Here is a 144,179-nt window from a genome sequence, read left to right as displayed (position 1 = left end):
ACTCTTTCCTGCTTATTGCAGTACATTTGGCAGTAGTCACTTATTTCAGTACAGGTCTGCAACCACATTCATTGCAATACAATCAAAACTGTATATACCTGATGGCAGTTAATTCTTGCTTATATGATTATAGATTGGAAGATGCATCTGTACTCACCACACTCATGGTGCAACCTGGCCAGGCACCCTACATGTGCCTGAAGATTGCGAGCTTGCACCTCTGCAGCTGTTGAGAAAGAAGCACACCATTATGCGTACCAGTTTAGCAAACATTCAAGGTTAACTATTGGTGAAATGTAGATAAACATACTTACACACTTGTGGAACATTGGGCACCTGGAAGTCTTAGATCCAGGCATCCAAGAGAGGCCCTTTTCGCCTTTTCAGGTCATCATGGTGGTGACGGCACTGGTCAACTTTGCGGGGGATACCAGTTGCACTGGTGAGGTGCCTTGCCAGGTAGTCCCAGGCCTCCATTTTGCACTCTCAGCCACAGTACCCATCCTGCATTGGTCAGTCTTCATGGTTTTTCACTAGGAGTCCAACCATGACCCTGGACTCCTAAATGCCCCACCTCTGCACCCAAAAGCATGTACCCTCTCCAATAATTGTCATAGTATCCTCACAGGTTGAACTCCAACAGCTTCTGCAATATTTCCACTGATTGTACTTAATAGACCCTGTTTTCTCACCCTTACATGCCAATGGGCAATTTTTAAAAATGCAGTGTGTCACTTGGCACAGTATAAACCAGAGCAGCGGAGCACTGCTTAAACTGGCAAATGCTTAATAATGCTTCATACTGCTTAGCAGTGCACACACCAGCTTAGCAGAGCTGCACAGAGCCAAGTAGTGCCAAGCAGTGCTAAAACAAATCTTGTTTAACCAGTTCTTGGCATGCCTTGGCAGGGCTTAGAAGAACTTAGCTGAGCACAGCACATCAAGTTTTAAAAATAATTGTCATAATTTGTATTTGAAAAGTAAATTCTTAATACACCTTCTATGTATTCAAACCCTGTACCTATTGCACATAAGGCTGTCACTTTAACCATTTGGCTATGTGGCTGTTTGGAATGCTGCTATACTTTTAGATATACCTCTCAGCTATGTTTAACCACAGCTGAGCACCATGCTGCATTGCACAAACCCACTCGGCTATGCTTAAACTTGACCTCTGCATTAATAATTAAATGCATCTGGTTTCTATTTTTAGACATCTTGCATGTGTCAATTGCTGAGCGCTTCACTGTGCCACACCACTCAAACTTCAAAAAACTAAAAAAAAATTAATAAAGTTTACTACATTGATATAATGCAGTTTGACAGTGCAGGGGGTGTGTTACTTATCTGTGAACACAGTAACACACTCCCTACACTGATTCACTGACAATGTCCCACTGCTCTCCTTCAGTAAAGCATCATCATTAATATGCATGGAGCGCTACTGAGGGGGAAACGAGTACAAGGCCACGGTACCTTCCTTCGAGGCTCTACACAATGTCTGCATTGATTTTATTAAATCTGGGGGCTTGATATTATATGAAATTGATATGATCATTAAATTAAATGCCACTAACCCACCAGGATTAAATAAAAATAATGCTCTGTACAGTGTTCTATTCATGAGAACAGCAAAACTGTGAAGAATAGTTTTGCTTTTCTGTTACTGTTGAGGTCTGTTTGATGTATAATACATTTTTGTTGATACAAAATAGTTAACATTTTCAAAAGAAGTTGTTTTAGCAATGACATGTGATTGTTTGGATGTATTCCATGATTATTATTTATTTATTTATTTTATTTTACATTTGTTGACCGGGAAGAATCTGACTGAGCTATAAAATAGCCCTTTTTCAGTGGAGGCCAGGGGAGAAAACCTCCAGGAACATTATACATTACAATAAAAAAACAATTACAGATGCAATAACATTTGTTTTTGCTATTTACAACATTATGTAAGTTTCAAATATTTATACGTAATCTTTAGTAATGCAGGCTATATAATAGATGGAATAGAATAGAATAGAATATATGGAATAGAAATATTCATTACAGTCAAAGTATTAGTATTAAGTAGACATTGGTTACTTTTAAGAGGTGATTTGAGGGGATGTAGGGAGGGTAGAGGTTAAGCTGATTCATATATAATGTTAGAAAGCGACAGATAGGCTTGGTTGGAGGAATAGATGTGTTAGTCCAGTAAGAAGCAGAGAGATGTTTAGGGTATTGGTTAGTTTATGGGTGGCTACAGTTTATGGTGGCTGAGTACAGAGGCAGGACCAGAGTGTTTTTAAGTGTTTTTTGGCAGAAGCTTTGAATTCTTTAGGTTGTTTTATTAGTCTAATTTGAAGTGGAAGCTTGTTCCATGCAATGGTAGGGTGAAGCTATATAGGTTACTACCCATTTTATTCCTAGGTTTGTGTATACATAGGTTCATAGGTTCATAGGTTGGTACTAGGCTATTGGCCCTAGGGCCCATACAAGCCTAGTCATAACAATTCCCTGGATATTTTTTCCCACAACATTTACTTCCCTGGACCCCTGTCTAGCAGGGCAACTGACGTGATCCCTGTAGTGAATTTCCTATCTCCCATCATAGTAATCAGAGCTGCAAAGCAGTCTAGTGGAGGAGTAGTGAGATATAAAGGAGGCTAGGCTAGATCAGTAGTAAGGTTGATATAGTATAGAATGAATGATCTGAAGATGAGAGAGAAGAAGCAAATTGGGTAGTTCCAGCCAGTTTAAGTGTTTAAATGAGTCACATGATTATGCTTGACTAATTAAATGACATGTCTTTTATAAAATGTTTATTCTGAAGAAGTCCTTAGAAGTAGGATAAAGTGACCATCTTTGGCAGTTCAGTACTGTATTAGGTTTTTTTTTTTTTTTTTTTTGATTTACTGGTCAAGAAAATTGCAGCCGATTTTGCTTTTCTTATTAGTTTGGTTTGTTTCACTGCCCTTGTTTGGGGTACTTTTTTTTTCTTTTTGATTTACTGGCTGAGAAAATTGCAGCCAATGTTTACTTTTCTTATTAGTTCAGTTTGTTTCACTGCCCCTTGTTTGGAGTACTGTTGGACCATCGTTTTCTGTTGTGGGAATGAATTTAACATTTAGGTAATATATTGAGAAACTATGATTTCAGCCGCATCAAAAACTTGCACAATTATTCAGTATTTGCAGAAGACTTCATGGCAAAATAAGAAAATTGTTGGGCTTGCAATAATACTCATGTTTTTATAATGATTTTTTTTTATTTGGTATGTGGTGAGTTCTATATAAAAAAGTTAAAGTTAATGTCACACTGCATATTAAAATGTATTACAAAGAACAAAACTATATACATCATGCAATGACCGCAAGTAATAACATTTGAAAGTAGAATGTCTTATAATTACAGATTAATTTTCAAGAATATCATGATTTAATTTCAAATTCTGCTGTACAGATCCTTACAGTTTCTCTCTTTGTAATGTAGAGTTAGATATCCAAGTATTTTTTTAATGCTACTCTGTATTCTAAATCAAAATATTTAAGATATCCACATGATTTCTGAAATGCTCCTGTATACTAAGTCAGGAAATTTAAAATTCATAGTACTTTAAATAATCAGTGTACCTCATTCTGCTTTTAAAACTTTGTTTTTAAGTTGTTTTCTTTTTTTAAGAAAATGTGATTAAATATTGCAATTCAATGTTTATGTCAGCATTATTAGCATGTGTTATTCTTTCTTGCATTCATTTAAAACAGTTAAATACCTTATGATTTAAAAGTAAATAAAGAATGAACATAAAGTAAGAGTTAATAAGTTTTGACACAGTCTTTATACATTGGTGTTTATTACACCATTTCACCATATATTGTTGCATGAATTTTTGGGCAAAACACTTGCAAAGTCTTTCTTGTCAGATTCTTTTTCTTTCAGCTTTTCTCGGTTAGGGGTCGCCACAGCGGAACTCCAGTCCACTAATAATTAGCAGTAGATTTTTACGGTGCCAAGGTGCCAGCTCAACACCCAACCTTCAACAAAGGCACGCCCATTCACGCATGTCTTTCGAACACCACTCGACCATAGGGAGGACATGCAGACTCCACAGAGAAGGCGCTCCAGCCGAGAAACGAACGGGAGAACGTCTTGCTGTGAGGCGGCAATGCTACTGCTGCACCACCACGGCTTCAAAGTCTTTCTTGTCAGATACATTTATAAAATCTGAAATGTATGGAAATGTTAATGAGTCACTAGTACTTGCACTACTCTCATCAGGTATGAATTTGAACTTGGAAACTGATCATAAATCAGAATCCATGCAAACAAAGCTTCATTAAACATGTACTCTTGACTAGAGAAATCAGGCACGTTAACCATAATGAAAAAAATAATACTCCCTTGCTTTGTTATTCTCATTTAGATTGCTACACTTTGGTGAAAAGGGCTATCAACATCAGACAGTGGAAAGCAATCTTTCTCTTTCTTTCTCTTATTTCAGGACGCTGCAATCCCAGATATCATTACAAATATCATGCATTTAAACACAAGCTGCTTCTAAACAGAATGAGCAGCAAAAAAAGTGAACAGTGCTTACCTCATGCTGTTAAGCTTGAACAACCATGACACAAACAATCTTATATCAAGCAATGGTATGTAAACCTGTTTGATCCAGGTTCATGAAAACAGCTGTTGCCACTGAAATGATTATTTTTAAGGAGACATCATTCACAGGTTTGAAATTATCAGCATCCTTATCAATTTGCTTTTTCCTTCATTATAGGCAGACATCATACAGCTTCTTTTCAAATACTTACCTAGTCTTCAGTTTGTGTTATGCAGGGTCCCCTTTGAAATCTCAAAATACTGAAAGACTGGCTTTCAGTTGTTCTCAAGACAAAAATAATGAAAGCGCTGTTAATTTACTGAATCTGCAGTAGTTGTGGTATGGTGTGCTCTTTATGGTTTGTTGTGTCTTTAAGGTGCAGTGTGATCTGGGATTTAGACATGGTGGTCAATGTGTGGTTGTGTACGGAAATTCAGGTAGTTTTTTTTCTGTTTATGGGTTTTGGGTAGGAAGTTATTACTTTTTAGTTGTTGGGGAAGTTTTGGGAGTAGGTTGGAGTAGATAGGCAACAGTGTGTGTGTGTGTGTTAGTGCTGAAGGTGTGTTTTTTGTGTGTATGTTTGACAGTGAGCAAAGGAAGTGTAGGGCATGTAACAATAGGTATTTTTGTGTTTTTCATGGTAGTGCAACCTCGAGTTGGTATATATAAGTAGTGGCGGTGTGGGGGTGCAGCCCCCCACATGGGGGGTGTAGGGGGCATGGCCCCCTGCTTATACATAGATTATGTGGGTTTTGTCGGTGTGTGTGTGTTTTGTTGCTTAGTTATAGTGTAGACAGGGAGGTGGTGTTTATTTTGTGTTGGTGGGTATATTAAAAACTGAACGTTACTTGCTGAAAATTCGATATTATGAACTTTCAGTATAGTGATATCAATTTTTTTTAATTTTTCATTATAGTGCATGTTCGGTATTTTCGTATTGAGGTACTGAAAGTCAATCTTTCAGTATTTCGAGATTTAAAAGAAAACCAGTTATGCAATATTGTTTTTCCTTCGCTGAAGCTACACAAATCATTTTTGTAGCTTTGGCTTCTATACATCAATAAGAGAAAGGATGATGATAGCCACACTTCCTCCAATGTATGTTCTGGAATTCAAGTAATGATATTTTACAAAAACTCTAATTCTGTTTTCTGTGAACATTTTCTTAATTGCTTGAGTAACAATTTCAGCCTGACCAATGTCTTAAGTGTAATGAGGAATTATTTAACTTGCTGGAACTACCAATCATTAGCAAAGCTGTAAAATTCTGTACTCATACACTAAGGATCTTTAACAGAAAATACCTTTCCACTTCCCAAATCTACAGAAAACACTTTTCAATGTATTTTTTTTCATTTATCAGAATCAGAATCACATTTATTGGCCAAGTATGCATGCATACAAGGAATTTGACTCCTGTTTCAGTGACTCTCCAAGCATGAATTACATAAACGACATACATACAACTATTAAGAACAAGACAAACAACATATGTGCAACCATTAAGAACAAGACACAAAAGTAAATATACATATACAAATACATACAGGGTGCAAAGTGCAACTCAGTGCAAGAAATACTGAAATAAACTCTGAAATAAACAAGTATTAACAATATGTAAACAATACTGCAGAATCCTTGGAGGCTTGGGAAAAGAATACTCCAACGTAATAAGCTGAGTTAACCGTTTATGAACTTGATGGCCTGTGGAAAAAACTGTTCTTATATCTGCTTGTTTTGGTGTGTATTAATCTATAATGTCTGGCTTATGGTAATAGTTCAAAAAGATGATGGCCTGGATGTGAAGGGTGGATGATGATTTTCCCTGCCCTTTTCATGACTCTGGAATAGTAAAGATCCTGTAAGGAGGGCAAACTAGCACCAGTGATATTTTCAGCAGACCTAACTATTCGATTTAACCTATTTTTGTCATGATTAGACAGAGATCCAAACCACACTGTTATGGATGCGCTGAGAACAGACTCAATGACTGCTATATAGAACTGAACCAACATCGACATTTATATTTGTTAACTGGGGTAAGACACAAATCCAAACAGACATTTTTCAGACTTGGTCCAAAGGTCTGGTTAAGTGAATTGCTTAAAGTCTCACAGTAGGCAAATGGAGGTAGAATGATACAAACCCTATGTGTTTCGGTTACAGGAAGCAGCTCATGATCAGTTCAGGGACTCAATCCTCTGTGCTAACTGCCAGACACTTATTCACCTGTTTATGTGCATATTTATTACACTTTATCTCAGTGTATTCTTTTGCTAACTCTTGGAATGTAGAGTAGTAATCAATATTTAAAATGCAGTGTTAAGTTGTGTTGAAGTAAACCAGTACAGAGTATGAACCATGGAAGTGAAAAATTACATCACAAACATCACGACTGCATACCAGCAATTTAGCCATTTTAAGTCTGTGAGTATGTCATGTGATCTTTCTTTGCACATTGTACTGGTGTAGAATAATAACTTTGATTCAGTGTGTTTTGTGTTATTTGAAATTATACAATGATTTTTATCAGATATAAATTATATACCCTGTAAACATCACAGTTTGGAAATATATTTGGGTGGCATGAAATAAAATATTAACAATTTAGAATGAACTCTTTCAGTTACATCATTTCTGTGTATTCTTGAATAAACTTTTTCAGTTGTTTGGATTGTCTATTGTCATTGGTAGATGTGAAAAAATACACACAACCCCTATCATTCAGATTACTCTTTATGTTTATTTAGAAATGTTGACATAGCGTCAACGCTATTTCCTTAACAGATATATGCTATACTTTGAAGTCATACATCTATATAAGTTAAGAAGCACTGCCTACAGTCTAGCTGGGGTTTGAACAGAAATTTTAAAGATACTCTGTAATTATTTATAATCTGACTCTAGCATCATAATTGTACCATATACAAGTAATGAAACTTTTGACATTTATGGATGACTGCCAAATTTCCTTTTTCATTTTTTGATTATTTAGAATGAGCATGTGTCAGAGGTCTGGTGCCATAAGAAACTAGTCATTTTCTTGATACAATACTGCATCAGTCTTTGAGATTGACCTGCAAAGTCACTAGTTCTATAATATTATCTTGTTTTAAGATATGGGCTTGTGGAATGCACTGTTTATTGGATATTAACATTTGTGTTTTGCTGTGATGACCAGAACCATGAGATGTGCCTAGGAAGCTTTCTGCCAGGTACAATAATATCATACAGGTTAGGAATAATTTTTGACAGATATTAGACCAATCTCACAAATCACATTAAAGAAGACATGTCTTTGTGCTTCTACATGCTTAAAGCTGCATTCAATTTTTCACATTCAATTTTGAGACTATAATCAAAATGTAACTCTTAGATTAAAGAAGTGATACAGAGTCTGCTTATCCTTCCATGTGTTTGTGTTGGTTTCCTCCCACATTCCAAATGTCATGAAGTAGATGAATTGAACATTCTAAATTGGCTATAGGTGTGAGTGTGTTTGTGCAAATGTATGGTATGAAAGAACTACTGTGACAAGTCTATCCACCCAGCGAAGTAAACATTGCTCTAGATGATTGCCACTGTTGAAGTGACACCCCGACCCCATCTGCAAAAACTGTGAAAAAGGAGTCACTGATGGATTATGGATGGATAAATAGATATAGATGTTGTAGCTTTATTAACTTTATATCCTTTTAGTCTCTGTCTGTCCAGCAGTTTAATCAGTCTACAATCATGTTTCCGATTATCAAATCCCAACTAATGTCATCAATACTCAATTAATCAATTAATTTAGTTAGTTAGTTAGTTACTCATATGTCTATTTTTATTTAATGAATGTGTTAACCAGGTCTGCTGACTGGACACAATTGTCTCTTTTCACAAGTGACATGGAAGCAATGTCTGCTTAAATGGCATACTCAGAATTGCACAGTAGTTAAATGGAGGTGAAAGGAATGAAGTCTTGTACCTTTAACTCCAGGAAGCAGATTAGTAACAGCTCAGATTCTTAATTGCCTGTAATAACTGTCAGACCATTCCTGATATAATATAATATACCTGGAAATCTTCAATAATTTCCAATAACTATTCTTTGAAAAAAATCAGTGCAGACAGTATACTAAATGGTAACTTCAGAAAAATAGTATCTTCCCCAAAAAAGTATTACATTAAATAACTGACCTACATAGATTAATTTGTCAAAAGGCTTGGTTTGAAAATAATTCTGAAATAAAAAAGTCAGCATTAGGCATGTCTGTTACTACTTCTTCTCTCAGTCTTGTGGATCAGTGATATCATAGTAGTTGTGGCACTGATGTATTCAGTTAATTCTACTTGTTTGATAAAAACACAGTGATTTCCCTTATTTAATTCTTACTCTCTTTCACTTCTGTGAGCAATAGTAACTCTTGTTTGCCTTACACATCCTGTATACAATCGATCTCATCGTTACCTGAGAACTCGTCTTTACTACCCCTTTTTATGTTCAGTACTGCACTGCAACTACTATCCCTAGTCTGCTCTGATACTGTTATGCAACTGTGTATCAATGTGACTGATTTCTAAAATAGATCTACCATGAATCTTCTTTGTATTATTAATTGTGAAAATTAATAATGCAATTGTAAATCTGTAGGAATATCCTCTGAATTAGCAACTATTCATTAATCATCTTATTCTTTATTATGTTATCCTACTAGGAAAGTTATTGTATTTTTTTTCCTGTTTTGCATACTTTGCCCTTTTTCATACTGATGTATGGAGGTTTTCTCCCCGGACCTCTACTGAAAATGGATTTACTTTTGCTGAACCAGTCAGATTATCCTGTAAATGACTGCAAATTAATAAATAATAAATAAATAAATTCTGAGCACAAATATAAGTGGAATATCTTCAGGATAAATTTTAATATGATGCACTTCAAAAGGAAAAGAAAAGTGAAGGAATAAATCAGTGTATTCTAAGAAACTACTCAGACTATTTCAGATTCAAATGCAAACTCAGCCTCTGTGCATTCATTTCATTCACACTAAAACTGTTTTTGTTTTTCGCCAGACAATGCATGAATTTCTGTACAGCAAGACTCTTTAATGTGACACTGCATATTACTTTTTTGTATTGTTTTCAACATTTGCTCATATAATGACTTATGCAATATGTTTGTTGTATTCCACAACCCACTTCAAGTTATAATGGAAAGAGCATATTTGCTTTGGTTCCTGTCTCTTTCAGACATTAGCTGATTTTTGCTTATTTTATTTTATTATTTTTGTTCAGCAAATGTCATATTTTACCTGTGGTATATTGTTCTCAATTTTATATTTATGACTGTCAGAACTCCTAGGGGTTTGAACACTGTGGATCCTTTTAATCATATCCATTTTTTCAAAAGCAATGGAAACAAAAATATTAGGCTGAGTAATGATACCTTGAAGAGAAACAATTTGAAACAAAACCCTCAGTTTATATACCTGCACTCACACAGCAGCCTTACCAGCTCAAAGGTATTCATTTTTTTGTCATGTATAAATAAACATAGTGCATGCACGATTAGAGAAAAGCAGATAGCTTCAGTTTTTATGAAGACATATTCAGAAATAATGCTAACTTCAGTTTCTATACCCAGATTAAAAAAGACATTTCTCAGGCATTTTAATAGAACATATGGTAGTGATTTTATCCAGATATTTTTATATTTGATAGCAAGATATGTTTGGGTGGTCACAGTACAGTGAAGCAGTGGATGCACTTATTAGAATTCTAAAAATGGTGCTGACTTTCCTCTGGATGATATTACTGAATGGCTTGTGATTTTAAATGATGTGTTATTACTCAACGTAAGGGTATTTGTTTCACTCCTGGATCCCACATGTAGTTTTCCTGAAGCAGTTATAAAACACTTATTTCCATCATTATTAGCAAATGCAAGTTCATATGATTCTGTTTGTGGCCACTAATTTTTCTTTGGCATTTATGAAAAACTTTACATTTTTGCTTTAAATTTTATAAATAATGGTATGCTCATAGGAAGACTTTTGTTTCGTGAATCATCGTTGATAATTCTTTTTAGGCTCCTTGGCAGTGGGAAGCTTTTATGGGCTGAGTAGAGTTTTTTTTTTTGCTGTATTGTGTAGCAGCTGTAACTTTCCTACCACTATTTCTTGCCTGGGAGAGCTATCACATTCTCCTGTGCAAGTCTTCCCAGCTGTGTACAACACAGATTCACTTAGAGACTCTTTATGCTTCCTGAAATACCTGTATACTCAGCACAACATTTGGCACATTATTAGACAAAATATTAGTGAACTGAGCAAATTAAATTGTCCTGGTGTAAGTCATTTTATGGTTGCAGAGGTAAAAGATTGCACAAACAAAATGAGTCAGGTGGTTATAGTAAGGAAAGTCCATCCAGATGAAAGGATATTTATCAGTACAGTATCACAGGACTTAGTGCTAGGACTGGTTCTTTTTAGAGGACCCTGGAAGTGACACTGGAGATGGACTTGAAGACTCAGTTTTGGTGATGACACAGATGTAAGGAAGCATTTCAAGGAATAATCTAAAGTGTAGGTATGGATTATTCAAAATTTACTCATGAATGCTGCAGTTAAAACCATAATGGCAAAGGGTGAGAGGTCTAATGAAAGCACAAGTGGATATGTACAAAACAACCCGTACAGTGTTATTGATTTTTGCTGTTATATCTTTTTCTGTTTTTAGTTATATGTTTAGTGGTTTGGAATCATTAGTGGATGTATAGACGTCTTGAAAAAAATGATTCCTTTAGTTTGTTTTAGTTTTTCTTACATTTTACAGCATTTATTCTTTGTTGCTTAAAACTTATGGGGAAATACTTTTTCTAAAACTTCATTTTACAACAAAAGAGCATCTTCACATTTTTGAGCATCCTTCAGTTGAAAAAGGAACATTTACTTTTCATAACAGCATTGGCTATTCAAGATGAGCAACATAGTTCATTATTTACAATGTGCAGGCAGTGTGTAATTATATCATTGAATGGATATATTCCAGAAATGCTCACTGGAAGAAAACTAATAAGGTAATCATGAAATTCTTAACTCAACAGTGTGACAAAATCTGTGTATGTATTAGTTTTTTTTTCCTCTCATGACTCTTTAAAAATGCATTTGAAGATTCTTCTGATCTATTACAAAGGATTAGAGAAAACTTGTTAGTCATCTTTAAGTTTGTTAAAGGCCAAGCATAGATGAACCATCTATACTATTTTTTTTTTAAGTTTTTATCCCCTACTGCCTTCCAAGCATTAGAACCCTCACAGTTAACTGGCCCTTACATTTCACTTTGCCAGGTGAGAACCAACTAAGATGAGCCATCTTTGAAGTATCCATCAGGAATTTTCCTGTTAGATTCCAACTCCCCCCTCCCAATGCATCACAGTGAGTGTTCTTCAGGGGGGGGGGCATCCAGTGGGTGTACTGCAGGTCAGTCATTTACTTTTGCAAATGATTCTGCTTCCTAAATTGATCACATTATGTATGATTTCTCAGACTCGACTTGTGAAATTGTTATACTTTGTCTGCATGGACATGTGCACTACCCCCCCCCCCCCCCCAAGAAGTGAGAGGACACAGATCTTTCATTCCTTTCCCTCTCCTAACAGCTCTAGCAGGCTCCCAAGCTAATAATCAAACTTTGGTTGTCGGGACTTAATCCATCTGAGCTGTTAAATCATTTACCTTAATGTAAAATATGACATCACTTATTCTGAATACCACACGTATGAAGTTTTTACAACTGTAACTGGCTTTGTAACAGTAGCTTTGAAAATTTAATCTAAAACTTTTATACTTATAAAAATGAAAACAGCTATAAATTATAAATAGTATACATTTCATGACATTATCTCTTTATCAAAAATGCAATTCAATTTTTTCGTAAATACTGTTCAGAATGTCCAGTTATCCATCCGATACAAGGCATTTAATACCGTCTCCCAATCTACTTCAAAGAGCTTTCATTTTCATCTGAAGTCTTGATCTGACAGTACTTTTTGGTAAAGTGTTTTGGTGCTACATTTCATGTTTACAAAATTTCCATAATAAACAGCTCACAGGGACTGTATTCATTTACTGTTTATATGTGTGTGTGTGTGTGTGTGTGGGGGGGTCTGCTGCCAAACTGATCAATAACCAGGCTGTAAGGGTACAGGTCCTAACCCTCTTCATGTAATTCTTATGAGTCCTCTATGGTACCGATATGAGTGCTGACATTGCAAAGACTACAGCTGAAGCAAAGCCAGCAGTGCTCCTGTAACAGCAGTTGTGTGCATAGGCATGGCTCCAAAGGCTTTGAGTTAAGCGCACTGCTAGTTTTGTGCTGCCATAGCAACATGATGTCAGTCAAGGGGTAATATGTGATGCGGCTAAATACCTTTGTGAAGGCTGGTAGGCTGGCATAGCAGATTAAAAACTAATAGCACCTTTTAAGTAAACAATTTGTCTGGTCTGACAACAGAGAAACACGGTTAGTGTGCCCAAAATATCTTGCTTCTTAACATGTCATTTCATTTTGGTCTTCCTCAGGTTTTGACTTATTTTCATATGTATGTTACAAGTTAAAAAATTAAATGGGCTGAAGCAGAAATGGAAGGAAGAAACATTGTAACTGTTTTCACTGTTCTCACTTTTACGTTTGTCATTTATTTCTTAATGTTGCTTGTTGAAGATACAGTAACCACTAGTAATACGCAGACCTGATTCCCTATGGCCCTTTGTTAAATGGGTTGTAGATATAATTTTATGTAGAAAGTAAATTTGCTATGACTGAACAGACATGATTCCCTTTAACCTTTTTTAAATAGGATGCAAAAAATTTGTTTTTTTATAGGCAGTGCAGAGTTGCTGTACTTTTATATAAATCTTCAATAGCACAACTGTTTTGCTTTGGTTTATTAGCAGCTAGTTCTCAATCCAACATAATTAAAAGAAATTCAATCATAGTGAGACTCTGCTGCTTATGGTCTGAGTGATCTGATTCTCACCATAATGCACAATAATGTATAATAAGAAAAGATGCAGCTCAAAATTAATGCAAAAACTGAAAAACACAATGTGGTGAGCAATACTCTTGTGAAAGAAATAAAAAGTGGAGTTGAAGCAGTAGCAAAAGCAATACCAGGAATGGACCTTTAAGTACTTAATGTAGTAGTAAGTAGTGTGACAGGACAGAAGAAAAGGCAAAAAGTACTTTGGTTTACATAAAAAGAGGCATTGTGAAGATAATGCAATAAATTAGTATCCCTCTACATAGACAGCTGATGCAACCTCATCACAGTACTCTGAACATTTCCGGGTATCTCATTTCACAAGGAATAGGACAGCAACAGTGCTGAAGGTCTTAACAGAAAAGCCCAAAGTTTTCACCAGATGCCATGAAATAATTTACAAGAGCTTAATATATATTGCTTTGAATAAAGAAAGGAAGGAGACAGCATACAAGATACAAGATGCCAGTCCCACATGAGGTGAAATATTTTTTTTTTCACATTGAGGGCTGTGAATGATTGGAACAGAATTTCTGAATAAGTTGCTGTTGTTGTTGTTTGTCTTTCGGCTTTACCCGGTTATGGGTTGCCACAGCAGAACTTCGGTCTGCTAATGATTGGCAGTAGATTTTTCACAAACACCGAGGTGCCAGCTTGACATTCAACCTTCAACGAAGGCATGCCCATTCACGCATGTATTTCGAATGCTCACCCAACCACAGGGAGGACATGCAGACTCCACACAGAAGGCACTCCCCGCACTCCAGCCGAGAACTGAACGGGAGAACCTCTTGATGTGAGGCAACAATGCTACTGCTGCACCACCGCAGATGTAATTTCTGAATAAGTAAAAACATAAAAATTATAGAAATGGAGAATCAAACGGGAGAACCTCTTGCTGTGAGACAACAATGCTACCGCTGCACCACCGCGGATGTAATTTCTGAATAAGTAGAAACATAAAAATTATAGAAATGAAGACTACATGGTCGGTCATGATGTGTTTTTTTTTTTTTTTTTAACAAGGATGTAGGTGGAGAAAACAAGCTACTGGTCAAGTAGGATCTCCAGACACAGGGACACTGGCAGAATATGTTCATCAGTAGTAGTCCTTATCTGTTTTATAAAATTAATTTTCGATGTAAATCATAAATAAATAAAAGTCCCCAAAAAGGCAACATCTTAGAAAAATGTTGGGGTTATTCAATAAAAAGTTGATTAGATATCTGGCAACTATTACAAAGAAGAATATTCATAAGAGGAAGAATAATGTTTAGTGAAGAAGATGGGACAATGGATATTAGTAGAAAGTTAATGAAAAGGCTGTGATACCAAATAAAAAAATGCTCAGCATTCACAAAAAGAAAAATAAGAAAAATAGGTTTTCACATTCCCTTTAAAAGTGTGTTCACAAGGTTTTTCCCAGAGTAGATGGAACCACTGCAAACATAACAAATGCTGCATAAAGAGTCCATTCAAGATGCACTTGAGACTCACCCTTCTCCTCCAACACATTGTGGATGCATAATATTCCTTATTTTTTCCTTTTGGCATTCCCCAACAAGACCACTAAATCCATTCTTGCCCGTTTCATCTATTTATTGTGTCACTTGTTGGCCATTGCAACAATCCTAGACTGGTCAAGAATTAGGCAAATCATCACCCTTGTTTTTTTTGTTATTATTTTAACTTAGCCTCGGTCCTTCCATCATGACTGGCATGCAGGTTTATCAAAGCAGCCATAGATGATCTACCAGTGCATATGCCAATCACAAAGGGAAGAGCTAGAGGCCTAATCATCACAGTACGCCGTGATGCTTGTTGGAAATCCCTCCCACTAGGATTGACGGGCAGGCAAAACTGTTCCTCCTTCCATTGCTTACTCAAAGGACAGGTCAGTTAATTAAAGACAGGTTTCCTTGGGCAGATTTAGGACTCTGGACCCTGGAATTAAACAAACTTCCTTCTCCATCTATTATGAGATAACAATTCTTTCAATCTTGCATTCAAGATTGGGGTTTGGATGTTGATATAATGGTTAAGGTGTTTACCTTATAGACACAAGGTATAGGGTTTGATTCTTGCCTTGGAAAGGAAATTGGCTAGGCTTAAATTGGTGCATAAAGACAACTAACCTAGTACTCACCTAAGAACCTAATAAAAGCTAAATACTGCACCAAAACTGCTGTAACTAACATCGTTTGCTGGTTAGTTAGTATGCATGTTAGCTTTATATAATATTGTTATTGTCACTAAATCAGGTTATGGTAACATAATTACTTACTGTGCAAAAGACTATGAGTACCCTTAAGATAATGGAAGAGAAGTATCTTATTATAACAAGCAAAATCCTAAATCTCTGAGTTATGGTGTGGAATTTACAGAATAAAGTACCTAAAATACACCACACTTATTGAAATATAATACATTTTTATCTCGTGTCTCATAAAAAATATATGGTTCTAACTGAACATAAAATGTCTAATGTCAGATAAACAGCAAACTATACCATGCTAATCACCAGGTGGATAGTCAATTAGCTCATTGATAGCATGCATGAATTTAAAGTGGGTGAATACAGATCTAGCAAGAGGCCAGTTATTAGTGGTGTGCCACAGGACTCAGTGCTAGGAGCACTTCTGTTTTGAATATACTTCTCTGAAGATAAGGCTAATGTGGAAGGGCTCAGAATAACAAAGTCTGACAACAACTGCAAGTTGCGTGTAGACAAATTGCCAAAAACTGTGGCGTTAAACAAAGACGCTGAAACGCCTTGCTCTGGAATCACTGGTACAGCAACAAAAAAATAGTCTCTGCTCGCAACAATGAAAGTAATCCAATGGTAAAAGTAAAAAACAGAATTTATTTTATACAAGGTTAAGCGCTTTCACCCACATAACGTAGGCTTCATCAGAACAAATATACAATCACTCCTGAACATTTAAATACTTCAATTTGGCGCCAAAAGTTTAAAACACATTTAAAGAAGTATACACATTTGTATGCAGTACCTTGACTGTATGAATACATTTCCCTATAAAAAATACATGCTCCTATACTTTCACATTAAATATAAAAAAATATATATGAAAAATATATATATAACCTTCAAATTATCATCAAATAAAAATTCATAATAATTCATACAAAAGAAGTTTGTGTACAATAGAAATGTACCTAAACTATAATATATATGAAATTATATGTATTCTAAAATAGTTTTGGTGGAAATGAAGTCATTAAGACCAGGAGGGGTAGTTGCATCTGTATATATTTGCCAGTAACTTTCCTTGAATGCTAATCTGCTTTTCATATTACCTCCCCTAGGGTTACTCTTAATCACTTCTAAAATACCAAATTTAAACTGATGTTCACTACCCTTATTGATAATATGTCTTGCCAAGGCATTTTTTTCATCCTTCTTCTTCATACAATATGTATGTGCATAAATTCTCTTTTTAAAATTCTGTTCTGTCTTACCTATGTAGTATGCGGGACATATATTACACTTGGCAATATACACTAAAAATTTAGTATTACAGTTTCCCTTTTTAAAAAATAGGGTAGTTTTATTATAATTATCCAACCTTAATTTGTTAACTTCTGTAATAAAATGACACTGGTTACAATGCCCACATCTACTGGTATGTGTCGTGGGTTCCCTGTCTGTCCATTTACTACCCCTTTCCAGTAAACTTTTTAAATTCTGCCCCATTTTGTATACAACAATGGGTTTAGGTCCTATAATTCCAGATAATTCTTCCTTAGACATTAATGTGTACCAGTATTTATTTAATATATGTTTTACTTTGTTACTATATGGACCATACTCTACTATACACGCCCTATCATATGTCTTGATGCAAGCCTTATTTGACTCAGCTGCTGAAATCTGTTGAGTTTCTCTATATTTATTACCTAAGAGAGGAATAATATCCCTTCCCCATCTGTTAAATAACTCAATGCTAATTTCATTCATCATTTCTATGTCATAACCTCTCTCTATAAACAAGGATGTAATGAAACTAAATTCTTTTGTTAATTCTTCCTTACTGGATGTCATTCTCAGAGCCCGAATACATTGGCCTTTAAAAATATTTCTTTTTGTCTTACTGGGATGACAACTAGTATAATCTACATAAGAATTAGTGAATGTTTCCTTCCGATGTATTTTAGACTGAAACCCTAAATATGTTCTAACTACCAGGGTATCTAAGTACGGTACACCTTTAGTACTACTATGTGAAGTAAATTTCAAATAATCACTACTCTCATTTAAATATTCAAGGAACATTTTGTAAGAGTCCTGATTTCCTTCCCATATTATATAAATATCGTCAAGAAAGCGTGAGTAGTATTTGATCTTGCTAAAAAAATGACTTTTAAAAATATTTTTCTCTTCCCAGTTTAACATCACAAGATTGGCATATATGGGGGCACATGCGGCCCCCATAGCCACACCCTTGGTTTGTCTGTATATTTCTCCTTCATAGTACACAAAGTTGTTCTCCAGTACTATGGACATGAGATCATTGACCAACTGAGTTTTTTCATTAGTTAGCTTACTATATGAGGTGATACTCTCTAAAAAGGCTTCTAAGCCTTCATCCTTAGGTATACACATAAATAGATCGATGACATCTATAGAAGCAAAAATTAGTTCCTGATCACTTAAGAGTATAGGATAATTCCGTAAAAATTGCCACGAATCTTTAACCATATGATCAACATTGTCATATATATGTTTTAGTAAATGATCAATAGCTACTCCTAATGGAAATGTTTTTGATTTGCTTCCCGATATTATGGGTCTGAAAGGTGGGTCTATCAAGTTTTTATGTATTTTAGGGATACCCACCATCGTGGCCAAGAAAGGTGAATCTACTCTAAGGAAATTATATAGTTCTTCTGTTATCCTATTTATTGTTCAAAGATTGGGAAAATTTATATAATAGACAATTTGAACTGGCGGAAGGTAGAACACACCAAGCATTTGAAAGAAAAAATAAGAAATATACTAGAGATGCAGAACAGTATAAGACAGGGAGGGCATATAACTGGAACAAGTCATTTTATAATGTCCCAGATAGACAGGTGCCTTATGACAGTAAAACAGTAGATAATGAAAATTTTCAACAAGGATGGACCAGACAGGACAACAGGTGGTCGAAAAACAACACCTGGAGGAAAAAAGAATATTGAATCAGTCGCAGCAGATTCAAGTCATAGGGCCTACTACTTCTTTGAACAATGATACTATCATTACTACCCACGAGGGAATTGTTAATAAATATTCTAACTTTCAGATTTTTAACTATACCAATACGGTATTAAGTAAGGCACATTTCAGCTTGCTATCTAAAGGAATGAAATACATTCCGATTACAGGATTTAGAATAGTAGATAGTGTATGTGAATTAAAAAAATACACTAGAAAGTTGAATTTAGCTATCATGTTCAAAGATAACAGTAGTGTAAACAATAGACCATGTGACAGGTTAAAAAAGAAAAGCAGTTATATGCCAGTAATGAATCAGGATGTATTTAGATATGAGAAATTGGTAACTCACGACTTGTACACTTTGAACAAAAGGAAGAAAAAACCTAAAAGCAATTTGACTCAAGAAGAATTGAATGTATTAGAAGAGTTAAATACAAGTAACAGTATTAGGGTCATGAAACCGGACAAGGGGGGTGGGGTAGTGGTCTATGACAAAATGACTTACAATAACAAAATTCATACTATCTTGCATGAATCAGGGAATTATGAGACCATTTCCCAGAATGAACTGAATATAGCATACAGGAGAATTGACCTATATATAGAGGAATTTCTTTTGGACAATAGGATAACAGAAGAACTATATAATTTCCTTAGAGTAGATTCACCTTTCTTGGCCACGATGGTGGGTATCCCTAAAATACATAAAAACTTGATAGACCCACCTTTCAGACCCATAATATCGGGAAGCAAATCAAAAACATTTCCATTAGGAGTAGCTATTGATCATTTACTAAAACATATATATGACAATGTTGATCATATGGTTAAAGATTCGTGGCAATTTTTACGGAATTATCCTATACTCTTAAGTGATCAGGAACTAATTTTTGCTTCTATAGATGTCATCGATCTATTTATGTGTATACCTAAGTATGAAGGCTTAGAAGCCTTTTTAGAGAGTATCACCTCATATAGTAAGCTAACTAATGAAAAAACTCAGTTGGTCAATGATCTCATGTCCATAGTACTGGAGAACAACTTTGTGTACTATGAAGGAGAAATATACAGACAAACCAAGGGTGTGGCTATGGGGGCCGCATGTGCCCCCATATATGCCAATCTTGTGATGTTAACTGGGAAGAGAAAAATATTTTTAAAAGTCATTTTTTTAGCAAGATCAAATACTACTCATGCTTTCTTGACGATATTTATGTAATATGGGAAGGAAATCAGGACTCTTACAAAATGTTCCTTGAATATTTAAATGAGAGTAGTGATTATTTGAAATTTACTTCACATAGTAGTACTAAAGGTGTACCGTACTTAGATACCCTGGTAGATAGAACAGATTTAGGGTTTCAGTCTAAAATACATTGGAAGGAAACATTCACTAATTCTTATGTAGATTATACTAGTTGTCATCCCAGTAAGACAAAAAGAAATATTTTTAAAGGCCAATGTATTCGGGCTCTGAGAATGACATCCAGTAAGGAAGAATTAACAAAAGAATTTAGTTTCATTACATCCTTGTTTATAGAGAGAGGTTATGACATAGAAATGATGAATGAAATTAGCATTGAGTTATTTAACAGATGGGGAAGGGATATTATTCCTCTCTTAGGTAATAAATATAGAGAAACTCAACAGATTTCAGCAGCTGAGTCAAATAAGGCTTGCATCAAGACATATGATAGGGCGTGTATAGTAGAGTATGGTCCATATAGTAATAAAGTAAAACATATATTAAATAAATACTGGTACACATTAATGTCTAAGGAAGAATTATCTGGAATTATAGGACCTAAACCCATTGTTGTATACAAAATGGGGCAGAATTTAAAAAGTTTACTGGAAAGGGGTAGTAAATGGACAGACAGGGAACCCACGACACATACCAGTAGATGTGGGCATTGTAACCAGTGTCATTTTATTACAGAAGTTAACAAATTAAGGTTGGATAATTATAATAAAACTACCCTATTTTTTAAAAAGGGAAACTGTAATACTAAATTTTTAGTGTATATTGCCAAGTGTAATATATGTCCCGCTTTCTACATAGGTAAGACGGAACAGAATTTTAAAAAGAGAATTTATGCACATACATATTGTATGAAGAAGAAGGATGAAAAAAATGCCTTGGCAAGACATATTATCAATAAGGGTAGTGAACATCAGTTTAAATTTGGTATTTTAGAAGTGATTAAGAGTAACCCTAGGGGAGGTAATATGAAAAGCAGATTAGCATTCAAGGAAAGTTACTGGCAAATATATACAGATGCAACTACCCCTCCTGGTCTTAATGACTTCATTTCCACCAAAACTATTTTAGAATACATATAATTTCATATATATTATAGTTTAGGTACATTTCTATTGTACACAAACTTCTTTTGTATGAATTATTATGAATTTTTATTTGATGATAATTTGAAGGTTATATATATATTTTTCATATATATTTTTTTATACTTAATGTGAAAGTATAGGAGCATGTATTTTTTATAGGGAAATGTATTCATATAGTCAAGGTACTGCCTATAAATGTGAATACTTCTTTAAATGTGTTTTAAACTTTTGGCGCCAAATTTAAGTATTTAAATGTTCAGGAGTGATTGTATATTTGTTCTGATGAAGCCTACGTTGTGTGGGTGAAAGCGCTTAACCTTGTATAAAATAAATTCTGTTTTTTACTTTTACCATTGGATTACTTTCATTGTTGCGAGCAGAGATTATTTTTGTGTTGCTGTACCAGTGATTCCAGAGCAAGGCGTTTCAGCGTCTTTGTTTAACGCCACAGTTTTTAACAACTGCAAGTTGAAAGTAATCACAGAATCCTCAACAATGTAGATATCCCTCAGTAGGGTCTAGATCACACATATGATTGGTGACAGAACCATGGCCTAAAACTAAATGCAAAAAAATGCATTTGAAGTTAAATACCCCTGCAAATTACAACATCAATAGCACACACCTTAGATTAGACTCAGTGATGAGAGCTCTAGGTACACAGAAAGTAGCTTGAACTTTGACCGCCATGTGCCCACAGTGTTGAAGAAGTCCTTTATGTGGCACAACTTATGCGTAAAGGTATGGCATCCAGATCCATGGAAATTATAGTGTCTCTGTACTCAACCCTCATTAGACCAATAATCAAGTACAATGTGCCATTTGGCATGCATTTGACTAGGCACTTACAGCAGCAGAAGCAACCTCAAAGGTTCCTCATAAAGGAAGCACAGGGTATAAACAACATAAACTATGCAGACAGACTAAAAGCCCAATCCATTTACTCTGTCTTCTACTGACTATTAAGGGATGACATGCCTGACCTACAAGGCACTCACAAATCTAGCCCTGATGAGGCTGCTACACATCTATAAGTCAAACAGCATGAGAATTATCCAATCTGGGGATTGAATTGTAGTCAGCAACCCAAACAAAACATGCTGGAGAGACAGATATGTGTCTCAGAGATTGACCCTTATTTGGAAAAAGCTTCCTATTCACATTAAACAGAGCCCTTCCCTCATCTTCTTCAAATGCAATGTGGATCAATGGATGGGGAATTGCAAATTCACACTTGAGGTAGTGGCTAGGTCCCTCATGAACAGGGGCAATCTGTGAGATGCTCAATGCACAGGCACACATCCATGCCATCCTCTTGCTGCTAGGGGGGCATATATTGGGTTAAATTGGGTGATACTGGCTCAGCCTAGTAATCTCCTATGAACCTCTGAACCTGTGTCCTCAGTAAATGCCTTACTATGCCAATAGATTTACCAAATGATTAGAAACCTGAAAACAGACATGACAAAAGTAGATCAAGCCTGTCATCTGAGCTGTTCAGAAAATTCATATTTTCTGAGACTTATTACATATACACATTTCCCTTCTGTGACACTGACTTAAAATTATTTATACAAAGTAACCTTTTTTAACTTCATCAGTAATTCCATGATTTTCTTGTAGCTGAGACCAGACCAACAAATCACTTGTTCCACACATCTTGCATCCTGTTTTGTAAATTATCCTCTTTGGTTTTCATGGACTTCCTCTTCCAACTGTTCTTTTAAAAAATGGGGTTGTGAATATGTTAGGCTGGAATGTGTGTAAGAGGAATAAAAGGAAAAATATCATATTTACAAACTTTGGAATTATAATGCTGACTCCAACAATAACACACAAAACTGCACACTATCACTGGAAACAACCAAAAATTAATTGTCTGCATAAGGCAAGGTTCTCCTCATCCCAAGTGTTTCCTTCTCACCCTTTACATAGTTATATTATCACAATGGTGGCAAAAGGGAGTACATTGCAGGGAGGTATTTTCTGCAGTTTCACACTGCTTAAATAGTATAACCAAACAGCAATTGCAGTTCAAAACATAACTTCATCCATGGAACTCCATTCTCCCTCTCATGAAATGACTTAAGCATACATAATCAAAACAGATCGGAAATATCAAGCCTACCCATACCTAAAAATGCACAAACATACATAAAACTGTGATAACAACATTAGAGGTGTTCTTGGTGTTTGCCAGCCGGATTGTATACTGAGAGAGAAAGTGAAAAAAGGAGGATACATGAGAAGTTAAATGAAGAAATGCTTGGACTTTAAGTGAAACTATTTGGTGCACTGGGTGGGTGAGAAACCACCAGAAGTATAAGATAATAGTTTTGTTTCAGAAATTTGTCCTGCTGAAGAACCTTTTGCTGTTGCAAACAAAGTGCACTAAGATGAAGAGTTCTGTCTTCAATGTATGTTGAAAATACTAACACACACACACACACACACACACACACACACACACACACACACACACACACACACACACACACACACACACACATCTATATCTTTCTATATATATTCATATTGGGTGTACTTTCTTACAACGAAAATTCACTTTTTTGAAAGGGAAAAGTACATCCCCACTTAAGCGAAAGTGCACTTTAACGAAAGTGCAGTTTCACTTAAGCTCACTAGACTGAACCTACTGCACCACAATGGAGGACATTGAAAAATGGGCTATGTCCTCCACTGTGGTGCGATAGTCATGGACATTAAGGTTAGGGCACGGGTCAAGGTAAGGGGATAACCCTACTAACTATCCTCTTACCCTAACCCATTCCCTAACCCTAAGGACCGTGACTATCGCACCACAGTGGAGGACACAGCCCAATTTGGAATGTCTTCCACTGTGGTGCGAAAGTCACAGACCTTAGGGTTAGGGCACAGGTCAAGGTAAGGGGATAGTCCTACTAACTATCCCCTTACCCTAACCCGTGTCCTAACCCTAAGGTCCGTGACTGCTAGCCCATTCAGTCTAGTGGGTTCGCTAGAGTGCACTTTCAAGAAAGTGCACTTTTGCATTAGTGTGGGTGTACTTTTGAAGTTCGAAGTAGTGAACTTTCTTTCTTCAAAAGTGCACCCATTTATATTATATATACATACATATATATATATATATATATATATATATATATATATATATATATATATAGGCCCCCTGCATTTTGTCAAATGACATTTCTTTGAGAAATGCAAGGGGGTGGCTTCATGTTGACAGCACAGATAGCTAAGCAGTGGAAATGTGGAGATAGGTAAGTGGAGTTGGAGTAGCAAGAGTGTTTGCACATTTGTCTGTGAGTTAGGGTTAGGGTTGGGGATATGAGTGAAGGATATGTGTTGTATGTTTATGTGTGAGTCTGTGTATTTTAGGTTTAGGGTCTGGGTTAGATTAGGGTATAGGTATAGTGCTGTTTGTGTATGTTCATGAATATTTGTATATCTTAGTGTGTCTTGTGTAGTGATAGTGTTCTGGGAAGGTTTTTATGAATGTAAGGTGTAGGGATAGAATTGAGGAAAGGGGCAGTTTTAGGGTTAGGGCTAGGAACCATTACAAAGGTGGTGCAGGGGGGTGGACCCACTTGCCGCCACTTGTTTGAAAAAGCAAGTAATCAAACCTCCACTGTCCCAGTCCCTGCTTGTACAAAGCCTTCTCCACACCCAACCCTACTTAAACTCTAATCCAGTTACCAACCTGAATCCACACTCCCTTACTATAATCCTTCACACCTTTGTCACTCGTCTGGTCAGGATAAAACAGACGAACATTTGTGGGATCTGTTCAAGCAGCTTTATTACATGCAAACACATCAGAAATGAGGCTTTGTAACTTAAACGTAAATAAACTTATAAACAGACTGACTACCACACTCACACATGTTAGCACTCTGACTGTTCTCTCAACATGGCACTGCTGCCTGCACATGATCTCTATGTATATGCACATGCTTCATCTGGAAATGCTTCTTAAAGGTAAAATGATTCATATATGAAATGACAGTATTCAATGACATGCGATATACAGAAATTATCTTTTGACATGCAGTAATACAGAACTAATTATTTTACATGCGATCATACAAAATTAGACACATATAAAACAATCATATCCAGGTTGCTGTGTATTTTATTCTAGGTCTAGAAATACGACCTGATTGTGTAACATAAAAGTCAGAATTGGATCTAGCAATGGGGATTGTCTTCAATGTTCAACTTTGGGGACATCTGGAACATCATCAGGAATGGGAATGGATACTGAGACATGTTCCTCGATATGAACATTGTCAGGGTTGCTCTGAGATCTAGAGTCTGTATCACAGGTACGATGCTGCAATATTGTTTCTGATACAGGTAGAAGATGTCTGCAGTTTCTTCTCTACTCTATACCCTGAGATTCCACTAAGTAGGATCTCGGCTCGGCACATATACCTCTCATTTGACCAATTCGATCAAAGCCTTTCGCCATTTGCATCCTCACTGTTTATTCTTCTTTTAACAAACTAAATCTGCTAATTTTATCATAGCTGAACTTCTGAGAAAAATGCTTCCTAAAAAGTTGGACTTTGATTGCTCTGTTGTTTTTAGCATTAGGCATCAACAAACTAGAACTGATAGGCAAGGTTGTTCTGGTTTGCCTAGATAGAAGTCTCTGAGCAGGCGAGCCTAGTAGGTTGTCATGTGGTATATTTCTGAGATTAAGTAAATTCAAGAAGATATTAGTATTGTCACTCTTTGACTTCTCCAGTAATTGCTTTGTACTCTGTACTGCACATTCAGCAAGGCCATTTGACTGTGGATAGTCAGGACTGCTAGTAACATGGATAAAGTCCTACTGTTTAGCAAATCTCTGAAACAATTGACTAGTAAACTGAGAACCATTGTCAGAAATAACTTTGTGTGGACTACCATGGACTGAGAAATGATGTTTAATCTTAATAATAACAGCACTGGATGTTAGGTTAGGTAGCGAACCGATCTCAAACCAGTTTGAATAAGAGTCTACCAACACTGTTCCATTGAAATATGTCATTTGCTACTGTTGACCAAGGTAGTTCAGGAATTTGGCTTAGATGAAGAGGCTCTTTTTGCAAATGTGGCTTAGTACTGTTGCATACTGAACAAGAAGAAAGCACTTTATCAATGTGAGAAGGCTAGAGAAGGCCAAAATTCTAGTCCTCTCGCCCTTCTTTTGGTAGAATCAGAACCTGGATCGCCATGATGAAAAATTTGAATGTATTCATGTTGTAAGGAAGTAGAAGCAACAATTTTGGGACCTTTGAAAATGATACCATCTTCCATCAGCATCTCATCTCTGTATGTAAAGTACGGTTGTACTTCTGGAAGTACACTGGATTGAAAATAGAAATACCTTGTTGTTGATAAAGGAACCACAAAGCAAAGATAAGTTTAAAGTCACAAAAAGCAGAGGTTCCAGACGTGGATCACAAAAATGGTAAATGATCCTTAGAAAACTAGAAAAATCTTTTAGTCTATACAACAGGTAAGTGTTTTCGTGGATCAAAACCGCTTCATCAGACCATAATTAAAATCACAAGAATAACTGACAAGTATTTAAAACACAAAGAAACCAATCAATTGTAGCTGTAAAAGGAGGGAAAAAGAAAATTCACTGAGTATATAATACATGGCAATTCAAATGTGACCAAAGCACTTCAAGACAGATAATCTATCATCAACAATAAAATCAGTGGTATAAAACATAGGATGCAGAACATATCCATATATATATATATCTGAGAAAAGCTAGTGCTCTGAGTGCAAATGTACAAATGTACAATCCTATAGAAAAACATATTGATGACTATGCTAATGCTAAACCCATGCTATGCATGTATATACACATATATAAAAATATATATATAAAAAAGAGAAAAAAAATATATACAGATGTAAAACCTATTATTAACTAAACTTATATTATATGTATATATAAGTGAATGGTCAATGTTTAAGGGGTCTAGCTTTTAACGAAGGTTTGAGGGAAACCTTACTATTCAAACCAGGGGGTCTATCAGCCTATAATTGCAGTATCCATTTCTGTTCCTTGGATTCATTTTTATTTATGAGGTCACCACCCCTAACAGTAGATCGTACAAGTTCTAAAGCTAGACATTTAAACTTATGGGCAGAACCTTCACTCTTAACATGCCTGGCCAATGTATTTGTTTCTTTGACATTTCTGATGTCTCTTAAATGCTCTAAAATTCTCTCTTTGAATGCCCTGTTAGTTTTGCCTATATAAAAAGAGAAACATAAAGTGCAGTAGCAAAAATATACCAATGTTTAGTAGAACAATCTGCATGAAAGTCAGTATCAGTTTTAAACCTAAGACTAGGATGAGAAAAATAACCACCTGTATGTAAATGAGTACAAGCCATACATTTTCTGCAGGCATAAGTACCTTTCCTATCAGATTAAACAAATTTCGAAGAATTCAAAGGTCTGTGGCAAAGTTGTTTAAGGGTTCTATTGTTCCTAAAAGTAAAATCTGGTTTATTTCCAATTGACCCTTGAAGTTCAGGTATAGTTAACAAAATATCCCAATTAATAGTAACAGTCTGACATACCAAATGAATGTTACTGGCAAAAGTCAGAGGCATATGAATCTTCTTTCTGTTATCTAAAGCTATTATACTGGGATTGGAGGTACTATCAAGATCCTATCAAATGGTGGGAGGTGTATTCATGCCAAAATATGGTTTACATCTCTTTTTTCCTTTCTTTCCATGCTTCAGATATCTGTTTGTCAGTGACATTACTCTTATAGCCCCTACTAATAATTTTTTTTTTTTAGTAAAGCTAAAGCTGATACTAACTTAGTATCATCTTTGTGTAGATGCATAGTACGAAAAATTTGTCCTCGGTGCACATTAGACTTAACATGATTCGCATGCATGCTACTATTGTGCAGGATACTATTGCGTTTTACACTCTTCCTTTAAACACTAGTCGAAACAAAATGTAACATATCTTTACTGATTTGAACATCAAAAAAGTCAATACAAGTAGTTGAATATTTGAAAGTAAACTGAAGAAAACTATTAATACTATTTAAGTACTCTAAAATTTAAACTAAAAGATCCTCTGTACCACACCAGAGAAGAAAAGTATCGTCTACAAAATGAGTGTACCATCTGATGTAACTACTGTACTTAACATTGGAGAGAACATACTCAGTCTCCCAATTAACTAAAGTTAGGTTGGCGTAGCTGTTGGTACAAGCTGTGCCCATTGCTACACTGGATTGCTTTGATGGCCATCCTACATTGATAAGTGGTTTAGCTTTTGCAAAATTGGATCAGTCTTTGTATGATTTCTTAGCTCAATAAGTCTTGTGGTAAAAATATTATGTACTTTCATGACGCCAAAGTAAAACTTCTCTGCATCAAGCTGTTCCATGTTATTTCTGGGTGATCTGGATAAGGTATCAGTGAGATAAAGAAGTTTACCTTTTGTATAGACCATTTGAAATTATACTTTGGCATTTTGCACATCATTCTTTGTAGTCTTGCTGGAGCTGAATGCATAGGCTTATTTTAAAATAGTGACTAGAGGTCGATGGTCAGTTTCTATCTGGATTGCTCAGCCATAAATATAATCATGGAACTTTGAACATGTGAGTACAATTGCCGAAAGTCCCTTCTCAATTTGAACATATTGCATCTCAGTTTGGGTAAGAGTTCTAGTTGGATAAGTAACAGGTCAGCCCTCTTAAAGAATAAATGCACCAAGACTGAACTTTGAAGCATCACAAAAAAGAACTACTGGTTTGTGGACATCATAGTACCTTAATGTAGGTGGGTTAGCAATTAGCTGTTTGAGGTTATCAAATACTCTCTGGTGTTGTTCTAACCATGACCATGCAACATTTCTGCATGTCAGCTCTCTTAAAGGAGCTGATAACTCACTAAAGTCAGGGATAAACTTGCCCAAATAGTTAACCATACAAGAAAAACTTGGACATTGCCTGGAGCTGGCATCTCAAGAATGGCTGCTTGTTTAGAAGGATCTTGTCATAAGGATGTACTGGTAAATAAATGACCTACATAAGTAACTTCTGGTAATTTGAATTTGCATTGCAGAGGATTCAGATTTAAATTCACTTCTCGCAGTCTGTCCAGAACTTTCCTGAGGTTTCTGTCATGCACTGCTTTACCATTACCTCCAGCCAGTAAATCATCAACTATTATTGCACATAGGTAGCCTGAAAAAGTTTGCTCTATTGCACACTGAAAGATTTCACTGGCAGAATTTTTCCAGAAGGCATCCTGAGGAATTTGTTTCTACCAAATGGGGTACTGAATGTAGTCAGTAGTGAAGATTTGCGATCAAACATCAGTTGCCAAAATGAACTCTTTGCATCTAAGACAGAAAAAACAGTGGCATTTGGCATGAGGGTGGCAATCTCCTCAACTGTACTATAGGATAATGAGGTCTCTTTAATACCTTGTTCAAGTCTCTTGTGTCAATGCATATTCTGATTTCATCTGAATTTTTCTTATGAGCAGCTACTATGGAAGACACCCACTCAGTTGGTTCTGTGGCTGGACAAATCACACCTTGCTTCATCATTTTGTCTAACTGGACCTTGACTTTGTCCTGCATAGCTATTGGAACTCTGCTTGCTGTTCTAACCACTGGACTAACCTCTCTGGGTCTACTTTCATGGAGTACACAACTGGAAGTTTGCCTAGCTTGTAGCTGAACACATCAGCATATTCTGAGAAAATAGCATCCCTGAAGCTGGAACTGAGACATGTGCTTACATGATGCACTTACTTGGTAATGGAAAACAATTTCATTCTCAAACAGTCTCTGCATGAGTCTTTGGACTACATAAAATTTCAAGCTGTAACTGTTCTCAGCTGAAGAGCAAGAAAGCAATACTGAACCTTTAGTTTGAATCTCTTCACCTCCATAAGCAACACACTTCTCACAATTGACCAAATTAAGTTGCTCACCAGCCCTCACTTTAGCAAATGTTTCTGCTAATATTACATTACACTTTGAAACAGTCTCTACTTTAAGCTCTGTGGGCTTATCATCGATCAGGAAAGTACAAAATACTTCATTCGTTGCCAATAAATCTAATGCATTAACCTTTTTACTGACCACTGATACACCATCTACATAGAAGGTAGGGTTGCAGCTTTCTACATGATCAACTTGCTTTTTTGAGTGACCTTTCTTAATAACTGAATGAAGCTTTCTTGATTTACAAAATTTTGAAAGTGGTTCTATTTTTACATGTGGCACTGCTGACCAAATGCTAAGCACTTCTCTCTTTTAGACACGTGACTGGCTCCACAATTACGACAGTTATACTTCTGGTGCATACACAAATGAATGCTCTCTTTCAGTGGCCTCCGACCCAACTAAGTTAAGCAAAATGAATGCCCTCATATGTGCATCTTTGTCAGAAAAAGCTGCCTGTATGAAAATATTGTATTCCTGTTCAAATACCCTCCAGTTCTCTGTTATATTATGATCAAACACAAGTGGACTTGGTTTGAGAATTGCTTCTGCTATACTAACACACACTAGTGAAGGTGCTTGGAATTATGTATGAACATACACACATAAATATATATGCCAGAATTTTATGCCAGCACTTGTAATTATGCCCAATAGCACAACAACTCCTTCAAATAACTGCACTTTGGAAATGAATCTCTGTAGCACAAAAAAAACTTTGAAATAACTTTGCTTTATGAAACCACTCCTTATAAGTGTAAGAAATACTTCAAAATAACTGTACTTTGTGAATAAACTCTACACAGCAGAAAAAGCTCAGAGTAAGAAACACTTCAAGATAAATGCACTTTGCAAATAAACTGTACACAGAAGAAGAACCTTTCAAAATTGCTGTACTTTGTTAAATAACTCTGCACAGTGCAAGAAACACTCTGAAATCGTGGCACTCTGTGAATAAATGCACACAGCCCAAGAAACTTTTCAAAATGGCTGTACTTTGACTTACTTTGCAATACAGCTGTACTTTGCACACAGCAAACTCTGAAATAATGGTACCATAATAAAGTACACACTCTGCAAACACTTTGCACACTCTGAGATTTTTCGAACGACTCTAGTCATACTTTGAAGGGCTTCAGTCAATGTGAAATAGTAGTTTGTGCCCAAACACGGTCTTTTACTAAAAAACATGCAGTTGCTTTGCTCTTTAAGCAACTGCATTTACCGTTTTATTGTGCTCGTTATGCCCTTTTAATCTCTTATCATGCTGTTCGTACTTTTCTTGTTCCCGTTTTACTTTAAACGTGCTCGTTATGCAAATCATAGGTAATTCCTTGCCCCATATGAATGGTTTTGCTAGTTTTAACAAATATCATGGTTTTGAACATTTTGTTTAATTAATAATATGTTTTCTGCTTTTTGTTGCTTAATAATATATTTTTGTGGTACTTGTTTGATTAATAATGCATTTTGTACCTTATAAATGGGCTGATTCATTTTCTTTACCAAATAAATAATTTGTACAGTTTTCTTTACCTTTAGCTTGTTTCTGGCCCTTTTTCATTTGTCTGTGCTGTGTTTCACTCAACCTGCTTAGTCTGTCTTCACCTTTAACCCTTCACCTCATGGCCAGAAGAAGTAGCTCTTCTAATCCGGGTTCTGACACCATGTCGCTCATCTGGTCAGGAAAACAAACGAACATTCATGGGTTCTGTTCAAGCAGCTTTATTGCACACAAGCACATCAGAAATGAGGCTTTGTAACTTAAACTTAAATAAACTTATAAACAGATCAACTACTACACTCACACATGTTAACACTCTGGCTGTTCTCTCAAAATGGCACTGCTGCCTGCATGAGCTCACTATTTATATGCACGTGCTACAGCTGGAAATGCTTTTTAAAGGTACATACACACGCTCTGATCTACAACCTTAACCCAAAAGTCTCTGATTTCTCTCTAAATATAAAACTCCTACCCTTCTCCCTAAAACTAAATTTCATGATCATACCCTAAGCCTAAAACTACACTTCTGCTCCCTAGCTTAACACTTCCTTCCCAATCTCTAAACCTAAAACTCTACTCCTGTTCCCTAAACCTAAAAACTCCCTGTGCCATAAACCTAAAATTCCTTTTCTGCTCCCTAAACCTAAAGTCCCCCTACCAGACCCTAAGTAAAAAAATCTCCCTTACATTCACTCCTCATGGCTGTTTGTCTGAAGTCATATTCAGGTTTAAGCATAAGTAACAGCCTACCCCAGCTACAAGGCTGTTGAGACCCAGGCTTCATGACAGTGTTTTTTGAGTGCTTGGGACTTGAGCATCTGTAGTGCTCACCTTATTTGAAGTCATACTTTTTTCTGATAAAGGAGTACATGAAGCATAACACAGGTTTTTAACTTGGATTACATTTGTTAGCATTTTGGTCAGGGATGATACAACTGGAAATATATTATGGTAGCTTATTAGACAGGTATTACAAGGTTTGATTTTGGGTACAGTAATTTCAGACTCTAAAAGTTCTAACTTGCACTGGATGTTTTATCTTTCTATCCCAGCAGCATGGTCATTAATAAAAGCCTTGTAGCTCTACAGCCATCTCAGCAGTGTTATCTATGTCAGTGATGGTCAGATGATTCTGCTATGGACAACTCACAAACTGCATAAACTCTTCTAAAAGTGCTGGAAATCTGTGATGGATACTCAGCCATCCTCATCACTATAGCAACAAAATAACTAATGGTACTGATAACAAATGTCACTTCAGTGGCTATTTCAGAGCTTTGTGCCAGGCATCCCGTGTCACAGGGCCTTTCATCAGCCAATCCTCTTGTGTCATGATGCAAGATCATATTTTTTGCTTGTAGGTTGGCAGAGCATAGCTCATGTAGACAGAAACCTACCTTTGTAAATCTCAGCTTCTTGTAGTGTATCATATAGTGCAGAGCTACTCTTGTTGTGTCTTTTGGCTTTTTCCGGTTAGGGGTCGCCACAGCGGAACTCCGGTCTGCTAATGATTGGCAGTTGATTTTTATGTGCTGAGTTGCCAGCCCTAACACACAACCTTCAACGAAGGTATGCCCATTCACGCATGTCTCCATGCAGAAGACGCTCTAGCTGAGAGTCGAACCGGTCAGGGTCTTACTGTGAGGCGACAACGCTACTGCAGCACTACTGAAATTAAATACTGTGATGCTTTGAACAGTTATGTCACAGATCAACTGTCTACAAGCTGTAAGTCAGTATAATCTTGTTGTGACTGTTTGTTTTAAATCATTAGTTTATATCCACAGTCACTCATAAATATGTCTGTGTGGGGGTAAACACCAATATTGAAACAGGTGCTTACTTGCTTATGATCACGTTTATGGCATATTTCTGACTTTCTGGATGGGGAGTTAATATTGCTCATATCCTGCAGAATGATCTTTGTTTTTGATTCACATCCATGTTTGAAGTCTAAGGACATTGCAAGGTTTGCTTTTAACTAGAATTCACTTGTGTATATACCATAATATATTTCAAAGCTTGTAATTGTAATGTCACTCTAGGTTATCCATGCCCTATACCATGCATCTAGTAAAACCTAACAGAGACATACAATCATTAAATGTTTTGTAGTATATATATAGTTACACATGCACATACAAACACATATTTTTATGTTATATGTGGTATCTTGAGTATATTTCCTTTTATGTTTACATTTCCTTTATATTGTTTCTACTGCCTCATAATTGTGAAACTTTATCAATCTAGTTATATTTTTATTTGGAATTAAATAATTCATACATAGGTTTACTATTGAAATGTGGAAAATGCAATGATCGACTGATGAAAATGTTGAGCCAAAATGTGGAAATATGTAACATCGAAAAGGCACATTATTGGAACTGAATTAACCATCCACCATAGCTCTATGTATTTGACATAGCATCTGGTGACGTCAGTCACCCAAGTTATGCAGCGTAACTTACTGTTAGACTGTAAAGTCAACGGCACATGTTTTTTACTATTTTACAAGGAGACAACCCCCCCCCCCCTGCATCCCCTACACCCCCTGGGAAATATAAATACCAACTCCAAGATCACAGTGCAGTGAAGAAATGTGTACATTCCCTATTCTTCATTGTACCATGTTCTCCACTCACAATAGTGAACTCAGACTACTGTATCACACTGCACATTCAGTACTGTGCATTCATTATAGTCTGGTTCGACATTCTGCCTCTTTGAAAAGTGCCTTTTGAACACATGCCATTTGATCACTGGCACTACAGGATTTCAATAGTAAACCTCATACACATATCTATATAAACATACACACACACACACACACACACACACATATATATATATATATATATATATATATATATATATATGTATATATCTATACAGAGAGAGAGAGCGAGAGATGGATTTACTTCACATTATCAAAGTTTTAAAACTTCAAATTTCATATGGCCAAGACCATATGATTGAAGTTTCAAAACTTCGAACACCTGAAAGAAATGCAAAAACAAAACAAAATTTTCCTGGATGCCCCCTGCACCCCCACGTGGTAGGCTGTGCCCCCCCCCACCACACACCCTCCTATTTAAATATACCAACTCTGAGATCTTACTACAGAGAAGAAAAGGAAAAATTTCCCATTCCACACTGTATGGAGATCTCCGTTCAGAATGTGCCTCCGCATACCCGCCCCTGCATATTATATATACTAATTCTGAGATCACACTGCAGTAGGCAAAAGAGTAAATTCCCCAATCCTCACTGTACTGCAATCTCTATTATATGAAGTTTGACTTTCTGTTTAGTCGATCTTCTGAAAGGGGCCCATTAATTGTACACAATTTACTATACTATCTGGGTCGCCGTTTTTGAGTTATAGTGTCCCTGAAAAAGAGTTAGGTTCATATTCTGAATAATCATATTTATATTCGGTATTATATTCTAGAACACCATGTAGATTTTCTAGATAGCTTGGTTCTAAAGAAACCCTATTTAAGAGAGAGTATATTTCTTTGCTTGAGTTCCTGGCAAAAATAACAATAAAAAAAAAAAAAAAGAAAACATTTGTTTCAGTTTTCTTATGGAAAGGGACTCATAAAACACTGCAATGTACTTTAATAAAATTTGTAGCACTTCTGAAGCTACATCTATGCCTGAGATATGAATTCAGGAAATCTGGAGTCATTTCAATAATTGCTCTAATCATGTTTTATATTTGGCTAAACAGCAACCAATTTTCAAATTGCATGAAACAGCATGAATATATGAAAAAGCTTTCAACTGATTCTCTTTTTGAGATTTCTAGGACAAAATTTCTATGCATTATGTTTCCACTGTAAAATTACTGCCAGCTGGTATCTCACAAATGAATTGATATGTGTGCATTAAATGCTTAAGTTAGTCAAAGGTTATGTGTTGCAAGTGTCTTTGCTGATCTCATGTTTAAGACACACTTTAGTCAGATTATTGGCATTAAAATTGTATCTCTGACTGTTTCCATGTCTAAAACTGAATATTTGCCTATTTTCTCTTTTACATTTCATATGTGTATCACTCTGTTATTTCTGTAGTTGTAGACTTTTCTGTGTTATTGCATAATTCTAATCAAGCTGATTTCTGCCCAAGTAATTTAAACATTTTTTTAAATTGCACTTCTCAGTCTGAGTGAAGTAGTCAGGACATATGACTCAACCTGCAAATTGAACTGTTTGATGTACTTGTCTTTGCTTACTGGGAAAGTTCAACTGGGTAATAACCATTTTCAGCGGAGGCCCAGGGAGAAAAGCTTCATTTACATTGCATTATACTTAGTTCGGTTAAACATAGTTACATTTCTATTTACATCTATACTCATACACTCTATATTGCAAAATTGTACCACACAAGCTCATTTATTTTTGTTTCAGAAAAAAAGAGCTGTAAGATGTGTGTCCTCTTTCTTTAAGTTACTGCTGCCACTAGTATGTTAGTTATGTAGCACAATCTTCCGAGTACTAGACAGCTTTCAAAGTTATGTAATGAGGGGGAATTACTTCCAGCAATAGGGTCATCCTGTGCAGGGGCAAATCAAGCCAGAAAACAGGAACATAGAAACATATTAGGCAGGTGATTATGGGGTCTATAAGATGCCCAGCCATGTGCAACTTCAAGCATACAAAATTAAATGCTCTTGCCAGCCTTGTCAAGCACTCATCTGTCCTCGACTCCCAACTGAGATTGACCGTACACGATAACCCTGGTATAAATTTCTGTCTACCCATTGAGGCATCAAGACTAGCCTTAATGGTAGCCAAAGTAGTACTTTGTTTGAAATTTTGTAGCAACTTATTCCACAGAATAGGAATTTGTCAAGTTATGAAACCACCTCTCCCGTATGTCTTATTTATTTGTTGATGCAGATTTAAGCCCTTATTGAGTGGGCTGTAGAGCCACTGATTTTGTGAAGAACTAGGAGGTGAAATAGGATTGGATCTTTCATGGCTCAAAAAGCAACATACAGGTCTCCTCAAAGCAACTTGTAGGATACTGACTATAAGGAGAGTCATACTAAGCTATCTACTGAGTATAAGGTGAGTCATACTATTCTATCTATTAAGTATAAAGAGTAACATACTAATCTATCTACTGAGTATAAGGTAAGGAGTGACATACTAATCTATCTACTGAGTATAACGTGAGTCATACTAATCAATTTACTGAAAATAAAGTGAGTCATACTAATCTGTCTACTGAGTATATGGTGAGTCATACTAATCTACCTACTGAGTATAATGAGTGTCATACTACACTATCTACTGAGTATAAGGAATGAACTACTAACCTATCTAGGATTCCTATTACCTGATCAAATGTTTAGGTTAACGAATACCTAAACATCGATCTGGTAATAGCGAAAGCAAAAAAACACAAACGGCTGATTTAATGCAGGGAAAGAATTCCCATGGCCATTATGCAGATTTTGCCCCTTTCCCCACTGTAGAACAATCTTGGAGTTGATATATTTAGTTAGGGGTATGGGGGGGTACAGCCTCCCATATCAGGAGGTGTGGGATGTGAAGCCCCCACTTCATTTTGGTGTAATTTTTTTTATTTTTTTTGCGGCCGAGGGAATTCATTCCCTACGTTAAATCAGCCATTCACGGTTTTAATTTTTCGATATTACCAGTTAGACGTTTAGGCATTCTCTAACCTAAATATTCCATCAGGTAATATAAACGCATCTATCTATTGAGTATAAAGAGTGCCATTCTAATCTTACTACTGAGTATAAAGTGAGTCATACTAATCTAGCTACTAAGTATAAGGTGAGTCATAATAATCTACCAACTGAGTATAAGGTGAGTCATACTAATCTATCTACTAAGTATAAGCAGAGCTGTACTAATGTATCTACTGAGTATAGGAACAGGCAAGCAAAAACTGAGGGTAATGCTACTCAATGCTAGAAGTCTAAATCGCAAAATGCACTCACTCGAGGCACTCCTTAAAATGGAGAACATCGATATCTGTGCAGTGACTGAGACCTGGTTCAAGGCTCCAGAGAGCACCCCTGCACTACCAGACTGTAACTCATACCACACTTTTCGGCCATGTAATCTGGACCAAAACCCCAAAGGTGGAGGTGTGTCCCTATTCATTAAGGATATTCACACCTCCAGGCTAGTTGCTCAGCATAATGCATCCAAGGTATTCCAAGTGTGACTAACTCTGGGAAAAACTGCAATCCAAATTGTAGCTTGTTACACCATGCCCCAAGGTTCCCACTCCTCTTTTCTTGATGCACTGGAAAATATTAGGGTTCAACCAAACACCCTAATAATGGGCGACTTCAACTACCCCACCATTAACTGGGAAAACTACTTGTGTACCAACTCCTTAGCTCAACGCTTTCTGGAATTCATAAACTCCAATGCCCTAGATCAACTTATCCCCACCCCCAGCAGGGGCAACAATATCCTAGACCTAGTCATTGCCAACATGAGTGACCGGTGTTCCACACCTGAAGTCAACTCCTCATTGGTCCGATCTGACCATAAGCTAATCAACCTTGATATCCACATCCCGCCCCCACCCCCCATTAAGGAAACCATGGTAAAAAATTTCTCCAAAGCCAACTTCATGCTTCTTAAGACAGAAATGGTGAACTTCATGACACCCATGCAGATGGACAATACAATTACAACTGCTGAATCCTGCACAAATGCACTCTATAAACACTTACATGAGTGCATGGATCGTGCTATCCCAAACAGAACCAAGATGCTATCCTCCAAAAAAAGGAAGCCAATCTGGTGGTCCCCTGCCATAAACAAACTGTACAACAGAAGGAAGAAACTGTTGCAAAAGAGAGTAAAATCCCATGAGTGGAGGAGCTCCCTGGTCAGCCTCAGTAAGAAGCTGAGATCCCTTATAAGATCCTCCAAAGCTAGCTACGAAAACAAAATCACCACTAATTCTAAGGACAACCACAAAGTATTCTATAGCTATGTCAAGAATCTTGATGGCAACACCCAGATCTGCTCTGAGGTACAGCACAACGGCACGAAAAGTACAGAACCAACTAATATTGCCAACATCCTGGCAGATAGGTCCAGTGCTAAGTTTACACCCCCACCCCCTAAAGGACCCATATCTATACAAGAAGAATGCAGAGTCCCTGTAATCACAACTACGCAGATAAAAGCTGCACACTCTAAAGCCAAAAACACAGTATCCATGGGACCGGACAACATCCCAGGCTGCATTTTACATGAACGTCAGAACAAACTGGATCCCTAATTAAGCACCATGTTCAGTAATAGCCTCGCATCAGGCTTTGTGCCCACTGAATGGTGCACACCAACAGTTATCCCACTCCACAAAGGGGGAGCCACCACTGATCCCAGGAACTATCGACCTATTAGCCTGACGAGCCTGGTCTGCAAGGCCATGGAATGTATCATCATGGAACTCATAAACAAAGACATTGGTAACCTCAAAACTCTCGATCCCACCCAGTTTGGGTTTTTGAAAGGCAGATCATGCCTCCTGAGCCTGATCGACTTCTTTGAGGTAGTCACCAAAGCCCTAGATGAGGGTAAGGTGGTTCACACAGCCTATCTTGACCTCGCCAAAGCTTTCAACACCATCCCCCATTCTGGAATTATAGCTAAACTCACTAAACTAGGTATAAATCCCTACATCACAAGATGGGTTGCCAACTGGCTCACTGACAGAACCCACACTGTAAATGTTACAGACTCTAAATCTGATCTCAAAGCAGTGACAAGTGGAGTACCACAGGGTTCCATCCTGGGACATCTCCTGTTTGGTATCTACTTCTCTGAAGTACAGGCTAACACAGTAGGCCTCTGGTTAATGAAGTTCGCAGATGACTGCAAACTAGGAGCCATAGTCAAGTCCCCAAATGATGTGGATATCCTACAGAAGGGCCTCGCTGAGACAGATGCCTGGTGTCAGAGCCATGGCCTCAAGCTCAATGCCAAAAAGTGCAGTGTCATCCCGTTTGGTAAAAACTCTGTACCCATGAACTACCACATAGGCAGCAATCTACTTAACACCAAATGTGTGATAAGAGACCTTGTGACCCAGGTGGACAGTAGTCTCTCCTTTGATATTAACATTGCCACAGTTGTCAGGAAGTCCTTCTACATGGCACACCTCATCATAAAAGGGTTCTCATCCAGGAAAAAAGAGGTCATTGTTCCCCTCTACTCGACACTCATTAGACCCATTATAGAGTACAATGCCCCTTTTGGAATGTAGCTCACAAGACATCTGCAGCAGCTGAAAAGGCCACAGAAGTACCTCACAAAGAGGATTACTGGCCTCAAACAAATGCCCTACACTGACCACCTCAAAAAACTCCAGCTTTACTCCATAGCATATCGCCTACTCCGAAGTGATCTCTGCCTAACATATAAAGCTATGTCAAACCCAGAGGTGTTGGACATGCTGCACCTAAAGAAATCCCTATCCCTTTGAGCTACACGGTCTAGGGACCTAAACCTTGTCACCACAATAAACAGGACATGCTGGAGGGATAGATTCCTGTCCTAGAGACTTCCCATACTCTGGAACAGGCTACCCGTCTATGTCAAGCAAAGTTCTTCATTAGCACTCTTCAAGAGAAATCTTGATGAGTGGCTGGGAAATAGGAAATACACCCCTGGGATCACTTCTGTGTCTTTGCTCGACAGTGGCACAGGAAAACTTTCTTGGGTGGTGTAAGCCAGGGAACCTTGTTGGCTAGGATTACGTAGGCTCTTGGGCCGATAGCCTATTACCTACCTAAGAACCTATGAACCTATAAGGAGTGGCATACTAATCTATATATTGAGTATAAAGAGTTTCAATCTACCTATGCAGTATAAGGAGTGTCATACTAATCTAACTACTGAGTATAGTGAGTTATAGTAATCTATCTACTGAGTATACTAATTTATCTATTGAATATAAGAAGAGTCATACTAATCTATTTACTGAGTATAAGGAAAGTCATATTAACCTATCTACTGAGTATAAGGTGAGCCATACTAAGCTACCTACTGAGTATAAGGAGTGCCATACTAATCTATCTGCTGAGTATAAGGTGAGTCATACTAACCTATCTACTAAGCATAAGCAGAGCTGTACTAATCTATCTACTGAGTATAAGGAGTGACATACTAATCTATCTATTGAGTATAAAGAGTGTCAGTCTACCTATACACTATAAGGAGTGTCATACTAATCTAACTACTGAGTATAGTGAGTTATAGTAATCTATCTACTGAGTATACTAATTTATCTATTGAGTATAAGAAGAGTCATACTAATCTATTTACTGAGTATAAGGTGAGTCATACTAATCCATCTACTAAATATAAGCAGAGCTGTACTAATCTATCTACTGAGTATAAGGATTTGAGCAGTATGCCTGGATTTGTACATAACAAAGGGTAATTGCATTCTGTGGTGAGTCTGATAAAGGAAGGGTGATCTATGTCAAATGACTGAGTTTTCAGAAACTCGAAATTCATATGGGTGAGACTTTATGATCGAGTTTCCGAAAACTCAAACATCAATAAACACACACACACACACACACACAAATCTACTTTTTTTACTTTTATGCAGGGGTGTCCCCCCACACTGCCTGAAAATTATATATAACAACTCCGAGACTGCACTACAGTGAAGAAGAGGATAAATTTCCTGATCCTCGCTGTACCATGATCTCCATTCAAAAGCTCCGAATTTTCAAAAACTCTCGACCACGTGAATTTCAAGTTTTTGAAAACTCACTCAACTGATAGTGATCCGTGAAAGGTGTCTTCTTTGGTCCTTGATGATATTCCCTTAGAAATTAACTGGGCCAAATAGCTGGATTTCCTAAATGTGGTGGAAACATCATGATCGAATGAAAGAAACATTTGCATATAACAGCCCAGGTTTCTTATGACCATATCTATCTGAAGAGGAATGCTGTTTATAATGTAGGAGGTGGAACAACATTTCTGCTTAACACAACTATTCTGCGTTTTGATTTAATTTACTTTGAGACCATTTTTGATACACCATGTATGTGCATATTCCAGCCCTTGCTTGAGCTGTTTTGTATCAACAGATGAACAAATAACAATGCCCAGTATGTAGTCATCAGCAAACTTGGTCAACCACACTTCTGGAATATTGGCTTGGATATCTGAAAAATAAATGCCAAACATGAAAGGGCTTAGAATTGACCTATGTGGCAACCAACTAGTTACAAATTTGCATTTAGAGAGGGAACCAGCAACGTTCGTAACTTGGGATCTGTTGCATAGCCAATTTGCAATCCATTGGATAATGTAGGCATTTACATTTAATACTAGCATGGGGTACAGTGTCAAAACCATTCTTTAACTATCTAGAAAGTTAAAAACTAACACCTGACAATATCTAGACCTACTCCACAATAAAGTTGCATACTTTGATCCAAATAAAAACGGCAAATCTCCTAGCTAACAGATTTAGCCCAAATTTTACTCCCACACATAGTTATAGCTATTTCACAGATTCCACAGATCAGACCACCCCCCTTTAATTACTGTGGAAGAGGTTCTATCAGCCCTCTCAAAAGCAAAACACAGCTCTTCTATGGACCCTGATAATGTACCAGGTTGTCTTAATATCAGTGCCAAATATGGCCTTTCTGAAACTCTATTTAACCTCTTTAAACAGTCATTGTAATGCTATTGCACAATGGTGGCCCATACACAAACCGTGGCAGTTATAGCCCTATTTTACTCACTAGCCTCATATATAAAGCTATGAAGCATATTATCACAGACCTCATTAATACAGACCTGGAAAATTTCTTAACACTGGACCCTACTCAGTTTGGATTTGTCAGTGGGAGGTATGGCCTCTTTAACATTGTTAACTTCTTTGAAAAAGTAATGAAGCAGTGGATAGTTTTTATACAGTACATACAGCATATCTAGTCCTAGTGAAGGTCTCCGTCACATGCAGGTATTATTGACAGACTTATAAATCTAAATATACATTGTTACGCTGTGTGTTGGATGAGTTGTCTGATAGAATCCATATGGTAAGAGGCACAGGTGCTACTCCTGAAAGCAAAATATTACCTATGCTCTGCCTCAAGGCTCACTACTTGGTCCTCTCTATTTAACATCTATTTCTCAGATCTTCATGCCTGTGATCATCTAACTTTGTAGACAAGGGTAAATTGGGTGTCGCCAGTCAATCTTTATCTGACTTTCAGTTGTTAAAACATGGGTTAGACTATGCTAACTACTGGTGAAAGTACAATTGCCTCAAATAAATGTGAAAAAAATATAGCATAGTTCATTTTGGTAAACTAAATATTTTCAAATACCATATGGGCACACACCGCTCAAATCAGACAATGTCATAAGGGATCTAGGCACCCTTGTTGATAACTGCTTATCATTGGATCCCTGTGAAAGCCTTTTTTTAATTTCTCCAAGTCTTTTGGGTTTCTAATACCATGATGGGAATGGACCCCATTCCTAAGTCAAAGTACAATTAAAGTTCATGACATTAGTATTGTTTCACTCTTTGATGTCAAACAAAAATACTCTTCGCAGCACCTGCAATGTGCCCAGTAATGATTCTTTCTGCAATTTGTATGGGGTTACATGGATTGGTAACATATCTAAATATGATTGTAAATTCTTTTTTATAAGACCCATTGCTCCCACTACTATTGGAACTGTCTGGATATCTTTCTTCCACATTGCTCTCATTTTTGCCTGCAGACCCTAGTATTTTATGACTTTGTGTCTCTCTGTGAGCAAGATGCTATAGTCACTGGATGAAGCGATTTCAATGATTAATGCAACTTTTGTCTTATTTTCTTGGATCACTATATCTGGTTTTCTAGCATCTATCTTTTGAACTGTTGGTAATGGGTGATCCCATGTGATATAAACTTCATCATTTTCTATGATGCTTTGTGACTCATGTTTCCAGTGTTTTTCACCACTTTGATACCATAATGTTTGCACAATCCCCAGTACAACAGACTCACCACATTATTATGCCTTTCAGTATACAGTCCTTCTGCCATTAGTGTGTCTTAACCAGCAACAAGGTGTGTGACTGTTTCCAATTCAGTTTTACAAAACCTACATTTGTCTGCTTCTCCCACATGTTCAGTGGACTTTGTAAACCAATGTGTAGGTAGCCCACTATCTTGGACTGCCAATATTAACCTTTCATTTCTTGGTTTGCATTCGCCTCTCCTTAACCATTCCTGCATTCATTCTTGATCAACATGAGGCTCTTCCAGAAGTTTTCTATACTTGCAACTATATTTATGTTTTTTTCCACATTTCTTGCCTTCTCATCTGGTCCCTCACCTTATATTCTTTCTTTTGTTTTTTGGCACATTCAGTTGCTACCTGTTTTTTATTTATTTCTGGTTTGATTTCCATTCCTGCATGACGTCGATATTCTTCTGCTAAATTAAGCAGAGAATTCATCTTAGATGTATTCTCTTCATGTTTAAAAACTTTCACTACATTTGGATCTTGTGAGGTCAGTAGATACGTGTGGAGTCCCACAATTGCATATCTATACATGTAATCAATTTCAAGAAGGCCCATCCCTCCTTCGGAACAAGAGATATATAATCTTGGTATACACTGATTTTTATAAATCATTTGGTGAGCATGAAGCATCCTTTTTGTTTTAATATATAATCAATCCAACACTGTTTGGGGCCAGTCAATCACTCCAAAACTGTATGTTAAGACAGGAAGAGCAAATTGATTTATAGCTTGGATCTTGTTCCTAGATGTCAATGCTGTTCTTAGTATTAATTCAAGTCTTCTAAAGTATTCCTTACTGAGTTTTATTTGCATTTGTTCATGTTTTATTGTTGATCTGTCATCAATTCCCAAGTATTTATACACTCCATCTTCCTCAAGTTCTTTTATATCACATTCTTGTCAAAAACTGATGTTTTCCTGGTCCTACAGTTTTCCTGATTTAAAGGTTGCTTTTGCACATTTATCAAGACCAAATGACATTCTAATATCATCTGAAAAGGTTTTGACAACCTGTAGCTGTGTTTTCAGTTCCTCATCTGATGATCTATACAGTTTTAAATCATTGGCAAAGAAAAGATAAGTAGTCATTAGACTTTGTTGTTTTCTAGGAGCCAAATTGTAGCCATGGCCTAAGCTGTTAAGTAAAAAGCTTAATGGGTTAATTGCAAGGCAGAATAGCAATGGAGACAGAGGTCACCCTGGAATATCCTCCTTTGAATTTTTATCCCTGGAATAATAATCTGTCTTTCATCATGGCTTAATTGCAAAGTGGTCTGCTATTGTTTCATGGTTACTGTGATGTAGTCAATCAGTGTAGGGTGTATCTTATACATTATTAAGCATGGATACTATCCATGAATGTGGGATACTATCAAATGCTTTTTTGTAGTCAATCCATGCCAGACTTAGATTCTTCCCCTTTTTCCAGTTATCCACTATAACTTTATTTAACAATAAATGATCCTTTGTTTCTTATGACTTTCTTTTACTGACCTTTTGTTCTACTGCCATAATTGAGTTTTCTTCTAAATGACTATAAACTCTGTCGGCATCAATTCCTGTGTATAGTTTATACGTCGTCGGAAGGCAAGTTATTGGTCTGTAATTTTCTTAGGGTAGCTTGCAGGTTCACTCTTAAGTAAGAACATTGTTTTGCCTGTTGTTAGCAAGTGTGGTGTCTGTTCGGGGTGCGCATATAAATAGTTCTTACTCATGATGATTAAATCCTCATGCAAAGATGTTAATACTTTTAACCAAATGTTAGGTACTGCATCTAGGCCTGGGGATTTCCAGTTAGAGGCTTTTTTCAGAAAGCCTTCTACATGGCTCATCTAATTTCTAAAGACATCTCCACAAGATCCAAATGTATCTTGAGTCACCTTTACTTATATCTCAGCATGCCCATTATTGAATATAATGCACCTTTGGGCATACATTTGTCTGGGTCTATATTATAAGATTGATGGTTGAAAACATTGAACACCATATGGTCGACACCATATGGTAGATGTCTTCAAACATCGAACTTATAAAAAGAACAAAAAAAAAAGAAAAAAGTACCATAACGGGTTTAAGTGGGGGGGGGCAAGCCCCCCTGCACCCCCACACCCCCACCACTTAAATATACCAACTCCGAGACTGCACTACATTGCAATAAATGGAAATCTCCCCTTATGGAGATTTCCGTTTACACGTTCAATGTGCACTTTTGCTATTCTCATGTTGACAATATCAGCTTCGATATTGTCGGCTTTTGAGAATATAATATAGACCCCATTTGTCTACGCATATAACTTAAGAGACTTCAGATATGCATAATTAAAAAGATCAGTGGCCAGAAAAATCTTAGTTATCAGGGCAGACTAGCAGCCCTTCATCTGTGCTCAGTTTCTTATAGACTCCTCTTTGGAGTTCTGTGTCTAGCATTTTGAGACATGAAAGATTCAACCTTCTTGGAACTTCTATTCTTTCACAGAACAAATAGCACCTCAAGTGTCAGGAAAAAAGGAACTAAGCATTCATCAACAGATATATGTTAGAGTGATATATTTATATCCCAATGATTCCCTCATCTCCAGTTCAAAAAACACTACATCAAGCAGTGTAGCACCTCTGCTACCTTCAAGGTAAGCCTAGATAACTGGATGGGCAGCCTCATATTGCTCCCCTTGCCTTGTTCTCCTTGAGGCTGGGGGATCTTTTGAATAGGAGATTTTAGATAGGCTTGTAATGATTTGCAGACTGATTGCCCAGTACTTACCTATGTATCAGTAACCATTAAAGTAATGCAACAAACTCTGAGAATGCTTTGTTTTAGGGATATAGGAAAGAAACAACCACTTTGCAGTACCTGAAGTATTTTTTTATTGTGTCATACAGCTATAGATGATGCAAAGCTCCACTGACAAATACCTTATTTAAGGAACAATATAATTCACCTTAACACTGTAATAGCTATGAGTGTCTCTAGAAATAGAAGGTCTAGGTATAATAGTGGAATTACTGCTGAATGGAAAATTACTAAAGTGAAGTTGGATGGCATCTGGTGATGAAAGCTAAAGGCTGACACCATTAGAATAAATGGATGCTAAATACTTAGCAAGATTTAATTTTGAGATCTGGTTTGTAGGAAGACTGTAACCCAGCCTGCTTGCCAACTGTTCTACTGGACTTTTCCATGTTATACTTGTCCAGCTTTGCATGTAGAGGGCAGAAGCATAGATGTAGTTGGCATATTTTAAATGAGTTTCAGATAGATAGTTACATATGCAGATTGCTTGGACAAACTCTTGTGAAGGATTTGTGAAGAGGAGGTACCTCATTTTTTTCTTCCAGGAGGGGAAGGCAGAGATCCAATAGTGACCTATAGACGTCTTCATTAAACAATGCTTAAATCCATATATATTGTTGGACTGGACATTTCACAGGTCACTGATGACAAATCAAAATAATTAAACATGATTTCTTCAGACATGCATCAGACCTGGGCCTGAAGCTGGACTTCTTCTTTACAAATATTATATGGATCTCTTTTTAGTCAGTACTGTAAGTTGGTCTTGATGACATTAGCTGGATGCTAGAATCAGCAAGATTGAAATCACTTTTCTTTCTTTTTTTTTTTTGACTCACTGCTGCTGACCATAAGCTACCACCAGCTATTCTCCTCATTCACCTTGTCTTCTAGCCCACCTTTTTCTCCTCTGGGCTCTACCCACCTCATGCTTTAGGACTCTGCATCAACATCATACTGCTGATGGAGAAAGTTTTCATTATGCCCTTGCCCACCCCCACTGCAGCCTTACAAACTGCATTATAGCTGCCTTCTGGAGGTGCATAAATATTTCCATTCATGAGCAACTTCACAAGTAAGGAGAAAACAGCTTGCAGCATGGCATAGCCAGGTTTCTTGTGTTACATTTGCAGCAAGCTGGGATGCCTTTACCCCAGATGATGGATTAGCTGGCATCATCAGCTTATTCCCATCCTCTCACACCCAGTACCTCAGCCAGTCTCCCAGCACCTGTACAGCTAGTCAAACAGGAGTGGTTTGAGAAGCAGTCAGATCTTTATCCGTCTGCATCATGGAGCCAGGACTTCAAACTCATCCTTCTTGAGATTCACTTGTTACATTTCTTAGCATGAGTCAGTCTCTGTTAAGTGATTAATATGATATTGTTTACTCATTAGGACTGAGTGCCTTGGTGGCCATGTGGTGATTTTAGATTAGTAAGCTATATCTAAGGATGATACTAGTATGCATGTCTTGTTTGCTAGTCATAATATTTAGGAAACTGATTTGTTAGGATTACAGCATAATGAATATGATTTACAGAGATGCACTGTGTACTGTAGCAAAAGCTGTGCAGGACAGCAGAGATGTACTGCAGTGTGCATCTGTCAGCACAGATGTGCTTCATTGTAGAAAGTGGGGTGGTGCAGTAAAAGTGCTAGCTGGACACAGCCAAGCAGAGCAACTCGTACTCAGATGAGCAAGCCAATGATCACACACTGACAAGTGCCATCCTCATGAAACTGCCATTGTAAAACAGCAGCAGCAGTTAACTTGAGGTGGCAAATCATTCATTACAGTCTCAGAAAGTATGGTATATCATGAGTTATAGCGCAATGTGCTATGGTGTCCATTCAGTTGGACACCTACTGTTCTTATGAAAGGGGAGGAACAAAGTAAAATTTTGGGGAACATGATAGAGGGAAGCATATATGGGTTTCCTTCACTCAGTCAAATGTTCATTTTTTTAAGTGAATGAACTCCATTCATAGTTGATATAGAACACTTTTTATCAAGTGCACATATGGTTGAGTGGTACAAAAAGTAAGTATGGTTCTGGGGTGTTAATTCTAAAACCTCTTAGTGTCAGAATTCTAGACAAAGCTAAAAATAATGAGAAACAAATATTGCTCTTATAAACTTAGAAAGCTGCTAGAATAACGGGTTTGAAATTAGCATTCATTTTCTGAAGGATATAATGTCTGAAATTCAAATGTCAGTTATTATTTAGCTCATAGATTAATACTAAACTAACTGTCCTTGCGAGCCATTTTAAGCCTAGCCAATTATCCCTTGTAAGACTCAAACCCTGCACCTTCTGTTTGTAAGGCAAACACCTTAACCATTAGGCCACCCTCCCAACCTATGGTTAGTACTCAGTAATTTTCCAGAGAACCACACATTTTATCCAGAACAGACCAAAAATAAGACACAAAAAATATAGACAGTATGTAAAAATCTAGACATTTGAGAGGTGTACCACAAATAGCAATGTGAATGTTGCCCATAAGTAAACCAGATATGCACACAAATTAGAGTGACACCAGAGAAACACATCTCCTCTATGTCAGTTGTTTCTTAAACACTATTAATTTGCATAATGTAGGGTCAAACATCTAGCATGAATATAAAGATCCACACTGTTATGTGTTGTTTTGTATATTCATAAGATGGATCACTGCTACAGGGACACCTGTATAGTCTGGAACAGGACAACAGGCTGCTGTCACCACCTGTGCAGTGTCTGAAATGATGTTGAGATATGGAATGAATCACAATCATGTGACACATTGAAACTGCTTGTCTCCTTCCTGTGTGCCTCTCCAACCATTGTGCAGGATGGCGGTGCAATCTCAATCTCACCTGATGTCATATTTGCTTACAAACCCTGTTAAGAGTGGGGCTCCCTCATGAGTTTGAGCACCAGTACCATTTCCCTTGTGGCCACAGCAGCAGAAGTTTGCTCTGTATTTACCACTCCAGAGCAGTCTAGCAGGGGTTCCAGGCACTGTCAGATATTACAGCCTGCCCCTGATATGTGAAAGACACTAGGACTGAATCAGCAAAGGAGCAACAGTACTGGGCTATCATCCAGGAACAGTGTGTAGTAACCTGTGTCAACACAGAGATGCTTGGTGTGCTATGCAGCATCCACGAGGATGTCACTTAGCACTGTCGGCACTACAACGAGACTAGTCCAGTAATAATGCATCCTATCTCATGAATACCAGGGCAACACACATAACTGCTATAGTTAACTCCATGAAGAAAATGGCAAGGGCCACCATCACTATTCTGTTCTACTATTCATGGGCACATGTGGGTATGTACATAGGCTAGTTATTTTGAGATGCACAGTCTATATCTGCCAGCCTAGCAGTATCACACTACCCATACCTCATGTCTTGAGGGAGCAGCTGCCCACATCCAGGGGGAGAACAGTTTACTTGCATCCTCTGTGCTGGTTTCATTCCCTCAGTAGGACAACATCCATTGAATGAGAATTCTTTAGGCTTGTTAGTTTATGCCACCAGAAAAGCCCAAAAGTATGGTGACACAGTGGCAGTCCTCTTGTAGTGACATCTCCTCTCTGTCATTGGAAGTCAGTGGCTATCCACTGATTACATCTGTCTGCAAGGTTCCCATATCTGCCTCTGGTGACACAGCTACCACATAGATTGTGACATCAGCAGTGTTTCATTGTATCCTTTGGCACCTGTGCAAATGGTGATGACTATGACTCACTGCACCCTCCATCCTGTGGGGTATAAGTGCAGACATCTGCTCTACTGCAAAGTGTGAGTTGACCATGCACTGTTCAGCATTTTCTGTAACTAACACTGCATGTATCATGTTTGTTCTGTGTTGCATTTGACCGTGGGCAAGTAAAAGTCATTGTGCTGGGCTAGAACCTACCATTTCACCTGCATGCACATACTGTGCTCGGGTCTATATTAGAACACTGAACATTTAAAATGTAGAGTGTTCTAATATTGACCCGTTTTCAGTGAACACTGAAAATATTGAAGAAACAGAAAATCAAATTTTTTTCCTAGGGAAAGAATTTGGCTGTCCGTTTCTGTTGCTTTGGTATTTTCAGCACTCTGGTGGAAAGTTACGGGTTGGGTTCAGGTAAGTGTGCGATTCTGTCGACTTGAGGGTTAGGGCGGATTAGGTGAGTTAGGGTTAGGGTGCGGGTCAGGTAAGTGTACGATTGTGTGGATGTGAGGGTTAGGGAGGGTAGATGAGTTAGGGTTTAGGGCGTGGGTGAGGTGACTGTGCAATAGTGACGGACCTTAGGGTTAGGGTTTGGGTTAAGGTAAGTGGATAGTTAGTGGTGTATGTATAGTTTAGTGTATGGTTAAGTGAAAGACTTTAGATGTATGTGTGTGTGGATTGCTGTTTGTTTGGTGTGCTTGTGTTGTGTGTATGTGTTTTGGAACAGCAAATTTTGCTGTTCTGAATGTTCGATGTTTAGCATTTTCGATTGGTAGGGTTCGATATTAGAACACTCGACATTTTGAATGTTTGGTGTTCTAATTTAGACCCCTGTGCTCATCTCTGTTTTTTTGCTGTGGTACAGTGGCAGCTTGCTGCCTCCACATCTCACTGTTATGACTAAATGATGTCAGTATTCTATCAGGTGCTGCTGTAGTGGGTCCAGTGCTTCATGGAATAGTGATTGTCCTAAATGATACCTCATTATCATATTATTTAGCATGCAGTGTGGCACAAGCAGTTTGTATCTGGAGCAGGGGAGCATTACAGTACCTTTACATGTATCTATGCATCAGAACTATGTTTTCAGCAGGCCAAACAGCTGCTCTGTTATGTTTCATGTTTGCAGATAGGTGGAGTTATGCTGCATTATGGTGATGCCATGCTGGTTCCTTGTGGATGTCATCAGTCAGGGCTCCATTAAGTATTCTGCATCACCTGAATGATATTAGGACTATGGGGAGGGGGTGGGACACTTGTGTACAGACTGTTTTTTGGTTGTACCTTAGTCAGATTACCACAGTGCCCATCTTTACCAGTGACACATTACTGTAGATTTTTTCTGTGAAGAAAGTAGTACTATAAATGACTTGCATGCCAGATGTGCGAATCATGGACTCTATCAGGGTGGTGTGCAAACAAACTGACTATCAACCCCTGTGCATTGTGCACTACCTGGCAGTTGGTATAATGGCTGCCCTGCCGATTGACTTAGTGCTGTTCATAAACAAGTGCTGGAGCCTTTTTTGAAACACTTGTGCAGTCTGTAGCACCTAGTGTATTAGGGAACTGAATCACAGAAGCCATGTATGGTGGTGTCCCTCTCTTCCCTGGTGTGCTGAGGAAACATATGAGCTAATCCACTTTGACAAGTAGTGTACTAGGAAGTGACCTGTGATATGCTTATTATCTTCCCTGTTTGTCTCTGACACGTTCCTTTAGCTAGTACACTGACAGCTACTCATACATTGGTGTCCACTGGCACAGGAGGTCCACACATTATTCCCGATCCTGCTTGTGTACAGTATATGTCAGTCAATGCATGTGTGATACCTCTGTATACTCAGAAACATTCAGGTAGCTGCTAACCTGTCAGCTGGTGGTACGTAATGTGCTATCAGTGCCGTTTTCAGTCATACTCCCTGCAGTCACTTATAGAAAGTAATTGCCGATGCACAAATGCTACCTACTGGTCCTAACATCTTTGTTTATTCCACCTCTACAATTTCCCTCTTTCCTTTTGTCACTAAAATGATTCAAAGGTTGCAGCACACCATCTGTGCATTACGTCAATGAATTGCAACCTAGGTAGAAAGCTTCAGATATGAATCTCTTTGTGAGCTGTTCAGACTATTCACATTCATTTACATGTCATTGTGCTATATATCTCAATGTCTAAGGACAAGAAAGCTGGACAAGCCAAAAACCAATGGGGGTACAAAGGCCCAAAACTAAGGACAGATTTTAAAATGGCTATAATAAAAGGTGTTGCTTTATTTTGCAATTTCTGAAGGATATGATGCCTGAAAGTCAAATGCCTGTCATTTTTTGGTGACATGTGACATCACTCCTCAATAATTTGCCAGAAAACCAACAATTGTATGAGGAACATATCAAAAAATGAATCAAAAATATGGACAGTTGAGAAGTATGCATTATATGAATATTTGATACTCCTATTTCTGTGCCATTTTCCTCACTGTTCGATAACACTAGCTGATACTATGAATTACAACAAGCCTGCATGTGGCTGCTTCCCACATAATGGCAAGCTTGCTGCATAGTGCACAAATTATCTATGAATTTGGCCATTGTGGATTATACCATGCAGTAATACCTCATCATGCATTGCACCACACCATTTCTCACAACGTATACATTGTACAGGCTTTCCATGGCTTACTGGCTTAAACTAATTACTTAAGACAATTAATTTTGGGATACTAATGCAAAGATGTTATTTCCATTGATGTCACCTTTATTTAAATTACAGCTTGTAAAAAAAGCTCTTAGTATGTTGTCCAGAAAAAAAGCCTACACAGGGAGTTAATTTACAACAATAAACATTCATAAAATAATCATTATCATTTAATGATGCTTCTTTCAAAAAAGCTAATTAATTGCCCAATAAGCAATAAAAAGGTAATTTGAAAATGACTCAACTATATAGTGCTAAATTAACAACCTGTGCATACTGAAAGACTATTGAAATATAAACAAAAATGATCATTATAACAGTTTATGTACAGACACATTTTAATTTGCTCAAAACTGCTGCACTTACTCAAGAAAAGTTTAGATGACAGAGATCAATGTACATTATCGGTTGTATTATCAAGGTGAAGCCTTTGTTGCCTTGTAATGCTGACACTTTTTAATGATGATCTTGGAGTTTCGTTCCTCTGGTAGACATACCTCTCACAATTCCCGATCTCATTATCTATACCTACGATATTCTGCATCTCCTAACTAACGCATGTTACAGCCTGATGAGTGGAAAATGCAGCATCATCTTGAATCAGATTTATGTATTATTCATGCCCCCCTACCTAAGGTTTCAAGTGATGGAATCTCAGGAAGTCTCAGTAAATCTGGACTTGTTTGCAACGTTTGTCTTCCTTGTCCTTGCTTGCAGTGAGGTTCATTATGAACATTAGTCTATCCCACATTGTCACCAGAGGTTCATTAACATTTCCTATGTAGTATAAAGGAGACTGCATCAAAATGTTTCCATACAGCTTATACGTAATGATTCTTTTCATTAAATTAGTTTTTCTAAAAATAAATGAGACTGAAGGAATATTTTGAGAATTCATGGTTCTTGTGGTCTTTGCCAACCAACCCCCATCCCTACTCCCAGACCTCTTCTGTCAGGCCATTTTAAATAAGCTGAGTGGCTTCACTACTCCGTTGTCTAGAACATCAGAGGATAAGAGGATACGAACAAAGGTTTTCAAAGTAGTGAAGGTGAGTGGGGGGTCTCTTGGTCAATAGATTACACTGTATATGCCAGTTACTTAGTTACCCTAGCAGCCAGGCTTCTTCTGCATTCAGGAAATAAAAGAAAACTTATTCTACTTTGTGCCTCTTTGCTAATTGCTTTGCACTGTCTATAAACTGATTACTCTGTTATAATTTGACCTGAGGGTGACATTCACTCTTATCCTAGCTTCAGCTATCACAATGAACATCAAGACAATTATCTTCCACACACTAGTTTATCCCCACACCAGTCAATCTTAACCCCAGGAATGTAACTTTTGCTGCTATAAATGTTAAAAGCATAAGAAATAAAACTGCTGAATTACATGCCTGAATTACCCAACATAAGCCTGATATTCCCTCTGTAACTGAAACTCATCATAAACCCAGTACAAACAACTTTGAAATTAAACATCTCAGCCATAATATCATCTGTAGTAACCACATAAAGAAGAAAGGTGGAAGTATTGCTTTATTATTTACTAACAACTACCAGATTTTCCCTTAAAACAAATCAATACCAAATTTCAATCCATCAGAGCTTCTTATTACTTACATGAAAATAAACAATTCTAAACAAATATGTATTACTGCCCTTTACATTCCTCCTGATGACAATACAGTTATAATGGAAGATATCCTACACTGGGTATCCATAACAATTCCTCAAGAACAAAATACTACTAGGCAAATGTCAATCGGTTGGACATAAGGTCTAACTCCTCTACTTCTAGTATAAATGTATTTGGCTTCACACAACTAATTAATAAACCCATAAATTACACCAATGTATTGAATTCCCCTACAACTAGCGTGGACTTATTTGGTTCACACAACTAATTAATAGCTCATGCATTATACCAAGACATCAAACTCCTTATTAGACTGGATGTCAGTAGCAGACTCTAGTAACTATATCGCCACAGATACCATGTCAGACTCTCTCCTAATCTATACAACCAGACATTTCACACATCCACTTTAACAGCATGTTTATAAAACAACACACAACCTTTAAACTTTAACCAAGAAATATTCATTACTACCCTATGATCTAATAACTGGAACTTCCAAATGTTGAAATTAATTCAATGCAAGTTTTCTGAATATCCTAAATAGTCTTGCACTTCCTAGAAGGAAGAGACCAAAATCAAATAATTCTGTCTGGCTATCCAGAAAGAGTAGAATTGTAATGCAGGCTAGAGAAAAAGCATGGAAAGAATGGCAAAAATATAAAACATCTCAATATCTTGAAAACTTCAGAATGCTTTGCAATCATACTAAAATGCAAATAAATGAAGAGAAAAACTTTACTGCAATAACTTTCAGAATAATAGTACATACAACCCTAAAATCATTCTGGACAGCCATTAAAGAAATCTTGCATCCAACCAAAAAATTAACCCTAAGCACTCTCCCAAAACTCACTACTCAAAACCACAATACAATTCGATTATTTTTTTTGTAGAAAGTATAGCATCTCTAACCAAGAATTTCCCAATATTTAATCCTAATTCTGCCCAACAACCATGTATCACCACATCCACTTTCACCTTCAAACTTGTGGTCACAGCCTATATAAAACTACTCCTATATATATTTAAACCATGCTCTACTTCAGCTGGTACCTTCCAAGTGAGTACCTTAAAATAGCAGCTGATAGCATTGCCTAGCCTGTCTCAATGATTATAAATAGGTCGATCTCAGAATCCCTCCTTTTCTCTCTCGCTGAAAAAAATCACCTATTATCCCTCTGCAGAAAGGAAGAAATTCAACAGTCATTACTAGCTTTAAAGCTATAGCAAACTTATCCCCCTCTCCAAAATACTTAAAATAATTATTGAAAAACAATTGCTAAGCTATCAGCTGCAGGAAGAACTCCTATCCCCCACATAATACGGCTTCTACCCTTCCTATACTACTAACACTTCTAACCTATATAGATACTGTCAGTAAAGGTAGAGATAACAGCAAACTAGTCTCCTCCTTATTTCTAGAAATGTCTAAAGCCTTCAGCACAGTTTGTGACAGTAAACGTCTACTTTAAATGTCATCATGAGGTCTCTCTCAGGCCACCCTTCTATGGTTCAAAACCTACCTGTCCAATAGGTATCAGTTAGTAAATTGTCACTCCATCTTCTTTTCATACCTCCCAGTCACCACCAGTGTACCATAAGGCTCTATCCTTGGTCCCCTTCTCTTTAACATTCTCACTAACACCGTCCACAGATCCACTTGACAGGCCTCCCTAATGCAGTATGTAGATGACTCCACACTCAGTTGTACATTTGACAGCATTGCCCACCTCAAAAAAAAAAATACTCAGAAAGCTTTAACAGCTACTGAAACATGGCTTTGTAACTCTCAAGTCATGCTCAACCCCCCAGCTCCCAAAACAGCAAAATACATTTTTTTCTCACAAATCCCTCTCTCATGAAAAACAAAATTTAAAGTCCTCCCTCTTTATAATACAACAATTGAAGTCACTTCTTATAGAAAATTATTGGGGATGATAATGGGTGATAATCTTAAAACTGCATATACAAAATTAAATTAAAAAAATCCTCAAAAACTAGAGATGCTTTATAGAGCCAAAAACTTTCTCACAAATTCAAGTAGAACTACACTTGCCACTACTTATCTCCACCCCACATTTATTTATGGCACTCCCATCCTTACTAACCTCCAAGCATCACAAAAAATCAAAGCTTGAACAATGCTATAACAAAAATGCTAAATTTGCAGCAAATACCCCTTTCAGAACCCATCAGTATATAACACTAAAAAGCCTAAACTGGTTAGAACTACCCCATCAACTAATGTATACCAGCTTCTTACCACATATAAAATTATCCAGCATCCATCTGCTAGTCAAGCACTAAATAACATTCTGCACAACCAAGCTTCCAGTCAGTCATTATGATCCAATGACCAAAAACTCCTGTCTGTCCACAAACCTATCAAATCTGCTGGACATTGTCTATACTTGTACCATGTTGTTATGGCCTGGAACTCCTTATCTCTACCCATCAGCACAATACCCACACTCCCATACTTCAAAATCATTCTGAAAGACTTCCTGAACAAAAGCTGGTTCTCTTCTTACTCAACATTAGGATAAACTATATCCCTAAATGTGGAAAATATATATATTTATACCTTACACCTCCTTACTCTCCCTTCTTCACTTACTTCCTTACTTCTATCAATTTTTCTCCCCATGTTTTCTCTCTAAATATACCATAAACCCACTTTTCTCTCACTTCATGTAATTTCTCTGTAATCTGTCTAAAAGTTTTCTAAATATTAAATCATTGTCATATGACTTTTATCTATTCTTAACCAATGTTTTCATGTTATGCCTATTTTGGTATAATTATTTAAATTGTAGATGTTTTTCATATTTTTGAAGATAGTAAAATTATTGTTGTTAAAATGTTTTGCAATATTTTGGAGCTTTTCTCCCCAGGAATCCACTGAAAATGGGCTCCTACTCTGTCAGACTTTCCTGGTAATAAAATGTCAATGAAAATAAAATAAATAAAAAGAGAGCTGTATCCATGAAATATAAGAAACAGATAAAAGAAATACATGTGAAAGGGCAGGTGCAGATAGCAGTGACTAGTAATGAAGGAGAAACAAACAGAGGAGGCCAAGTAGAAGCCAATCAAAATGACCTGTCAGTGAACAGCTCTTACATCGAAAATGCCATTCAGTGAACTATTCATAGTGAGATTGTGGTACTGTGAAGATCTGAAAATTTGCCCTTTCCTCACTGTAGTGAGATCTCGGAGTTGGTATATATAATTAGCGGGGGTGAGTGAATTCACTGAATGGCATTTTCAATGTAAGTGCCTTTCGCCGACCTGTCTTTTCAATAATATGATATAGACCTAAGGAGAGCAGGATGGAAGTGGGCAGGGAAGGCTACTATATAGTTGTGATGGACAGAAGATAAAAACAGCACCATAGCAATGAAATTTTGTAAATAGTGGGTAGGAGGTGATGGGAATGTGATCAGAGGCAACACAGGTAGAGCTACAAACTGCATACAGATTGAAGATTGTTGGAAGCCAAGGAACTGATGGGGCAAAAGTTACAGATCAGAGGGTTAGGGACAGAAAGTAAGGGAGGCAAGAGTCACTGTGATTACAAGGAGCAGTGTTTGGTGATTACCGACTCCATCACTTAGGAGTCTTGATAAGGGAGACAACCGAGACCTAACTGGAGTGAAACCAGTCTTGGGGTCTTGATATAATATAATACAAAAGGCATTATGAGAAACAGGGACAAAGCCTGAAAGCAATGGCTGAATTGCAATAATCCTGCCAACCTTATCCATTACAAACAACTATGAAACCTTTCAAAAAAACATATTTGTAAAGACAAACAACAATACTTCTGGAAACTCCAATCAAATAGGACAAATAACCACAAACTCTTCTGGTCTTCCATCAATAATCTCTTGAACCCTGGCACTAAAACAAACTCCTCTCCTTTCCCTGACATGTCATCTGACCTTATAGCCTCCAAATTTAACACATATTTAATTGACACAATAGCTAACCTTACAGCCTCCTTTTCCATCTCTACACCTAGTAATCATCACCTCAAGTTCCTCCTCATCTTCTCATTTACCCCCCATATCAGATCCCTAAATGCATCCAATCAGAACTGTGACATCCCCCCCTCTCAAACCAAATATAATCTCTCCCCTGTTCCTACTTCATGTATAAAAAAACTCTTGTTGAAGCTAAAACTCTGTTCTAACTCAGCTGATGATATTCCTGCCAAATTCCTTAAGATTGCTGCCGATAAAGTAGCCTATACTATCAGTATTCTAATCAATAGATAAATACAAGAAGCTTATGTTCCCTCTCTTTGGAAAAAAGCCATCATCCTTCCCCACCAAAAAGGGAGTCCTTCCTCTGATATCTCAAACTTCTGACCCATCGCTCTTCTATCCCCTATATCTATAATTTTCAAAATATGCATCCAAAACAACTACTGCTTTATCTGTTAAACAACAACATCCTCTCCCCAACCGAACACGGATTTCGTCCCGGGCACAGTACCTCTACTGCACTAATATGCTTTCTAGATACCTTTAACAAATTCCGTGACTCTGGCTACATAGCATCCTCTTTTTTCTAGATCTATCTAAAGCATTTGATACTATATCCCACTCTATCCTTCTCTCTCAACTTTCTTGCATAGAGCTGTCTTCTCAGTCTCTCAATTGGTTTAAAAGCTATCTTTCTGAAAGGCAACATGCCGTCACATGGCAGCACTCCATCTCTCCATACCTCCACAGTCCTACTGGCATCCCACAACGTTCAATCCTTGGTCCCCTTCTATTTAACATATTCATAAACAATCTACAGCAAGAGTTACCTCATACCTCCCTAGTCCAATATGCAGATGACTCAAAAATAGTCTGTTATGCATCCAACTCCAGTATGCTTCAACAAAGGAGCCAAACAGCCTTCTCTACTGTTGAATTGTGGCTCCACAAAAGTCACCTTTCCGTAAATGCCAAAAAAACTTAACTAATGTTTTTCACCCCCCAAAAAACTAACTCTATCAAATTACAAGACTTTAACATTCTCTCACTGAACTCAATAAAAATTGAAATCGTAGCCAGCACTAAACTCTTATGAGTCATAATTGACAACAATCTAAAATTTGATTTACATATCCAGTCCAACATCTCAAAAACCCACAAAAAACTCGGGCTTCTCTACAGGCATAATAATTTCCTCTTCCCATCAACAAAAAAAGCATTAGCCCTCTCCTATTTACTTCTCTCTCTAACCTACGGTGCTCCATTAAGAACTAATTTGCAGTCATCCCTCAAACTAAAGTTAGAGTCTTGCTACAACAAGATTGCCAAATTTGCTTCTAACTGTCGTCACTCAACTAATCACTATACTGCTCTAAGAAATCTCCAGTGGCTCAAATTCCCCCATTATCTACTACACCTTCAACTAGCTACCTCTCATAGACTCATTTACAAACCCCAAGACTGCCCTGCTCACAGCTCCTTATGTTCCCCTTACACCCCCACTAGGTCATTATGATCAGAAAATCAAAATCTACTACAAGTTCACAAACCTAATCTTCCTTCAAGTAAACTCTTATACTCCTGAACTATTGCCAGACTGTGGATTAATCTCCCCTCCTCCATCCATTCTGAACTGCACCATTAAATTCAAAACTGCCCTACACAAGCACTTTCACTCCAACTGGATATGTTACATAATCTTTAGCTGCTCTACACTCAACCAAATGTACCTTGCTCAATCTAACTTGATTTTCCTGACACTTTTAATTCTGTTTAAATTGCATCTTTTTGCAGTCTTTGAATTTCCCTATATTTGTCTGTTTGTATCAGCTGATTGCTATATTTTTGTATTGTAGTGATTCCCATAAATATTGTAACTACATTGTTGTAAATTCCTTGTATGGTAATTACCTTGGTTTCTAAATTCCTTGTATGGTAATTATCAGGCCTCCACTGAAAATGGGATCTGTTCATGCCAGTGGACTCTAAACAAATGTCAGTAATAATAATAATAATAATAATAATAATAATAATAATAATAATAAAAATAATAAGAAATAATATAGAAAAAGGTGGCTAAGGTGATCACCACAAAGTAGGAGGGTTAAATATATATTGTAGTACATGTAGGCACCAAAAGCATGCCAGTGTAGATAGAATATGTGGTAGTAAACAGAGGTAGGGAGGTGGAAGCTAGGACTGTGAGATGAAGATTAACAAGTCCCCATTACCAGCAATCACAAGACAAAAGAAGGAGATGACTGGCTGTAGTGGAGGACTGGATGGTGATAATGGAGCTATGACAGACCGAATCAGAGAGAGGGAAACACACACACACACACACACACACACACACACACACACACACACACACACACACGTGCGCACGTACACACATGCAGGCAAGCATATATATATATATATATATATATATATATATATATATATATATATATATATATATATATATATAGATATAGATATACACCCCACACACACACCCCCACACAGATTACAGCACAGACACAATCTTTCTTAGCCCAGAAGAGACAGTGATGGAAAGGCATGCTAAATATCTACTGATCATGCCATACTAAGACATAATAGACTTCAAAAAGTTGCTGGTAGCATTGTCATAATAATGACATAATGTTACAGTGTTAAACCTGAGCTCAGGCTATGTAAGAGCACATTGATAGTATACCACAGCCAAGGCCAAGGCTAATAATATAAGGATGGTCTTTCCTGTTTCCTTTCTAAAGCTCAGCTATCTGTCTCTCCTCAGTGGGTGTCAGATGTGGCCCATTTAAAAATAAAAAAATAATACATTCTTTACAAAAGATTTGTCTCTGGCTGAAGAAGGTTTATAATGTCAAACTATTAACTGAAAATTGAAAATGTAGTCCCATGTGATTATGGTACTGAATGGAACCAAATATCTGATGCTACAACCCATTCTCCCATCAGTCTCTTTGGTCAATCATAACTCATCTCTCATTTAACTTAAACAGGAAAATAAAATATAAAATCAGAATATGAAAATGACTAAAATCATTATCAACAGAAAATGACATCTCTTCAGTTTGCCAAAATCAAAGTTTCTGAGCCTCATATCCCCATGTTACAAGAACTCCCTCCTCCATGTTTATACGACTAAACATATATATATATATATATATATATATATATATATATATATATATATATATATATATATTTTTTTTTTTTTTTTGGGGGGGTGGCTGAGTCACTGCAAAAAAAAAGGCATAACTATATCTATGTATGCCCCTTGTCATACTGCACAGAAGTGAGCACGGTCTGTGTGATTGACATGCCAAATGGCTGTGAAGTGATATGATATGCAAATGATGCATGTGTACCTTGAGCCCTGGGCTGTTTAAAAGCCATAGGCTCCTTGAAGACATTTCTAGGACCATGCATAAAGGCATGTGTTCTTTGATTCATCTTCCTGAATGTTTTCATTATATTTCTTGTTTAATGCAGCAACACTTGTTGGAGTACTTTTTAAAAATGTAGGTTTGAACATTTTTCCAGTAAATAATGAAAAACATGTATGAACCAATAATAACTAGAACTTTTCAACCATAAAAGGCGCTCAAGCTCTGCTTTCATTATAATTCACCAACATCCACACTCAACAATTATGGCCGATTTATTGACTGTGTGCATATCATGCCTGGTTTTCATAAAAATGGTCACAGTAAAGTATCCCAGTTTACTTTACACAAATGCACACTAGTCTTGTAAAGACAGATTGTTTACTTCTTAACTTTATCAGATCAACAGGGTCAGTCATATTTCCAAAGACATCCCCCAAACCCAACAATTATAGCTACATTGTTGACCGCATCATCATGTTTAAGTCAAAAAAATAAACAGTAATAATTACCAAAGTCACATATTTCAAATTTGTTTCACAGAAACACACAGTAACCAAAATATTCCAACTTAATTCACACACACACACAGACACACACACACACGCACACACACACACACACACACACACACACACACACACACACACACACACACACATACTGCTCCTGCAATGCCAAATTAAAGACTGTTTAAAAATGACCCAACAGCAGTTACAGCCACTTTTTTCATTATGTTCACCCTTTCTTGTTATGTGCTTTATTAACAGCTTTGGATGAATTACATGATACCATGTAACCGTCACTAGCATCATGTCATAAGATCCAGCCACATGTAGCACAGTTTAAATAGAAGAGTATAAGAGCATAAGAAGTATTAACAACATGATAAGATATGATGGGTCTACTTTAATTAAATGAAAACAAGTTACGTTTAATACCACTCCATTGACACATATACACCGAACTGCAAAATAATCAAATGCACAAAACCGCGAAACTCAAAATACCGAATTGTCATACTTGGCAAACCCCACCGCCCAAAACATACTACCCATCCAAACAAAATAAATAAATAAACCACAAACATACACCAACCAAAACCCTACTTCTAACCCTACACTAAACCCCACATACACCACTATCTATGCACTATCCTTAACCTCTCCCTAACCCTAAGGTCCGTAACTACCGCACACTTACCCTACGGAGCTATACCCAAACAAAATAAATAAACCACACACATAGACTAACCAAACCCCTACCTCAAACCCTACACTAAACGTTAAATACATTACCCATCTTACATTACCTATCTATGCACTTACCTTAACCTGCACCGTAATCCTAACCCTAATGTCCTTAACTATTGCATACTTACCTTACGGATCTGTAGCTCAGAAGGGCCAACCAAAACACTTCCACATTTCGAATTTCGCGGTAATTTCGTGGTTTTGTGCATTCGATTATTTCTTGGTTCGGTGTATATGTTTCGATGGAGTGGTGTTCGACGTAACGCGTTTTCATTTAAATAAAGTAGACCCAATATGCTAAGCCAATTTGTACAATTTATGGAGAAGTAAAAGTCATCTGAATAGTTCCACATTAAATAGAAAATATTACTAATGCAGAGGTTGCTGCGGGCAAACATCTTTACATTTCAGTTCTTCATCTACAAATGCAGTGCCTGCTGCCCTTGAAGAAGAAACTGACTGTGTTACATTAAAAAGTGGTGTGCTAGTGATATTGCCAAAACATTTCCTGAACTAGATCAGCTATGGAAAAGGGAATGGCTGGTAAACAATGGCAACATTTTCATAGTTACTATGTATGCAGTCCTGGAGACAATCGAGGAACATAGCCCACATTCTTAATTGCTCCAAAGCACTGTTTAGTTTATTGATTTGTTCAGAGCCACACACTAAGTAAATGAAGATGGAAAGATTCAAACCCAGCAACTTTGGCACAAGAGCAACCTACTAACAAGTTAAAGATCCAGTTCTCTGTACTAACTGTCAGAGTAACATATTTAGGTAAAAACAGAATTCTTTTACAATCCAATCTTGCAGTGAAGACTATCACAGTAATATGCAACAATGACTAAAAAATTAATGTTAAAGATCAGATGGTCCAGACTATCACTCCTAATAAGGCAGAATGCATGATTGAAAAATGTCAGTTGCTGGAGGGTGTAAAGAGGGTACTGAAAAATATATTAATAAAATGCAGCATGTTTAGACAACTACAGTGCAACATGTTTAGACTGTATTACACAATCCAGACCTGTTAGTGGATTAATGTATTCTTTAGCACAATGAATAAAACAAAGAATTAAAGACAATATAAATTTTGCAACAAGTTTTGTTCAACAACCCATAAGTCATATGAAAATCAGTTATATCACTGCATATAACACACTGTTTTTTAGGGGGAGAGGCTAACATGCTTGAAAAACACCTGTACCTCATTTTTGACACCCTATGTGTCTTCTGTACCCCAACTATTCTCAGACAGTCTGTTTCATGAATACGTAATACTGCCTCTTTTTAGGTCTTCTGAGTAGATGTCTTTTGATACTCTATTCCTCAATGTTTGACTTTTGTATGAACTGTTAATTTAATGTATTCCATACTGTATGTATCATCTCCTTGTGTGTATGCAATGAAAGCTCACATAACATGAAACAAATGTTCCATGTAATTTCCTGTTATTCTATGTATGTGTTGTTTGGAGCTTATCTCCCCGGGCCTTCACTGAAAATGGACCTGTGTCCTGTCGGACTTTCCCGGTTAACAAATGTAAAATAAATAAACTATGTCTTCTCTGTTTCTTCTCTGTCATCAAGAATAGCTATCCCCTGTGACATCACTAACTACAGGTCCAACCTCCTTGAATGGCTAATAATGTAATAATGCTTTATTGTTGCAGCATACACCTCCATATACAACAGAGCTTCATCATGGATAAATGGGACCCTATGTAGACTGATGAATCATGCCCCCCAGTAGCCTTACTAATATCCCATTACTTGGCACTATCTCTCCCACATTTACCATACACACTGCTCAAACCTGTCATACATATTATTTTCTATTTTACATATTACAATTATCATAGAAGCTTGGATTTCTTTTAAAACTTGTGTTTCAAATTTTACAGAAAAAAAACTTTAGCAGCCATTTTTTAACAAAACAAAACATTCTCACACTAAAAACAGACTTAGCATGAGGAACATCAAACGTCCCTTCACTTTAAACCTACTTTTAGTGAAAATGTATCTGGCATCCCATTAAACTACAATATATATGCATAAGTTTATACTCAAATGGTTTATAATTAACTAGCAATAACTGTCAATGTGAAGGGTATAGGAATTCAAAAGACAAATACATTTGCCAACAGCCTGGGACAGCCCACTTAACATGTGCCCCTTTCCTGGAGCAGTCCCGGAGTACAATCTAGTGAAGTAACTTGGAAGAGTCACGCAGAAGACAAATGAAGGCTGATGGAGTCAAACCACATACTACAGAAGGCAACTTTTTAACTGCTTACTCATATGCACTAAGTGCTAGTCAAGCTGTTGAAGCCGAGGCATAGTGCATTTCACACCCACATGCCTGTACATTAAGGAAACCAAAGCTAACATCCAAATAAAGTGTCTCATATGATGATGCTCTTGTTTACTACAAAGTAACTTCCTGAAGGAGATGGCATAAATACAAAGCAAAATCAGAGTTGTTCTGCAAAACTGGAGAAGGATATGGGCAAACTACACTAAATCACTTAAGAGGTAAACAGAAAAACAGGTTTTGCATCAACATGTGTTTTTTGAACCACAAAAACTTTGAAACTCTAATGACTAACAGTGACTGATCCTAATCTTCAATGATTAACCAAAGAAATAAAAAAAAAGTTAATGGAGATCTGGAAGTTGGTGTATGAATTAAGGCTGTTGTCCCCTGTGGTTAAGGTATAGGGTATGACAGTCTGAGCAAGTCACTTTACTAGTCAGTGCCCAATCACACAAATGTACTGAGTTGCAAATTCGCATACCTATTAAGTGCTTTCACATTTGACATCATCATTCTGAGCTAACTGTGATGAAAAAATAAATGGAATTGTGCAAAGGTTTGGTTTCTGTAAGAAATTTCATGTTAAATCATGCTTTGATTTCCAGGCCTTCTACTATGTGTCAGCTCAAACCAAATGAAAGAGACTAGAGCTGTTGCATGCCAAGGAGAAAATCCTTTTTAAGAGTGAAAAGGATGCCAAGCAGAACGTTATAGGACAGGACTTCAAGCAGGACTTTTTTTAATTAATGTTGTCAAAGTGGAAATTTTATCTTTTTTAGATTAATTGGTGCATGGACAGGCCTACCAGCCAGCATCAAGACCCAGGTACCTGCCTAGATTTCCTTGAGCTGGATCGGGTCCTGGTAGATGTGGAGGGGCAATGACTTTCTTAATTTAAAAAGAGATGACATTTAAAAAGAGATGCAATTGGCGATTGGTTGTGAAATTTAGATAGATTTCCTAGGGAGCTAGCAACCCATGTGCTTCAACTAAGCCGTGTAGTAAAGAGGTACTTTTAATGCAGTAGAAAGCAGAATGTTTCTGCTTCCCAAAGGAAATTATGGTGCATTTCTTGGTGTTTATTTGAGCCTTTTTTCTGTGCACCATGAATTGACTTCATTTAGTTAATTTTAGAGGATATGTATATCCAAAGGGGATTTAATAACCACACCTGCTTGCAGTCTTGATAAACTTTGTTAATCAGAGATCATTCATCAGTATGAAACATATGAAAATAGATGCTAAACAGAAGGGGTTCAGCACAGATCCATGTAATTATGATACACTACTTATATTTAAAGTATTTTCCAGCAACATCTCATTTAGATGTGTCATAAATATTTCTGAAAATCCTTACAAAGCATAAAGTATATTCTCCACTTACATGCCAGTATAAAATGTTAAATATGGTATTGGATACAGTTGAAGGAAATCTCCTTTTGGGAACAATCAGTGCACCTTAAAAATAATCATTTATTTAACAAATATGTTTTTTAATCCATTAGGGGCTTTCCAGTCTTTGAAGACAAGCTTCATGAAAAAATCCATACCTCATTATAAAAGGTTTCATGGTTTCAAGGCTGGTTAAATTCTGGTCCTTGAACTCAAATCAGCAGAGTAACTTAGCCTGAGATGAAAAATAAAAACAGAAATGTCAGCCTTTGTAAGGGGAAAAAAAGCCACCTGTCTCTATTACTTGCATAAGTAGCATCTTCAGTTAATTACCAAAGTATACATTTAACAAGTAAAACATATGCCTATATGTATAAGTACCATGAATTTAAAATAGGGATGCTTAGTATATATAGCACAGTAAGTCATATAAATGTTAGCTAACTATCAAAAGGTTAGTGGAATGTAAAGTAATTTTCTCAGTAATGCATATTTTGTGTACAGTTATGAATATAATATAACATGAACTGTAAACATGGTGGAGTCTGCATGCTTGTATCTATTAAGCCAGATTTCCAGTATTATCTTATTTTCCTAACTAAATACAATAGTAGCAAATGTGTACTATTAGCCTGTTCATTATTACAAATATACAATAGAATCTGTCCTAATAAGCAGATTTTTCTCATACCACCCCTTCTGCTGAAGAATTTAAGTGTTGCTTCTGCATTAGAAGTAGAAGAGGTAATAACATTTATCACTCTTATGGCGACAGGAGGTGGGGTGATGATCAGCACCTCCTGTTATAGAGCACTATAGTGAAATGGAGAAAGTACATTTTTACATGGACAGTTATATTTCAGCATTTCTCACTAATGGTACTGCATTTGCTATCAACTTACTATACGCTTTTCATTAGCATGGATATCATTTAATAAAAAAGTGTACTTATGAATAATTATCCACAGTATCGATGTGTTGCTCATGACTATTCATAGCAGCAACCTGAACATAGAATATAAAATACATGAATACAGAAAATGTGTATTTTAGCCATCTATGTGATGATTTTAAGATACAAGGTTTCATTATTCACAGATAGATATTTTCCCAAATGAAACTGGGCTGAATAATTCAGTTGGATCTGAAAACCATGACACAGGGCACTGCATGAAGAAAGGAAAGTAGCAACACATTTTTACAAACACAAAAATATGTGTGTGTGTGTGTGTGTGTGTGTGTGTGTGTGTGTGTGTGTGTGTGTGTGTGTGTGTGTGTGTGTGTGTGTGTGTGTACATGTGTGTGTGTGTCTGTGTGTGTGTGTGTGTGTGTGTGTGTGTGTGTACGTGTACATGTGTGTGTGTGTCTGTGTGTGCGAGAGTGTGTGTGTGTGTGTGTGTGTGTGTGTGTGTGTACATGTGTGTGTGTGTCTGTGTGTGCGAGTGTGTGCGTGTGTGTGTGTGTGTGTGTGTGTGTGTGTGTGTGTGTGTGTGTGTGTGTGTGTGTACATGTGTGTGTGTGTCTGTGTGTGTGTGTGTGTGTGTGTGTGTGTGTGTGTGTGTGTGTGTGTGTGTGTGTGTGTGTGTGTGCACGCACATATATGCACGAAGATGTATCACAACATCTTGAAGCCTCTTGACCCAAGGCTGGGGACTAAAACAGTCCAGTCTTGAAGTTTTAAATTAAATATTAGCTTTTAGTGAAGGGAAAATGATCAAAGCAGATTATCTTTAATAGACATACATGCAAAGGAACAGAGAAAGAAAGAAAGAAGGAAAGAAAGAAAGAAAGAAAGAAAGAAAGAAAGAAAGAAAGAAAGAAAGAAAGAAAGAAAGAAATCCTTATTCTTTGGGATTTCAGCCTAGATTGGTTCACCTGTATATCAGTACCATCAAGTAAACTAATAAATATTCATGGCGACCAGCAGCTAGTCCAAATTCCAACTAGATGTGATAAAAAATCTAAAAGGGAATCCATCCTTGACTGGGTCCTAACTAACAACCCCACATTGTACCCCTACACAGGCAGTCTCCCAGACACCTTAAGTGACCACAACATAATATACCTTATACGTAGCAGAACAAGCATATGCAAAACCACTAATTATAAATCCACTAGAAACACAAAAAATTTCTCTCCTGAGGTCCTCAACACTTTACTCTGTAACTGTGGCTGGACCTTCCTAAAAACCCTCCCACTTGACCAGGCTGTAGCATATCGCAACAAAACATTTCAACAACACCTAGACACTGTCACTCCATTGCACAAAATCAAGGTTAGAACCTCTACAAACCCCTAGCTCAGTAAAGAAACCAAACAAATCCTCAAGTCCAGAGACACTGCCTGGCTTTACTATCAAAATACCAAAGAAACACAAAGCCTAAGTACCAAGAAATGCGCAACCATGCAAAAAAATGCATTAGACTGGACAAAAAAATCCAACTACACAACATTACAAACTAAATACCAACACAACCCACCAAAAGTTTGGAAAAATATAAACCAGCTACTAAGACCCACCCAAAAGGCTATCCCCAAACCAACCACCCCTGACACTAAATTTCCCATCGAAACACAATTCAACTCCCACTTTGTGAACTCAATTCTATCCTTACTATCACAGGACAGTTCCTACCTCACTATCCCCCCAGCACAAATAACATTAATACAAGCATTACCCTAAAAACAGTTTCCACCACTTCAATCAAAAACATGCTCTCCAAACTAAAAACCTCATCAACAGCAGCCAACTTACTCCCCAGCTATTTCTTGAAACTCACAGCAGATGCTATTGCTATCCCAATCTCCACTTTCATAAACAGATCAATTGTTGAAAACTATGTGCCCAAACTCTGGAAAACATCCTATGTTACACCCATACATAAAGGCAGGACCTCCACTGAATTTAATAACTACAGAGCCATTGCTTTACTCTCCCCCCTGGCCAAAATCCTAGGAAAATGCATCCATACCCGGGTGCTAAAATATCTCCTAGACAGCAACATCCTGTCATCTACTCAGCATGGTTTCAGACCTGCCCATAGTACCACTACAGCCCTCCTCTGCTTCACAGACACAGTAAAACGTCTCAAAAATGAAGGCCCACAGGTGTCAAGTCTTTTTTTTGATATGTCCAAAGCATTTGACACAGTCTCGCATCAAATCCTGCTAAACAAACTAAACCAATATCACCTATCAAATTCCACTTTTACCTGGTTCAAAAGCTACTTAACTGACAGGTACTAAGCTGTGAAATGGGAAAATTCTCTCTCCCCTCAGCTGCCCATAATGATAGGAGTCCCACAGGGTTCTTAGGACCACTACTATTCACAGTCTTCACAAATGACCGCCATACCTCCACGCACCATGCATCTGTCATTCAGTATGCAGATGATACTAACTTAATCTGTGCTGCAAAAAAACATTCCCACCCTCCTACAAACAATTCAACTAACATTCTCTGATGTTGAAAACTACCTTACCAAAGCCCATCTTTTCCTCAATCCAAAGAAAATTCAGCTTATGATTATAACCAGTTCTAACAAAACCACTGATAACAGTCAATTCACTATCTCCTCCACAAATGCTACTCCAATCGCTCCAGTGGGACAGGCTAAGCTATTGGGAATAACCATAGACTCCCACCTAAAACTTGATAGTCATCTCAACTTAACTATTAAAAAAGTACATGCCAATCTGGGATCACTGTACTGTATCAAACCATTTCTTACCAACAACACAAGATCAGCCATTGCTCGCTCCCAACTTCTATTCACCGTACTCCCATTCTGACTAATCTCAACAAAACTGAACTAAGCAAAATGGAAGCTTGCTATAACAGAATTGCTCGCTTTGCTGCAAATTGCTCATATAGAACTCATCACTGTACTGCTTTGAGACAACTCCACTGGCTTGAACTGCCCAACCTCCTAACCTACAATCAGCTCTGCCTCTCTCATTCTATTACCTCTCCAATAAGTGTTCTGCCCTCAAAAAGCTAGTACAACATCACTCAGCCAAAAGACCTCTTAGATCATCAAGCAAACTACTACTGTAAGTCACCAACATCTACAATAGCTTTGGAGACACACTATATAGTAGTTCAGTGGCTAAAAAATGGAACTCTCTCCCCACTAGCATAAAAAACACATTGTCCAAAGCCACCTTTAAAAACTTCATTAGGCAACATCTCAAGCAAAGTTGGCAGTGCCATGATTGCTCCCCAGGCTATTGAAAGCAGATAAGGTACACATACTAAACTTGGAGTACTTGATAACAGTTTTCTCTCTTTCTCCCAAACACTGGCTAATGTACAATGTATGTACTGTACCTGTGTACTATGTATGTATTCTACCTATGTTCCAAATTTCAGCTGTATGCCACAAATTTATTAATTACCTTTATTTTTAAATTTACATTTTCTTGTTTGTTCTCTCCACTGCAGCTGTTGATGTGCTGCATACCACTGTAAAAACATGTCTATTGTAATTTGTGTGTATATTGATCTTGTCTAAATATCTAAATGTATCTGTAATTTTTCTATGTGGAGCTTTTCTCCCCGGGCCTCTGCTGAAAAAGGGCATTTTCGGCTCAGACACCCCTGGTTAACAAATGTAAAATAAATCTTCTTCTTCTTCTGGTTAGGGGTTGCCACAGCGGATCATCTGTTTGCTCATGATTGGCAGTGGAGTTTTACAGTGTTGAGTTGCCAGCCCGGCGCCCAACCTTCCACAGAAGGCACATACATGCGCACACTCACACCTAGGGCCAATTTAGAGTGTCCAATCCACTTACTGCATGTCTTTGGGATGTGGGAGGAAACCGAAGCACCCGGAAGAAACCCAGGCGACCACAGGGAGGACATGCAGACTCCACACAGAAGGCACCCCAGCTGAGAATCGAACTGGAAAACCTCTTGCTGTGAGGCAGCAATGCTAACCACTGCACCACCGTGGCCACCCCAACAAATGTAAAATAAATAAATAAAATAAATAAAAAGTTGCCTGAACCAAAGAACTGTAGGACTGCAGATTGTTTCAATGTCCTTTTTAAATTTTACAGGTTAAGAGTTTTTCTTTTCCAGCACAGTTTAATCATAACAAATAAGAATATGCTTTCCATAGCAGAGTTTACTATAAAATACATTATTTTAAGAGTTACAGGTCAGTGGTTCATCAGGTACCTACCTGCCTTTGGTGCTTAAGGATAAGAAAGCTGTAGGTTCTCTTCCCACCCCAGGGGTTGGGATTAATTTTTCCAATATTGATACTGCAGCATGGGTGGGTGCTTAATGCTTAAATGTGCTACCCTTCTGATGAGACATTAAACCAAATTGCTTAAGTTGCTGGTAGTTCCTGCAGATGTCCCTAGTGCCCTGGACAAATTCACCATATTGAGTATGAATACCATTTTGGGTCTCCCTTGAAAAGAGGCCACTGGCATAGAGAGACTAACCTGGTCAACAAAAGCATAAATAAAATAAAAATAAGCAAAAATGACTTCCGTCTTTCTTTCAGAAGTAAGAAGTGAGAGGCTTTCTCCAGTATATAGCAAATTTAAGCATAAACTCCAAAAATAAGAGGCAGGTTTCCACTGACCAGCAAACACTAGCCCCAATAAGTAGTAATGCTTCAAGAGATATACTTCAGCATTGTACATCAGAATTTTCCCTAGAAACTAGTTCTCTTCAGGTCAATGGTAAAATATAGTACTTTTTAATTCTAAGGAAAATCCATTGGACAAAATACTCCATTTCCACTGAAGGCAATGACCGCTTCCTCCAAATATATTGGCCAAATAACTTATTGCCCTGTGAAAAATGTTCGCAGATATGAACATTCGATGACAGGTCATTCACTGATTTACGTTTGATGAACTGCTGTTCACTGAAGTCTTTGACGACCTAATATAGACTCAGATCAAACATACTGGACCTAATACTCACCAACATGAAATGAGTTATTCAATTGGTTGCACAGACTTTATGCTAATTAGTTGTCCAGATTTTTTTTTTTGCCAAATACACCTACTTTTTATAAGTTCACAGGAGGTTACTAGGCTGATGGCTCTAGGGCCCTTACAAGCCTAACCATGTTATACCCATGTTTCCTAAATGATCTTGGTTAGATGATTGTGATTCAAGAGTGAGTCTATCATCAGCACCAAATGCCACTTTCCATGACAGGCCTTGGTGCCACCCTTGGGGTGAATTTACAGTCTGAAATCCAGTTGTCTAGGTTGTGCTTGAATACGGTTATTGAGAAACTCTCCTTCACATGAATTGGGAGTTTATTCCAGAGTAGTAGTAATCTCTGGGAGATATATCTGTCTCTCTGGCATGTTCTGTTAATGTCACAGGCTAGGTTGAGATCCCTGGAGTGAGTGACTCTTGTCCCATTTGATTTGCAGATGTGCAGCGTTTCCATGAGTGCAGGATCAGAGACTGCTCTATAGGCCAGGCACAAGTCATCTCTCAGCAGCCTGTAGGATAAAGAGTACAGTGACAAGGTATTCAGTCTTTCCCTGTAGGTTATGTTTTGGAGGTCCTGAGTTTTCTTGGTGAGAAATCTATGTAGTCTCTCCAGCTGCTGCAGTTGTCTGTTGAGGTAAATGCAAAAGGGAGTGTTGTACTCAATTATGCCCTTACTTATGAGATGTGCAATGTAGAAGGCTTTCCTTACCACTGTGGACACATGGTAATTGAAGTTGAGATTGTTATCAACCTGTGTTCCCAAATTTCGCACCACTGGGTTTGAGTTTAGGGGAGGTGCGATTAATATTTTAATTTGCAGGGACTTCCTCTATGCCAAAGGAGATAATAATGCACTTTTTTGCATTTAATTTTAGTCCGTGGCTTTGGCACCAATCATTTGTCTTTGTTAGCCCCTTTTGTAATATGTTAACATCGTTTGAGGACTCAATGATTGCACCCAGTTTGCAATCATCAGTGAACCTGGTAAGCCACAAGCCATCTACTTTCACCTCGACTTCCGAGAAATCGATTTCATACAGTAGAGGGCCCAGCACAGATCCTTGTGGTATGCCACTGGTAACTGGTCTACTGGTAGAAGTGGAATCTACAACTTTGACAGTATGCATTCTGTCAGTGAGCCAGTTGGCTACCCATCTAGTGACATATGGGTTAATCCCCAGCTGGGAGAGTTTTTCAATGATACCTGAGTGGAGAATTGTGTCAAAAGCTTTGGCTAAATAAAAATAGCCAGTCTGTACCATTTTCCTTCATTTGGGCCTTTGGTGACATTCTCAAAGAAGTCCACCAGGTTCAACCAGCATGATTTACCCTTAACAAAGCCAAACTGGGTCATGGATGTTATCTGTTCCCAGAGAGGCCTATGTCCTCATTGATAACATCCATGATTATTCTTTCCATGGCCTTGCAGATAAGGCTGGTAGGCTTCTGGTTCTATAGTTCCCAGGCTTGGTGGGTGGACCCCCTTTGTGTAAGGGGATTATGGCTGCTGTTTTCCACTCTGCTGGAATAAAGCCAGTGCTCAGGCTGAGGTTAAAGACAGTGCCAAGTGGTTTCACTAGGTCTTGTATTAGATTGTTGTTTAGCAGATAAGGCTGGTAGGCTTCTGGATCTATAGTTCCCAGGCTTGGTGGGTGGACCCCCTTTGTGCAAGGGGATTATGGCTGCTGGTTTCCACTCTGCTGTAATAAAGCCAGTGCTCAGGCTAAGGTCAAAGACAGTGCCAAGTGGTTTCACTAGGTCTTGTATTAGATTGTTTAGTAAGCAGCCTAGGATGTTATCTGGTCCCAGAGAGGCCACATTTTTGGCCTTTGAGAGTGTGGATATGGCCTGCTCTTTGGAGATACTAGGTAGAGGACTGGTGTCAGGTATGCTTTGGGGTATGGCTAGTGGGGACAGGGGATGAAGTTTGCACCAAATCTGCCAGCTATCAGGTTGGCAGTTACCTCAGGTTCAGTTTGAGAGGTACAGTCCACTATAAGTTTGGCACATATTTGGGCATACTCTTTTAGATTTCAGATGTAGCTAAAGAATGCCTTATGATTATTCTTAGCTAGGTATGCTAATTTAGCTTCATAACTAGGTTTAGAGGACTTTACAATATATCTGATTTGCTTGTTCAAGCTGTGGAGGGTATTCTTCTGCTGAGTAAGATCCCTTTTATTCTTAGACATCAGCTTCTTCCTTTTGTTATATAACCTATTTATACTTGCGGTCCACCACGGTGGCCTTTTTTTTTGAAGTACCTGGTTTTGATCCAGTCAGGTACAGCCAAGTCTATACAGTTGTTTATGTGATTATACAGGGCATTTGTGTACTCCTCTGCATAAGAGTCATTGTTGGCTGTGTTAGCAGGGGGTTGAAGATTTTTTATGTCATTGTCTAGTAGGCTGAAATTTGCTTTGGAGAAATGTTTCAGTTTTTTTTTTTTTTTTTTTTTTTTGCTCATGTGTGGGTGTCAGGTCTGATCTTTACTTCAAACAAGACAGATTTATTGCCTGACCTTAGCAGGGAGGGCAATGCGCAGGGGTAGTACAGTGACCCCCCCCCCCATGTTGGTGAATACTAAGTCTAGGACATTTTATCCACTTGTGGGGTACAGACTAGCTGTTCCTGGGCATATTGACAAATTCCAGCAACCTCAGGGTGAGCATGTTTGTGCTTGAGTATGTCACCCAATCGATGGAAGGATAGTTGTAATGACCCATGACCAAAGTCTTTGGCTGTATAATGAGTGACTCTAGCAAGTCCGGATAGGCAGTGTGCTTCTCTTGGTTCATGGTGGGGGACCTATAGCTAGCAATGATGTGGTATGGTGCTTTACCTATAGTTAGTTGGGCCTGGAATAGCTCGAGAGAATCATACTGTGTAAACAGTCTCGAGGTGCATTTGGTTTTAATAAAGATTGCTACCCTTCCAACTTTGGTTCTTTCACACTCATTTTGGGATCTGAGCATGTGGAAGACATTGCCAGGTGCTGCCTGTGACCTTGAACCATGTCTCAGTCACTCCACATATGTCAGCATCATCCAAGGTGAGGAGTGCTTCCAGAGAGTGCAGTTTCCTGTTTAGGCTCCTAGCATTAAACAACATAACCTTGAGTTTGTTTTGAGTGGATTTTGTTTACACTGGAAATTTTGTTGTTTAGACATTGCCTAAAAAAGGCACTATGGGGAGGCTAGTATCCAAAAGCCTATAGGAGACAGGTGAAGACCATCTCTAGTGTGGTCTGCCAACCCTGTCTTACAATGCTGACAGATACTGAATCCCCTGGACTGACACTAGAAGCCAATGTTAAGCCAATTGTTGAAGTTAACCATTTTTTGACTATACTGTGGCATCACCCTGGGAAAAGGTATAATGCTACTTAGGGCTAGGGACAGACCTGCTTGGGGCACATAATCTAAGAGTTCAGCCACATTTCTCTTCATATATTCCAGAGGGGTATTTTGCAATCAGTCACCCCAACATGTACTATGACAGAGTCATAGTGGTAATTGTTGAGTGAGTTGAGTGCATGCGTGATTTGAAGGATCCTGGCACCTGGCAGGCAGTTGACTGTGACCTTCTCCTTGTCCAGTCTGGTGAGGGGAACATCTGTGTGTCTCATTATGGAGTCGCCTATGACCAGGACTTTTGGTTTTGAGGTATTTTGCCTTATGGGCTTATTTGCAGAGACACTGGTGTGTGCGCGTGTGTGTGTGTGTGTGTGTGTGTGTGTGTGTGTGTGTGTGTGTGTGTGTGTGTGTGTGTGTGTGTGCATCTGTGTTGTTAGGTGTAGTGGATTCTATTTGCTTTGTGGCGTGCGCAAGTGGTTTGCACTTGGAGGTCTTTTATCTTTTGGTAAGCTTCTATTGAGTACCTCTGTATATGCAGGTTTATGTGTTGTAGCCTGGTTTTGTGTGATAGATGATTTGTGTGTGTGTGTGTGTGTGTGTGTGTGTGTGTGTGTGTGTGTGTGTGTGTGTGTGTGTGTGTGTGTGTGTGTGTTTGTGTGTGTGTGTGTGTGTGTGTGTGAGTGTGCTGACAAGCTGTTTGATGTCCGGTCTGTTGTTACATGTTGTTATACTGATATATGAGAGAACTGATTCCAAATTCATATTGTAATTACATCTCTCAAATATTGTATTTGCTTGTTTTAGGAGTAAGTGGTTGTCAGTATACATGAGGCAATTATTACATTGCCTCAAAATGTCTATGTCAATCAGGCTGGTTGGAGAAATGGTTAGCAAATGACCATCCATTACAGCAGGTTCTTACTGTAACTACTATTGAGGAGTGGGCTAGTTTGGCCAGATTTTGCTCTAGAATTAACAAAGGGGCTTATTCTATTGAAGGCTAGGGGTGAAAACTATGGCAATGCTTCTCAGTGCACAACTGAGTTTACTGCAGTGCAGCAGGAAAGCTTTGGAGGGTTCGATAAAAGATGTCTAAGAGATAATTGTCTTTCAAGGTGTTTGTGTCTATACAGGGCACCACTGAACTCCGTTGAGCTGTGTGCAGATACTCATAAATGCGAGGCTTAAATACAGGTGACATTAAGCACTTAAAAGCTAAACTACCAATGGGAAAGCACACAATGAACTTTCCTCCAGTAATTTCCAACTCAGATGAGGTTCAGACTTCACACTACTGCCACAAGGGTGCAGGCAGGGCCCTCCTAATGTAAGATGGTTGGAATAGTGCTCAAGTGTAACAATACAGTCTAGATTCAGCAGATCTGAATCTAGTCTATGTTATATACTAGCTACTTAAGGCAACAGAACAGGTTTTTTTAAAGTACATAAAAATACAGTAAAAATTAGCAAAATGAGGCAGCAAAATTATAAAATACAGTCAGCAAAGTGCAAAGGAAACTCAGAGGGTACTTATTTTTTCAACATTAGCAGTGAATTCTTTGGATTTCAGAAGCCATTGTCCAGACTTTCAGTGTCTGCAAGTTGAGATGTATGAAACACGTAAATGACTGCCTTGAAGCTGCCATTTCTAACAGAAGTAAGCCCATATCTCACACCAAAAATAGACTTTACTGGTGGAATCCTTACCTTAACAGCGTATATAACCAAAAAAAAAGTCATTACCAAAATCAGAAAGAACAACTTTTACAGAGACAAGAGCTCTCTGAATCAACTAAATAAAAAAACTAAGAGAGCCAATAAAGTCCAACTAGGCCAATTATGAAGTCAGGATAAGCTCCCAGGTTAAGGACAATCACAAGACCTTCTTCAGCAATGTCACGAACCTTAATGGTAACACTCAGCAGTGCAGAAATGTTGATAAATGGCATAACCTTCACTGACCAGGGTGACTGAGTGAATCTACTGGCAGATAAATTTAGCTCTAATTTCACCCCCATCTCATGACCCCCCCATGAAATCCTTACTAGCATATCCCCCAACTGTCAACAAGGAGCAGGTCCTGGTGGTGCTCACTAAGGCCAAAACCACTGCTTCAATGGGCATTTACAATGTCCCAGGTTACCTAATAGCCTAAAACATGACCTAGCAGGACCACTTGAGGCACTCTTCAACTACAACCTCAAAACAGGTTACATACCAGACGAGTTGAAGGCCACAACATTCATCTCTCTTCATAAGGGCGGACAATCAACCAACCCAGGGAACTATAGACCCATCAGTCTGACAAGTCTAATATATAAAGCCATAGAATAAATTATACTGGAAATGATCAACAAGGACATTGCAACATACAGACACAGGCTTTGCTTGGTTTTGCCTAATTAGCCTGATTGACTTTGTTGAGAGGATCAACAAGGCTACGGAGGAAAGGAAAACAGTGCATATCACCTAACTCAACCTGGCCATGCAGTTCCATGCAATAACCCATTCAAATATTATTGACAGGCTCTCAGAACTAGGCATAAATACACATATGACTAGCAGGATTGCTGTCTGCCATACTGATCGGATCCAAGAAGTCAGAATCGGTGAGGCCACATCCACCGGGAGACTGGTCAGCTGTGGAATACCCCAGGGTACTGTGTTTGGGCCCACTCCTGTTTGGCATCTACTTCTCAGAAGTCAAGGCTATCACATCGCTCTGGATCACCAAGATGACAGATGACTGTAAAGTGGGAGCTATCAAATATTCCACCTATAACAGCAGCATCCTAACACAAACAAATGACTGGTGTCAAAGCCACAGATTAAAACTCAATGAAAGGAAATGTATTATAGTGCCCTTTGGGAAATTATCCATACAAGCTAATTACTCCATCAGTAAAACACCCCTAAGAGTTGATCTGATAGTTAGGGATCTCGGAATATATATAGACAGTAGTCTGGCCTTTCATCAGTATGTAGCCAAGATAGTAAGATAGTTATTCTATATTGCCAAACCCATAAACAATTGTATGACATCCAGGTCAAAGGAAGTTGTAGTACCCCTCTACTCAGCCCTTATCAGACCCATTATTGTGTACAATGCCTCCTTTGGCATATACCTCAAAGGGTCCTCACCAGGAGAATCGAAGGTATGAATTCCCTCTCCTACACAGATTGCCTTAAGGCCCTATCTCTATATTCAGTTTCCTACAGGTTACTGAGAGATGATCTATACCTGGCATATAGAGCATCCTTAAATCCATCTCTGATGGATCTCTTGCAAATCAAACTGCACAGAAATACAAAATTCAAGGACCTAAACTTTGCCTGTGACATAAATAGAACATGCTGGAAACCAATATGTGTCTCAAAGGATCCTCTCAGTATATAGCAGAGTTTAACCCTGACCCTATTCAAATGAAATCTTGATCACTGGATGGGAAATTGTACATTCACTCCCAGTCCTGTCTCCATGTCGATAATGGACAGAAGTTGATAATTTTGTAAAAACACAATTACTCCTTGATCATTTCTCCTTGTTACTATTTCCAGTCTCCCCACCCAGTTATCAATTAACAGCACATTCTCAGTTGTAGCTGGAAGCAGATAGCACATACACTTAGCAGATTTGGTCTGTATTATCAGTTGATTAGGTTCATATTTTGCCAACATTCTCCACCATATGTGACACCTTGAGGTCTCTTGGTACAGAACTGGTGAATAAAACAACCACATCTTTCCCATTATGTTTAATCAGGCATAACTATTTAAAATGTAGATGTTTTTGTATTATCTTTGAATAGTTTAAAATTATTGTTCTTAAATCTTTTTGTAATACTTTGGAGCTTTTGTCCTTGAGCCTGCACTGAAAATGGTCACCTACCCAGTTGGACTTTCCCAGTAACTAAATGTCAATAAATACATAAATAAATACACAGACACTTTTAGCTTTGTGCACTTGGTCTATGGTTCCCCTTCAGAAGGTCAAATTGCTGAAATCTCGAAATGCATATGGTCGAGACCATATGCTCAAAATTTCAGAAGCTCGACCATCTGAATGGGGATCGGCATACAGCGCAGAATGGGAGATTTCCCTTTCTGCGCTTTAGTGCGATCTCAGAGTTGGTATAAGTAGTGGGGGGTGTGGGGGAATGCAGGGGGGCTTGCCCCCCCTGCAGAAACATTGTTTTGTGTTACGTTGTTTTTTTTTTCCCTTTTAAAAGGTCGAGCTTCTCAAAGTCAAGCATATGGCTTCGGCCATATACATGTTGAGATTTCAGCCATTCGACCTTCTGAAGGGGAACCATATATATATATATATATATATATATATATATATATATATATATATATATATATATACACATATATGTCTGTCTATCTATCTATATATATGTAGCCAAACAGACATACTTTCATTGGTATTACAAAGAAGATATGGGGTATTGAAAGAAGAGAGATGATAAGATAGATTATGAATGTAAGGTCAAAATGGGTTTAACAGGAGGTAGATTTGTATAGAGCAGATTATCAGAAGATGGCACTACACCAAGCACAATATCAAACCATCACTTAGTAAACATTCATTGGATTAACCAATATGTTAAAATAGTGTTATATTATCAAAACCTGGCAATTGACATTACATACATAATTGTTAAAAGGCATAGGTTCAGTATACATAAAGCTTATATGATTTGTATGAAATCAATAAAAATGCAACACACTAACAAGGTCTTTTCATTGTTCTATACAGTCTTAATACAAACAGTAGTGTAATAACTCATGACACATACTTGCACTGTTAACCAGCCAGTAGGAGGCTCTCGGAGAACAGATTCATGCAGAAATAGAGCGGTGAGTTCAGTTGAGTTGCAGAAACCCTCTGTAAATGCAATTTATTTAATTTAATAATTTAGTAATTGCAGAATGGAAAGTCATTACTGCCCTTCAGTTAAAGTACTGAAGAACATTCCTTTCTGAGAGGTGTGAGAAAGGGGTCCTCACAGAATGGCTCCACGAGACAGACTGAGTATAAAATGGAAAAGAGGCAGAAAGTTCCTAAGACATGAGATCAAGAATGAAAAAAAGAGCCCAGTGTGAGCAAGTTTTAGTCTGGCAATGAAGGCTTCAATAAGAGTACTTTCAGAAGCAGATGGGAGAGGAGAGTTACTTACAAAGAAACTGCTGAATTGTGAGTAACCTGGACAGACTAAGTAATAGCACAGTTATCTGTAAGTTCTTGTACATTCTAAAACCAAACAGTTACTAGGACTGACGTAAATCTGTGTAGCAAGTACTATAAATTCTGAATATGAGTTCTAAGTGTTTTATTTGGAAAACATTTGGTCTGCATGACTTTGAAGAAAGCAAACACTTTTGAATTTATTTTTGTGTGTCAAATCTGACACAAGTACTACATTAGTTTTATTGAAGTTATTACATTCATTGTTGATGTTTGGTTCCCATTTTCCTTAATTAAAATATGGTTAAGTGATTTTGTAGGTCCAGAACTTATGATGATAAGCCAGATCTTATCTAACTTCTGACTGGTTCTCCTCATAGTGTTAATAAAGTAGTATTAGAACAAAAATAAGAAGATAAATACACACACCCATTCTAGTTAAGCAGTTATATGGTATAATTTTATGCAAAATAGATACATTTTTAATGTTTTGATGTGCTCTAACTTAAAATGTCTGAAGAAGTACCAGCATTAGATAAAAGTGCTCATTTTCAATAATTTGACAGTCTGCTTCTGATACTTTTACAACAAAACATATTTTAACACTGTTCTTTTACTGATATTTCTATAGATATATAGATAGCTAGATATATATGAACATTCTGAACTTCTCTATTGCAAGCAGAAGAACAACAAAGGATGTAAGGGCAGTAGATACAGAAACTGAAAGGAAGTTGGTGGATATAATCTTGATGTCTAGCTATATCCCACTGGACTGCCATCAGTTAAATGTGACATCTGGCCAATATCCCACTGAACTACCAACAATTAATGTGACATCCCTTAGTATCCTGGATCAGTAACAAAGGATCTTCAGTCCTCACTACTGACTCCAATGTGAGACTGTCACCTAAACAGAAGTAATATTTCACAATTTTCCCCTAAGATCACAACAGGAACATGCTCTATTTTCCTGGGACTGGACTATATACCTATGTCCACCCCAAATGTATTCCCTTATTATACACTTCAGGGCAATGTGCCCCAGTTTAAGACCACTGATACACTCACACTCAAAGTAAATTTAAGTCTCACACATCCAAACACTTCTGGGAAAGCCTGACACAGATTTCCAGCTGTGTCCCTTCCTCAAAATAATATGGTAATACTGCCACCAATCATAGTGTCTTCATGCCCTTCTAAAGGGGTATCCAATTATGAAAATTAAATATCAAAATAAATGATACCTTTGACCATAAGCAACCAGGTCTTTGAGGTGACATGGGGAGTATCAAACAAGAAGAAGCACTCCCTAATCTCTAAAGAAAAACACTGATTTCCAGCCATAATGTAAAGTAATGAAAAACATTTAATTATAAGTAAAATGATTACAAGAATGTAAATCAATAGCTTTCAATAAACACCATAACTCAATCACCAGAAATGTAAAATTAAACTGCAGGATAGCAGTCTATTATTCTAAAAAAAAGCCTATCTTAATAACTAAGTTTTCTTAATCTAACTAAAGAATACTGTTCCTGATCTGATCTAATCTAACACATAACAGCAAGGCAAAAGGCAGGCTTACAGTTTTTGGTGAATTCTCTTTCATGGGTGTCCACTTACCGCACTGCACTGTAACTGACTGTACTTCACAAACTACTTAACACTTGACAGAATGCAGTTTCAACTGTCTTATTTTTAAAAATAACAGTCAGCTATTATTTTTCTGTCAATCAGCTGTTTAAATAATCACTTAGCAACCAGGAACATTTTAATGATGCCTTGGATGGTGCAGTGGTAGCATTGTTGCTTCACAACAAGAGGTTCTCCAATTTGATTCTCGGCTGGGGTGCCTTCCGTGTGGCATCTGTATGTCCTCCCTGAATTTGTGTAGGTTTCCTCCCACATTAAAAAGATGCGTCTGGAGCATTTCTCCCCAGGCCTCTGCTGAAAATTGGCTTGTTCCAAGTCAGACTTTCCCGTTTAACAAATATTAAATAAATAATGACATCACTCACTCTTCAGCTGATTCTCTACAGTACTTTAGAATGTCCCTCTCAAACATTAGCAATTAGAAATGCATCAAAACACTGACAGATTCCCTAAACATTCTGTATAAACAGGGAAATACTCAACATTTTAAAACTTATTTACATTTTCAGAAGTAGACATGCTGGCATACCATACAAGTTAATCAGAATGTACACAAATCTCCTGCTAGACATGCTAACAAAGATGACAGTGTTTTCATTTTCTTCACATTAATTAAGAGGAAAAACAAAGACTTTTTCAGGTATATCGAAAAACTACTCAGCAGCATTGTATACAGGGATAAAGCCCTGGCCACCACCCAGACAAACAAAGTTCAACTAGTGGCCTTGGCACTAGAGTGAATTTAGGTGGCTGAAAGAGAAAATATTAAGTCACCTCAGTTAAAAGGGAGGGAACAGGAAACTGCCTGGAGATAGTCTCCTTACTGTCTCCCATTGTAGACAATGAGTTCCAGAAACTGCAATTTGCTAGGAAGAGATGCAGATGGGGATTTGCTAAGATGTACCTGATCACAATGAGAAAGTGGGATGTTTCCCTCACAGCACCTCTTTAAAAATGCATATTGAGTGCAAGTAAGCAAGCACATTCAAGGGTATAGGGCTTCCACCATGACACACTCCCTGCGGCTGATGTCAGTAGGATGATCTTCTCTCCTGTCCACTAACACCCTAGTTAGGAAACACCTGTGCTGGCACAGTTGAAGGCTTTGCTCCATTTGGAGGAACAGGATTCACCAGATGATGTTCTATGGTAAGGCATGGATGATCAATGATTGGCCTGTGGCAAGGATGGAGTAACAGAGCAGGGCCAGGATCTGATGTCAACAGTGGTTGCTACAGACAATTCATGACAGCCTATTAAATAATGTACTTATAGTAAAACTGACTGGTTTATAACAGAAGCATGAGCCAAATGTTACAGAACGCAGTTAAAAGGAATATACTGTTTGAGCAAATGACCCCCCAACATCCAACATATCTACCTATCTATCTATCTATAAATGTCTAGTACTCATATAATGAAACATTCATTTAATCAAATTTTTGCCACGTGTGTGTGTGTGTGTGTGTGTGTGTGTGTGTGTGTGTGTGTGTGTGTGTGTGTGTGTGTGTGTGAGAGAGAGAGAGAGAGCATGTGCACATTCAAGTGCTTGTGGGTTAGGGTTAGGTTTAAGTAAGGGTATAGCATATTGGGGTGTTGAGAGGAGGAGTTAAGTTATATGATAGATTTGTCGTGTGTGTTTGTGAGTGTATTTGCATGTCGTGTGTGGTAATTTATATTGACTGTGTCCTTGATGTTATGTTTATTGTTAGTGTTACTAGAAGGGATTTTCTAATGTCAGGTATTAGGCTGGGGTTCAGAACTGGGGCAGGTTTAGGGTTAAGCTTACTGCATATTTGTAAGGTGAGGCAAGGGGGCAACACATTGAAATCTCAAAAATAATGAGGCTGAATCTACTAGAAAAAGGAAACACCTAGTTTCTTTTTTGTGATGTTAGCACCAAAACCCCATCTTACTGCACCCAAATGCCCTCCTACTCAACCTTACTAATACCTGCTAAACCTAACCATAACCCTAACTCCAGACATTACCTTTCAAAAATCTTTTCTGTAATGCTACAGCTAATCTAGACAGTTTAGACACACACAGACACACACACACACACACACACACACACACACACACACACACACACACACACACACACACACACACACATATGCAAACACATTCCAACACAAAAACTGCATTTCAACAATGCCCTCATTTAACTGTACTCTAACCCTAAACCAGCTAAACTTGCACAAACATGTCTACCCTTTATGCCAAAACCTTCAGGATATCTAAATGTTTTGGCATGACTTTCCCAATCTCACACTTACCTTACCCACAGATATGTGATGCTCCATTCCTTCCAAATATTACAGTCTAAATGAACTAACAATATTATTGTCATTTGCTCCACTGTTTAGCAGCCAGTTCAACAGAGTGAATGACACCCTTATATAATCAACACCTATTGCATATAAATGTTTTTAAAAACATGCTCAGACCTTTTCTACTCATATAGTGCTTTTTAGGTATTATCAGTGTACACCAACTACTGGCCTAGTAAGTCTCACATTCTAATCTGGCAGATATGACTGTACTGCTACTCAACACTTGGAGCCTATATAAGACTCCCATAAAGACTTTCCTAGTTCTGAAATGCATGACTATTTCTGTTGTGACTGAAATGTGGTTGTAAAACAGTAGCAGTGCTCTTCCTTACCTGATCTCTACCTTCTGCTCATTTAGGCTGGCAAGTATAGAAAGCAGTAATGCTGCCTTTGACATGTCTGCCGTTATTCCATATACATTAACCTTTCGAATAATCATCCAGGACAATGACATCAAACTCTTTCATATGCTTAATATCTGTAAACAACATCTCATATCACTTCATGGATAATTATAAAATCCCATCCATGAACACTCACAAATCACAATACATGTATTATTAAACTAAAGCCTCTTTCCATTAACCAAAGCACTATCTTACTAGTGGACTTTAACTTCCACTCAATAAATCAGAACGCGCACACACACCTCTGCAAATAAATATATTTAACACTTCCTTGACTTTATCATTGCAAATACAAAGAAAAATATCTACCCACAGTAGAGGCACCAGCATACTTGACTCTGTCTTTACAAGTGCAGCCTGGTCAGATCAGATCACCTGAGTGCCTTATTAGCCATACCATCACAATTAAGGGCAACTACCAAATCAGTTGACTTTAGAGACTTTTCTAAAACCAGTTTCCTTGTGCTCAGTGATGACTTGAAATTGTTCAAGAGTCCCCTACCCCTTAGAGACCCTAAAGCAAATACCATCAAATATGCCAAGGTTTATTTTTCCCACTTGAGATCTTCCATAGAAACTCATTCTCCTATTTACCACAAATACAGTTCTGAGTTTAGATGCAAACTCCTCTAGTAGAACTCATTTATAAATAAAATCTACAATAAAACAAAGAAGTTCATTGACATAAATAATAGAACAAAAAACTCAGCATGTTATAATCATCCTCAGAAGGGTTAATTAAGAACTCAAGTGTAAGGTTATATTGCACATAGTTAATTCTGATCTAAAAATAGCCATGCCAGCAAAGGATAACTATAAGAGATTAATTAATTATGTAAAACACCTAAAACATCTCATAAATAATGCACAGCTTTGCACTAAGCTTATTGATGACATCACCAACTCAAATGCTGGAAAATATAGCTGACATTCTTGCAGATAAATTCGGATCCAGTTTGTCACTTCTGTTTCCTCCAAACTTTCCAATAAAAAGTAAATCAGTCTAACCCCCCCCCCCCCCATGGGAATTTCATCTGAACATGTACTAAAACTGCTGTCCAAGATCAAAAACACCAGCTCCATATGCCAACATGCTGGTTGTTCCCTAGTCTGTTTGAAAGCCTATATCAGACCTGTTCCTTCAGCTATTAAACCACAGTCTCTCCACTGGATGTGTATAAAAAGGGTGTATCATGCCTATAGTTCAAGAGAACAAGTACGATTCTGCCATGAAACCCTGCAGCTATAGATTTATCAGCCTCATCAGAATCACTTGAAAGGGGATGGAATACATCAGCATGAACCTCAAAAACAGGGAAAAAGGGAGCAAAATAGGGACAAAGGGAACCTACAATCCTTAGACACAAACAATTTTGATTTTATGCCTATTAAACCTGGATGATTTCCTTAAAATATTCATATAAGGACTAGACAGTTCCTTGAAAGAGGGTAACTCCATTCACACAGCTTCCTGAATTTAGTTAAGGCTTTTGGCATTGTACACTACCCTGACATAATTAGTTAACTGGTCATAATTAGTATAGGTTTATAGGTAAATATTATGTTATAAATCCACAGACTATTAAACACCTAGCCAATAACCAGAGGTCAGAATCAACATTATACTAATGTTGGATTGCCAGCAATTTCACTAATAGACACTACTCAGTTCCAATCAATGAGACACTATCCTTCAAGATACCCACCACCAGGGTTGTATCCTAGAGCTGTATTTTGTGCTGATATCTATTTGGGATCTACTTTTCTGATATTAAATTTGATATTAAAACCCACTTGTTGACCAAATTTGCAGACATTTGGAGCCTCAGAGTGATAAACATCTCCCTTGAAGACACACACAGCTGAATGCCAGTAAATTTAGAATTGTGTATTATGGGAAACAGAAACTATTGCACACGTATCATGTGAACGATTCCTCCCTTAGACTAGATATTTTCCTTAGAGACCTGGGCACCTTTGTGCACATTAAACTTGCCTTTGACTACCACATTTCCTTTGTCATTAAGAAAGGCTTCTTCCTCATATAATTGATTACTGAGGGCATCTTCTGTCAATCAATCAAAAGAGGTAATCATTCCCCTGTTCTCTTCCTTCAGTAAGACCATCTGAAATATAACATGTCTTTCTGTATGTACCTTTCCAAACACCAAACTCAGTCTCAAGTACCCAGCTCCTCCTCAGATGAAAGCTCTCTGTGTTACATAATGTATCTTGCAGATCAAAGTGTGTATGTACCTTTAAGAAACTTTCTAAGGGCTTGGACATGTGTATAAATACTGAGCACATGCAAGCTAGACTGCCATTTTGTAGAGGGCTGTTGAGATGTAAGCTTGCATGTATGTGTTAGTCTGTCAGTTTGTTTATATTTTATGTTGCTGCTATCAATCCTGAGGTGTTTCTATATAATAAAGCATATAAACGGACTACCCTGCCCGTTCGTCATGAATCATAACATAGAACGAGTGACATGGTGTCAAAATGAGATCCAGAATCAAGACCAACAGGCACTTGGCTAATGTTGGAGGAATATAGAGGAATGCATCATCTCTACTGCATGTACAACTTACAAAACAGGTCAGAAATGATTTTCAGGTACTAAAACATGCTTAAATGATTTCTTACTCAAAGAATATAAAACAAAGCACTCAGAATGCTCAAAATGAATTTCTAGTTAAATGAAATGTCTGAAATTGTGACATATTGATGAAAATATTCAAAATAGTCACAAAAATGTTTGAAATAATGTCAGAATCACATAAAATGTATAAAACAAGGAAAAGGACCACATTGTATCACTATGTGCTACTTTTTTGCATTCAGTAAAGCTATTCGAAATATCTGAAATTTATCAAGTGTATACAAGTTTGTGTTGCATTACAGTGCAGTTATTTCACAAAAATACAGCCATTTCAAATCATATTTCACAAAGTATAGTATTTTCAAGAGGTTATTGTGCATTTAATGTTATTTCAAGTACCTGGTGTGTGTGCATGTTCATACATAATTACAAGGGCCATATTTTTGCATTGTATTTAAGCATACTTTGTTGGTATGGCAGAATTTTTTCGTAGACCAGCACCACTTGTATTTGATAATAATATTGTAGAGAACTGGAGAGTATTTGAGCAAGAGTATGATATTTTCATAGAACCAGCATTTTCTGACAAAGATGCACATACAAAGGCATTTATTCTGCTTAATTTAGCTGGTTCAGAAGCAATAGAACTAGGGTTGCCAATGTTCCATGTCAAAAATTCTGGACATGTCATGAAAGCTGCATGTAATTTTGATACCCCCCCCCCCACACACACACACACGCAGGCATTCCAGTGTCCCATTACTTGGCTATGTTTCCATTTCTTCCCATTTGCCATAAACACTGTTCAAACCACTCAGTGTGCATATTGTCTTGTGCTTTGTTTCTACAATGATTACAAATATTTGGAATTAATTTAAAACTTTTATTTCAAATTTTATAACAGACACTGACAGACATTTGCTAAATAAGGCAATACAGTCTCACAATGAAAACAGACTTAGCATTAAAACTTCTCTCCTCTCTGCCTTTGAAACTCACATTCACTGAATCAGCATTGAAACCCACATTCAAAGAAAATGCATCTGGTCACTGGCGGATTAAATTTATCTTTGGGCTGTTTTCATATCACATCCCCTTGCACATATTTTTAGGACCATGCAAAAGTTCTTTGATTCACCTTCCTGATTGTATTAAATTACAATATATGATAATTAAATTATATGATTTGTATTATACAGCACCACTTATTAAAGCATGTTTTAAATTTATAGTTTTGAACATTTTTCCAGTAAGCAACGCAACAAAACATATGAACCATTAATGACACAACTGCCCAGTTCGGCACATTTGAACCATAAAGGGCTACTCAAACTTCTGTCATTACAATCCACCAATATCAGTCAATCTGCACAATCTTTGCATAAGTAATTGTCATCTGAATAATTTCACATTAAAGAAATCTGCAACTAATGAAAAGTTTGCTGCTAGCAAACAACTTTATATTTCAGTGTTTCATCTACAAATTCAGTGCCTACTGCCCTTGAAGAATAAATTGCCTATTTACAATAAAAAATGGTAAACTGGTAATCTGCCCTTCATTTGTGATTTTTACAGATCTGTCTACCAGCTACTTAGTCAATCATATACAGTTGAATAAACAACTGTTGCCAAAACACAGACTCAGAATTCTGCAGGGAACCCAGCTATGTGTGTGTGTGTTGTGTGTCTGTGTGTGTACACATATATCTATATATATTTTTTTTTCAACTAACATTCTATGTACTGATCTATTTTTCTTGTTTCAACACTCTCTAGGTGTCTGAGTCTGACTAAATAATTCACAGATAACTTCTAAATTACTTGGAGCACAATCGCCTTCAGTCCCATTATCATCATGGGTTTCATGCTAAGCCATGATGTTGACACTTCCCTAGTCACTTGGCAAAGCATATAAACATAGAAGTAGACAAAGATAATGCTGCAGCTGCCATGACTCCTCATCATGCATTATTATTTATCAGAAATAAATATGCTTATGTGAATAAACCAAAACAAGTATGAGCACTACTGGAAACTGTGAAAAACGCACTGTCAAATCTGGAAGTAGGCCTCACGCTGTCTCAGGTTCAGCTGCTACCATCTAATCTCTCAAACTACCAAGAAAATATCACATAAAAACCAATGAGCCCAGTACATTCCACATACACAGAGTTGGCATCCTGTCATCTTCCCTTCCCATTTCATCCAGAAGGGAATTCAATTGGTTCATCAATGCACTTCATCTGTTAATATATACATCCCCTTTAGGCATCCTATAAACCATATCGAATGCATGAAGTTTTCCCTCTTCTTTGATCTCCCCATTAAAACTGAGGCCCACCAGTGTGCCTGGCGTTCCCTTCAAGATGCTTCCCCTCCCATTGTTTGTTGTAATGTTGAATAACCACTTACATGTCCTGGATCCATTTTGGCCCTAGTTGAACACTAGGCTCTCCCTCTGACTCCTCATGTCCTTTCCACTAGCCACCAAGCCATGCTAATAGGATTCACTCCTTGTTCCCTCGCTTGCTTGGCCATATGCTGAAACAAAGTAAAACTTGGTGTTAGTGGGTCATTCAGACTCCTGTTGGACATTGCGCAGCACATTACATCTGTCCCCCCTCCCTTCCTTATGATCCTGACCCTTGAATGCTAGCAAGGCCGCTTGATAGCAGCTAAGCTCTCAACATGAACCCCCCCCCCAGCTACATTCCCAACCCATGTGTGGGACTCCTACCTCTGTTCTGAGCAAATAATTTTATTGACAAACATTGCAGAATATTCTATACATTGTGTGTAGTCCTTATAAGTGATGAACTTGCAGCATATAGCAATCACTGGGCAATTTCCCCTTATATAATCTCTCAGAAATTATTAATACATTTAGCTGCAGTCCAATTCAGGTGTTTACACTTCAATTAGCCACAATTCACTACAGTCTCAAACAAACCTAACATCACACTTGCTAATATTTCTTACATGCAGTGAAGTATAAGGGGGGGGGGGTGCTGCACACCTGAGTGTGCCATCCTTCTGATGAAATGTTAAACCAATGTCTCATCTGCTTGAGTTGGTGGTAGCTCAGGTGGATATAAAACATCCCAGGGCACCTTTTGAAAAGTAGCCGAAGTTCCCCAATGCCCAAGCCAAAATTCCCAAATACCACAGGTCTCCCCTGAAAAGAGGTACTAGCTAAGTGGGACTAACCCTATCAACAAAAAATGAATAAATGAATATGTATCCCCCTTTTGTTTTCCAGAGCATTTAATTAGATGACTTTGGTCATTTCTCCTTAAAACAAATACATATATGAAGTCATCTCCCCATCATTATTATCATATTTCAGCCTTTAGTTTTTGTTGTTGCGTCTTTCGGCTTTTCCTGGTCAGGGGTTGCCACAGCGGAACTCTGGTCCACTAATGATTGGCATATTTCAGCCTTGAGTAAATTCCATTAACTATTTACAACATACAACTATTCCTGTCTATCATCCTATACTAGCATATTATGTATATGTTCATATCATTGTATATGCACTCCTGCATGTATATTGTGAAATATCATGCAGTAGTAATCTTCAAACTGCTCCCAAATGGCTATTCCCAACTAAGACTTGTTCATGATTCCATACCAACCTAACTACCCTAGAGTGACAACCCTAGTAGACACACACACACACACATACCTCTCACTTGTCCGACTGTTTGGTGGCCTGCAGCCGCTAAGCAGTCCAAATGTCTTCTGGAATTCAAATTCACCCACACGGAACATGAAGACGTAAACAATCTCAGCTTCTGCCTTCTGCATCTGGTGTGCCTGGTCACACAGTCTGTGCGAGTGTGACCAGACGCAAAGGGCATTCTTAAAGAGGAATGCCTTTTAAAAAAAAGTTTTTTTTTTTTATTAACATAAAAGACTTTTTCCAGACAATATAGTGCAGTCTCCGGTTTCTGGACAGTTTCCCTTAATTCTGGAAAGTCCGGAAGAATTCTGGATGGTTGGAAACCCTACATAGAACATGAGCATTCATTTGTGTATGCACCTTTTGTGTTTGCAGGGGAGGGGGGAAAACCACCATATAGTGGTACCGGCTGAAACAAGGGAAGACTCTGAGTGTTTAAAATATAAATTTAGAGGAATGCGTAACCCCCAAATGAATATTATAATGCAAAGGCACTTATTTTGCACAAGGGATAAAAAGTCTGGTGAAACTTTTGCAACATATATAAGTGACTTGAGAAATAAGGCTAAAACGTGCAGATTTGGTGATTTAAGTGATGAGTTGATAAAAGACAGACTTGTGTGTGGTATTAAATATGATGCTGTGAGAAAGACTTTGCTTTGTCCCAGTGATTAAACTTTGAATAAGGACATGGGCTTTGTCAAATATATGAGCTCACAGAAAAGCACACAAATATTCTTACAAATGAGAAATGCATGCTTACATTATCTTCTAAAGCTAATGTTGATGGTATGCAGCATGTGATTTAAGGAAAACAGGCCCAAGCACATGGCAACAACTGTGAGTCCTGTAACAATCCCTGGGGATTCCCGGGCCAGTAGCTTTCTAGCAAATTCCAGAGCATGCACAGTCTCAGTGAAGCACAGGGTGAGTCAGCAGACTCAAAGCCATGTGCCCTCATCTAGCCTCATAGTCAACTGTCATAATTGTGGTGGAAATCATATGTCTAAAAAAGAAACGTGCTTAGCTTTTGGTCAGCAGTGCCACAGATGTAAAAAGTGGAAGAGGCTCATCCTTTTCTTTTTTTAAAAGAGAACATTCAAAGAGAGACAAATTGATCAATTAGAAAGCTGTGACCTTTTTACATTGATGGTGTGTCTGTGCTTATTGAAACAGTCAATGCAGTAGATTTGTGAGCAAAGAATGAAGTATTTTGTACTGTTCAGATTAATGGGAGTCCCATAGAGCTCAAATTCGACACAGGTTCAAAGTGCAATGTTATGTCAGCAGAAACATTTTCTAGAAAATGCGCTGGTGAGAAGCTTGATTTGGCAAAGTGTGTGAAGCTTGCTGCTTATGGAGGTGAAGCAATACAAACTGAAGGCTCAGTAGTACTTTCATGTTACTCTACTGGGAACAGCGATGACTTGCAATTTTATGTGGTCAAAAGGCATGCACAGTCATTATTAGGCCTTAGAGAAAGTTTTAAAATGGGACTACTTTCATTTAATAAGGAAGTCCACCATGTAAGCTTAAAAGACAACTGTTCTAATTTCACCCATACTATTTTTTCTACCTATGTTGATCTTTTCAAAGACAAACTAGACAAAACTCCCAGCTGCTCCATGGAGTTAGACCCTGCAATCAGCCCAGTTAACAGACCAGCCCAGAAAGTTCCAGTTGCTATGCAGAACAGAGTCAAGGCCGAGCTACATAAAATGGTGCAGTAAGGTGTGATTTGTCCAGTAGTCGAACCTACTGAATGGGTATCATCCATGGTAGTATCTCATAAGAAAAGCTCAAATGATATCAGAATATGTCCGGATCCAAGAGATTTGAACAAAACACTAAAAAGATCTCATCATTCAATGCGTACAGTTGAAGAAGTTGCTGCTGTTATGCCAAATGCCACTGTTTCTTCTGTCTTAGATGCAAAAAGTTAATTTTGCAAATTTTGCTTGACCAAAAATCTTCATTGCCAACCACTTTTAGTACTCCTTTTGGCAGGTACAGATTTCTGAGAATGCCATTTGGGATAAATTCTGCTAATGAAGTCTTTAAGCTTGTGGTGGAACAATTTTTTTCTGGTTATCCATGTGCTATTATAGTAGATGATATACTAGTAGGAAGTAATGGTAAAGCTGAATATGACAGAAACCTCAAGAAAGTTCTGGAAAGACCACATGAAGTGATCCTTAAGTTGAATCCTCAGAAGTGCAAATTCAGGTTACGAGAAGTTACTTATGTTGGTCATTTGTTTACTAGTTTAGGCTTATGACCAGATCCTTCCAAGCAAGCAGCAATTCTTGACATGCCAGCTACAGACAATGTTCAAGCCCTGCAACATTTAATTGGCTTGGTTAACTACCTAGGCAAGTCCATTCCAGACTTGAGCCAACTTTCAGCACCACTTAGAGAGTTGACATGCATAGATGTATCCTGGTCCTGGTTAGAACAACACCAAAGAGCATTTGATGTCCTGAAACAGAGAATTGCTAGTCCACCAACTCTCAGATACTATGATGTTCACAAACTAGTAACTCTTTCTTATAATGCTTCGAAGTTTGGTCTAGGTCCAATCATTCTTCAAGAGGGTAGACCAGTTGCCTATGCATCCAGAACTCAAACCGAGATGCAGTATGTGCCGATAGAGAAATAACTCTTGGCAATTGTGTTTGCAATGTTCAAAGTTCCATGATTATATTCATGGCTGACCTATTCAAATCAAAACTGATCACCAACCTCTAGTCACTATTTTGAGAAACCTGTGCATACAGCTCCTGCTACATTGCAACTCATGATGTTAAAATTGCAAAAGTATCATTTCCATCTTGTCTATGCAAAAGGGAAACTTCTTTATTTTGCTGATACATTATCCAGATCACCCAGAAAAAGCACTGAACAGCATGCGAATGAGAGATTTGATTTTGAAGTCATGGAATTGAGAAATTTTTCTTCCACTTGTCATGATGAGTTTAGAAGTCACACAGCTTCATATCCAGTTCTTCAGAAGCTCGACCACTTCATCAATCAAGGATGACCATCAAAGCAATCTTGTTTACCAGTAGACCTGCAACCTTATTTTCTTTACAGAGATGAGATTTTGTTTGACAATGGTATCATCATGAAATGCTCATGAATGCTCATGTCTTAAACCAGGCTGACTATCCATTGCATTATTTATAGTTCTTTTTTCTACTTGACTTATCTAATACTTCATCATTTTCTCTTTCTAAATTACCTACATCTTTTTTCTTTTCTTCTTCTATAATCTTTTAATTCTTTCTTTTCCAAGCTAACTTGGAGTTTTTAACTTTCTTATAACTGTCACTATTTAATCAAATGCTACCTATTACCACTCCTTGTCGAAACTCATTAATCAAAAAGCTGTTGTTAATTTATTAATATATACTAACTTGCTGCTATTTAATATAGTTATTTCCTCTTATTATTGTACTGCTCTATAAGATTGTACTAAGAGTGAATTTTTGAATGTGTAATTCGTGTGATTTGAATCTATTATTGCAATTTGCCCTGTCTGTAAATTCTTCTAATTTTATTTCAGCTATCTGTATATTTTACTTTATTTTAAATATTATATAATTGTGTTGATTTTATAGTATAACTGTATTGTGGGGCTTTTCCCCCGGGCCTCAGCTGAAAAAGGGTTAACAGCCCAGTCAGACTATCTCAGTAAACAAATATAAAATAAAATAAATAAATAAAATAATCATGAATGGTCCAGAATTGATTGTTCCAAAATTCTTGCAACAAGAGTATATTATCACCTTGCATCGTGGCCACCCAAGAACTGATTCTAGCAAAAGAAGGATGAGAGGACTAGTATTTTGGCCTTCTGTGTCTAAGGATATTGAAAGAGAACTCTCATCTTGTTCTGTATGTAATAGCACTAAGCTTCAACAGAAAAAATCACTTAAGCTAAACCAGATTCCTGAACTACCTTGGTCGATAGCAGCTACAGACATTTTCAAATGGAATGGTCAATATTACTTGGTGTTAGTATACTCTTATTCAGATTGGTTCGAGACTGACCTACTACTTAATCTAGGGTCCAGTACTGTCATTACTATGTTGAAGCATCATTTTACAGCCCATGGTAGTCCACACAAAGTTATTTCTGACAACAGTACACAGTTTACAAGCAAGCACTTCAAGAGACTTGCTGAAGAGTGGGATTTTATTCATGTTCCCAGTAGCCCTGAATCACCACAGACAAATGGTTTGGCAGAACGTGCAGTTCAAAGTGCAAAACAGTTATTAGAGAAGTCAAAACGAGACAATAGTGATGTTTTTCTAAATCTCAAATTATAAAATGTAAACCTTCCACAAAGCCAACTGCTACCACCAGGTTATCACGTTCATAACTTTATTCACTGAACCCAAAAAAATAAAAATGGCCAGAACACGAAGAATAATATTAAAAGATTCAAGGTTAAGTGCTTTCATCATAATTTTAAGACATCATCAGAACCATGAATGAATGTAAAACATACCCACTTTTAAAAAAATGAATGAAATGGACACACCTCCCAAATCAACCAATGCCTGTTCAGCTCAACCGATAGTTTCCCATTAAAGTAACTAATGCCACAATCAATGATGTGAATATATCGTGACAAAGATAAAAATAAAAAATGAAATGGAAAGTATAAATAAAAAATGACAAGTAATCTCCGTGGTATCCCCGAAGTCTCTAAACAACCCACTAAAGTGTAGTGGGTCTAAAAACAAAACAGTGTAAGAAACTTCTCTGTGTGGAAGATTTTCAGTCCATATATTTCTAGTTAATCACTGTATATTAATCAGATCAGACAATAGTAGTAGAAGTAGCGAACGTAAACTTGTCAAGTCAAAAAGTAATAATAGAAAATATATAATTCTACAGCATTACTAAGTATTCGAAAGTAATCCAAGCAAGGCAGGCAGTCTTAGGATTTTCGACTGGAAACAGACTGCCTGCCTTGCTTGGATTACTTTCAAATACTTAGTAATGCTGTAGAATTATATATTTTCTATTACTACTTTTTGACTTGACAAGTTTACGTTCGCTACGTCTACTACTATTGTCTGATCTGATAAATATACAGTGATTAACTAGAAATATATGGACTGAAAATCTTCCACAAAGAGAAGTTTCTTACACTGTTTTATAAATAAAAAATGCTAACTTTAAATGTCATGTACTCTCTTTCTAAGTTCCCTCGTAATAGAAATGTTGTCATTCAGGCCAGGATGATAAGTTGTGCCTAGCCTGAAGTGCCAGCACATGTCTTTAATAATGCTCCCTTCTTGGAATGTTGGTGATAATGCCTTCATTCCAGTCATCTGGTACTTTCTTTCTCTCTCAAACTGATGTAACAGTGGTTGGAAGATCTTAGCTGATGTTTCAGGGTCTTCCTTGAAACTTTCTGCTTTCAGATTGCCATGGCCAGCAGCTTTTCTTTTCTTCAGTGTTTGGATGGCAGTGACAATTTCTGGGTAGAATAATGAAGAATGGATGGGAAACCACACATTTATTCCAGGCCCAGCCCTCTTCATAGCTTATAGTAATCAGAAGTATTACTTGGGTATACCTGAGGGACTGCAATGGTTAGGCTTCAGAAGACTTAATTTGTCTGTCACCTAGGAGTAACCTATGAACCTATGAATATATAATGTCAATATGACATTAGACCAAGAAAAGTTTGCATTTTGCTGTTTATACATACAATATTCACCTTTTTAAATTTTGATATATCCAATGATATCAAAACATGTTTTTCCTTAAAAGTTCAAATTTTTGCTCCTCTTTTTCCTTTGAAGCTAGGAGCACAGCCTAATGCATTTTTCTAAGGAGACATATCTTAGCACTACTCAATGAAGTTTTTTGGGACATCAAACCATTTAGAAAATGCAACCATTTATATACGAAATGTAGGACAGAGCCTTCCGGAAAAGGGTACAGTCTTATGGGAGTTCATTTTTATCTGCTGTACAATTCATTTGCAGCACAAAACTTTTTAGTATCCATCACTAGATACAGGTAAATAGTTGCTAGTAGTGCCCATTATTAAATACAAGTAAATATTTCCTAGACGTTAAATTGTGCATGAGGAGTTATATTAAACCCATTTTTAACAAAATATTGAGTATCAATTTGCATCCATTTTCAGTATTTGAGTTATCCATTTTAAGATCATATGACTCCAAAACCTATTAAGGACCCAGGAAGTATAAAGCACGGACTTTGATAGAAATGGAGGCCTTTACATGACATTTACACATACTCGTATGCACATACATGCACACAGGCACACAGATGCACACACACACACACACACACACACACACACACACACACACACACACACACACACACACACACAAACACACACACACACAGTAGTTATGATTAAAATAAGATTCAACAAAGAATTTAAAATCTGTATCTTTCAATATAACTGCATTGTACCAGCCATTAATTATTTTATTGGTAAGAAAGATTCTCAAAGAATATATTTATTTTCCAGTTAATAATATAGTTTATATATAACACCATATTGTCATTATGGATGATTGTGCAGTATTAAGATAATATATATTCAATAAAACATATGCCACTTGATTTAAGCAACTGCACGCTGCCATCTCCTTTTTTGTTAAGACTGACAGACAGTTATTAAGTTATTCAATAATTAATGTCATGAATCTGTTTTAAATGCTTTGTATGTCCAGCAAAGAATTTGCACTCCTAGATCTCAGTTAAGGTCTTGTCATCTTTATCTGCAGTCAACATTCAGTCTTAAATTTGACATTCTATTAATTCATTAGTAATGTGTTCATATAACAATGCCTCTAGTAGTTTTCATATTGAAGGATGAATTTACATGGTGCTCTTTCATAAGATTTGCTGCTCTATGCAGGTGATTCCATCAGTATTTAAGCTTTTTAACTTAGAACTAATGCAACAGTATGAAATTATAAATACCAAGTGGTGTTTGACATTAACTTCTAGCATATTATATCAGGAATGTCAAGCTGATTGGAAAATAAGACCTAATTCATATTTTAATACCACCTTTATGCCTTCAGTTTCCTTTTTAAATTGTACATATACTGTACTTCTTTAAAAGGTTAGCTGTCTCCGACAAATCAACTACATCTTGTCCCCATTCCCCTTTCATATCTGAAGTTAGTGATATGGTTCATTAACATTTTCCATTTTAAAAAAAGTCACATTTTTTTATAATTACCTTTTCATTACAATTGTAGCTGGTACTTTTTAACTAAAATTCTGGTGCTGAATTAGTGGTTGAGAAGTTTGCTTCCTGCCTGCTGTTTTAATTATTTATTGCCATGTGTTAATTATTTATTGTGTCCAATATTCTTATTAATTCCACTTTGCATACAGAGATATACGTGGTTATGGTTTGCTTCCTTATGAGCATTCAACCCATGTGACAAGCTAGAGTTCTTTGTTTCCTAATATTGGTTAGACTAACATGCATTCCAGCATTAGTGTTGCAAGCCAGCTATCCTGTGATGCAGGTTCAGGTTATTAATTCTTGTGCTTAACGTCACTTGACTCTTTTTTTCCCCCTCGGTAAGACAGCATCATGTTGTTCATTAATGGTATGTTGTCTATATATTTCATGTATAAACTAGTGCCACATTTGCGCCCATCCCATCATAGAGTTACCAGCAAAATAAAATATTTAAAATCAAAATACTTCTCATGACATGACTTGTTCTACATTGAATTTGCTATGCCTGCAACCTGGCAGTCTGTCTTCTATGAATGGTTTTGTTTTAGGTGTAAAACATAGGAAAGCTCAAACAATTAGAATATTGATATTGTTCTCAGATTTTGCTGTCATTTAAGATGAAGTTAAAAACAAAATTGGTAGTGTGCATTAAAAGTAATAATATATTCTTTTTATTAGCTTAATATTTACAGAGGATTAAACAGATTTGACAGTTTTCTGCAATATATTTGTATATATTTTTCTTTAATAATTCCAAAAGCTGTATACTATACCATTCACTGAATATGTTTTTATAAATTACTCTGCAACTTTGTAGTTTTATCAGTATGATATTTTTAAATGTTAGTTCTGAGGTCTATAGTCCATTCTGCTTATAGTGGACTTCAAGCTATGACATATCGATACACTTACAATTCTCCATATACTGGTCTTTAAAGGAGGAGGAATTAAGATCTCTGGTACAAAATATGGTACTCAGTCTGCAGTTTTAGAAAGTAATTAATTTTAGGATCTGAATTAAATGTAGCTGTTACTTTATTTAATTGTGCTGAATATATTTTATCAGAAAATGTGCAATTTCAATCAGCTACAACTTTTTCAAACTTTTATTATTATTATTTTATTAAACATTCATGAATGCTTTATACAGATCATAAATAACATATATTGTTTTATATTTAATTGCCTGATGCAAACTGGGATGTAATGTAATTCCTTATAGTTTGCAGACATTCAGCTGGTATAGTGTAGCAATGCCTTGTACTATATATTCTGTTGTAGCTAATACTGTCATATGCTGCAGTGATGGTTTCACCTAGGCCAAGCTGGATATTGTACATTAATCTTGGTTGAGCACTATATGTATGCCTAGATGCTTGTTGTATTTGTTTGAACATATTTTTAGTGTCAAATTACTGCGTAGAGTTTTTAATTTAACTCAGTAACTGTAGTGTTATTAGGCTGTTTTACCTATTTCCTTCCACTCCTTTCTTATATTGCACCAATTATAAATACAGTCCTACCTCCTCTAGCACTCCCCTTATCAGCTTTTCCTAATCTTCTTTTTTTATTTCCATTTACAGTTGTCAGCTAATACAAACACTGTGAGGCATCCCTATAGCAGTTCTCTACCAGCAAGCTGCATCTGCAAAAGTCTGTGGCCAGTTTACTTAAAGTACAGGAACATTACAGTGTATGTTAATGATTTAACCCTTTTTTGATTGTAAATTTCATTAGAATGTATTCCAGGAATGCACACTACTGGTAACCCCCACCCCCACCAGAGATCTCTCTAAACCCAATACTTTCTAGTTTGGAATCATTGTTTTATTCAGTCTTCTCCTTCTCAATACACTTGTCCATATTTCTCCTACCCCATACTCACTCCTGGCATAAGGTTTCTATTTCTCTAAGAATTCCCAGTCTACAAAATTGTCAGCTGCATAAGTACTTTTTACAGTACCTGGTAGTCTAAGGGACTGTTCCTTACTGTGCAGTTATAGAACTTGGCTTTCCCTGCTCCTTTCTGCCCTTGCTATGCTCAGGCTTTACTCTTCTCCCCTAGCCTGCCCCCATTTCCTACCACCCATAAATCACTCAAATATATCTAAACCTAACCATTCCCACTCACACTTGTCTACCAGTCACTACCTGTACATTTCTGAATTATAAAGTAGCCCACATTTCTACACGAATTCTATATCAACACCCATTTTACCATTACAAAATGCTATCAATACATTGATGCTAGCAGTACAAACAACCCTCTTGTTTCATACACATCTAACAGTTGGCACACCCTGTAATCATAACAGGCCGATCTCCACTATACCCCGCTCCCCCACCATTACAATACAACACATATCCACCTACACATTAAGCTGCTCTGACCTCCCACATAGTCACCCTCCTATCTGCTCTATCACATACCCACAAACTCACAACTATCACCTCCCCCTCCATCTCACTACACACTCTAACCACACGCTGTTAGTCCCACTCTAACAACCTCAACACACTAAAAAAGCACACAATGTTACACTCACTAAAACACACATCATTACATCCACTAAAACAAACACTATTTACTATCTTATCTCTCCACACAGCCAACCTATTCACACTAGCCCTTCTTTATCATTTAACTAACTTTTACACTCCCATCTACTATGACCACCAACTCCATCACCAACTCTCCAAAGTGCATAACCCACTATTACAACTCCCAAAATTCAGCCAACCTCTACAACAACACAGAAATAGACTACCTCCCACTTAAATACCATCAAACCAGACACAAAAATTAACCACTATTTAGAAACCATAAACAACTAAGAAAACTTATCACAACTTTATTTCATATATTATCAAAACTAAAACTCAGTGGTGACATCCACCCCAACCCTGGTCCCAAGACTTCCAATAAACAAACTACCACTTACACTTCAATCAACTCCACCATACCCATTCATCCCAAACAACGCTCTCTGTTGTTCCTTAATATAAATTTAAGATGTACACTAAACAAAATCCATGACCTCCATGCACTAATTGACTTACATTCCCCTGACATAACCATTTTGACTGAAACTTGGCTTAAGCCACATGTCAAAAACAATGAAATACTTCTCCCAGGGTTCAACATATATAGACTTGATCATCAAAATAAACTTGAAGGAGGTGTAGCAATAATGTTTAAACAAAATCTAGCCCTAGAAGTTATCAACACCACACTTCCTACATCTAACAATGAAGAATTATTTATTACCAAACTGAATATCAACAAGAACAAAACACTAATCATAGTGGCTATCTATATCCCTCCAGGAGATGACACTAGCACAGTTGAAGACATACTTCACTGGCTATCCACAACCATCCACCAAGAAACCAAAATTATGGGTGACCTCAAAACTGACTGGTCCACCTATAATTCCATTAATCCATCCAATTTCATAAACCTATATGGTTTCTCCCAGCTCATACAAAACCCCACAAGAATAGACAAAACCTCCAAAAGACAATCCATCCTGGATTGGACTCTCACAACTAAATATAACACACCCCTTCTAGAAGGATGCCTCCCCAGTACCATAAGTGACCACCTACCCACATAACTAATCAGAAATAATCTTAGTCCATCTAGACAAGTAGTCTATAGGCTAATCCGCAACAAGAAAAAATTGAATACCCACATTTTCAACTCCCTCTTCCAACAAATTAACTGGTCCTCCCTCAAAACGCTACCACTAGATGATGCTGTTCAACACTTTAACACCACCTTCCTCAACATCCTAAACAGCATGTCCCCCTGCAGAATAGCTAGAATAAAACATCACCTCACACCCTGGCTTAGAAACAACACCAAAGACCTACTAAAAGAAAGGGCAAGGCATGGGAACACTGGATAACTAACAAAAGCAATGACAACCTTCTACTGTTCAAACAACTTAGGAATAAAGCCAAATCCCAGATAAAAGCTGACAAAAAAGCCTAGTACATCACTGCACAGCAAAGAAACAAAAACACCCCCTGGGCCACTATAAACAAACACCTTCCACCTGGTAGTACATCCACCCTCAATCCCACCACACCCCCATCAAATGATAACATTGCAACATAATTCAATTCCTTTTTCATAAACACAATTCACTCACTTATTGACTCTGACCAAAACATCACTGCTACAATCCCCGTAGCCAACAATGAGGGTGCAAACTCCTTCTCCTTTAACCCCATCCCAACCCATACCATAAAAAACTACTCAGTAAGCTCAAGCCCACCAGCTTAGCTGTTGACAACCTCCCATCAGAATTCCTCAAAGCTGCCTCTGAAGTCATAGCCTACCACATTTCTATCCTCATCAACCGCTCTGTCTGTGAGAACCATGTCGCACTAATCTGGAAAGTCTCCTATATCACCCCACTGCATAAAGATGGCAACTCTACCGAGCTTACTAATAACAGGCCCATTGCCATTCTTTCAACTTACTCCAAAATACTAGATAAATGTATTTGCTCCCACCTTCTAAACTACCTGCTCTCCAATAACCTCCTATCAAACACACAACATGTTTTTGCCCCCACCACAGCACCACAACTGCCCTTCTCAGTTTTACTAACACAATAAATGAACACAGAAATCAGAATAAATTTGTCTCATTCATCTTTCTAGATCTCCCAAAGGCATTCAACACAGTTTCACACCAAAAACTGCTGTTAGAACTGGCCACATTACATATCAGTCATTCTTCCCTAGCTTGGTTCCACAGCTATCTAATTAAATGCCAGCAGGCTGTTAGATGGTAACAGGAGCTATCATCTTTGCTCCCTGTTAACATAGGAATTCCACAAGGCTCCATATTAGGCCCCTTATTTTTTTACCATCTTCACAAATCCACATCTCTCGCCTCTGTCATCCAATATGCAGATGACTCGACCCTGATATACTCCGCCCCCTCTCTAACACAACTACAGGCTATAATACAACAATCCTTCCTAGAAGTAGAATCCTGGCTAACTAACACTAACCTCATACTGAACCCAAACTAGACCAAACTCATGTTCTTTCTCCCCACCAAAACACCCACTCCTTCAGCCACTTTTCAAATCCACTCCTCCAACAACACAATCATAAACACCAGCTCACATACCAAATTATTAGGTGTCACAATTGATAGCAAATTAAAATTTGACCTACACCTCTCTCAAAACATTAAAAAAACACATCAAACTAGGCTCTCTTTACTGAATTAATCCTTTCCTAACTAGCCATTCTAGACTAAGCATCGCCAGGACTTCTTTCTTATCTACATCTCTCTATGTTTCTTCCATATTTACAAACCTTAACAAAACTGACCTTACCAAACTTGAATCAGCCTACAATAAAATAGCCAAGTTCGCCAGAAGCTCCCCATATAGGTCCCACTACTGCTCTGCCCTACAACAAATAAATTGGCTAGAATTCTCGCAACAACTAACCTACACTCAACTTGTCTTTACTCACCAACTAATATACCAATGAAACAGAACCCCAGCCCTACAACAATTACTCCAACCATATGCCAACACTCAGCAACTCCGATCCTCACACAAAACACTCCTCCAAGTATCCAAAAGCAACAACAAAGCTGGGGACACCCTCTAATCCCACCACATTTCTAAACTTTGGAACTCAATCCCTCAACACATCCTAAATGCTACCAACCTACACCAATTCAAAACTCTGCTCAAAGACCACATCACTAACAAATGGCTCTGCTCCTGCACCAAGCCAGGCTAATACCACATAAGCCCACATCAAATTTCATCCCCTAAATTTGATAGTCTCCATGTATACCCCACTCCCACTTGTTAACACCACCTATCAGCTACCTACAATAAGAGTATAATTTGGCGATTTATTTTCTTTTGTAAGGGTATACATATGTACACGTATTAAAGTATACACAAATGATCAACTAAAGATGGACGCCTGCTCCAAAAAAAAATATATATATATATATATATATATATATATATATATATATAGATATAGATATAGATATTACTTTATTATATTGAAATAACTTTCTCCTTTTCACTAAAGTGCCTATTGTATATTGTACTTTCTTTATTGTCTCTAGACATTTCTGTTAAGTTCTATGTAAAACCGACACTGTACCTGTCAATGTTGTTCTTGTTTTATTGGAGCTTTTCTCCTCGGGCCTCTGCTGAAAATGGGCTCACACCCAGATGGACTATCTTGGTCAACAAATGTAAAATAAATAAATAAATAAATTATAAATAACAAGGGGCTATGGCTCAGTGATCTATACAATCTGCAGTGTTATAGAAAACATGGTGAGTAATCTCTAAGGGACTTAATTTTATTTAGCAGTTCAAGGCATTACAGTACAGAGAAATGTAACTGTGCTATAGTCACTAGTCACTTGACTGAAAGATACGGTGGGTAGGTGATGTTAAGGGCAGCTGAAACACAATTTTATGGTGTACAGCTCAGTGGGAGAACAGCTTACCCCTGCAAGATAATTATTCCCTTATTTGTTTAGCAATCCCTTTGAAGTCCAACCTACATCAAGGTGCAGTGTTCATGCTGTAACATCCATTCCAAGGCATGCCATGCATGCGGACAACATGCTACAATGCAACACAGCTGAAATGTAGGAATGAAGGAAACTTTTCATGAATCCCAGCCATTATTATTATTATTATTATTATTATTATTATTATTGCTATTATTACTATTATTACTATTATTACTACTGCTACTAGCATTATTATTTATTTTTCTTCTTAGGGTAATAGTTGCCCAATAGCACACTGCTTGGACATTGACTTCTGTGCACAATGCTGACATTTTTGAAATAGTACATGATATTTATTTATGCTATTGTCTGTAAAACATCTCCAAGATGCTGGCATGCAACATATTAATTAGTTAGCAGTCCTTAGTTTAATTGTTGAACAGAAGAGATTTAATTGATGACACCAGAGTAATAATGAATCCTAACACCTCATTGCATTAGGAGCCACCAATTACTGACAAAGCAAGGGAATGTCTACACCACAGATAAACAGAGTACACAGTGACTGCCAGCTGTTTTAGTAGTTTAAATAGAAGCCAGGTATGCATAGAATTGTGCAACCAAAACTGAACCTGTGCATTCACTAAAAGATACACATGCCTGTGCCATAGGCCTCCGTTGAATTAGTTGTACTTCTGTGCTGTTATAAGTTGCTAATGATCGTGTGATGCTAGTCATCATGCAGCTACATTTAGCCATGCACTGTGTAGATGCAGGTACGTAAAACCTTAACTTTCTCTATATAGCCTACTCCAGAAATTCTTAGTGCATTTAATAATCAGCAGTTGCAGAAAAAGCACCAGGTTTGAGTAAAGTGGTCTGCTCTTCTTTGTATGTTTACTTGCATTGTTCACTTCTAGATGGATGGCACTATATAAAAGCACTGCTCTCCAGTACAAACAAACAAGTCAACAGCCACTTCCTCTGCAATCTACCATCGTAAGCACCTGAAAGCATGTACTTCCCAACTGTCTTTGTAACCAACTTGGTTGTAATGGGCATCCTGAGACAATGGAACAATTGTCTCATGTTTACTGGCAACCACCTACTATTTCAACAATCTGCTACAGTGTGTGAGCGATATAGTTATATTGTGTTATGGGAGGGAAAGCTCTTACATGAAGCCACTACTAATAGCAAGTAAGTTATCAGAACTATACAACACCACATTAAGCAAATCTCAAACACCTCAGACCAAACACATAGACCTATATATGCTGAGGCCCTTAGAAGTAACCTACCTAAACTATAGAAGCCTCCTATATGTAACTCAGCAAGCAATTACCCTCAACAACCCTACAAATGCACATCACAGGCAGCACCCATCATGAAATGTACACCCAGGAGTCAAACAGACCTCATTGCAAAAGACTGTAAGGCAAACCACCACACATATCAATATCCTCATCATAGCTGAGTCCATAATGAGACACACCAATGCACCACTCACCAGGCTGTGCAAAGGGTGGGTCACAGTCAGTTGCGTATCAGGCACCAGGATTTTCTACCTTATTCATGCACTCAGTTCCTTGCACGACAAATACACATATGACACAGACATAGTACATATGGGTGCAAATCACTTGAGATGTACCTCCCTGAACTATATGAAGAGAGACACAATGGAGCTCTTGCAATGTGTGTCTACAGCAGATATAAACCCAGACTTTAGAAGTATTCTATCATCAAGAATGATGCTGAAATATGAAAAAAAGATAACTGACTACAACAATTGGCTTGGATTCTGGTGTCATTCTAAGAGGATCAGCCAAGGAGCAGATGGCAGGCAGTTCAAACTGTTTTGTCAGAGATGGCCACCACGTCTTCTCCTAAGGTTAATGTTTACTGGCTAAAAAACTTGTGTACACCCATAGTGCTGTTTTTTTAGGCAAAATTAATCTTGTAATGCTTCCAACATAACAAAGGTATTATTATTCAAGGCTGTGAGCCTTAGCAAGAAATTCCATACCCTACAAGCACTGCTTACTCTGGAAAACTTAGATGTATGCATCGTCACAGAGACCTGGTTCAAGATCAGTGAAAGCACTCCATTAATGAAGGACTTCAATGCCTATCACTCATATAGACCTACAACATTAGAACTAGACACTAAAGATGGAAACGCTTCTATATTCTTTAAAAAAAATCACCACCAGACTCATTAGACAAGATAATGACTTGGAATTCCTCCATGTCTGACTTACAAAAAACAGAACCTCTTTTCACATCAAAGTTGAGTACAGGAGCCCCTCTATGTCCCCCTCTGCCCATACCCCATACCTAACCAGTATAGAATCCCTATATTTTAAGCTAAATACCGTTCTCCTAAGAGACTGCAACTATCTCACCATCATCTGGGATATGTATATGTCCTAGAACATGTATGACAAGAGATTTTTAGACTTCATAAATACAAACTCTGTGAAGCAATTAGTCCATTTCCAAACCATGGGAGACAAAATCCTGAACTTGATCCTTACCACTGTGGGACAGCTCTGCTTCTCACCTATTATAATTTCCTTCCTGATCAAATCAGAACACAAGTCAATGGGGTGTGAAGCCTAGATGGCCAACTGAGAGCAGTGAATTTTGAGAACTCCATAAACTAGTATAATAATATAGGAAAATGTTATTATTTTCAAGTTTACACTGTCAGAAATCTATAGATATACCACTAAACTACATAAATATCAATTCTGGTGGGGATATACAAAACTTTTCCTGTCAGATAACTTGGAGATATATTGAGTCACTGAATATGATCAACTCAAGGAATTCTCATCCAGATGCTGCTTTGAAAAAAGAAATGCAATTGATGACATCTACCTTATAGGAACTATCCTTGAAGCTGGATGGCTTTAAAATGACTTAGAAAACCTCAAATTAAATTTTCAAAAACAGACTGATACTCTTAAGGAACAATTACAGCAACACCAGACAAAATTAACAAATATACAGACTTCTCTAAATAACATTGAAGGGAGACTCATAGAGGAAGAATTCCAAAAAGAATTGTCTGCTTAACAAAATAGATGACTTAGAAAACAGGGAAAGGAGAAACAACATAAGGATCTTTGGTCTGCCTGAAAATACTGAAGGTGAAGACATTATTTCATTCTTAACAACCTGGATTCCTGAATTTTTAGACTTGAAAGAGGGACTTTCATTTGGAACTGAAAGGGTGCATAGAGCACTGAGGAAACCTGCTTCTAACTCAACAAATACTCCACCTAGATCCATAGTTATAAAATTCCTTTCATTTCTGGACATAACTAATATTAAAATCTGCTTGGAGAAAATCACCCTTAAAATACAATCAAAGCCTGATAAGGTTTGGCAATGATTATTCTTCCAGAATACTAGAACAAAGGAAAAAATCTGTCCAATAATAAAACTGTTGAAACAAAACAACATTAAAGCACAGCTGCCCTTTCCAGCCAAGATAAAAGTACTTTTTGCCAATGAGATGAGAACCTTTAATGACTTATAAAAAGCTACTATATTCATCAAAAACAACAACATAGTGTCTATCCCAGAAGAAATGGAATAGATGGCCCCTACTCTAAAAAGAATAAAAGAAACAAATCCTTGGACTGATGCTAGAAAGAAGAAACAAAAACTGATTTCAAGATAGCTGTCCCAAAAAAATAACTCTTACAACTACATCTCTCAAAATATCAACTGATATGGCACATCACTTGTCATCTGTTTTTATTTTTAAAAAAGGAGGGATTCTTAAACAAGTGAGAAACTGTAATGATTTATTCAGAATGTTCAAAGTCCAATAATTCTTCATAAACAAACGTAGGTCAAGATGGGCTACTACTTACATTATATATAAGCCAAACAAAGCAACATATAATGCAAACATAGAAGTTTCTATTCCCATACTTGAACTCAGTGAATACTTATCTTGTTCATTTTTCATTGATTTTACTTATAATAATTTAAGTAATTAATTAACTAATTCAGCAAGGTACCATTCGTCAGAGTTCAGACTCAAATGTAACAAATTAACATCATATATAATAGCAGTAACAGTAGAGTGTTTTGGAAAAAACATGCTGTCATAGAGACTAATGCCTTCTTCAGTTAAAGTATGATTTAGAAATGCCATGTATATCCTGGTATAATAATAGTAGCAAGCTCTTAGTACAAATGTCATCATTATTCTGTCTAAATATAGTTAATATCAATTATGGCAGGTATCACAGCTATGAGTGCTGTTTGATTAATCCTCATATGGTGCGCATGGATGCAGCTGTGTCTGGCAGCTAGTACAAATGTCATTATTATTCTGTCTAAACATAGTTAATATCAATTATGGTGGGTATCATAGCTTTGAGTGCTGTTTGGTCGATCCTGGTGTGGTGTGCGTGGATGCAGCCGTGTCTGGCAGCTAGTGCAGGTGTCATTATTATTCTGTCTAAACATAGTTAATATCAATTATAGCAGGTATCATAGCTTAGAGTGCTATTTGATTGATTCAAAGGTGTTGGAATATCCTCCTACCAGACAACAGGATATCAGAGTTTCTTCAGGACAGATGCTTTTTCTCCTTTCGTAGAGGAAGCACCCTTGGATCTCATTTCAGCTACTTCAAACATGGATTTAGATACACACCGGATCCCATTCAGAGAACTATGTCAGGGGAATTACTTTCTGGTTGTGTTCCTTGTGGACACTGCACACACTGACATAGGCTCATGAAATCTAAACAATTTACTAGCAGGAATACAGGGACTTTCTATGACATCAGGTTCTATGCCAACTGTGGAACAGACTGAGTGATTTATCTTGCAACATGCACTTGTTCCGTCTTTTATATAGGACAAATTTATACACCCTTGAGACTATGGATATCCAAACATTGCAGTGACATTAATACCAAAAAACCCAGTAATGCTTTTTTAAAACATTCCATTGCATACAATAATGCAAATTTTAGATTTATTATTATAGACAGGATTGTGGGGAATAGAACTAATAAAGAAGGGTGACATTCAATATTAAACACAAAAGAAAAGAAATGGATAATTAAGCTGGGTGGTTTATTTCCACCAGGGCTTAATGAAAATTTTTGATTAACCAATGAGCATGAATTTTGTTTGTATATTGGACTATGTAAGGGCATTGACTTTTATGATTTTTCACCTAACACGGATGAAGGCTGCTTAACTTGCTCAGCTGAAACTATTTTGTGATTGCTCTTCTTTTATATGCTTTATTAAGGCATTTTTATACCACAGTCTGCTGGCCTTTGTGTTTTTTAATGTAAAAAAAAAAAATAAAAATAATAAGCACAATTTTTCAAGGAAAGTTGGCAGTACCATGATTGCTTCCCAGGCTAGTGAAAGCGGATAACACATACATACAAAATCTAGAGCACTTGATAATAGTTTTCAATCTTACTCACAAACACTGGCTAATCTACAATGTATGTACTGTACCTGTGTACTATGTATGTATTCTACCTGTGTTCCAAATTTCAGCTGTACACCACAAATCTATTAATTACCTTTATTTTTTAAATTAATATTTTTTGTTTGTTCTCTCTAACTGTTTATGTGCCGCATACCACTGTAAAAACATGTCTCCTGTAATTTGTGTGTATACTGATCATGTCTAAATAACTAAATGTGTCTGTAATTTTTCTTTGTGGAGCTTTTCTCCCCGGGCCTCTGCTAAAAAAGGGCCTTTTCGGCTCAGTCAGACACCCCAGGTTAACAAATGTAAAATAAAATAATAATAAAATATATAAAATGTATTTTGGTCCAAACCCATTAAGGACTTACATAAGAGTGGAAGTCTGAGTTATTGTGAAAGACTAAGAGCACTTGATCTTGTGCAGTACCCTATGCAGTGGTCTGGGAGGTGAGCTTGCTCGGACGTGTTGGGCATATGGGGATAGCTGATATTAGGGGTGTTTGGGGTTGCTGGGAAGTGCTAGACAGTTATCAGATTTCCTTTGTGGAAATATCTGTGGGAATGGAAGGTGTGTTGAGTGGTTCACTGGCAGAGTGGCCACTGCATGGAACAGGCTGGTAAAATGGAGCAGGACAAATATTGGTTTGAATATTTTAAGGACAGCCTGGAAACACACCACATGAACTAGTGAATGGTATTCTGGCAAAAATGGATGGGTATTGTTGCCCCTGCTTGAAGTACTGATATGTGTGCATGTAAAGATGGAAATATACTTATAACAAATAAGAAACTAGAAGGGTCTCATAATTTAAAGTCTATGGATTGTATAAACATGCTTGGAAGGAGCTAATAATAAGAATAAGCATTACAGTTTGTGGCCTCTCAAATAACTAAACAACAGCCAAAAAAAAAAAACACCCAAACAGTTATATAATGTATGATTTTAGTAAATATAAACAAAAAAATGTATAATTGTCATATAAGATGAAGCAGTTTGCTGAATTTTGATACTAAAGACAGAATTTAATAACATGGGCTTGTGTGTAATAACACTACTGTTTTAACTTGTCATAAATAACATACAGTACATTGAACATCAAGGGGAAGCATGATCATTTTCTTATATAAATAAATATGCATAACAAGTCATGTAATTGCTTTAACTTGAATTGTAGTTTTTGTAACCCATCTTGACCATATATAATACTTAAGCGCTTACCATTGTAACTAATGCTTTATACATGACATTAAACTGACAAAGTTGTTCAAGAGAAACAATAGAAAACTGAACTTGAAATAAACAGAATGTAACAATCATATTCTGAACAAATAGTATTAAACTGACAATAGACAGTTTAATAACAAGGACTTGTGTATAATAACACAACTGTTTTAACTTGTCATAAATGGCATACACTATATTCAACATCAAGGGGAAGCATGATGATTTTCTCATATAAGTAAATGTGCATAACAAGCCATACAATTGCTTTAACTTGAATTGTGGTTTTGTAACCCATCTTGACCATACATAATACTTAAGTTGTTACCAAGGTGACTAATGTTTTATACATGACATCAAACCGACAAAGTTGTTAAAGGGAAACAATAGAAGCCTGAACTAGGAATGTCACAGAACGCACCAATCGCATTCTGAGCAAATAGTATCAAATTGACAATAATCACTCAGTTTAACCTTTGCTGTATAATCGGATGTTGCCATTTAAATCTATAAACTTCCAGTATATGCCATAAATGGAGGGAATTTGTAATCATTAGTCACAATAACTGAATTTTTTGTTTTTAACCTATAATTGTACTCATTTTATAATAAGAAATGACAGATATGAAAATCCTTATGTGCAGGAAACGGGGGGGGGGGGATGCACTGATAATTAAAATGCACTAACTTTCATCAATGTTCACATAAAAAATACTTGTTGCATTAAGTAAGTTAGCAACAAACAATGTGATTACTTAAATGCTGGCAAACAATGAAATATAACTTCTGATATATCCAGTAAAATGCACTGTATTATAAACATTAGGTCATCATCATCTTCTTTCGGCTGTTCCTGTTAGGGGTCGCCACAGCAGATCACCTGTTTCCATTTCTTCCTGTCCTCTGCATCTTGCTCTGTCACACCAACCATCTGCATGTCCTCTCTCACCACATCCATAAACCTTATCTTAGGCCTTCCTCTTTTCCTGTTACCTGGTAGCTTCATCCTTAGCATCTTTTTCCCAATATACTCAGCATCCCTCCTCAGCACATGTCCAAACCAACGTAATTGTGCCTCTCTTGCTTTGTCTCCAAACCTTCCAACCTGGGCTGACCCTCTAATATACTTATTCCTAATCCTGTCCACCCTCGTCACACCCAGTGCAAATCTTAACATCTTTAATTCTGTCACATCCAGCTCAAACTCCTGCCTTTTTGCTAATGCCACTGTCTCCAACCCATATAATATAGCTGGTCTCACTACCCTCTTGTAGACCTTCCCTTTCACTCTTACAGGTACTCGTCTGTCACAAATCACACCTGACACTCTTCTCCATTAGGTATAAATATTATTACCATCTACTTACATTAAGTAATAAGTTTTGAAAGATTTCATCAATAAGGGTGACTATGTTAAATAACTGTGTGCTATAATATTTTACTGAGGTTTTATATACAATACATCCTACTTTACTATGATTGAATTGCTTTCATCTATCTTTCATGTAAATATTAATTGCTTATACAATAAGTAAACATTTATATTGTATTAGAATTCTGTCTAATCTACAATAGTACTATATCTGTTCAAAATAATATACATATTGCTTATTCCTATTACAAATATTCTCCATATGATAATTCAATTTATGGAGCTCAGATGTTTTGAATTGTCAAGGTATGAGTGATAATCTGATAGACTTAGGTTTATCTATCAGATTAGGAATGATTTTCCTTCCATGGCTAGTGAGGATCTTAGTTTTGTTAACATTAATTTTTGTTACACAAAAACATTTTAGTATGCCTGACCAAAACATTACCTTATTGGTAAACACTCAAAGTATCAAACTGATAATTTCCTTTAAAAGTTCAAACATATACTTTATAGTTATCAGAGGAAAATGTTTAATAGTCACAATAAAACAAAAAATACATAGTCTAAATAACCTAAGATGGATTTAACTTTATTATCTTTAAATACCAGTGGCTTAAACAATCCTAGCAAGAGATCAAATGTACTGAAATATTTAAAACTGAACAAAGCACAAATTGTCTTCCTTCAAGAAACTCATTTCAAAACAAATGACAATTACAAATTGAATCATAAGGAATATATGATATTGGCACAATCCACTTATAAGAAAAAGACAAAAGAGGTAACAATTTTATGGAAAACATATGTGATTAACCCAGAAATAATTTATAAATATGAAGATAAAGAAGGCCTTATGGCATTAGTAATAGTTAAATATAATAACAGAATATAGACCATAGCCAATCTATACTGGTTCCCAGGCATTGGAACAGGAACTGTTAAAAAAACACTTGGATTTCATTTCCAATAATTATAAAGGCAACTTAATATTAGGAGGAGATTTTAACTGTATATTTGATATATCTGAAACTACAAATAAAAGACCACTGTGTACATCTGCTATATCAAAAGCTTTAAACAAGTGGGTAGAATCATTTCATCTTGTACATACTTTCAAATTTAAAACAGATACATCTTTGCTGTTTTTCCAGCAAAATCACAGATTTGGTACCCAAACTAGAATAGATAAAATCTTTGCTGCCCATGACTTACACTCTAAAATCATTAATTACTCAATCACTTCCTGTCCCTTTTCAAACAACAATTCATTGATATTAAAACTTCAAAATGGGTACAAACTATCAATCTTTAACTCCAGAATTCCAACATATACAACTAAAATTAAAGAGTTCAAACCCTAGTTATTATCAGAATTAGTTATTCTTAGATATTAATTACACCACAGAGATAAATAAAATAATGATATGAGACTCATTAAAAGCTTACATATATGGTAAAACCCTAACTTGATATTAAAAAAAAATCAGAGAATGGGATTCTGAATTATTAGATCTACAATCCAAACTTCTGTCAGTAAAAGCTGAAAAAATCTAAATCATGTGGAGATGAAAAAGAAAGTAGAAGTATTAAACAATAAATACAACGAAATTCTAACACATAAAACTAGTTTAGCTTTAGAAAAACTTAAAATTAATATCTTGGCAACTTCTCCCAAATATCTACATAATTTATCCACAATAATCAAAATACAATCAAAAGCTAATAACATTAAAAGTATCTTCCATGAAAAGAAGGAGAAAAATGTCTCGTATATAGGTGACATTCTTGATGCCTATAGAAATCACTATATGGAACATTTCCATAAAGAAAATATACATATTGATCAATTAATTCTAGATGAAAAATGTTCTAATATAAAAAAAAAACAGAAAAATTAAAACTAGATCTGTAAGCACCCATATCCTACAAAGAAATTACAGATACAATAAAAGAGGGTACAAATAATAAAGCTCCAGGTATAGATGGCATAATTATGGAAATATATAAACGTTTTCCTTCACATGTTATCCCTCTTCCATAAAACTCTATTAGAAATTCAGTCACAAGCTTTAATACCACCCTCTTGGAGATATTCCTTAATCACAACAATCCTAAAGGAAAACAAATCCCCAAACCTCTGTATCTCATTTAGACCTATATCATTAAATGATGACTATAAGATATTTATGACAATATTAACTAACAGAATGAAAATACCAATATCCAAAACAATAAATAATGATCAAACTGGATTTATATATCATAGACACACACATGACAATATTAAAAGGATAATTTCTCTTATAGATTATGTTAATAAAGAAAATAAACACTCATAATTGGCTTAGATATAGAGAAAGACTTTGATACCCTAAATTGGGACTATTTATTCAAAATCCTAATGCTATTTAAATTTCCTGCATCCTTTGTCCATCTCATAAAGAATATATATGCAAATAATTTAGCATATGTCATGTTAGGTTCTTTTACCTCTGAATCTATACATATAATAAAAGGCACTAAACAAGAATGTCCCATGTCAACGATTCTATTTGCTCTGGCTATTGAAATATTGGCAGATTCAATTCGTAATAATATAAAAATCAAAGGAATAGATGTTTATGAACAATACAATTCTAAAGTAATGCTATTTGCTGATGACATATTATTAACATTATTTAATACAAAATAGACATTAGAAGAATTGGATATATTAATTGACAAATTTCACATGACCTCAGGACTCCATTTCAATAAATCAAAATCAACATTTTTATTTTTAAATAAAAAAAAACTGCAGACTAAGGGGGATCACATCATAGGGAAACAAGAATATACTTTAAAATATCAATGAATTGAGTTATATAAGGATAATAATGAATTAGTCTTAAAAAACTACAATAATATCATGAAGACAATTAAAATCTCTGTGGAAAAATGAAACAAAATAATATTAACATTTGAAGATAGACTACAGTTAATAAAAATGGTTTTACTGCCTAAGATCCTATATATAGCCTTGGCAATGCAAGTGTTACCAGAAAGGAATATACTTAAATTAATAAATTCATGCCTAATAAAATGTTTATGGTTTCCCAAAAGAAACAGAATAGCTTTAATACATCACATCAGACCATGGAAACAGGGAGGATTAAACTTTCCTGATATAGAAATATATATAAAAGCATCAATATCTAAAACAATCTCAGACTGGATAAGTCCAAATTACTCTGCAAATTGGAAAGAATTGCTAACTGTAATATCAATAAATTAATTTGATTTACAAAAAAAAAAATCAAATAACAGATAAAAACAATTTGCCATGGCACATATGTATTAGTATGCAATATAACATAACTTTTTCTTCTTCTTTCAGCTTTTCTCAGTTAGGAGTCACCACAGTTGATCACCTGTCCGCTCATGATTGGCAGTAGAGTTTTACAGTGTCGAATTGCCAGCCCAGTGCCCAACCTTCCACGGAAGGCACACATGCACGCACTCATGCCTAGGACCAATTTAGAGTGTCCAATCCACATACAGCATGTCTTTGGGATGTGGGAGGAAATGGGAGCACCTGGAGGAAACCCACACGACCACAGGGAGGACATGCAGGCTCCGCACAGAAGGCAACCCACACAAGGATCGAACCGGAGAACCTCTTGCGGTTAGGCGACAATGCTAACCGCTGCACCACCATGGCCGCCCATGCAATATAACATAACTAAACCCACTAAAACTTGTATGATTAATTATTACATTGATTCATTTAGGAAAATTATTAATGCAAATATAGATTTCAAAATCTGGTTTGATCTTTTAACACCATTTATAGTCACAAAGAATTTTCCACATAAAATATATAGAGAAATTATTAATTTCTGGGAACAGAAAAGATTTGTTTGTTGGCTCCAATGTATCAAAGAACTAAAAGTTTTAGATATGCAAGTAATAAAAACAACATACACAATTCCACCACAGGACTGGCTAACTTTACAGAGTCTTCTGTTATATTCACAAAATTTAAGTAGAATAATTAACAATTTTTTATTTAAAGAAATACCTAAATTTATGAAATACATATATGAAATCATATATAATGACTTTGACATGGGAAAATAGTATTTCAAAATTTTACAAAATATTGATGAACTATAAACTATAAAACAACACCCAAAACCTCATATTGGAAATATATAACAAAAGGACACTCAATACAGTTAACTGAGGATATTACAGTTTTTTAACCGAATTTCAAATAAATATCCTTTTATCTGTGGAAGTGATTGTTGGATTCGTTTCTACAACATCGATTTTCTGGTGAATGGGCACTCATTGGGGACTCCGTGGCTGTAAGCTTTTTAGTCATTCCTTGAAAGCATTCAATAACTGAAGATATTAAAACAAATATCTTATTATCGATAAAATATACATCTTTTATACAATACTGGTATGTTTTTAATTGGAAATGCTTACACAGGGTATTCTTAACCCCAGGCAGAATCAATAAAATTAGTTCTTCCATAAAAGGAATATATTGGAGATGTGAGCAAGGACACAATGCAGATTGGAGCCACATTTTCTTTGATTGTGTTAAAATTAAGCCATTTTAGAATAAGAACTTTCTACAAGCTTTATTTAATGAACCATTTTATTTAACTAAAGCTCTTATATTATTAAATGTGAACGAAGGTTCTCATTTGAATAAGTCAAACATGTATCTAGTATGAACTATACTTGCAATTTCAAGGAAGTGTATAACTAGAAGATGGGATACAAACACAATACCAACTTTGGAAAACTTCTACAGCCTACTGAAGATCACAGCATTATTGGAAATTAAAATTAAAGAACTAAGAATTCATCCAAAGCCATTTATCAACAGCCCTTGGGGAAAAGTGTTATCACTGATTGACACTATACAATAACTGATCAGATACTCTGATAATGGACTGGACATACTTATAAAGTAACTGTATACATTAAGATCTGTTATAGTGTCAGGCTAATGTAAATAGTGTACATAGTTATTTAAGATGTTATGTATAAATACTATGGAATTCATTCAAATATATTTAAAAAATAAAAAAAAAATTTGAGAACACAAGTCAGTCATATTCACCTTATGACTGAAGCCAGAAGCATCCTCCATACTTCCGAATCCTGAGACTATTCAAAGATTAATGTACTAAAACTGAGTGAAGACTTGACTAAATTCAAAAGCCCCTTCCAACTTGATCCCACTGCATATGCAGAATCCTTTGCCAGGTTCTGTGTACATATAGATGCATCTGTACTCTTCAATAATAAATAAAATACCAAATTCAAAAATAAACTCCTATTGTGGAACACTAATATAAACAGGCTCTATAACAAAAGAAAAAAAAACTCACTGCAAGCAAAAAATATATCTAACTCTGAAGAAGCCAAAAATACTTTGATAAACTAAACAACAAACTCTGAAGCTGATCAAATCAACCAAAGCCAGATGTGAGGAAATGCATCCATCCAGATGAAAGATAACCACAAAGTCTTCTATAACTGTGTTAATAATCTCAGAAACAATACAGAGCACTGCACAGCGCTAATAGTAAATTATAGCACATACTTAGCCCCAGAGGACATAGCCAATCTACTAGCAGAAAAATTAAACTGCAAAGTCACTCCCTTTTCCCTCCAATATTTTCATATCACATAGCTGCATTTACCCCCTCCTCAAATCTCCAAAAAAGAATTTTCAGGGTACTGTCTCAGGCCAGGTACATTACATCTTTCATGGCAGATAACATACCGGGCTGCCTACTGGCTAACCAGAAACATGAGTTGTCATACACCCTATAGAGATTAACATTAGCCTCAAAACCAGCTTTGTGTCAGATGAGTTGAGGATAGTAACAATCATTCTCTTTTGTAGAGGAGGGGTTATTATGCACCTGAGCAATTACAGACTCATAAGCTTAACCAAACTCATCTGTAAGGCTGTGGAAGTGATCATTATGGAACCAATAAATAGGATATAGGTGATCTATAGTCTGTCAATCAAACTCAATTTAGCTTCATCAAGGGCAGATCCTGCCAATGTAACGTGGTTGACTCCTTTCAAAATGCCACTGAGCCAATGTATGACTGCAAATCAGTGCACACCACCTATCCAAACCCTGCAAAGGCATTCAACATCATTCCACACACAAGTATCACAGATACATTCTTTCAGCTAAATGTTAACCTCTATGCAACTCACTGGATAATAATATGGCTCACAAATAGCACACAGGAAGTAAGGGTGAGTAGTTCTACCCCCACAAAGGACCTTTTAGTAATGAAATGCCCCAGGGTTGAGTCTATGGGCCATTTCTCTTTGACATTTACTTCTCAGAAGTCAAAGCTAATGTAAAAGGATTGTTTCTGACCAAGTTTACAAATCATTGCAAAGTTGGTGCCATCATAAGCTTTCCTGATGACTCCTGGATCATACAAGAGGGTCTGCCCCAAATAAAGAGTTGTGCCAAAACCATGGACTGAAACTAAATGCCAAGAAATGTATAACTCTATCCTTTGGCAAGTATGACTTCCTTTGAAACTATCACATTGACAACACCTTCCTTAAAATTAATTTCATAGTTAGTTGAGTACCTAAATTGGCAATCAACTATCCTCAGGGTATCATGCATTCACTGTTGTAAGAAAATCTTTTTTCTTCACACAGCTTAAGGGAATAGTGCCCAGATCCAGGAATGTAATAGTTTTTTTTTCTTGTATTTGGCACTTATTAGGCTGATCATTCAGTTTAATACTCCTTTCAGTATGTACCTGTTCAAACACTTGTCACAGCTGAACAACCACAACAGTTTCTCACAACAGTCTATATGAGTCCATTGTGAGACACACAGATGTTCCCCTCACCAGGCTGGATAAGAAGTGGGTTACGGTTACCTGCTTGTTAGGTGCCAGAATCCAAGTCACTCAAGCACCCAAGTCACTCAAACACAAGTGCCCATATGACTCCATAATAGTCCATGTTTGTGTGTGTGTGTGTGTGGGGGGGGGTGGGTGAATGACTTGAGAAGTACCTCACTGGACTATATGAAGTGAGACATGACGAAGCTCTCAGATTATGTGTCACAGGCAGGTATAAACCTAGCCTTAAGCAGCATTCTACCTTCTACAAGTATGATTCCGCAATACAAATAAAAAATAATTGACTTTAACAATTGGCTTAGGTTCTGGTGTAGTTCAATGGGTTCCAATATCTGTCAGCCTGGGAAGACATGGTCAACAGGCCACACCACTTTGACAGAGATGGTCTGCACCTGTCTCCTCTAGGCTTTCAGATACTGGCAAAGGCACTTGCCACCCCTATTGTGCCTTTTTAGGCAGGGTCTCCCAACATAACAAAATCCTCTCTAGATAAACTCAAGGTACTGATGATGAGTCTAAACAAGAATCTGCACTCCCTGGAAGCACTCCTCACTATGGATAACATCTGTGCAGTTGCCAAGACATGATTCAAAAGTCTGTACTTTCCATACATTCGGACCATAAACTGAGCATGAAAAAAAAACAAAGGAGAAGGTGTATCCATCTTTATTAAGGATAAGTACACCTTGAGACTGGTCAGACAGTATGGCTGTTGAACTATTCCATGTCCAATTAGCTATAAGCAATGCCCCTTACCCCATCATAGCTATAGGTCCATCCCCCATGAAATAGAAAAAGTATGCCGCATACCTGGACTTACTGGAGTCACTTGCCATACAGCCCAAAAGCTTACTCATGGGTGATTTAATTATCCTAGCATCAACTGGGAAACATACACAACCACAAACATGCTGGTTCAGACGTTCGTGGACTTTGTCAGTGCAAATGCTCTGGAACAGCTAGTCAGCACACCCACAAGAGGCTCGGCTGTCCTGGACATAATAGTCACTAACATGGGAGAGCAATGCACCCCACTCCCCTCCATGTGATGTCTTCCCTGGAAGGAACAGACCATAAATCAGTCTCATTTTATGTAATTATAAGACTAGATACCCCATCAAGCTCAAAAATGATTAAGAATTTTTCAAAGACAAATTACCTCCTAATAAGTGATGGTATAAGAAGTTTCAAAGCCCCCTCAAATGCAAATAGCACAGACTCCTATGAAGAGGTGTACAACAATGCTCTGTATAACCACTTAAGTAGTTGTATAGAATTGGCTGTATCTGACCAGAGTAAAACCAGGTCTTGCTGAAAAAACAAGCCACCCTGGTAGACCCCTAGTATAAACAGGTTATAGAACAAGATAAAGAAAGTAATGTTCATGAACAAGAAGGAACTGGTTCAACAGAGGAAGAAATTCCTCTCTAGCTTAAAGAAACAAATTATGCAACTGGTTCAGCAGAGGAAGAACTCCATCTCTGGCTTAAACAAACAAATTAGAGATTTTGTGAAGTCTTCTAAAGCTAATTATGAAGCAAAAATAACCTCTCTAGCTAAGGTTAACCACAAGGCATTCTTTAACTACATCCAGAATCTAAAAGGGAATACCCAGTTATGCACTGAAATGGTTGTGGATGGTACCACCCATACACAGCTAAAGGTAATAGCCAACCTGCTAGGTAAAAGATCTGGAGCAAACTTCATCTCTCTGTCTCTCCAGTCATCCCTCAAAGTATACCTGCCACCATTCATCAGCCTGTTATCTCAAGAAAGCATGTCATCTTGGCACTGTCCAGCGATACATGGCATAAATGGGACCGGACAACATCCCAGGTTGCCTTTTAAACAACCTAAAACATGACCTAGTGGACCCACTTGGATCCCTATTTAACCAAAGCTTGTGAACTGGCTATGTTCCGATGGAATGCAACAGTAATCATTCTGCACAAAGGGGCACCATCAACCAACACTGGGAACTATAGGTCCATAAGCTTGACTAGCCTCATCTGTAAGACCATGGAAAGAATGATTATGGACCTTATTAACAAGGACGTAGATAATCTCCAAACTTTGGACCCAACCCAGTTCTGATTCGTTAAAGGTAGATCATGCCTTTTAAACATGGTTGACTTCTTTGAGAAAGTCACCAAGGCCCTGGATGAATGAAAGACAGTGCATACTACCCATCTTGACCTAGCCAAAGCAGCTGACACAATTCCTCATGCAGGTATTATAGAGCAACTCTTGCAATTGGGAATTAACTCCCACATTACCAGATAGGTAGCCAACTGGCTGACCAACAGGACACATACTGTCAAAGTAAGTGACTTCACCTCTAGCAAAAGACCAGTCACCAGTGACATACTGATTCCCGATTAAAATCGCGATGGTCCCCTTACCTGAATATGGAAACATTGACCCGTATACATTGAACCGCAAAAACACTGATCATCCTGAAGTGCAAAATCCGAAATGTCGAATCGTCATGGTTGGCCCTTCTGTGGTATAGCTCCGTAAGGTAAGTGTGCGATAGTTACGGACCTTAGGGGTAGGGTGCAGGTTAAGGTAAGTGTATAGATAGTAACGTATGTAAGGTTTAGTGTAGGGTTAGAAGTAGGGTTTTGTTAAGTGTATGTGTGTGGGTTATTTATTTTGTTTGGGTATAGCTCCATAAGGTAAGTGTGCGATAGTTACGGAACTTAGGGTTAGGGTGCGGGTTAAGGTAAGTGCATAGATAGTAATGTACGTAAGGTTTAGTGTAGGGTTAGAAGTAGGGTTTTGGTTAGTGTATGTATGTGGTTTATTTAATTTGTTTGGGTAGGTAATATGTAGCACACGGTGGGGTTGGACAACTATGACCGTTCGAGATTTTGAATTTCACGGAGTAGGGCGTTCAGTGTATTCGAGGTTCACATTATAGGTGTTGATGATTACGTATTTAATGAACAGGTCTTTTGCGGTTCTAATATAGACCTGACATACCACATGGTTCTGTGCTGGGCCCCTTACTGTTTGGAATGTATTTCTCAGACGTTCAGGCAAAATTGGACAGCCTGTGGCTGACCAAGTTTGCTGACGATTGCAAAATGTGAGCAATCATTGAGTCCCCCAACGATGTTAATATACTGCAGACAGGGTTAACATAGATGAATGGCTGGTGCCAAAGCCACATATTAAAGCTAAATGCAAATATGCATTATTATTCCCTTTGGGAAAGCTGACATCCCTGCTAGTTACATTATAGACAATACCCCTAAGTGTAGACCTAGTGGTACATGATAGGGGTACTCAGGTTGATAGCAATCTGAATTTTGACCAGCATGTATCCACAGTAGTAAGGAAATCCTTCTATGTGGCACATCTTGCATGTAAATACATCACATATAGATCTGTTATAATCCCATTATCCTGTGCCCTCATCAGACCAATAATTGAGTACAATGTTCCCTTATGCATGTACCTCAATGGATGCCTGCAAAAACTTGAGAGACCGCATAGGTTTCTCACCCAGAAATTAAAGGGTACACAAAACAAGTCTTATGAGGAAAGACTGAAAGCTCTGTCACTGTATTCTGTCTCTTATTAGTTGCCAAGGTGTGAGCTGTGCCTGGCTTACAGGGCAGTCTCTGGCTCACCCCTGACGGAAATGCTACACATTCATAAATCAAACTGTATGAGGGTCAAACACTCCAGGGATCTTAACCTAGCCTCTGACATGGACAGGTCAAGCTAGAGAGATAGATACATCACCCAGAGACTAACACTTCTCTGGAACAGGCTTCCAATTTGCGGGAAACATAGCCTCTCCCTGACCCTTTTCAAATGCAATGTAGATCAATGGATGGGTGACTGCAAATTTCCTCCTGGGGCACTGCCCATGTCCATCCTGAACAGAAGAAGTTGGAATTAACTACTGTAGACCTTTAGCTCTGTGAACTTTACTCAGCTAACCACCAACAACTGGGGCAACCTGGGATAAATATGTTTAGACTTGTAAGGGCTCTAGGATCATTAGCACAGTAACCTTCTATGAGCCTATGAACCTACAGAAACTATCTCAAAGCCTTGTCTCTCTTCTTGGTATCATATAAGCCACTGAAATGTGACCTCTGACTCATATATAGAGCCTCAACAGACTCTGTTTTATCAGGCCTATTACACATTCAGAAGCCCAGTGTTATCAAAAACAGTAACTCAAGAGGCCTCAATCTCATTTGGAAGATTAACAGAACATGCTGGAAGGATGTGTATGTATCCAAAAGAATACCACTTCTATGGAACCGTTTTCCCCTCAGTATAAAGCAGAGTACTTCTCTTACTCTATGCAAATGTGACTCTTACAAATGAATGTGAAACTGTAGATTCAGCCCTGGTTTACCACCAGTGGTGCTCATGGATGGGGAAACATGTCATAAACCCAATATATACTTGTTTGGTTTATCTTTAGAGATTCATATTGCAAAATATAAAGGCTAATGATCAGTATGAGAATGCTGGGCTGAGCTTCTTATAACCCTCACAGATCGATAATCTGTAAAGTATCTATAAACACATACTGTTTATTAATACAGTAGCAAACTCATGTTTGAACCTGGGAGCTGGGTGAAGGTTAGCCTTCATTTTCTCTTGTTTAATTTTGTGGTACCAGTAGTCAGGTTCTCAGAGCTGAATTGTGTTACCAGTCTTGGAAAATAAAAGAAAACAAATGTAAATGGCTTTCAATGCCCAAAAGACCTTCATCAGGGATGTGCTAATGAAGGTGCAATAGGGCATTTAAACTGATTTGAATTTTTTATTTTTGTTATTAAAAAATAACTGCATTTGGACTTATCAAAGCATTCATTTATTTGGAATGTGAGGTTGTCTGATTTACTTCAGTTGTGATTACACTTTGTGGTACCATAATTATAGGTAGCACAGACCTGCAGATGACATATTCTATTCATAGGTAGGTACTAGGCTATCAGTCCTAGGGCCTATACAAGCCTAGCCAAAAAGGTACCCTGGCTTTCACCACCCAAGAAAATTATTTTCCTGTGCCCCTGTCGAGCAGAGGCACAGAGGTGATCCCTGGGGTGAATTTCTTATTTCCCATCCAATCATCAAGATTTTTCCTGAAGAGTGCTAATGAGCTTTGTTTGATATAGGTAGGTAGTTTGCTCCAGAGTATGGGAAGTCTCTGGGACAGGAATCTATCATGGACTTCAAAACCTTGGTAATGATGAGACAGTTAGTCAAAGACTCCATACTCAGCCCTATAGTCTTCAATATATTCACCAAAAATCTACATTTGTACAGGAAAAAGTTACAGTCAGTTGTTTATCAGGCGCTAGGATCTTCCACATTATGCATGCACTCAGGTCACTAGACCACAATTACCAATGTGACTCAGTCATAGTCCATGTGGGAGTAAATGCCCTGAGACATACTTCCCTAAACTATATGAAGAGAGACACCATGGAGCTCTCGGAATATGTGTCTCAGGCTGGTATGAGACTAGCATTGAGCAGCATTTTACCTTCTCCAAAGATAATGCCACAATATGAACAAAAGATGATTGAATTTAATAATTGGCTAAGTTTCTGGTGTCATTCTAAGGGGGTGCAGTATTTGATAGCATGGAAGGAAATGGTCAATAGACCACGCTGCTTTGCCAGGGATGGTCTGCACGACTCTCTCTAGGTTTTTGAATATTAGCTAAAACATTGTCTTCCCCCATAGTGTGTTTTTAGGCAATGCCAAACTGAAAGTACTTCCAACATAGCAAATCAAACCCAAGAAAATATAAAGGTATTACTTCTCAATGCTAGCAGTCTAAACAAAAACCTCCAATCCCCAGAAGCTCTCTGTATCCTAGATAATGCTGTCGTCTGTGCATTCTCACTGAAACACGGTTTAGAGCTGCGGAGAGCACACCAACAGTGCAAGTTATAATGCCTTCCACACATTTAGGTCAGCTACTTCACAGACAGTGACTAAAGGTGGAGGTTTCTCTATTTACATCAAAAATAAATATACTTCAAGGCTGGTCAAGCAGGACAATGCACTTCAGCTGTGCCATGTTGAAATTATCATAGGTAACATCCAATACCACTTCCTTGCAAGCTATAGGCCCTCCTCTATGACCCAGTAAACCCATACCATGTATTTAAACTTATTAGAAACACTAATAATCCACCCCAATACCATATTCATGGGTGATTTTAATTATCATACTATTAACTGAAAATCCTGTACAACACAAAATGTACAAGCACAGAGACTCCTGGATTTTGTAAACAGAAACTCCCTGGACCAGATAGTGAATACACCAACCAGGAGTGCAACCATACTGGATCTGGTCCTCATTAATATGGGAGACTGCTGCACACCCCCTACTGTAATGCCTTTCCTGGTAAGGTCAGACCACAAAATGGTCTCCTATGAAGTAAAAATAAAACCTGGACCACCAGCTAAACTTGGAATATTCAGGAACTATTCTAAGGTTAACCTCCTGCTATTAAGTGAGAACCTGGCAAAATTTCAAGCCCCAACTTGACCAAAGTTTCCTGGAATTCATTAATTCCAATTCCCAGCTCATTCTTACCCCCACTAGAGGTAGCAACATCCTTGACCTGGTCATTACTAACATGGGTGACCGTTGCTCTACACCAATAGTCAATTACTCCCTAGTTAGAGCCAACCACAAAATAATCACCTTGGAAATCCACATCCCCCCCAGCAAAGGTAACTACCATGACAAACTTCTCCAAAGCTAACTTTGGTCTCCTAAAAACAGAGGTAGCTAACTTCACAGCACCCATGCAAGTGGAGAATAGTTGCATGACCGCCAAATCATACACCAATGCACTGTATGAACATGTACACAAATGCATGGATCTCGCCATACCCAATAAAACCAAGAAACTCTCCTCCTAAAAAAGGAACCCAATCTAGTGGTTCCCTGCCATAAACAAACTCTACCATTATTACCTCCCCAGTTGATGTTGACATTCTACAGAAAGGCCTCACTGAGACCACCTACTGGTGTCAGAACCATGGCCTTAAGCTCAATGCCAAAAAATGTGTCATCATCCCCTTTGGGAAAAACCCGCTTCCCATGAATTACCACATTGATGGTAGTCCACTGAACGCAGAAGGTGTTATAAGAGATCTGGGAACACAGGTTGATGGCAACCATCTTTTGACAACCACATTGCCACTGTAGTCAGAAGGTCCTTCTTTGTGGCACATCTCATTACTAAGGGTTTTGCATCCAGGAAGAAAGATGTCATTGTCTCCCTCTACTCTTCCCTCATTTGTCCAATCATCAAGTACAATACTCTATTTGGCATGTACCTCACTAGACACCTGCAACAACTGGAGAGTCTGCAAAAGTACCTCACAAAGAGGATCCTAGGCCTTAAACACATCCTATATAGACAGACTCAAAAAACTCCAACTATTCCCTGTCTCATATTGCCTACTTAGAGGCGATCTCTGCTTGATTTAACCCAGCTCTGTTAGAAATGCTACATCTAAAGAATTCCCAATCCCTCCATACCACACACACTCCGGAGACCTCAAACTCATTACCACAATCAACAGAACATGCTGGGGTGACAGGTTTATAACATAGAGACTGCCCATGCTATGGAATAGACTTCCCATACATGTCAAACAGAGCACCTCACTGGCCTTTTTCAAGAGAAATCTTGACGAGTGGATGGGAAATAGAAAATTCACCCAGGGGATCACTCCAGTGGCTCTACTCGAGAGAGGCACTGGGAACTAAGGTCGGGTGGCATGATGGCAGGGTAATCCTATGGGCTAGGCTTGCAAAGGCTCCAGGGCCATTAGCCTAGTACCCACCTATGAACCTATGAACTTATTAACTATAAACCCTGAGAACACTGCTGCCTTTGCAAAACTGTTCACAGAAACCATGTAGAAGCATGTTAATAGCTATATAGAGGCAGCTGTACCCACCAGGAAGTACAGAACTAACTCAAAAAACAAGCCACCCTGATGGAATCACAAAACCAATAGGCTGTATAACAGGAGGAAGAAAATCCTGACAAAAATTATGAGGAGCAACACTCAGCAGGATAAAAACACTCTCATGAAAAAAACAAACAACTCAAAGGACAAATAAAGTCTACCAAAGCCAAAATTGAGGTAAAATATGAGGCCACCCAGACCAAGGATGACCACAAAGCATTCTTTAGCTATGTCCACAACCTCAAAGGCAATATACAATTGTGTGCAGGTTTCACTATAAATGGAGCTACCTATACTGAGCCAGAAGATATAGCAAACCTCCTGGCTGATAAATTCAGCTCCAACTTTACCCCCCTCTCCCCTCAACCTTCCCTCAGGAAATTTGATCAAATATAACCCCCCACACACTATCACTAGTGAGCAGGTCCTTAATGGAGCCAACTGGCTCACTGACAGAACCCACACTGTGAAAGTAGCAAACTCCAAATCCAACTTCAGACCAGTGACAAGTGGAGTACCACAGGGTTCAGTCCTGGGTCCTCTCCTCTTTGGTATCTACTTCTCTGAAGTGCAGGCTAACACAGAAGGTCTTTGGCTAACGAAGTTCACTGATGACTGCAAACTAGGAGCCATAATCAAAACTCCAAAAGATGTGGACATCCTACAAAAGGGCCTCGTTGAGACAGATGCCTGGTGTCAAAGCCATGGTCTCAAGCTCAATGCCAAAAAGTGCATTGTCATCCCTTTTGGCAAAAACTCTGTACACATGAACTACCACATAGGCAGTAGTCTGCTTTACACTGAAAGTGTGATAAGAGACCTTGGGACACAGGTGGACAGTAATCTCTCCTTTGATAATCACATCACCACAGTGGTCAGGAAATCCTTCTACGTGGCTCACCTCATCACAAAAGGTTTCTCATCCAGGAAAAAAAGAGGTCATCGTTCCCCTCTACTCATCACTCATTAGACCCATTATAGAGTACAACGGCCCTTTTGGTATGTACCTCACAAGACATCTACAACAACTGGAAAGGCCACAGAAATACCTCATAAAGAGGATTACCAGCCTCAAACCGATGCCCTACGCAGACCGTCTCAAAAAACTGCAGCTTTACTCCATCGCATATCACCTACTCCTAGGCAATCTCTGCCTAACACACAAAGCTATGTCAAACCCAGAGCTTTTGGACATGCACCACTTAAAGAAATCCCAATCTATCTGAGCTACACGCTCTGGGGACCTAAACCTTTTCACCACAATAAAGAGAACATGCTGGGGGGATAGATTCCTGTCCCAGAGACTTCCCATACTCTGGAACAAACTACCTATGTATATCAAACAAAGTTCCTCATTAGCACTCTTCAAGAAAAATCTTGATGATTGGATGGGAGATAGGAAATTCACCCCAGGGATCACTTCTGTAGCTCTGCTCGACAGTGGCACAGGAAAATAATTTTCTTGGGTGGCGATAGCCAGGGTACCTTTTGGCTAGACTTATATAGGCCCTAGGGCCAATAGCCTAGTACCTACCTATGAACCTATGAACCTATGGTCTCTCTAAGACCAAAAACACTGCATCAATGATCAATGGGCCCAGACAATATCCCAAGATGCCTTCTAAATAGCATGAAACATGACCTATCAGGGCCTCTGGAATTACTATTTAACTGTAGCCTCCAAACTGGCTTCATACCTTATGAATGGATAAAGGCAACAGTCATCCCTCTGCACAAAGGTGAGCCATCTACAGTCCCTGGAAACTACAGATTCATAAGTCTCACTAGTCTTATATGTAAAGCCATGGAAAAAATTATCATGTAGATGATCAATAGAGATATAGTAAACCTCCAAACACTGGACCCAACCCAGTTTGGTTTTGTCAAGGGCAGATCAGGCCTACTCAACCTGGAGGATTTCTTTGAGAAGGTCACCAAAGCAATGGATGATGACAAAATCATTCAAACTGTCTACCTTGACCTGGCCAAGGCATTTGGCAGAATGCCCTACTTGAGCATTGTTGACCAACTCAGGAGGTTAGATGCAAACCCATATGTCACCCAGTGGATAGTTAAGTGGCTCACAGACAGGCCTAAGGAAGTTAGTTTGGTAAGTCCACCTCTACAAAGAGGCCAGTCACAAGTGGAGTTCCTCAGGGATCAGTCCTTGGACTGCTCCTTTTTGGCATTTACTTCTCAGAAGTCAAGGCCAATGTCAGCGGTCTCTGACTGACTAAATTTGCAGATGATTGCAATGTAGTAGCTGTCATTGAGTCTCACACTGACAAAAATGTTCTCCAGGAGGGGCCGACACAGACAAACAACTGATGTCAGAGCCATGGCCTAAAATTAAATGCCAAGAAATGCATAATAGCATCCTTTGGGATGTCATCCATCCCTGGTAACTATCATATTGACAAAACACCTCTTAGAGTTGACTCAGTAGTCAGGGAATTATGGACACACATAGATAGTAATCTAGCCTGTGACCATCATGTGTATACAGTGGTGAGGAAATCATTCTATGTTGCTCAACTTATAAACAAAGGTTCCCAGTTTAACAATAGCTTTTATAATCAAGTTCTCACATACAAAGGAAGAGCACATCATTTTGCCGCAAATAATAACAATTGCTTTTCATAGTATATTACAGACATTATCTGATCTAATACTGGCCTGCCACTGCTGCACTCTCAGGCAGTACAGGATTTTCGTACTACATACTACAACAAAAAAGTACCCAAAACAACACATTACTGGTGGTGGTGTCACCGAGTTTCTTTAAATATTGAGCAACACCTCACTACTACAAAAGGCGTTGAACGCATGCACTTGCACTTTAAATAAAAATAGTGTCCCTTTTCTAAATGAGACAGGCAACGTATTTAATCATAAAATACACACCAGCAGTGATTAAACAATTTTACATGATTTCACTGCTTAGGACTGTCCTTATTGTGCTATAACTGGTAAGATCAAGAAAAAAAATAAGTTTAGCCGAAGAGTACAAGTTAGCGCTGTCTGAAGCTTTTGGCAAAACTGTAAATCAAAATCTGAATAAGGCAGTCTAAATAATCTTAGTGGCTGCATACAAAATGACTACACAAAGGCAAATGCTTTCTATGGAGCACATCACACAATTCATGTCATGTCTGTATTCAGAACGGGTTCTCTCTCACATCACCTCTACCTTGTTTTCATAAGTAATAGCCATTGATATGGGAAACTCGGCATTTCCCATTCCCATATGTAAATACACTAGTACACATTTCTTGCCTTTAAGTAACAATTCAACTTTTTCACAGGCTCTGGAAAACCACTCAAAGTCAATGCATTATGATTTATGACAGCATACATCAAAATAATAAAAATGTTTTAAGCCCTGATGGTGGAAAACAAATATTAGTGCAACTGACACATTCGACAATTTAATCAAAGTTGCTTGCCTTTTCAAAAACTGTTGAGAATATTTAAAGAAATAATTTTGATGATCTCATTTAAAATCAAATCATTTCAATGATCTCAGTCCATCAACATATTCTCCCATATCAGTCACACATTTCCCACCATACCACCATGTTATGTAAACATTTGGGTTACAGCCTACAAAAAGTCACTGTAATGCTTTCCAGACAATTTCCAGTATCTGTCTATCCCAGACATCAACAGAGACTGAACACAAAAAACTATAATCAAAAATAAACACACCGCACAAACTGCGTTCCCACCCAGAGCCCCAACACACAAGTCCATCATATGTCTGGTTCCACTCCATAAGAACAACTGAATGGGCTTTGGGTCATTCTAAGGGCTAAATCCATCCCTTCCTCCAAGCTAATCAGTGTGCAAGTAACCAATTATCACTGAATAAACATTTCTCAAATGCACATGGCACTTCAAATGCAAAAGAAAAAATGGCCTAAGTGGTTTCAAATAATCATCCGCCTAGAGACACACAGCCAATCAGGGGTCAGGCATGGTCTCACATGGCTGACATCATCACGCATGCCCCTGCACACTGATGATGTTGCTGGCAATGCATGATGATGTCAGCATTTTCAAAAAAATGCAAATACATTTTTAAAAATTGTGATTTGAGGGGGCCACTCACTAACTTGTGGCACCGCATTATTTTAGCCTCAAAACCAGGAAATACCAAGGAATTCAGTACGGTTGAGTGGTATGCTCCCCATCCATGTTAAGCAGAGTTCCCCCTAACCCAATTCAAGTGCAACTTGGACAATTGGATGGGAAACTGGAAATTCATTCCTGGTTTGGTAGCTACTTCTGTAATGGACACAGGTAACCTGTAAATGGTTCGTCTCCCAGGCCCATGCTTACACTTTTCAAGGGTATCAGAACTTGTCAGAGATTTGAGATGCATGCCTAGGCTTAAAAAGGCCCTTGTGGTTGTTAGCCTAGTAAACACTGATGAACATAAATCCTCTCAGCAAGTTTCCCTCATATAATAGTATAACGATTCTACCCTAATATGCATTTTTGACAACATAATACATCTTCAGTGAATTACTCAAAAAGCCTTTTAATTCTGTTGAAAGATGGCTGATAATCACCAGCTACTAAATCCCCCCAAAACTAAATTACTTCTCTTTTTTTACAAGATCCCACTAAAACAACTTTAAAATTTCATCCTTAAATAATACCATGATTAAAGAAATCCCAAATACAAAGCTGCTTGGCATGACAATCAACGACAGATCTTAAATTCAGTTTGTATATCCACCACAGTATCAAGAAAACCCGTCAAAAACTAAGTACCCTACTCAGAGTGATGAAATTCCTTACAAGCTCTGCCAGTGTAACTGTAGTTACCTCTTACTTTCTCTCCTATATGGACCCCCTATCATGACCAACCTACAAGCCTTATTTAGTTCTAAACTTGAACAATTCTACAGCAAAGTTGCCAGATTCACCTTATCAAACCCACCACTGTTTAGGGGTAAAAGCACTTAACTGTCTCAAGCTTCCTTACCGCCTATATTATACTCAGCTCATCTTAACCCACAAAATCATCCATACACCATCTGCCTGCCTGGCAATTAGCCCTATACTCCAGTACTATCTTCCAATCTGTCTCCTTTGGTCAAATGATAAACAACTACTTACCATCAACAAACCACAAAGGGCTGCTGGGTCAGTCTCTATTCCAATAGTGTATGTAGAACTTTGAACAAAATACCTGTATCAATCAGGTTTATATCACAACTTCATCTTTTCAAACTATTACTAAAACACTTTGTCTCTGCCTCTAGACTTTGTCCCTGCTCCTCATCTGTGACATCGCTTCCTAATACCCTCTATTACCTTTCTCATACCTCCCTTTAAAGCAATAAATCACTTAATCTGCATATCTTTTTCTAATACCTCATTTTTTGTACTTCTTAAACTACTATTCCTACTTCTAATAAGCACAACCAAATTATTATTCCACCACTTCACTATTAACCCCTAAACTTGCTTATCTCCTCTAATACCTTACTGTATTGCATTTCTTAAATTACTCATGCCTGTTTTATATACCACTCTTCTACCATAATATATATATATATATATATATATATATATATATATATATATATATATATATATATATATATATAAAAATAAAGAGAGAGAGAGAGAGAGCAGATAGATAGATATGTTTTATTATATATTGCATAATTCTCAATACAGTGCTTGTATATTAATTAATCCATCCATCCACGCCCCCTTTTTTCCTATTTTTGCACAACATGAGCTCTGGGTGTCACTTAAGGTAACAATCATCTAGAGCCAAGGTCTACAGTGCCAGGTGGCTATCCCTGCCATGGTAGTATCCATACCACACACACACACACACACACACACACACACACACACACACACACACACTCACCTATGGCCAATTTAAAGTGTCCAGTCCACCTACTGTATGTCTTTAGAATATGGGAGGAAACCAGAGCACCCGGAGGAAACCTATGCAAACACAGGGAGGACATGCAGACTTTGCATAGAAGGCACCCCAGCTGAGAATCAAATCGGGAACCTCTTGCTGTGAGGTGACTACACTTGTTTGTGAATATAAGTACAAATTTTATTTTACTGACTATTATGATATGTATTCATTGAAACTGCATTATAAAATGTATTAATGTAAATATTGATTGTATTAAATATGATACCTTGGAACTTTTCTCCTCAGCTCTCCACTGAATAAGGGTACCAGTGGCCAGTCAGACTTTCCCGGTAAACAAATCTCAATAAATAAATAAATAAATAAATATTTTAGCTAACACTGTAACTATATGACCTTTCTTAAAATGGTCCAGTGGCAGAAAATGTATTTGGTGTTAGTCAAGATTGCATTCAGAGTTGTCAGGATGAATGAGAAAGTTTTAACCAAGTTCACTAGCAAGTAAAGTTTATTCTCCATAGAGTAATCCCACATTGTAGTAAGCACACTGAATAATGCTGTTTCCAGCTACTTCTACATAATTACAATTGATTGATCCAATATAGTTTGATGAATAATTTGATGAGACAACAGTTGGTAAGGTAATCATAACAGATAGCAAATGCAGTAGTCACTTGAATGATTTGTTATAAATCTCTGACAATTGCTTATAATTTAGTGCCTTGTATTCCACATCTACATGCACTACAAATTCAGATGAATACTATTCATAATCACAAGTGGCCAATCTGAATTTGTAGGACCAGTCCAGTTCAATAGGGCAATGTTTACTTCTGTAGTCTATTACACATTTGTGACAACTACTCATGATTCTGTTTGTTGTAGGTTGCCACAGTTGGTGAAAAAGTCAGTTTCAGGACAAATCACTTTAAACTGAATATCTTCTTCCATTAATTTCTGAATGACTGGCCCATATTTGTTCTCATTTACCTTACTTCTTAGTAAATGAATATCAACTTTCAAATGAAACCATCCAAGGAAACAGCCAATCTATTTCACTTCCAGCCTCACTTTATATGCATCAGCTGCACTCAGAAATGGCACAAACACTGGCCATTGAGGTAGATTTTGTGTGTGTTTGTGTGTGTGTGTGTGTGTGTGTGTGTGTGTGTGTGTGTGTGTGTGTGTGTGTGCAGAACAAATTTATCTATTAACTTGGTCTATCACATATGAAGGACAGAAGTGAAACCAGATCTGCCACTTGGATAATATGCTCTTGGTTATATTCTTCATCCAAACCTTAAATAATAATGTTATTGTTTCTATGTATTCTACCTCTACCTTCCAGCAATAAGGTCCTCCCCTTAAGCAATTTATTGCCCCTCTTGCAAAGTTTGGCTTTAGAGCTGGACTGTTAAAATTCTCTTCTAGGGGTGAGAGACTAGATTCAAATTTATTGAAACATTTTCTAAGGCAATTAATGTTTTTTTGACTTCCATAGTCATAAATCATTATACGCAAGGAAACAATTTCATTTTTTAATGCATATACACAATTAAAACAAATAGTCTATGAGTACCTGCATGCAGATCTTTATTAGCTGATGTAAAAACTTAAGGTGAACAGGATGATTGCAATACAGAGCTATTAAAACTTCTGTCATTGTATGCTAAATTAATATCTCCATGTGAAGAGTAAGTAACCACAGTAGTTCTTGAAATTTTTCTGAGGCTATTTGTTTGAGCAGGCTTCCTTTAAGGAGAGTATCTGAGGCTATTTGTTTTTCAGTAGACTCCTCATAAGTGGGGTATATGTATCATGGTGAATCTATATTTTTACTTTTATGAATTTCAGCAATGGTGACTTTTTGTGGTCAAAAATGTACTTTGCCATTTTTATTGACAAAAAAGATCTCTTATTCAATGAAAAAAAGCAGCAAGTTACCTGGCTTTAGCTTCAAGTACTGATTTGGTCACTTTCCATGTGAAAATGGACAGTTCAAGAAAACCATTTCCCCAGTGTAATCACTCGTAGTATGTCTCAAATGAAGTAATTTCAAAGTCTCAGAAATGGATAATCACAATATAATATACATATAGAGCATGTGTGTGTGTGTGTGTGTGTGTGTGTGTGTGTGTGTGTGTGTGTGTGTGTGTGTGTGTGTGAGTGTGTGTGTGTGTGTGTGTGTGTGTGTGTGTGTGTCTGTTGAGAGTAGTGCTCTTAATAGCTTTAGCTCAAAGCATGCTTACCTAGTGTTCTATTGCAATAGCATTTTGATTACCTCTGGTAGTAAAAGAACATTCAAATTAATGTTCCTCTGAATCACATCTACATTATATGAACTTGTTTTGGTAACATCTGTTGCTGCCTACTTGTATAAATAATTTTTACCACATTACTGACATTTATGGGTTAAGAAATTTGCAAATATACATCTGCAGGGTGAAGAGATATGGACGTTATTCACTATACCTGCACCTTCTTGCAAAACCATAGTGATTTTTCAATGTCATAGTTGTATTTCTCTAACAGAGTTTAGCCTTTATGCCTTTATGTTCAGACTGATACAAGAGACCAACATTTTGAAGATGATGTTGCATTGTACACTGCTCTTACAGGAGATTTAATTAATAACACTATAGTATAGATACCCTTACACAACTTAACACTGTGTTATAGATACCATGATATAACTTAACACTGTGGTAAAGATACCATGACACAAATTAACTGTGGTATAGATACCCTGACGCAACTTAACAATGTAGTATAGATACCTTCACACAACTTTTGATAACGAAACTTAGTAGAGACCAAACCTGCTCAGAATATAACGGGCAGATGTGTAATGAAACCACTGCACGTTTACTGAAAGCTGGCCTTTGTCATTTTCTCCATGTTAAGGACTGCATGAATAATGCAGTTGCACATTACCTTACCCAACCTTTACAAAGAGTAAAGTGCTTACTGTTCCCACTAATGCAGAGATATTTACAACACCCTTTGAATAACAATAAATAAAAAACAGAGCAGAATGTTACTGCTGAAATTGATGCAGTGTTTAGTTATGACAAATGATTCATGATGTGCCTGTGTTGTTTTAATATATATAGAATATGATGGGACAGTGAAGTAACTGGAAGGGCATCTAGTATAAACAGACAAAAATGATTCTGATTCCCTTCAGAATAAGGTATAATGTACTTTAGAAAATACAAACAATGTGTATAAGGAAAGACAATTTGTTAAAATGTTAGTGCCAGCTACTGCTACCTGGGAAGTTAACTGATTTTTTTTTTCTTTTGCAGCATTCTACCTTCATGCTTTCTGATTTTAAATATAATCTGTTCCACTCTGTTGTACATGCTCTTAACATGAAATGCAGATTCCACTTTCACAAATTTTTAAGACTGTTCAGTATGTTGGGGAATAATATGCAGCATTCAATTTAGTGTATTTTTCATGAGTACAGCATTGCAGAAATGCCCTTTAGCTGATCACATCCATGTTTTGAGAGGGCAACAAAATACATAAGCAGTGTATAAAAAGTCTGTCTCCATTGTTTCTCTGTCCACTGCATCAAGTCACATGAAAACATAAGGGTTTTGAAAATCTGTTTTGATAGAAACATTTTTTCTTAAAATAAATTATTAAATAAAATCAGAAATGTCACAGCCTTTGACTTTCATTTCCAACACCATGTGAGCAGGAATTTTAAAAGTAGTGCTGATATAACCATGTCTGCAGTCACAAAGAATAGCAAACATGAATTAATATTCTGATGACAAGACAAGAGAGTCCTCTTGTGACTATTTGAAATATTGCACATCAAATCTTTTATTCAACTTCATGGAATGGTAGTCATATTCTTCACTGCATCCACGCAGCTCTTTTATTGCATATATTTCTGCCTTTTGCTGAGTTCAAAGCTTCCAGTCCACTGCTAAAACTGAGCAATGACCTCAGTAAATACATATTACATTCCAGCAGTTTAGAGACATAAGCAGGACAAGAAAAATATGCTACCATCTTCAATAGCTGTTTGAATCCTAGCTTACCTCATTAATAACATCTTAATTTACAATACATGCCCAAGCCTCTGTCTGCTGAAATTGATGCATTGTTACTTGTTTATCCATTTAATTAATTTGTTTATATACTTATGCATATATTTAAATATGTATGCATTTAAATTTGTTAAGCAGAGTAGAGCACTGATGCCAAATGGATGCATTTCAACCTCAGCTCAGTTGAAAATACGGAAAAAAAAAAAAAAGAATTAGAATATGCAATACATAGATGCAAGTTAAACAATCTTTTCTGAGGTCTCATATGAACAGTCGTCCCACTGCTATACATCCATTTTTGAGTCTACCATCTGCTCCAGTTCACTTCAGACTATTACCAAATTTTGCCAGGACCAGCAAAGACCTTAAAGGTGTCTTGGGGGATTGTTATGTTATTCAGTAAGCCAGAGAGATTTTCCTATGACTTACCTGTATCCCCTTTCATTTTGTTGCCCATAGTCCCATCTGAGAGATAGGCATGTAATGGGGACATCACTGCATATCAACCAGCCTCCATAGCAGCTCAGCCGTGTCCACCCTCCACCTCCTCAGTGGGCCTCTGCTTCTATCATAGAAGGTCCCTGGTCTCCAAAGGGGATCATCACAGGAGACACTCACATCACTGCCCTTCATTACAGGATGGTAATGCCCATCCAGCTCTACTACACCATCAGTTGTCTCATTTGCTAATCAAACCTAGGTCACCTGGACCACAGTCAGGGCTTTATCCTTCTATACCACTGTAGAGACATACAGATTAAACAATTAATATATAATATAAACAGGGGTTCTGTGGGTGGCCACGGTGGTGCAGCGGTTAGTGTTGTCAACTCACAGCAAGAGGTTCTCCGGTTCGATTCTCGGCTGGGGTGCCTTCTGTGCGGAGTCTGCATGTCCTCCCTGTGGTCGCGTGGGTTTCCTCCGGGTGCTCCGATTTCCTCCCACATCCCAAAGACATGCAGTATTTGAATGGGATACTCTAAATTGGCCCTAGATGTGAGTGTGTGTGTGTCTTCTGTGGAAGGTTGGGTGCCGGGCTGGCAATTCGACACTGTAAAACTCCACTGCCAATCATGAACAGACAGATGATCCGCTGTGGCGACCCCTAACCAGGAAAAGCCGAAAGAAGAAGAAGAAGAATAAACAGGGGTTCTGTGGCAAGGCTAGCTACCTGGCAGTAAGAAGCATGCCTCTAGATGATTGTCACTGTTGAAGTGACACCCCAACCCCATGTGCAAAAATGGGAAAAGGGGGTTGTGGTTGGATGGATGGATGGATGGATCAATAAACAGGGACAATAATACATAGTGTTAGAAATTAAATACAGTGACCATGTATACAAATAGCTTACAAGGATTGAAGGAAATCTAGTAGAGAGCATTATACAGTGGAAGAAAGAGAACATTATATAATGGAAGAAAAAGAGTGGTCAAGTTATACATAAGATAGGAATCTGAAGAATCTTTCAGAGTTTTCCGGTTGTCTAAAGCTAATTAAGTAAGGGAAGAAAGGAGATACTAAATAAGGGACTGTATTAACTTACAAGTAGCAAGCCATAATATATTTAGTTCAATAACCTATTTTCCTGTCAACACATTGTGAATTTTTGTATAGGTATATTAAATTCATAACAATACAGTTCACTTGGCTTGCTGTTTTAGAAAGTGACTTATGCAAATTACATTCTCTATAGTAATATCTTTTGGGAGAAAGATGGAATAAACAATCATATCCCTTGAGTTAAGCTCAATTATGTTGTTTCTAGTCTCAGAATAAGGTTATCAGAATACTTAGACATAATTTATATCTATTCCAATTCCTTATAAACTCAGTGATCTAAAGGATACACTCTATACCTTTTACTTCTATTCAGACGAACAAAAAAAGGACAGAGCTTGCTTTCATAGATTCACAAATGTTAATATTCTCCAGACCCAGACACATACTACTTATACAGATAGGATTGAGGGAGTTACCTGGATTTGGGGGATTTTCTCTGTCATATTGTCAGGCTCAGTGATTGTATCCCTGCGCATTTATTCCAGAACCTGGAGTGTCAGCACCTTTTTTTCAGCTACCATTTCTGTGTGTCAGAGGTTGGCTAGTGAAAACTGATAATGACTGATTAAACATTTATCACTATGGAAATGCCCCATTGCAGTATACTGACATGAACCTGTTAGTTTTATTACTGAACTTAACAAGGCAAGCATTAAAAAAAGAAAATGTTCTGGCACTAAAATAATAATGAACATGAAGAGGAAAATGGATGAGTAATTTTTAATACCACACAAGTGCTAAATCACAGAAGGGTGATAAAAGTACTTGCCAATGAAAATGATGATTTGACACTGATGTTTCAGAAGGGGAGACAATGTACAATGGGTAATCACATAGGGAAGGTACACACTGTTCCAGACCTAACATAGTTAAGTAGTTCTCATTAATGAGACATTGGCAGTAAATCGGAGCAGTGACAATAGCAGAGTGTATTGATTTGCTGTTGCACATTCACAGTATAGTACAAGCAGTAAGTTATGTTGTGTTATTATACTAAAAAAAGATGCAGCAAGAGGATACAGCTGAAAGTAACTGTACAACTTGCACTGAGGCCTATATACCTGCATTCTAAAGACACGAGAGGAAATTATCTGAATGATTAGCAGGAGGCGGTGAAGTACAAAACAAATCTGATAAAGCTGAGGAGGTTCTGGGAGGTATGTCTGCATGTCAGATGGAAACAATGACACAGGATGAATTACACTGGCTCTCTAAAGCTCTGAAATGGACTGAGATGACAACATAAACTGAAGAAGACAAATGCCAGTAATGATGCACACATGACAGGTATCTATGTATGTATAGCTCAGAAGTAATACTACTGCATTAATGTACAATGCCTAATATGGAAAGGATGGAATAGCCTACTGAAATAAAAACCTGTTCGTAAGATCAAATTCTCAAATGAATAACTAACTATACAGTGGCCAAATGGCAGCAATAATAAACATGAAACCGTCCACTTGTAAAGCATCAGCTGCCCTGGCCGTCAGATTGTAAGGAATGGAGAAATCTTAGAGGGCATGCTACATTTACTCCTGCATAGAATCTTATACTCAAGAGAGTGAAATATTATCATACCCATTGTTAGTATACAAAAGATCCATCCTTATCAACAAACATAAAATGCAGTAATCACAGTCCTTCTACTCCTAGACCCTGTATAAGAACATCAAAGATAGTAATGGTACTCCTAGTACTCCTGGTCAGCATGCAAACTACATTAAAGGCAGTAACAGTAGTACTGTTAAACACCATAGAAAGAATATTAAAGGTAGTAATGATATGCCGAGTACTCCTAGATATTAAAGAACATCAAATGTAGTAATTGTACTCCTAGTACTCCAAGACACCACACAGATTACATCCAGGGTAGTAAAGGTAGTCCTAATACTCCAAAACACCATACAAAGAGCATAAAACGTAATAAAGCTACTCTTAGTACTCCTGGACACCATACAAAGAACATTAAAGGTAGCAGTTTTACTCCTAGTATTCCTAGATACCGTATAACGAACATCAAAGGTAGTAATGGCACTCCTAGTATTCCTAGATACCATACCAATGACATCAAAGGTAGTTAATCCTATACAGCATACAAAGACCATTAAAGGTAGTAATAGTACTCCTAGAATTCATAGACACTACACACAAGACTCGACAATTTTTGATGGATAGGAGAGAGAGCTGCAGTTATTCTGCATATGTAAAACTTTATTGCCTTTCTCATTAAGCATTCCAGTCACCAGTTAACAGTTTTGTAAAGAAAACTAGCGCTTTGTTAAATACTCCCCACATGTGAGGTTTTAGCTTTAATAGTTCAAAATATTTCTAAAAGTGCAGAACAATAATTTTCAGTTAAAAAAAGATTTCTTCATTGCATGTATTGTCTTTTGTCTGCATCTTATTCTTAGACAATGGATTATTTATTTGATTTATTTAACATCTATTTACAAGGAAAATCTGACTGGGGCAGAAGGCACCCCAGCCAAGAATCAAAGCAGAGAACCTCTTTCTGTGAGGTCACAACTCTAACCACTGCAGCCCTGCACTGCCCAAATAATGAGAGAAAACTGTTTCTGCCTGGTTTCGAACCAGGGACCTATCACGTGTTAGGTAAATGTAAAAACCACTGCATTACATAAACTCAAAGCTTAAATTCAGATGAAGATAAAGTCCAGTAGATAAATCATATGTATAACAGTTCATATCGGGGCAATTTCAGAGGAATACAGCCACTAACAGAGAATGCATGCGTCTGTGAGATGATGTGCTGGAAGTTAAGCAAGTGGTTATAATTTTTAGTATCAGCCTTTAATGTATTCCATTGCTTTCTTTCTTTTTTTTTTAGGTAAGATGACTAATTTTAAGAAAATATAGTATAAGTAGACAGATCACTGAATTAATCCATAAATGCCAACAATAGTACACCTAATGAGGTGTTAGGTGCCACAGCACTAGCAGCTGAGGGAGCTGTGCCAAGCGGTTTGATAACACAGAAGCTAAAGTGTGTTAAACTGGGAAGTTAAAGCAAGAAATCAAAGTAACTTCTCAAGTTAATTTAGTGTAACATTTCAGCAGCTTAGCTGCTCTGCAGGGCACAGTGCATCTTGTAGCATGATTGCCCCTACTAGTGATCTAAAAGTAAGTCACCTAATCATACCATGGTGCTGAATGCATGTTAAAGAAAAGCTGCCTGCAAATGTAGCATTCTCTCTACTCTGCAAAGTTACTAAAATTACAAACTCCATACATTAGATGTTTTTATTTACGTAGATTTGTTTTTGTCTAATTTATCTGATTCTTGAAGGCCAATGCCACAGTCATGCTCTCCAAATCCTGTCAGGCTTTAATTTGATTAGCAAGTTGTTCATAAATGTAAAATGGCCGAGTAGCTCCATGACAAGGTATTATAATAAAGGATATTTCACAATTGCCTACCTTACCCAACTATATGGCCTTGCACCAAATGTATGTATTTGATGCTCTCTTGTAAAAAGACTAAGCTATGAGGTACAAAGGCTGTGTTGTGGTTAGCTCTTGTTAGTATAATGTCTGTAATATAACTAGATTTTTTATTTTGTCTTATTTTATTTTATTTATTTATTTGTTTACCAGGGTAGTCCACTAATTTCAGTGGACCATTTGCAGGCACAGCCCAGGTGACTAGGATCACATAAGAAATTAACAAAACATATCTA

This window comes from Protopterus annectens, chromosome 5.part1 (genome assembly GCF_019279795.1).
Source record: "Protopterus annectens isolate FY-2018-M chromosome 5.part1, PAN1.0, whole genome shotgun sequence".
Lineage (NCBI taxonomy): Eukaryota > Metazoa > Chordata > Ceratodontiformes > Protopteridae > Protopterus > Protopterus annectens.
The sequence above is the reverse complement of the archived record's forward strand: the minus strand, read 5'-3'. Positions refer to the sequence as shown.